The sequence below is a fragment of the Mobula birostris genome, chromosome 7 (genome assembly GCF_030028105.1).
Source record: "Mobula birostris isolate sMobBir1 chromosome 7, sMobBir1.hap1, whole genome shotgun sequence".
Taxonomy (NCBI): domain Eukaryota; kingdom Metazoa; phylum Chordata; class Chondrichthyes; order Myliobatiformes; family Myliobatidae; genus Mobula; species Mobula birostris.
Genome location: NC_092376.1, coordinates 157825355 through 157938477, shown reverse-complemented (window position 1 = coordinate 157938477; position 113123 = coordinate 157825355). Strand labels below are relative to the sequence as shown.

Sequence of the window (113123 nt, the reverse complement as noted above, 5' to 3'; positions counted from 1 at the left end):
AGTAGGCTGGAGAATGAAAGTACAGGCACCAAGTTTAGTTGCTCTGGATTACACATGGCACTGCAGCCACCCACACTGGGTTTGGTTTCACCAGTGAAGGGGCATCCACATTATAAACACCAAATGCAGTATTGTAGACGTAACAAATTGCTGCTTCATTTGGTTCCCTGAATGGTGAGAGTTGAAAGGATGCTATTGGAAGAATGGTTGTGGGCACAAGAGTAGGAGGAAACAATCTCTTGAAACGCTGAAAGAAAATCCATCTTTAGTGGGAGAAATTGCATTCAATGAATCAACATTGGCTGAGGCAGGCAAGTTGCTATGGTAGTGTAGCAGTTAGTGTGATGCTCTTACTGCTCAGGGAAGTCTGGAGTTTAGAGTTCAATTCTGGCACCATCTGTAGGGAGTTTGTCCACTCTCCCTGTGAACTATGTGGGTATCCTCCTGGTGCTCTGGTTTCTTCCCACAATCCAAAGACACATTGGTTAATTGGTCAATTGGTCAATGTAAATTGTGTTGTGATTATAGGCATCTGTTAGTCTCATGAGACCATGGATTTGCACCTTGGAATATTTCCAGGGCACAGGCCTGGGCATGGTTGTATGGAAGACCCGCAGTTGCCCATGCTGTAAGTCTCCCCTCTCCACACCACTGATCTTGTCCAAGGGCACTAGAGCCAATACAGCTTGGTACCAGTGTCATCACAGAGCAATGTGTGGCTAAGTGCCTTGCTCAAGGAAACATTGCCTCAGCTGTGGCTCAAAATAGTGACCTTCAGATCACTAGACCAACACCTTAACCACTTGGCCACACCAACACAATTGTGTTGTGATTAGGCTAGTGGTCAATAGGTGTTGCTGGGTGGTGCAGCTTGTTGGGGCAGAAGGACCTGTTCCATGCTGTATCTGTAAATACCACTCTCAATCAGCACAGACAGATGGGCAAAAGCAGGGCTGTAGTAGTGTGGTGGAGTCCCTCCACTATGGTAGAGGAAAGAGGCTCTAGGCTCTTAAAGGGCTTCCCCCAACCATGGGTCCACAGACACCCCTTGGTCAGGTATAAAAAAAAGGTTTGTGAACCCTCGTTTTAGACTTACCCGAGGAATGTCCAGAGATGGTGCAACATGGCCAAGGAGTAGGGAAATGAATGAGGTCCTTCCAGGATGCTGGGCTGAAGGACCAGGTATGTAACATTCAAATGTTCATCTCAGTCCCACCACCCTCTTCCCCCAGCCCCCCCCCACAGAAAATAATCCAAAGAAATAGTTTGTGATTGCTATTTATTTTCTTTGCCCTCCAAGCAGGATGTCCTTGTTCAAAATATTCCATGCAATAAAGCAACTTCACCACATACCACCAGCGTTCGTACCACACATCACAACTGTGCAAAAGCAACATTCATTCACTTAATGCATATTAAAAGGTTTAAAATTTCTCTTGTAGCCATGTAAGAATTTTCCCACCAGTGGAGTAGTCTCCTAAATCATTTTACATTTTCAAGTGAATGGAATTACAACCCAAATGTGAACATTTTACTGCCGTCAATTGTGCGTATATTATACAGTCCGTGCACGGTTACAGTCTCAGAACTTCATTCAATTAGAACTTCAAATATTGACAGCCCATCTAAATAAAATTTGCGTATGGTGCATTTTAAAATGTTATCCAATTTGGGAAGAGGGATCGTGGGATTAGTATGCAAAACCTCGTGCTTGTATGGCCAAGAAAAAAGTCCTTTCGGCCACGTTGTCTCTGCTTTCGACACAGTTCAAACAAATGCAAACACTAAAATCAGCTCCATTACGCTCGGACAAAAACCAGGGGAGCACATTAGCAAAAACCCAAAATAAACGAAGTCACATCCACACTTAGTCGGAGGGAGTTGTACTCCACGACGTTCATTTCGCTTAAATGTTCATTAAATTACAACTAAAAATACAAATTGCGATTTTAGCTTCGCAAGCAATGTCATTTTCCTAAATTTCAGATGCAAAGAAATGTCAAGTCTTTTACCCCCCTAGCGGCAAGTGCACATGGTGGCAATCATATCCTCGTATTCTTTGTACACTATGGAGCCATCGCTCTCCAGCGTTAACACGCTCAGCGGATTATATTTGGAAGGGACGCAGGAGGGGCGAGGAACTGTCGAGTCCACTTTTTCGTAGAGAATGTTCTGGATCAAGGTGTGAACGGGGGATCCGTAGCGATGGCCGAGGGCTCGTGGGCAGCTGCCTTTGCAATAACGAGGATTGTAGTTATGGGGTGCTATAATCCAGCGGTCCCACCGGAGCTGACTGAAAGACAGTCGGAAGTCGTGAAGTTGGCATTCTTGGTCGGGATACTGGAACTGGGGATAGCGGCGAGCCGTTCGCGCATGAAACAACCCTTCCGGGTCACTTCTGGGTCCTCTGCGGCGGTTGGACTTCAAGTCCCGTACCCCGTTCCCAGTGGAAAGACTCTTCAGTCCGTGCACTCGGCCCACCCGGGATTGCTCGCCCATTTCCATCGAGAACCAGCTGTGGCGTGTCTGCGCCCGGGTGTCGTTGAGAAACAGAAGCAGGGAGGGAGGCACCAGGGTCAGTTCCGAAACTCCCGTGCGGTTGCCGTACGGCTGGCCTGCTTTGGTGCACTTGTAACTGAAGACTACGTGAAGGTTGCCCCGCTGTGGCCTGACGAACGGCTGGAGGAAGGAGGCCAAGTCCACTTCAACCCACTTATGCCTGTTCCTGCGCCCGAACTGTACGTGGAAGCTGTGCGAACGGAGACTGTCGGACTCGGAGCACATCTGGTCGGAATACGGCTCGCGGACAGTGAGGTTGCAGGTGCACAGGACGGGAGAGTACGCCGATTTAGTGACTGAGTACAGGAGCACGGATCGCAGTAATCTTTCCTGAGAAGTGACGGGCGCCAGACCATACAGGACATCTTGTTTAAATACTTCTGAGGGAAAGATAGTGGGTGTATAGGAAAGAAATAAAGCCATAAGTACAAACCATTAACGTGATAAATACTGCAAAGTTACAAGTTTACATACGTCGGAAGCAAACGTTAAACGTACTCCACAATTCAGGTTACTTTACGACTTCTACTAAATATCGACCCCAATAGCAACGGAAACGAAAGCTAGTCGGTCCACTGGTCAGCCTGCACCCGTCTACAGCTCTTGATCTTTAACCCTGTACATGGCTGGAGTAAGTGTCGACTGCCAACAGCAGAGCGTCAAGATTGTAGCCACGGGGTGGGTGTGTGGGGAGAATCAGATATCCCCAACACAAATGACAGGAATTCCGCAGATGCTGGAAATTCAAGCAACACAAAAGTTGCTGGTGAATGCAGCAGGCCAGGCAGCATCTCTAGGAAGAGGTGCAGTCGAGGTTTCAGGCCAAGACCCTTAGTCAGGACTCATCCTGACTTCATCCTGAGGAAGGGTCTAGGCCTGAAACCTCAACTGCACCTCTTCCTAGAGATGGTGCCTGGCCTGCTGTGTTCACCAGCAACTTGTGTTCCCCAACACAAATGTTGGAGGAACTCAATAGGCCAGGCATCTGCCAAACAGACTGAGACCCTTCATCAGGACCTGCTTTGCCAAGTTCCTCTGGCATTGTGTATTGCTTTGAATTCCAGCATCTGCAGATTTTCATATGTTTCTGGCCAACAAGGGGCAGGAAATTACCCCCCCAATTTACAGCATCTCTACAGAGGTTCTTACTATCTACACCCCACAGCTCCAAAAAAAAAAAAAGCAGGCCATTTAGTCAACTCATAACAGTCCAAATCAATTTCCTGTTTAATCTTATATCCCAGTACAATCAAGCTCTTAAAACCTTGCAGCTGGAATCCTGCACAGCACTCCAGCAGTGTTTGAGGTTGCACCTGAACCCTCCTGTTCTTATATTCTATGCTTCATGCCAAGATGAATATGCTACCCAAAACACCATACTCACCCATACTGCCATATTCAGGAATTCAAGGTCCTCTGCCATCAAATACACCCCCAGCCCTACTTTGTAATTAAATCTAATTGTATTATTTCAAGTTATAATCATCTCTCCTACACACATGGGCTGGATGGATCTTGTGTTGCACCATTTCTTTTGGAGGTTTAGCACCATAACTGGCCCTTTGCACTTGCCAATTTGACCCATGTGACTAATTAACCTATTAGGAAACCCATGTGGTCACCCATATGTAAACTCCTTAGACAGCAGCAGAATTGAACCTGTTGCTGTGATAGTGTTACACTAACCACTACACTACCATATCACACCAAATGGTCAGAAGCTCTTATTTACAAAGGCAAGATTCCACTTGCCCATCCTATTGTACAGCCAATTTGCCAAAACAGCCTGGATTCTGGTCTTTCACTGACATCGATATCGTCCACACCAACAGCCCTGCCCTCCACAATAAGGTTTATAGGAAAACATTTCCTGCTTGGCATCACTATGGGCTGCACACAGTACATTACTTTGAGAAAGAGCAAAATTGTTTAGACTGGACCCCGTCCTAAAATCCATACAGACTAATTTACACATGAAACTACATCTACTACAATCACATTATATCTTAGTTTTTTTTTCTTTAAAAACCTATGGATATTATACTTACCAGCCTGTATTTATCTGGATTATTGTTGCTTCTCAAATAAAGAGATCTTTTACATTGTGTTTGCATTATATTAGCCAGTAATTTAGCACCTCACCAAGAACAAGGATTTTTAACACCATCAGAATACAAGCAATCTCTTTGCCTTCCATAGGAGACTGGAATACATTAACAGAATGATTTATCCAATAAGCTTGCTAAGAATGCCTTTTGGGTAGTAACTTGTTTCAGCATCTCAATTATCTTACTGAAGATCAATTCAGGATCTCACCCACATCCTCTGGCTCCAGACACACATTGCCTCAGTGATCTCCAAAGGCCTTACTCCAATTTAGGTTAATTGAGGGTAAGTAACCAACAAATCCACTTGGTTATTTCTTTATTTTGCCTACCTATACTTAAGTCTTTCTCCCAAAACCCAGGCCTTCCATTTCATCCCTTTAAAATCCCTCAACATCTATCATCCCTTAGACTTACCATCTTTATTGGATCATTAGAAAGTATTTTATTTCCAAATAACTAATTTGTCAAATGTAGATTTATAGACACCTAAATATTCCCAGGTCATACAGCGTTCAGATCAGCTCCTTTACTCCCACCTCCCCTCTACCTAAATTCAGGGTCTTAGGTTTCTAAGCCATTCTTATCCATAATTTTAAAAGCCTCACTAACATCAATATGCAGTCATTTACATTATTAATATATAGCCATTTTCCCAAGTGATGTGTAATTACCAAACCTATCTGATTAATAACTGTCATAAGTGATCTGTAAAGCTGTCTTAAAGTACGCAAATAGCTTAATTTAAACAAAACGACATGAATTAAGAATTTGAGTAGATCAGTCATAGATTTTCTTTGAAAACGTTAATATTCAAGTTCAGTCTCACCTTGTGTGGAACGGGATTGAGCCCGTGGTATCAGCAATCTCACGGTGTTGTAGGGATGGCCCCCAAGTCGCCTAGGTATTCCATCTTGTGTCGCGGCCACGGTGTAGAGTCTTTTCATATACTTCAAATGGCCGACATCCGGTTTTATTGGACCTCGGTAATCCCAACCATGCTTGTTGGTCAAAACGTTTAGCAGAGGTAGTAAAAGATAATTCTCGGAGTTCTGAGTTACTTCTTTGTCAGGAAAGGTGATCAGAGTGGCGAGAGAAATCCAGTTGATGAGCACTACTAACCAAATATTATGGTGGATCTGTGATAAAAGCCACATTTTTTTTTACCGGTAGAAAACACCTCAATACAATCCTACCACAGCTCAATAGGACTGATGTTGTGTAGCCCCATGCCGCCTTTTAAACAGAATCTGGAAGACTCAGGTGCAACGATCTCATCAAGACAATTAATAAAGATAATTTAATAATCAGCAAAAACTTGTAGGGCACGCAAGAATGCAGTGATCGCGTTAGCTGTCATAGGAAAAGCCTCCTGACATGAAATTAATATAAGTTCGATGTTAGGATTTTGTAGTGACACTGACACAGATACTCTCTGCGTACCTTCCAACTGGTACTCCCCATTTACGTATGAATTTTGTGTTGAAGGCGCCCATTGCCACACTTAGAACTAGAAAGCTCTTGGACTCCAAACATACTATATTATAATTTCCAAGTTTATTTCAAAGATGGTGGAGACAGGTGTTCTTACACAATTTAAAAGATAGCTGGAAGAACATTTAATTCCTCCTTACTCTCGCTTCGCAGCAAAGTCCATCAACCTACTAATAACGACATATCATCAATATTGTATAACGTTCAACAAGTTTTGCTTATTGCAACGGGGCAAACATTGTGGTTTATTTAAAAATAAACAAGTGAAAGCTTGTTGAACAATTCACATTTAGTATATAATTGCGAGGTTTCATAATTAGTTGTTTTAGAAAATCCTATGAACTCTAATTAGCCCCCATCATTGACGCTTTCCAAGGTTGGCTCCTTGCCCAGTGGTTAAATAACTTGCCACGCCCATGCCACCTGTTCTATCGCAGATGCCTCTGGTATCCTCCATCACGGAGCTAAGATTGTTTTGAGCCCTTTTCTCTACGTTGCGCCAAGGTCTCCAGAAAATAAAAGAAATCATTCAAACAACTTTTTTTGTTTATACGCTACATTCCAGACTGGGCAAATCTAAATTCCTGTTTGTAATCATTATTGGCCTCTAATAATAGCCTTCAGCTTGCGAAGCTATTGATTTAACCAGTGATCTGCTGGAAGTTATTGGTAACAGTCCGGGAACAAATGTAACGAAATAGTTACCGCTGGTAGTAACATGCTGTTTTAAAGAATTCTTGGCAAAACAACAATGGGTAAATTTATGGGGAAAAGTAAATGGGTTTATAATACACTTAAGATGCATTCTGCAATTGTTCAAAATGTTTACGTGGGACTTGGGTTGTTACATTCCACTCCCATATGTTTTAAAATTCTCACACAAGGAGTATTTTCTACTTCCTTTACTGGTCCTGGCTGTATAAAACGTGAAGGTCACCTTTGGAATATTGTGTGCAGGTTTGCCTGCTATGGGGAAAGACCTGGAGGCTTTGGAAGTGGTTTATTAGGATGTTACCTCGATTGGAATGTGTTGGCTGTAAGTATAAAAAGTATAAACTTGGGAGGTCTTCTCTAGTGTCCAAGGCCAAAGAGTGACCTGACATGATATAAAATTATAGGCAGGATAGTTGCTCTTTCTCTCCAGAGATGTACGTCAACTATTGGAGAGTAGGTGGGTGTGTGGAACGTGCTGCCAGGGGTGGTGGTAGAGGAAGATACATTAGGGACATTTAAACAGGCACAAGGATGATAGAAAACACAACATTATGAGCTAAAGGGCCTGTTCTATGTTATAATGTTCCCTATTCTACTAGAGGACAAACTTTTGAATTGAGTGGGATCCAGAATCAGGCATGATGGAATGGAGGAGCAAACTCGATGGGCTGAATGGCCAAATTCTGCTCCTATATCATATGGTCTAAGGGGAGAAGAGCACAGTTTCAAAATGAGATTTATGAGGCAAGTTATTTTTACACAAAGGTTAGGAAGTGCCTATAAGCTGTTGTCAAGGTTGTTGGTAGAAGCAGATTTGAAGTCAACGTTTGAGGAATTTAGGCAGATGCAAGAACAACCAAGGAAAAGAGGGTATGGTCTGTGTGCAGGCAGATTGAACTAGTTTATAGATTGACATTGTGATCAGTCCATGTATGGTAAAATGAAGGATCTGTTGCTCTCTACAATATTAAGGAGGATTTCTTAATGGCCAGCCATTTTAATTCCCCATTCCCATCCTGACATGTTGGTCTATAGCCTCTTCTATTGCCACAATAAGACCACTCACAGGTTGGCGGAGCAATACCTCCTATTCTGTTTGGGTAGCCTCCAACCTTATGGCATGAATATTGATTTCTCAAACTTCCAGTAATTTCTCTCTGTTTCCACTCCCCATTCTGGCTCCCCTCTTACTTTCTTCCTTCTCCTCACCTACCTATCACCACCATCTGGTGCCCCTCCTCCTTCCCTTCCTCCCATGGTCAACTCTCCTTAGCCCTTTATCTTTCCCACCTACCACCTTCTAGCTTCTCATTTATCCTTCCCTCCCCCACCCACCCACCTACCTTGGCATCGCGTATCACCATCCCTCCCGTACTCCTCCCCCACCCCCTGGCTTCTTCCCCCTTCCTTTCCAGTCTCGATGAAGGGTCCTGACACAAAACATCGACTCTTTAATCCTCCGCATAGATGCTGCCTGACCTGCGGAGTCCCTCTATATTTGTGTGTGTGTTACTGTGGATTTCCAGCATCTGCAGAACCTCGTGTTTATCTCAAACTCAGATCTCCTCACAGTTAAGAGAGTGCTTCTGAAGTTAAGTGAATGTTGATCCAGGAGAGGGGTTTGGGGTTAATAGGCAGGTGAGGGAAGGGGGAGAGTGGGAATGAAGTGAGAGGATGATAGGTGGAAGCCAACAGAAGAGGACAGCAGGATGTGGAATAAAGGGAAGGAGGTGAGGAGGAAGGAATATGTGGGCAACAGGAAGATCAAGAGAGCAGAGCATGGGGAAGAAGGAATGATGGGGCCAGTAGGATAAGAGAAAACAGAGGAGTGGTAACCAGAAGTTGAAGAAAACAATAGTCATGCCTTCAAGTTGGAGATTAGCAAGGTGGAATGTGAGGTTCTATTTCTCTAATTTGCATGTGGCATCAACTTGGCAGCAGAGGAGACCAAGTATAGACACACAGGTTTACTAATAGTAAGTATAATTAAAATGGCTGGCCACTAAGGTTTTTTTTAATAAGCATCTGACAGAACAGATGGAGAATTGGTTTAAGAACATTTCAGTATGATGCATCCCTGTGATTGCAACATTCAATGATGGCAAGAGTTTAGTTTGGAAGGCCTTACTGTCTGTAAACCTTAAGCCTATTTGGACTGTTGGTGAGACAGTCTGAAAGATCAAGTGAGCAACAAAGACTCTAGTCCACAATACAGTGTCAAATAAACAGGTATATATTTCCTCTCGGTTAGTTTGTATGTCACTGAAATAACTATTTGAGGAAGAAAATAAAAGAGACGTCTATAAATCTCTGAACTTGAAATTGTTATTGTTCTTGCCATAGCTTTACTTGCAGCATTTCATAAAGTGTTTGTGTGTGTGTGTGTGTGTGTGTATTCTTTTTTGCCTGAGGAGACAATTTTTTGGAAAAGTTACAAGTAGGTTCCTTGCTGAATCGGCAGCAGACTCTCATGATACCACAAACACCTACCTCTGCTTGAATGCTGTCTGGTGGGGCTGGAGGACATTGATACTATTCAATACCTTTTTAAAAGGCAGTAATTTAACAAGTACTAACAATGACAGAGATCCATTTACAGATTACATCTGAACCATTCCTTTGAGTTCTGAAATGATTAGCCTATGTGATCCTGTAAATATTCATTACAAAAGGATCTTGACAATCATGTTTATTGCACTTCTACATTGTATAAAAGCTTCACTTTCATCTCGGCAAAGATGAATGAAGTAAACAATCCAGAGGTAGTTCTGATTTCTGGGATTATTTTTAAACTGAATTTAAAATAGCCTGTAAATCGATTGTGCTTCTTGACAAAATTGGTAACACATAGAAGTAAAATTACCCCATGCAGGTAAATACTGTAAAAACTGAACCAGTAATGCCTGGAACTTTATTAAACTTCAGTTAAAATAATATTGTTTTGAATAACTGAAATAATTTGAATCATTAAAATGGAAACAAAAGACTGTGTCTTTTAGAATTAAATCCTTTTTTATAAAAACAATTGTATTGAGTACATGATTTAATCATCTGTTGGAAAAGTGGGGTGTGAAAATAAACCAGATATAATCCTTAAACACGAGGAATTCTGCAGATGCTGGAATTTCAAGCAACACACATCAAAGTTGCTGGTGAACGCAGCAGGCCAGGCAGCATCTCTAGGAAGAGGTACAGTCGACGTTTCGGGCCAAGACCCTTCGTCAAGACCAACTGAAAGAAGAACTAGTAAGAGATTTGAAAGTGGGAGGGGGAGGGGGAGATCCAAAATGATTGGAGAAGACAGGATGGGGGGGGGATGGAGCCAAGAGCTGGACAGGTGATTGGCAAAAGGGATATAAGAGGATCATGGGACAGGAGGCCCAGGGAGAAAGAAAAGGAGGAGGGGGGGAAACCAGAGGATAGACAAGGGGTATAGTGAGGGGGACAGAGGGAGAAAAAGGAGAGAGAGAAAAAGAATGTGTGGATATAAATAAATAAATAACGGATGGGGTACGAGGGGGAGGTGGGGCATTAGTGGAAGTTTGAGAAATCAATGTTCATGCCATCAGGTTGGAGGCTACCTAGACGGAATATAAGGTGTTGTTCCTCCAACCTGAGTGTGACTTCATCTTTACAGTAGAAAAGATTTTAATTCCACATCCCATTCCCATTCTGACATGTCTATCCACAGCCTCCTCTACTGTCAAGATGAAGCCACACTCAGGTTGGAGGAACAACACCTTATATTCCGTCTGGGTAGCCTCCAACCTGATGGCATGAACATTGACTTCTCTAACTTCCGCTAATGCCCCACCTCCCCCTCGTACCCCATCCGTTATTTATTTATATACACACATTCTTTTCTCTCTCTCCTTTTTCTCCCTCTGTCCCCCTCACTATACCCCTTGCTCATCCTCTGTTTTTTCCCCTCCTCCCCCTTCTCTTTCTCCCTGGACCTCCTGTCCCAATGATCCTCTCATATCCCCTTTGCCAATCACCTGTCCAGCTCTTGGCTCCATCCCTCCCCCTCCTGTCTTATCCTGTCATTTCAGATCTCTCCCTACCCCTCCCACTTTCAAATCCCTTACTCACTCTTCTTTCAGTTAGTCCTGACGAAGGGTCTTGGCCCGAAACGTCAACTGTACCTGTTCCTATAGATGCTGCCTGGCCTGCTGCGTTCACCAGCAACTTTGATGCGTGTTGCCAGATATAATCCTTCACTAACCTTCTGGTGCCATTTGTCTCCCTCTGGGATTCCTTTCTAAAGTTGCTCTATCTTTTAAACTTCCTGTAAACTCATCCCGTCAATCAAGATTCGTCCTCTGCTCCTTAGCAATTTTTTTCCCTTAATAACTATTTCTTCAATCAACACGCATCAAAGTTGCTGGTGAACGCAGCAGGCCAGGCAACATCTCTAGGAAGAGGTACAGTCGACGATTTGGGCCGAGACCCTTCATCGGGACTAACTGAAAGAAGAGATAGTAAGAGATTTGAAAGTGGGAGGGGGAGGGGGAGGGGAGAGCAACTTTTATGTGTGTTGCTTGAAATTCCAGCATCTGCAGATTTCCTCGTGTTAACTATTTCTTCATGTATTTTTCTAGAAAGCAATGTAAAATAGTTGAAGGTAACTGTCATCAGCTTGGATGTATCTTTAAGATGCTATTTAATTACAAAAACAGGAAATATTCTATCCATTTACTGATCCCCAACAAAGAGGGGGGTTGGATGGATTATTCTTGTGTTGTCAGCTTGTGACCAGAGGGTAACCACATAGACCTGTGCGTGGGACCCCAACTTTTCACAATCTATAACAACAATTTGGCTGAGGGGACTAAAGGTCTTACTTTCCAAGACTGCTGTTGATAGAAAGTTACATGGAATTATGGGTATGGGGAGGATGTAACCAGGCTTCAGGAGAATATGAATAAGCAGAACCAGCGGATGAGAATACAGCATGAGGAATACAATCTGGAGAAAATGTCCACTTTGGCTACGACAGAAATTCAGTGTCTGTGATATGATGAGAAATTGAGTCATGTTGAAAGCTCAAGCGGATCTAAGCGTGCTTGTACACGTCACATTCCCCTCGCACAGCATCCTTATGGCAGGGCTAACCGAGTGTTCACTTGGCTTTCAACATCACTGATGTGGAGAATGGATGAATGAGAGAAGCCTTGGGCAGCAAATCCATGAGCATTGACGGGCTTCAGGCAGCAGATCCTGATGCTATGCCTCTGGCAGTCTTGATGAAAGCTTTTTCCACAGTGCCCTAATGTTCTCAATGAAATACATCTGAATAAAGAAAAAAACAAAAAAAACTTGAATGTCCTCTAAACTCATATAAATTAAAACATAAAAACAATTAAAAAGGAGGTATTTTTGGAATCACTTGATGGGATTGCTGACCATTCAAAACTGCTGTTGCTATTTAAAAGATGTGAGAGAGAAACCATAGAAATATAGAATGATTAGCTAAGATCTGTTGGGAGCCAGCTGCTAAAGTGTTGAGCTTATTGGTACTCCTGGCTCAGAATTAGTGCTATCTAGCCTATCTTGTCTCCTTTTCTCTTCACCATTTACACCTCGGACTTCAACTATTGCACAGAGTCTTGTCATCTTCAGAAGTTTTCTGATGACTCTGCCATAGTTGGATGCATCAGCAAGGGAGAGGAGGCTGAGTACAGGGCTACGGTAGGAAACTTTGTCATATGGTGTGAGCAGAATTATCTGCAGCTTAATGTGAGAAAGACTAAGGAGCTGGTGGTAGACCTGAGGAGAGTTAAGGTACCAGTGACCCCTGTTTCCATCCAGGGGGTCAGTGTGTTCATGGTCAAGGATTACAAATACCTGGGGATACGAATTGACAATAAACTGGACTGGTCAAAGAACACTGAGGTTGTCTACAAGAAGGGTCAGAGCCGTCTCTATTTACTGAGGAGACTGAGGTCCTTTAACATCTGTCGGACAATGCTGAGGATGTTCTACAAGTCTGTGGTGGCCAATGCGATCATGTTTGCTGTTGTGTGCTGGGGCAGCAGGCTGAGGATAGCAGACACCAACAGAATCAACAAACTCATTCGTAAGGCCAGTGATGTTGTGGGGATGGAACTGGACTCTCTGACGGTGGTGTCTGAAAAGAGGATGCTGTCCAAGTTGCATGCCATCTTGGACAATGTCTCCCATCCACTACATAATGTACTGGGTGGGCACAGGAGTACATTCAGCCAGAGACTCATTCCACTGAGATGCAACACAGAGCGTCATAAGAAGTCATTCCTGCCTGTGGCCATCAAACTTTACAGCTCCTCCCTTGGAGGGTCAGACACCCTGAGCCAATAGGCTGGTCCTGGACTTATTTCCTGGCATAATTTACATATTACTATTTAATTGTTTATGGTTTTATTACTATTTAATTATTTATGGTGCAACTTTAACGAAAACCAATTTCCCCCGGGATCAATAAAGCATGACTATGACTGGCCCATTTTCTCTGGGAAACCAAAACTGTTATTCTGGTAAGCATACACTGCATTTCCTTCCAGGACAACACATCTTTAAGATATGTCCAGAGCAATTCTCAGCTGAAAACATTATGGTCTGATCTGTTTTTTGTTATTTTAGTCAAATTCAAACTGGAGCTATTGTCATGTGCCCAGGTACGATGAAAAAATATTTGGAGCAGCATCACGTGCACATATCATCATATAAGCGCCATAAGAAAAATATAAATTAAATGCAAATTATACACAATTTTTACAAGAAAGCCAATTGGAACAAAATCCATTTTGTATCTGTGGGCATGACGTTGCTAAACTGTAGTGAGCAGGTTTGCCAGCTGGTTCAAGAACGAAGTAGTTGAATGGAAGTAGCTATTGCTGAATCTTGTAGTGTGGGACTTTAGGCTTCTGTACCTCCTGCCTGATGGTAATTGTACAAAGTGGGCCAGGTGATGGGGATCAGTGCCTAGTGTATATCTGAGAAATGTATAACCTTAGAGCTTTTAACTTTTACTATGCATAAAGACCTGCACACCATTGATTATTACTACTGTACCTAACAAAATGGCCACTGAGTGTATGTTCACGGTCTTCTGCTGTTGTAATCCATCCACTTCAAGGTTTGACTGTTGTGCATTCAGAGATGATCTTCTGCAAACCATTGTTGTAACGTGTGGTTAATTTGAGTTACTACACTTTCATGTCAGCTTGAACCGGTCTGGTTATTCTCCTCTGACCTCTCTCATTAACCTCTGTCCACCTCTAACTCCTATTAGACCCTTTCCCTCATTAAAGAAGCCATTCTAAAGGTTGGAGACACAAAACGGACTGCAGATGCTAGAAATCTGGAGCAACACACAAAAACTGCTTCCATTCTGATGTTTGGTCCGAACAACAATTGAACCTCTTGACCATGTCTGCGTGCTTTCACACATTGACTTGCTGCCACATGATTGGCAGATTAGATATTTGCATTTTCATTACCTAATAAAGTGGCCACCGAGTGTATATTTGTGATCTGTTTACACGGACTCCATGTTCTATTTAACTCCATTGGTGGTTCCTTACCATTCGGCAAATAAAGAGCAACACACACAAAATGCTGGAGGAACTCAGCAGATCAGGCAGCATATTTGGAGAGAAATAAGCAGTCAGCATTTCAGACAGAGACCATTCATCAGGCCTGGAAAGGAAGAGGGAAGAAGCCAGAATAAGAAGGTGCGGAAGGTAAAGGACTACAAGCTGGCAGCTGATAGATGAAACCAATTGGGATGGAGGAGGGAGCAAGAAACTAAGAAGTGATAGGTGGAAGAGGTAAGGGGCTGAAGAAGGAGGAATCTGATAGGAGAGGAGAATGGGCCATGGAAGAAAGGGAAAGAGAAAATACAGCAGAGGAAAGTGATGGGTTGTGAGGAGAAAAGGAGGAGTGAGAATGGAACCAGAATAGGGAATGGAAAAAGAGAGGGGGGGATGGGGAGAAAATACTGTAAGTTAAAGAAATCAATGTTCTTGCCATCAGGATGGAGACTACTCAGATGGAACATGAGGCTTATGATGTCAGGTACTCCTCAGCAAATATAGATTTATATCTGAAGTGGATGATGTCATTTGTCTATGTTGAAATGCATTTACCACTGATTGCCAGACTTATTGAATCTATTACTATCACTTTAAAAGGCAATGTTTCCATGCACAGTTTCTTGATGCAAACAGCAAACTTGACCTAGGTGATTGGACAGAGAATAATATTGCCTAGTACCAATCGTTACAGTCATGAGATGTTGGTCAATTTTTTTCCTGCTTTAAGAACACCCGCAATCATTGGGTGTTCCTTTCTTAATCTGCTTTCTTGCTGAAAGAGTGATGGAGAATTGGTGGGCTGGGGTGTGTGGGACGAGCTGGTGGTGGTCGTAGGTGGAAGGGAAAAGCCCGCTGGAAATCTGCATTGTTAGTATGTGCTCTTTATTAGAAACCTGGAGTTTTATGGAGGATTGTTTACAACAGATACATTAGCTTCTGGTGATTTCCCATTTCCTTCCTTCCTTCACTTTGAGTGATGAAATTGGGGCTTTTTTTATTGCTAGGTTTTGCTGTCATTCAGACAGTTTTCTAACTGTTTTTGTCATTTTTTTCTGTGTCATGCTCTCAAAATAATGGATCTGCTATTCAGGACTGAGATAAGAAGAACTTAATGTGAAGGTGTTGAATCTTTTGGAATTTTCAAATGATAAGGGCTCTGGAGGGCTGGTAGCTGAGTCAAGCCTGATCAAGAGATTTCTTTTTAATGTTAAGAGAATCAAGGGAAAGTGGTGCCACAGAAAAGATCAGCACTATTCTTACTACTAGCAGAACAGGTGCAGGGGTGAAATAAGCTATTTCTCATGCTCTTTGGAGCATCTCAACACTATTCAGAGCCCCAAACAGTCCTTTCAGGTGAGGCAACACTTCACCTGTGAATCTGCTGGGGTTGCCTATTGTGTCCAGTGCTCCCAATGTGGCCTCCTCCATGTTGCTGAGACCTGTCATAAATTGGTGACTCCGTTGTTGAGCACCTCCGCTCTATCCACCAAAAGCGTAACTTTCCTGTGGCCAAGTGTTCTGATTCTCATTCCCGTTCCCATTCCCATTCCCATTCTGGCATATGTGCCATGATGAGGCCACCCTCAGGATGGAGGAGCAACACTGTATATTCTATCTGGATAGCCTCCACACTGATGGCATGATCTTCTATTCCCCATTCTGGCCCCTTTACCTCTTATCACCTTTCTATTACACCTCCCCCCCACCCCCGTGCCCCTCCTTCCCTTTCTCCTATGGCCCACTCTTCTCTCCTATCAGATTCCTTCCTTGCCCTTTACCTTTCCTCCTTCTCCTCCCCTCCCCCCCACCTTTTTATTCTGTTATCTTTCCCCTTCTTTTTCAGTGCCGAAGAAAGGTCTCGGCCCAAAATGTCGACTGTTTATTCATTTCCATAGATGCTGCCTGACTTGCTGAGTTCCAACAGCACTTTGTCTAGTGTTACTTGTGAGCTACTGCTGTTTTGGTTTAATTGACAAAGAGTCACTTGAGTTTCATGTACCACTGGAGTGAAATACTCGACATAATCTTGTGTCTGAACCCTTTAAATGATGAAGATCACAATACGTGTAGTAATTGATAAAGCAATGACATCCTTAAAAGCAACACACAGCAAAGTTGCTGGTGAACGCAGCAGGCCAGGCAGCATCTCTAGGAAGAGGTACAGTCGACGTTTCAGGCCGAGACCCTTCGTCAGGACTAACTGAAGGAAAAGTGAGTAAGGGATTTGAAAGTGGGAGGGGGAGGGGGAGATCCAAAATGATAGGAGAAGACAGGAGGGGGAGGGATGGAGCCAAGAGCTGGACAGGTGATTGGCAAAAGGGATATGAGAGGATCATGGGACAGGAGGCCCAGGAAGAAGGAAAGGGGGGAGGAGGGAAAAACCCAGAGGATGGGCAAGGGGTATAGTCAGAGGGACAGAGGGAGAAAAAGGAGAGAGAGAGAGAAAGAATGTGTGTATATAAATAAATAACGGATGGGGTAAGAGGGGGAGGTGGGGCATTAGCGGAAGTTAGAGAAGTCAACGTTCATGCCATCTGGTTGGAGGCTACCCAGACGGAATATAAGGTGTTGTTCCTCCAACCTTAAAATATTATATTCAAGTCCACAGGCCTAACTGCTTTTGTATGGCAGGGGACAAATGAACAGGCGAAGTATCCAAAACTGGTTTCATTATTTTAAGTGTTGGTTTAAAAATATGCCAAGAGTCCTTGTAATTTTTTTCCAAGTAGAGCCTTAAGGTTTAGTATGTTAAATATTTCATTGCATTATAAAAGCCATGGTGGGGCCTTTGGCCATGTCTGTGAACACTGAGGTGACAGCAGTGTGGTGCTTGAAAAGAGTCAGTAGAGCTGATCAGAATTCAAGCTGGTGCAGGTGTCTCATTAAATTGAAAGGATACTGGATTCCATCAACACTGCCGCTTGTTAAAGACTGTAGTGCGTAATGGACACCTGCTGTTAGTCGAGTGTAATTCAGTATGGAGCAACTTTGATTATCCTTGAAGAACTTAATCATCTTTCACTATATTTGTTATTTAACTGTTAACTAGGAATAATTTGCTGGTCAAGTCACTTGTCTGAGTGCTACTGGTACCATGTAACCCAGTACTACCTGTCACATGGTCGAGTGGTCGGCGACTAAACCAGCTCCCCCACCAGGTGAGGAGGGTGGCTAGACACCCTGCAGGACGAAAAACAAGACCTGTCAGAGGGCGGATGAACCCTCTCGTAGGGACAACGGCCATCTAGTGAACACGTGCCGTGAAGTGCAGAAAGGGCATCCCTTGCATCGAAGTTTGGTCTGGCCATTCACTGCAACAGAACTTCCCCCAGCCGTCTTGGACCCCACCATGCTGCTGGATCTGGGAGGGGATGTCGGGAGGGTGGGTCTGGACCTGTGCAACCCCCTACTCACCTAAAACCCATTCATGCAAATGCTGTTCCTTTCTGAGGAGTGGGGTACCACCCCACTAACCGACTGAAAGGAACCATCATCATCTTATGGGACGGATGGCCAGAGAGAGACAGAGAGAGAGAGAGAGAGAGAGAGAGAAATGATTACCAAAGTAGCTTAAAAACTGGAGGCCTGCATTTGAATTTTTTGAGTAACTACACCTCCTGATTCAATTTTTTTTCTCTCTCTCTGGTAAATTAAGTGGTTATTAGTTCTCACTGGTGCTCCTGACCCATCAGTAATCCTGCTTGAATATTCTGCTTGAGTTTGTTCTTCGAGAATAAAATCTGAAATATTATAACAAATTGTGAAGAAAGCTTTTGCCAAAAATATTCCTATCCCATTTCAAAAGTGATCAGAATCAGTTCTAATATCACTATCATCTTTCTCGAAATTTGTTGTTTTGTGGCAACAGTACAGTGCAATACATAAAACAAAACTATAAATTATAATAAGAAATATACAGTGAATCCTGGTTAATTGGGACACATCAGGACCAGTAATATTTTGGCCCAATTAAGTGGCTGCCCTAATTAGCTGAAGTTTCATGGAAATAGTTTAAAAAAGACAAACTACCATTTAACAGAGTAACAAATTATGTACTTAAAAGACATACAGAACACATTACAACGATTACTACAGTACTATAAAACTGTGCATTAGTTTCTAATAATCATAGATGGAAGAATTCATACAGAGTACACTGCCATGTTCTTTTGATTGACTGTAAATGAACAAAATTAGCGCAGACAGGTACTGCAGATAATGCATTGCCTTCATTGTCTTCCTACAAGAATTAGTGCCAAATATCGCTGCTTTTTAATTTGGCTTTGGTCAGGCCAAATGAATAACATAGCACAAGCATACACAACTGACATATTAAAAACTGTTCACTCTAAGCAAGGTGTAGTGTCTAAAGGTCACGCAAGTGCACGCGACTGACAATAGTTAGAAACTGTTGCATCCTCCAAAGCATAATTTTCATTGTAACATTTATAATGATTGTTGATGCCTTCAAATCCTTTGTAGTTCCTAACTTGCTGAAGAACTGAAATCGTTTCATTTTCACTCCCAGCTGTTCATGGCATCTCCAAGGCCGAATGCTTGAATCCACAGTGAGCAATACAGTTTTGAATTGTCTTGCACTTTATTTCTTGTCAATCATCGGTGCCAAAAATCACTGCTTCTTGAACACAACACACACTACTTAAAAATAGTGTAGTGCCTAATGGCCACACAAGTGTACACAACTGATACTAGTGAGAAACTGTTTGGGACCAGTCTCCTGACCCAATAAATGAAGGAAATCCTGACTATATTCTTGATTAGTCTTTGTTCTTTAAGAGTTATCCCAAATATGGGGCTGCCCCGATTAACAAATAGCCCAATTAACCGGAGTCCACTGTGCATAAAAAAATTAAATTAAATATGCAGTGTAAAAATAATGAGGTAGTTCAAATAATGGGTTCGTTCAAATCATGCCTTCCTCATTGTAGGATCTCAACACAGAGCGAGCATAGAGTGGATCAACACACACAAAATGCAGGAGAGGCAGTGTCTATGATCTTTCATTAGGACTGAAACATTGGCCCAAATTATTGACTGTTTATTTCCTTTTATAGATACTGCCTGGCCTGTTGAGTTCCTCTAGCATTGTGTGTGTTGCTCCAGATTTCCAGCATCTGCAGTCTATCTTGTGTCTCCAAGCTTCGGAATGACTTCTTTAAATGGGAGATGGGGTATAAAGAAGGTGGGGAGGACAGAGGTTGTCATCTGCTTCAAGACAGGAAAACTGCACCACTATCCAATGTCACTAATCTGTATATATTGACGTCTTTAATATCCCCGCCCCACAAACCCTGCATTAGTGCACCCAAAGACAGGAAGTCACAGTTTTGTAAGTTTAGGCCCCAGTCTGCATCATTTGATTTCTTGATCTGTCAAGGACCTTGAAAAAAGTCTGAGCCCACTCTCAGATGACCCTTCCGGAGATTGGCATTTTTGGAATAGCAGGGAGCAGGGTTATAGAGGTGGAGGAGGGACCGGGGTATCATCAGACAGCAATGCAGCATCACTCTATGTTACCAGGATGTACACTTCTATCTGTTAACCTGTATATTCTAAAAGATAGAACTACTCTTTATCACCTGTAGCAGTAATACTATAATACTTCCAATTAGTTAAAACATCAAACCTGTCAACATACGGAACCAAAGACAGAAAAGGGCTTTTCATCATAAGACTGGTGTTGTTCCAAAGGCAAATCATTGCTTGAATCTTACAGACACATGAGTAATAATCATATTTCTCTTGTCCCACTGTAAAGTGAGAAGATTACAAGAAATCCCTTTGCAGTAGCTAGTCATTCCAGTCTGTAGTTTGATAGAGACAGTAGAGACTGCAGATGCTGGAATCTGGAGCAGTTTGATAGGTCTAGTGACTAACTGCCAGATTAATTTTAACTTTCTTCTAGCTTGGACCTTGCTGCATTTAGTTCTTTGATTCTAGTTAACTTCCCATATCATTTTTAAAAAATATTTCATTTGATTCAAATTACTAAGTAAGGAGTTGTTATTTCACCTCTTGAAATATTTACAGACAAAGATGCCCCTTAATATTTCCAGATAATACTGTCTTTTGCAATGGTAGTGTGAAATGACCTAGTACAGTGTAAAACTATTTTCCACTATATTAGAAATAGCCTCATCGGAAAGCTGACATCTTTATAAATAGGTGTCCTATTTTGTAGTTTTGTACTGCTTATCCCATGTAGTGATTTTTGTTGGTGTTATAATGGTTGTTGTGGCATATCTAGTGTGGTAGTGCAATGGGTAGTGCTTGTTGCTGTCACTTTCAGCTTCCACTACTGGCTAGCAGTCTTGCAAAAAGGAGAGCTGAATGTGTAAGTCTCTTCCTGCCAGTACTTAGCCCCTCCAACAGCAAGCCTCATGTAGTGCCTCCTCACTGGCGACACATGGAAACTGAACTTGTTTTGGACTACAGAGGAGGGGGAAGAAGTCTGGCCCCTCCACACGTAGCATGCAGGCCCAGCGGTGGGTGGAAACACTCTGGTGCTTGTGAGCCAGATCCCCAGCCATGGATAAATAGCCCCACTGCCTCATGGGCAGCCTTGAGAGATACAAAGGTTATGGGAGTAAATCCAGATGGCAAACCAGAGTAGAGCTCCTAAGGTCATCTAACATCCTTCCGGTAGATCCTGCAGCCAAGCTGGTGCCAAACGTTTCGCTTTATAGTCTTTCCTTTGGACTGCACTGGCGAAGCCAAGAGGGGAATCTTGACGACTGGGCATCTCAGGATCTCCATACCTTTCATCCAGGCTTCTGATGATGACGATCATCATTCCTTGTCCTTCAAGACAGACAGGTGCTAACCAAAGTCAAAAATAGTTGGGGCAACTTTGTGGGTCAAAACAGAATCCGTGGAGACAAAAAAGATTTTGAAATCTCCCTTTGCCTACACTTGACCTGTTGAGGTCTTCCAGCTGTTTGTTTTTTTATGTTGTTTTGGATTCCATCATCTGCCGTCCCTAATGTCTCCATTTATTGGATTACATTCATTTTAGTTCAAAATGGTTTGAACTTTACAATAAATAATTAAAATGATTACTTCATGAGATTTAGTAAGATGTTATAAGAACATTATCAGTTGTCAACCATAAAATTGCATTTGTTTCTTATCTTACCAATGTTGAGAAGATGGAAGGGACGAAAAATCTTCACCTTCATGTTGTACGAGGTGATCCAAAATGAGTGAAGAAGCACAAAAACTGCAAAGAAGGGGATGGGTGGCAGATGGTCTCACATGGGTGAATAGTTAAATTGCATGAAATTCTAGAGCAGGATGGCAAACGTAGGGCACGCGTACCTAAGATGACACACGCAAAAATTTTGTTGGCACGTGTCATGCAGTGCTGACCCTCAATTCTTTAAATCCCATCCATAATACAAACGTAAAAAGATACTTAACGATTATCTTTATTGTCAAATGAATGGGTGAATGATAATTTACAATCCAAGAGCAGCGAGATGTTTTCACAGGAAACATTTTACACTGGCTTGGCGCCAGCTAGATGTTTGCAAGAACACATGATGACAAGTTAGTCTTTTAAAAATAGTTACCATGACGACTGATGGTGCACAAAGTATGATTGGTAAAGAGGCAGATTTTGTTAATCTGGTTGCAAAGTATGTTGGACATCCACTGATAGGCTTTCATTTTATAGTCCATGAGAAGGCTTTGTGTGCAAAAGCTGGCCTTAAGGAACATGAAGAAGTGATAAAAATTGTTATCAAGGTAACTAACTTATTTCTAGGTGTGATTTGAAAAAATCACTATTTCAGGATTTTCTGAGCGAGATGAATTCAGTGTACACAGGACTACTTATGTACAGAAGTGTTGTCACTGGCTTAATAGAGGTTCTGTCCTTTCAAAGATTTGTTGAGCATATGGATGAAATTCCTTTTGTTTTCTTGTCAATAATTATATGTGGATTTGTAGTTTGATGTTTTTTTGCAGATTTCTCCTCACATTTAAATGACTTGAACACCAAATTACAGAGATCTGGAAAATCACTTGATGTCGTGCTTGATAATATAAAAGCCTTCGGAATCAAACTGGAAGTATTTAAACTTGATGCTGCAAATGACACTTTTAACTATTTCCCCAAACCGAAAAGACAGATGACAGATATCAAGGTCCTGAAAAGATAAACTTTCTGAGCTTCCAATGCAATTTTTGATCACCATTGGTTCACTTTCACTAATTTCAGGTCATTCAAAGAAACTGCAAAATTCATAAAGTATACAGACAGCATAACATTAGATAAACTGAACTGGGAAATGTGTTGTGCAGGGATTTCCAATCTGGGGTCCAAGGACCCCTGAGTTAATGGTAAGGCTGATTGGCATAAAAATTGTTGGGAGCTCCTGTTTTAGTGGATTCCTTTGGATCATTTTGGAATGCAATTGATTGAATTACACAGCAGCTCAGTTTGGAGACAAACATTTGTTGACTTAAGAGCTGAACTAGAAAATATTGAAAGAGATTGGTTAGTGACTGGATCAAAGCAGTCAATATAAGGTTCTGAAACTCTAATTCCATTCCTGAAACTTTAAACTCTGAAAAAATATTGCAATGGCAATTCATGTGAGTCATTGCTTTCAGTGATGAACTTGTCAAGTCTAATTTTAGGAGTCATCATCATTACGTGCCGTGCCGTATGACACGGGCGATCCTGGTCAAGGATCCTGATTGTTCTAGGCATATTTTTCTACATAAGTGCCTTGCCTTTGCCTTTTTCTGGGCAGTGTCTTTACAAAACAGCTGATTCCAGCCATTATCAATACTCTTCAGAGATTGTCTGACTGGCATCAGTGGTCACATAACCAGGACTTGTGATATACACCAGCCGTTCATACGACCATCCACCACCAATTCCCATGGCTTCATGTGAACCTGGTCGGGTGGGGGGGGGGGGAAGGTGGGGGCTGAGCTGGTGTTACATCTTGCCTAGGGTGACCTGCAGGCTGAGGGAGGGAAGGAGCTCCTTACACCTCCTCAGGTGGAGACGTACCTCCACCTTGCCGTAAAATTTGAGGAGCAGACTTATTGATGAATCTACTGCTGTGTGTATAGTTCTCAAAACAACCAAATACAGTACAAACCAGATATAAAATATTTGACATCATCACTGCAGCAACAAAAGTCTCACCAAGCGTAATGTGTGTCTGTTTTCCTTTTATGAACATGCAACAAAGCGTATAATTTCACATTCACATTTCTTATGTTATATATGAGGTACAATAACAATACTATTTAAAATGAAATTATTTTTCAATTGTCTTTTTAAAAGAATAATAATTTGAACAGGTTTTCTAAAATTTTTTATTTATTTCAGAGCATCACACACCAAGTGTTGGAAGGAACTCAGCAGGTCAGGCAGCATCAATGAAATGAATAAACAGGAGGGCCTTGTTATCTATTTCAGTCCGTTTCTGTTACACTGTTATTAACACAATGAGTACACATAACTAAGGACCGGGACTCATCCTCTTTCCTTGGAGGAAGTCCATATTGTTGTTACTAATTCATCAATCAATTATAAACTCTGCTCAAATTTACCATGGCACGCGATGTTTTTACAGAAAAGAAGATTATAGTAAATTTTGACACACCCTCTCAAAAAGGTTGGGCAGCCTTGGTCTGGAGTGAGAAGCTGCTTCCCTCAGCTGGAGCTCACAGCCTGAGGTACAGGGGCCGTTCAGATGAGGAGAAATTGTTGTTTGCACAGCGTGCGGCTCCCTACTTTTGAATGCAGAGCTTATTCCGTACAGGGTTGAATCAAAAGCTAGTTAACACTAAGGAAGTCGAGGCTTGGAGCTGGGACGGGATGGGAAATTGGAGTCGGCATAAAGCCGAGCAAGTGTTCTTGATTCTTGCAAAAAGTGCCAGTTTGATCCGAGATTCCTCGAAACAATTTGATGCAGAATTTTCTTAAAGATTTTTCATTGTTTTATAACCTCCATAAAGAGAAGACAAACGGGCGTCAAGAAGGACTTATCAAGTTACCTTTGCACCGGACACCTGTAATGGTATTGAGACGACGCCAGTGTGCAGTAGCGCAGCACAGTACACGTATGATGTGAAGACCCGGTCCTTTCCCTAGAAGGTAATTTTCATTTAGGTGCAGGATGGGTCCAAGTGAATTCTGCATACTTTCAACACGCATCGCCGATGTTAAAGATCTTATTATTCTCGCCCGGTGAATCATTAACCGGACACTCTGTAGAACGATCGTCGGTTTCTTCCGCTTTCATTGTCGAATAGACTTCTCCTTTCGCGTGGACCTTCCCGACAAGCTGGTATACGTGAGTAAACCAAACATCTCGTTAAAAGATATGGCAGCTTTATATCTCTTTGTCCGGTGGTCAGGTTTCATGGTTTCAGTGAATTGCGGCTGAATTTTCCGCAGAGGAATGCGGAATAACCTTGGTTTTCTGCTTGCAGGGCAGACCCTGGACAAATCTAAGCCGGAGTAGAAGGAGCCGGTGAGTCGGCAGTGACTATATAGTCAGTGGCTGTGCCCTATGTGGTTCCTTGGCCGTGGCGATGTTGTTCGACAGTGTGTTGTTACCTGTGGGGGAAGAGACACAGGTTGCTGGAAAAACTCAGCAAGTGGAATGAGAAAGTGAGATAACTTTCCAGAGAACTGATCTGGGCATTCTCAGCATTTCCTCTCCTCCTCAGATTGGGACATCATGTATTTTGTTGCAAGAGTTATTTGGGTGAAAGGACAGGTTTTACATGCAATACCGATGATTTTGGTTGCTTGCTTTTCGCTGGTCTCACAAGCATTGAAGCAATTTTGTGAATCTTAGTTGTTGGAAACCTATGTAATATTTTAATACCTAGATACAGTGGACATGGAGAGGCTGTTTACAATAGTGGGTGAGTCTAGGGCCGGAAGAAACAGCCACCGAATGGAAGGACATCCTTTTGGAACAGAGATGAAGAGGCATTTCTTTAGCCTTGGGTGGTGACCCTGTGGGATTCATAGCCACAGACGGTCAGGTCATTGGGTATTTTTAAAGCGGATGCTGATAGGTTCTTGATTAGTCGGGGTGTCAAAGGTCACGGGGTGGAGGCAGGAGAATTTAAGATTGTTTAATGTCATTTCCAGTACAAAAGTGTAAAGGAGAACAAAATAGTTGTTACTGTGGATCCGATGCAGCACAAAAAAACAATTAAAATAAAGAATAATAAAAACAGAAGGTTCATAAGATAGCTTGTCCACAAAGAGAATTGACGCACAGGATACTTTGCATAAGGTGACTCTGACAGGAAATTAACTAAGTAGTGGTGGTTGGGGCTGTGGAGGGGGGTGGGTTAGTGGTTGGACGTGTTGATCAGCCTGACTGCTCTGGGAAAGTAACTGTTTGAGTTTGTGGTCCTGGTGTGGATGCTGCTAGCCTCTGCCCTGATGGGAGTGGGTCAGATAGTCCAGGAGCAGGGTGGGTGTGATCCTTCATGATGTTACTGGTCCTTTTCCAGCCCCTTCTGTATATTCGTCCTTGATGGTGGGTTGGCGGGTAGGCTGGTGCTGGTGATATGTTGGGTGGTTTTGACTACCCATTGTGGAGCCTTCTTGTCTGTCGCAGTGCAGTCTCCATAGCATAGAGTGAGGCAGCATGAGGTTGAGAGTGAAAATAAATCAGCCATGGTTAAATGGCAGAGAATTTGCAATAGGCCCAATGGCATCATTCTGCCCCTATGTCCTCTGGTCTGATGCTTGCCTAACATAGGGAAAACACCTTTAGTGTCTTGGAACATCGCTTGACTCACTGGGTTTTATTCCTATCTAAATGTGGGAAATACTGCAGTCACCATGTACACAGCAAGCTCCCACAAGAAGCAATGAAGCACATGATTTGAACATGCCAACACTCTGCTACATTTTCAAAGCCAACTTAGGGTTTTATGACTACCTGAGAGGAAAGTGTAAATGAGGTCATCAGATCCCACATAAAACTTAGTACTTTGTACTGTGTGGCAAGAATAGAGGCGTTCAATTAGACCATGATTTGATCCGTATCTTAACTCAGGTCACCATAAGGTATAAAATCTTGCCTAATTAAAAAACAATCAACCAAGCCTTTGTATAATTTCTAGGTAGAAGGCTGCAGATCTGCATTGCATTGTGTGCAGGGGTATCTACTGACATCACAGTAAGCAGAAATTCTGCAAGCTAAGCAGGTCTTCAACATAAAACGTCAGCTCTATTTCTCTTCACACAGATGCAGCTTGACCCTTTGAATATTTCCAGCATTTTCTAGTTTAGTTTTCCAGCATCTGGGGTTTTCTTGGTTTTACTTTACCCTCCTCATCAGAGGGAATGACTTATCATTCCAATCATCTTAAATGATTCATTAGACCATGCCTTAATCTCTTGTATTCAAGGGAATATAAATCTAGCCTTTGTAACCCGTCCTTATTATTTAACCCTTTCGACCCCGCTATCATCTTGAGTGAATACTGCACCTGCTCAAAGTCCCATATGCTGGGATGTGACCAAAGTTTTAAAATAAAAATAACTGCTATCCATTTATATTTCAATGTTGTTGATAAAATGTGTCCTTATCATGTTTTAAGTTGATCACTTGTATCTTTTTCTCCAACCTTTTTGTGCTTGGATCTTTAAATTGCTCAGTTCCTTCAAAGTCCTTGCTTCCTTCCTTTTGGAGAATGTATTTTTTAAAGTAGACCTCACATTTCCTCAAAATTACATCGGTTGTAGTTTTGCACAGTCATTTAATCTGTCAATGGCCCTTTGTGACTCGGTTTCCATCTGCAGTTCTACACCATTTACGGCACAACCAGACTCGCTGGTAAAAGCAAACATTGATAGCCATTTCAATTCCTTCACTCAAGTGGATTATTCCCTCATGAACTTCGGCTCAAGTGCTTCAAGTGGAATGAGGGTTTGGCTATCATTTCTTCCAAAGAGCCTATGCTGATTCTCTGTTCCAGTTAGAAACCACTGATGCATATTCTGCTTTTAATTTACAGATAGTTTTGTATGGTGTTATGTTTTCTCTTTCTGCCATTGTTTCTGGCAGAAAGAAAATAACGAATGAACTTTCATTATTTCAGTTCCTCAGACAGGCCACATCCAACTAATTATTTTAATATGCTGTTATTTATTTATTTTTATTTAGAGCTACAGCACGGTATCAGGCCCTTGTGGCACAATGAGTTCACGCTGCCCAGTTACACCCATGTAACCAATTAACCTAGTAACGCATATTTCTAGCATCTTCTGTTTTTATTATCTTTTGGAACTTCAGTTTGATGTTGCCACAATCTGACTGATCTGTTTGCGAAAGATTGACAGATTGGAGGATGGGATTGTTTCCTTTACTTAGAAAGCCTGGAACATGAGGAGTTCACCATTTACAGCTGAGACAGGGAGAAATTATATGAGGATTTGTTTGTCTTTAGCATTCTGTACGTCAAAGTGTTACGGGTGCACAGAGTAAATCCAAGAATGAGATCAATGAGGAATAGAACATAGAACATAGAAATCTACAGCACAGTACAGGCCCTTCAGCCCACAATGTTGTGCCGAACATGTAACCTATTCTGGAAACTGCCTAGAATTTCCCTAGCACTTAGCTCTCTATTTTCCTAAGCTCCATGTACCTATTTAAGAGGCTCTTAAAAGATGCTATTGTATCCGAATAGAGAGGATTAGCCAGGAAAATGGATGATGCATCGCATCAGCCAATATATTGAGTAATGGAGCAGGTTTAGGGAACCCATATCCTTAAGAAAATGGATCCTCTCATAATTCCCTTGGACTTGCCAGAACCTCAGTAATGGATCTGGCAGAAGATGATGACATATCACAATAGCGGTGAAGGTGGAGGAAGCTGCAACAGTGAAGGACCCCCAGTCACCTTGCACTCCATGTCATTGGACCCTGATCCTAGTGTGTCGAGGACCGTGTGGTGGCTGATGGTATATTAGCCTCCCCATGTTAAACACAGTCGTGCGCTGGCATTCTCCAGTAAGGGAATAAACCCTTTGGAGAACATTATACTCAACTCAAGTGATTGCACTGCTACTGCTATTCCTTTCGATTTAAGAGCACTATCATTAGAGAAGAGGCAAAGAATGATGAAAATACAAGGACTATGGAGAGCAATAAGTAAAAACAAGAAATGGGCATAAAACAATGAGGCTTAAAATGAGAATTTTTTTAAAAAATCAGGTTGGATAGTTAAGTTTACAGCAACAGACATGAAGACTGAAGGCCAGTAAAAGATAGATTAGATTAGATTATGAAGACATGCAGTCCTCTTTTATTGTCATTTAGTAATGCATGCATTAAGAAATGATACAATGTTCCTCCGGTGTGATATCACAGAAACACAAGACAAACCAAGACCGAAAAACTGACAAAAACCACATAATTATAATGTATAGTTACAACAGTGCAAAGCAATACCGTAATTTGATAAAGAACAGACCATGGACACAGTAAAAAAAAGTGTCAAAGTCTCTCAAAAGTCCCATCGTATCACGCAGACGGTAGAAGGGAGAAACTCTCCCTGCCATGAACCTCCAGCACCACAAAATTTCCGATGCAGCACCCTGGAAGCACCCAACCGCAGCAGACTCTTGAGTCTGTCCGAAAACTTCGAGCCTCCGACCAGCCCTCTGACACTGAGCACCAAGCACCATCTCTGCTGAGCGCTTCGACCCCGGCCTCGGCAACAGGCAATAGGCAAAGTCAAGTATTTGGGGCCCCCCCTCTGGAGATTCTCGATCGCACAGTAGCAGCGGCAGCGAAGCAGGCATTTCAGAAGTTTCTCCAGATGTTCCTCCGTGCTTCTCATGTCTGTCTCCATCAAATCAGGATTGTGCACGGTACCTACTTAACAAATAGCGATGTCATTTCGGAGCGGCCACGTGCGCTGTGTTGTGCCGCCATCTTCTCCTCCCCTCTCTGTGGAGATATCTCCTGTAAGATAGATGGTGAATAGAGAGAAAAACAATCAGATGTTAAATAAACAGCTCACCTGGCTTCATCGATTTCTCAAACTTTCTGTAATTCCCCCCTGTTCACCATTCCCCATTTCCATCTCCCTCTCTCAGCTCATCTCCTTACCTGCCCATTACTTCCCTCTGGTGCTCCTCCTCCTTCTGTTTCTTCTGTTTTTCCATTGTCTTCTGTCCTCTCCTATCGAATTCCCCCTTCTCCCTCCCTGTATCTCTTTCACCAATCAATTTCCCAGCTATTTACTGCTCCCTTCCCCTACCTCTGGTTTCACCTATCACCTACCACCTTGTACTTCGTCCTTCCCTCCCCCACCTTCTTACACTGATCTCATCTTTTTTATAGCAGTCCTGAAACATCAACTGTACCCTTTTTCATAGATTCTGCCTGGCCTGCTGAGTTCCTCCAGCATTTTATGTGTGTTGCTTGGATTTCCAGCATCTGCAGTTTATCTCATGTTTGTGGCTTCACCTATCACCTTCTCGCCTGTACTCATTCACCTCCCCATCCCACCTTCTTATTCATGCTTCTTCCACATTCCTTTCCAATCCTGGTGAAGGACGTCAGTCTGAAATGTCAGCCGTTTATCTCTTTCCTTAAATGCATCTTGTGTGTGTTTCTCTGGATGTCCAGTATCTGCAGAATCTCTTGTGTTCAGACATTATATACTTTGTTTTCACTGTGGAGTAAGAGAAATAAATGGAGTGACAGTATAAGGAAAGCTTACTTAAAAACAAACAGGATTGGAGAAAGTAATGAAGATCTGAAGTGTAGTAATGTTATTTCTGATTTGAACATAATGACCCCCAGAGGCATTGCAGATTACCCTGCTGTGCTGTTTGATCTTTTGCAGGTGCCATTTTTCCGTTGCTACGGTTATGGTTGGCAAATGTGTGTAGGATTATCAGGCTTTAACAAATAAACAAAACTGACAACAGGTAAACCTGGATCTCCATCTGTTTGTTCGAAAGGTCACAAATCAGGGATGCGGCAAATTCTGTCTAAACTAGGATGAATGTACGCATTAGGCAGGACCAGGGAGCATATTTAACCAAACCAAAATTAAATTGAATGGAAGAGATATCTAATAACCGTATGAGCAAGTAGAACGAGATAAGAGACAGTGGCCATGATAAAAGAAAGGCTTGAATGTAACATTTCCTGCTTTGCTGAAAATATCATTGAAAAGAAGATATGACCTTGAAGCGATCAGTATTGTGGGGCCCCTGCTAAAAGTTTAATTAGAAGCCTTCTGCACCAAAAGAAATCCAGTGATCAAATGTTTCAGGAATTGATGGATTTGTTGAAAAAAAATATTTAGTTCAAAGCCAAATGAGATGGTACAATTTTTTTGGATTTTGGTAACTAATGCTTCCGCTCCTGAGGTGGAGTTGAGCCATGGGATTTGAGAATTCTGAAATAACTAAATTACACAGTTACAGTTCTTTTAAAATGGTAACATTCAAAAATTGATAATGAAATGTGGCGACAAGGTGGAGGTTCCTGGCCTGCCATTGTTCTGCAGTGGATCTCCCTGAGATAATACAGTTATGGTTATTATGGTTATAATAACATTGGGTGCCTGCATTAAGTACACCACACAGCAGGGAAAGTGAAATTGAAATGTCAAGGCAGAGTTTACCTGGATCTTTACGAGCTTTTGTTCTTCTTGAGGAAAACTAAAATCAGCATCTGTTTGATTTTATGTTGGTAAGGTCCACCTATAGCACAGAAAGATCACTGTGGCTGCTGTTTGCATCCATAAACACAACCAAGCTTTAGGGTAGCCTATCCAGCAGAACTTGTGGTGTCGCCCAGTAATCCTCTCACCTGTCCTGAAATGAGCCAGGGATTAGGGGATAAATTGAAGTATATACCCTTCTCACTTCAGCTTTACAGTTGATAGATCTCTCAGGCATTAAGTCAACACAGAGGTGTTCCACATTGCCTTCAGGTACAGTTCAGAGAATTGTAGTGTGCCAAGTCAGATGTTCAGGTTTGATTCCTGGAGTTTATGTTGGGACTTAATTGTTAAACTACATACGTATTTCAAATAATCAGCCCTTACAGTTTGTGCCATAATTGGCCAGATCTGATATAAAGAGATAAAGTGCTGAGGGTATTTGAGGGGTTGGGAAATATCGGAGAGGATGGTGGGTTGGGGTAAGCAGGAGATAAACAACTTGGAGATTATCTGCTGTCTCTTGCTCTGTGGATGTTACTTAATTTCACAGGCTTCCAGACATTTCAGAGACCCTTTCTAGTTCCTCCCGTTCTGTTACCATTGACTTGCAACAATAATTCCTCCCTTTCTCCCTGCACAAAAGCTGCATCTTTTCCTGGGATTTCCAGTATTTCCCCTCATTTTACATTTTGATTAATTTAGTGTATGAGAGGGGCTGGACAGGATGGAAAACTATATCACTCATTATGGTCACACTCAAAATTCAGGACTTAGTAATTATAAATGTTATTGTGGAACCGTTCAATGTAAATTTCCATCAAGAGCACACATTCTATGATATTTCTGCATACTTGGATGTAAGCTAGACAAACACTTTCTAGGCTAGGTCACATAAGACGAGATCATTTGCTAGATGGTTACACAAGTTGCTTTTTGCTATTTTTTGGGGGGTGTGAGTACTGTAGGCCAGGCTAACATTTTTTACCCATGTACAGAGTCGATTGCTTAGATTGTTTCCAGAGTTGACCATTGTACTGGAGGTCCAGCATTGCACGTGGCCATATGGTAATGCTGTGAGATTTGCTTCCATGAATGGTGTGAGCGAACTGGACTGTCAGTCTGGCCCTCCCAGCAAACAAAAGTTGTGCCCCAGCAAACTTTCAAATTTCAGTTCTGTACACACTCAGTTTATTTTGGGGAAAATTGAGTTAGATTATGAGGACACTCAGTCCTCGTTTATTGTCATTTAGTAATGCATACATAAAGAAATTATACAATGTTCCTCTAGTATGATATCACAGAAACACAAGACAGACCAAGACTAAAACTGACAAAACCACATAATTATAGCATATAGTTACAACAGTGCAAAGCAATACCGTAATTTGATGAAGAGTAGACCATGGGCACGGTAAAAAAACATCTCAAAGTCCCGATAGCCCCATCATCTCACACTGACGGTAGAAGGAAGAAAAACTCTCCCTGCCATGAATCTCCAGCACCGCAAACTTGCCGATACAGCACCCTGGAAGCACCTGACCACAGTCGACTCTGAGTCTGTCCGAAAACTTCGAGCCTCCGATCAGCCCTCCGACACAGAGCACCGAGCACCATAGAGCTTCAACCCTGCCCTGGCCGCCAAGCAACAGGCAAAGCCAAGGATTCAGGGCCTTCCTTCTGGAGATTCTGGATCACACAGTAGCAGCGGCAGCGAAACAGGCATTTCAGAAGTTTCACCAGATGTTCCTCCGTTTTTCTCACGTCTGTCTCCATCAAAGCAGGATTGTGCACGGCACCCTACTTGACAGATAACAGATATTCATTCCGGAGTGACCACTGTGCGCTGTGTCGCGCCGCCATCTTCTCTTCTTCAGTTTCAGAGTTACATGCTTTCACTCTTTACTGGCCCAGCTCTAATTTTAAGGTTATACCTTTTTGTAGATTCTTTTATCGGATGAATGATTTCAGTATTTATCCTAGTTGCTGAATTCATTTTAGATGCACAGAACATAGAACACTACAGCTCAGTACTTACCTTTTGAAGTTGTGCCAACCTTTTAACCTACTCTAAGATCAATCAAGCCCTTCCCATCTACATAGACCCCCATTTTTTTTCATCTAGGTGCCCGTCTAAGAGTTTCTTAAATGCCCTTAATGTATTTCCCCCTACCACCAACCCTGGTAGGGTGGTCCATACATTCACCACTCACTGTTTTTTTTATAATAAACCTTATTTCTGACATCACCCCCCCATACATTCCTCCAATTAACAGAAAATTATATGCTCTGGTGTTAGCTATTACTGCCCTGGGAGAAAATCTCTGGTTATGCACTCAGTCTGTGCCTCTTATCATCTTGTACAGCTCTGTCAAGTCACTTCTCATCCTCCTTTGCTTCAAAGAGCCTGAGCTCACTCAACCTATCTTCATAATCTATTCAATTACCTGGCAGCTTTCTAAACTCAAGAGATTGCAAACCTTTGACTTTACTTTTTACACCCTGCTCTCATACTGGTGATTCTGCACTATGCTTCAGGCTGGGGAAAGGATTACTGGTGTGAAGCTGCCCTCGATCCAGGACTTATATGCATCTAGAGTCAGGAAGCGAGCAAGCAGCATCATTGTAGATCTATCACACCCTGGACATCACCTGTTCCAACTCCTTCCTTCTGGTAGGCACTTCAGATCACTGTATGCCAGGACAAATAGGTACAAGAACAGTTTCTTTCCGTATGCCATCAGTCTTATGAACACTTGAATGTTAGTCTATTATAAACCAAGTCCACCTGTACATACACAGGTATACCTCATTGTATATAGTTCATGATTATTTGCACTATTGTTTTGTTTGCTTTTTGATTCTGTACAGTGAGAGCTCAGGGAAACCGGCATCAAATTCCCTGTATGTGTCAACATACTTGGCGATAATAAAGGATTCTGATTCTGAATGGAGGGACACAAGATCCCAGCAAATCAAAGTAGATTGATTTTGGCATGACTTGGGTCCTGAGATTCTTGATCTAAGGCCCAAAGCAAGCTGGTTGCATGAAGAACCTTACCATGATTTGTTTGTAGATGTTGGGAGTGTAGGGAGTTTACCTAAAAAAAAAATCAAGCTATAGCTATAAGCAGGGACAATGATGACTAAGAAGGAGCCAATGACTGTAACATAAATCCATCTCTCTGCTTACCCAGAATTTTAGACGCATTGATGTTATTTTTTTTGCAAGACATGGGAGCATAGTGGTTAGTGTAATGCTATTACAGCATCATTACCTGGGTTCAATTCTGCCACTGTCTGTGAGGAGTTTTTAAGTTCTCCCTGTGACCATGTAGGTTTATTTCAGGAGTTCTGGTCTCCTCCCACATTCAAAAGGCATATGGGTGAGTAAGCTAATTGTTCATCTGGATGTAAATGGACAGTGTGGGCTGATTGGGCCACCAGGGCTTGTTACCATGCTGTATCTCTAAATAACAAAAAATAAAAATTCTGTCTATTTCCATTGAAGAAAAATATGTGTAGCTTCAGCAAATTAAAATCACGCAGAATAATATCAGCAAATAAGTAGGATGTGTAAACTTCTCAGATAAAGCTTTGTACCCTTAATAAAAAAAACTAAATAGAAGCAAGTGGATTCAAGTCATGAAAAGATGGTAATTTTCAATTCTGCTTGCATCTGTTTTCAAGAGTGTCTTTCCAAACCCATGCCATACTTTAATTTATTTCCTGATTGCAACAAAAAGGATTACAATGACAACGTGGCTTGCACTGTTGGAATGTTCGAATTGTCCCTGGAGCCATGTGTTATACAGTTGCCAAGTCATTTATTATACACTAGAGACAACATTCCATCCAACTACTTAGCCCATAGCAGCTTTAGTAAAACAATGGCATCATTTTACTGAGATTGCCTTCGAATAGAATAGAATATAACCCTTTTCCCTTGGCACATACGGTACTGAGTTCATCCAGTGTTAAAAAGCATTTGAAAGTATTAAAATACCAAGCAAATTAGGATAACAAAGGGCAGGTTTTCAATTAACTCTTCGTGAGCTTTGATCTAGGAGGGGAACTAGAATTTTCTTTCTGTATGTTGGCCTTTATATTTTTTCTTCTGTAACTCTTGCCCTTCACAAATTGTTCAGCCTATTTTTCTTCCATGTTCAGCTGTGAGGATCATGGCTCTCAATGAAAGCAAGACATCAGTGTCAGCTATTGTCAGGATGAGGATATTGCCGCGTTTATTCTTTGCGCCTTTTCTGAATGGATGCTTGCGTTTTGTTCAAAGTAGATTTATTATCGAAGTATGTATATGTCACCTTGAGGTTCATTTTCTTGCAGGCATTTACAGGAAGAAAGAAATACATTAGGATTTCTGAAAACAAAACTGTAAATAACAAAGACAGACACACAACCAATGTGCAAAAGAAGACAAGTCATGCAAACAATAAGAAAGAAAGTAAATTAATAACACTGAGAACATGAGTTGTAGAGTCCGTGAAAGTGAATCTATAGGCTTCAAGCTTCCAATTGGATTCGCACAAATGTTGAAATAACCATAGGTTAAAGCTATAAATGTATTACACTGTCTAATCACATGATCTGTCAAGCGATGTAACTTGATTACGTTTTTGTTTGTTAGTATTTTCTATTCATTTTACAGGATGTGGTGTCAGTTGCAAGCCCATCAATTATGGAACTTGCCCTTGAGAAAAGGACAAAGTAACCTTCTTGAGTCACCGTTCTTTGTCTGGTAAACATACTCCCGTAGCTCTCTTGGGCAAAGAGAAACTTCAGGCTTGTTTTTCCCTGCAGGACGTATTTTTTTTCCACACCAGAATGGAGTTTAATTAGTGGAGTAAAATTCTGATACGCTGCAGTTCAGTTGTTCAGAAATCCTGATGTATTGGCATCTGGTACACTGTTGATGTTTCCTTTTGCTCACGAACAATTCACCCAGTGCTCTGTTCCTGCCACTCCTGATAAATTCATCAGGACCTCCTTTCCAACACTGGTAAACTCACCAGGGTCCTGTTCCGTACGCCTCCTCTAAACTCACCCAGTTCAATGTCAATTTTACTGTCCTAATAAAAAGTGAATTTAAAATGCCTTGGGGATAGTAATAGAAATAATGATCCATGGTCTGAACAATATTTATCTATCGAGATATAACGTGGAATAAGCCTTTCCGACTCTCTGAGCCTCGCCATCCAGCAATCTCCCAACTTCATCCTAGCCTAATCACGGGGCAATTTACAATGACTAATCAACCTACTAACTGTATGTTTTTGACTGTGGGAGAAAGAGGAAACCCACGCTGTCACGGGGAGAACATACAAATTCCGTGTGGGAATTGAACCTGTGTCACCTGTTCTGAAAACTGTTGTGCTTATCACAGTGCAATACGTTAGTCTAACACCACCCAAGTGCAGGAACTGCTGGAGTATCAGAGTTTTACTGTATTGATTAATATCTCTGTCGTTCCCAATTGGCTAGTCACCTTGTGTGAAATTAGGGAGGGAGAGTTTGCAGGCTATTTTGCAATGCCAGCCCAAGCTCACCACTGCATGTCATTTCAATTTCCCCCTCCCAATCCCACATGGATCTGTCCATCCTCAGCCTTCTCCACTGCCAGGCTGAATCCCAATACAAACTAGAGGAACAATGCCTCATGTTCCACCTGAATAGTCTTCAACCCAATGGTATGAAGTTTTGAATATTCCAATTTCAGATAACCCTCTCTCCCTTCAGTCTTTCAATTTCTGTTTCATATCTTGTACCTACCCCTCACCACCCTTTCTTATACCCCTTCACCTCCTGGTTCCATCCACTTTCTATCCATACAATTCACCCCCCATGTCTCCCAACTTGGTTCTTGTAGCATCCATCCTTCACCTCTCCCCCAGTGGTTCCCAATGTCACCTTGCCTATCAGATTCCAGCACTGTTAACTATTGTGTCTCTGCTTATCACCCCCTCCAGCAATATCACTCTCCCGTACCCCAACCGGGCTCCTCCTGTTGTTCATCCAGCTCCACTCCGCCCCCTCCCCTACTGTCCTCGATCTGCCCGTCATCCTTCCCTCATCAGCCCACCACCCACTGGCCCCCGTCTCCGTCCTTCTATTATACCGGCCATCTCCCCTCTCTGTTCTTAACCATGATGCAGGCTCTCAACCCTACACGTTACAATTGTTGCCCCCACAACCCCCCACCCCCCCACCCCTCATTGCTGCTGCTCAGTCTGCTGAGTTCCTCCAGCAGATTGTCGTTCCAGATTTCAGCATCTGTTTGCTGTGGTTGTGGCCGCCATGGTTGAACCTGATCTTGTGCTCACCAGGTGTCCATAGTTCGGGGCAGGAGATGAGAAGAATTGATCACCATTCGAACTACAGGCTGATTTCCCCATGACTAATCCAGGAGTATTGAGCTCAATCTTAGCAAGCAGGCACCCAGGGAAATGATAACTGTACAGGGAATGGTTAATAAGAATATTGTTGGAAATAGTAGAATAAAATAAGGGAAGGTAGCTAGCAGGAAAAGGTAGCAGCAACACCTTGGTGGTGGTTGGAGTGAAATGTGAGTAAAACCAGTCCTCCCCTTTGGTGAGAGGGTATCAAGCTTTGTGTGATCCCGTTAAAGATCACGTTTAGTTATAGCTTGAGGCTTGGAGCACATAACCAAGCTAAATGTCATATTTGTGCCGGTCAACATGTATTGCAATGAAACTCGAGTGGGGGCAGCATAGCAGTTAACGCAATCACTTTGCCACGCCTGCTGTAAGGTTCGGGTTCAATTCCCACCACTACCTGTAAGGAGTTTGTACGTCTCCCCATGACCAGGCGGGTTTCCTCTGGGTGCTCTGGTTTCCTCCGGGTGCTCTGGTTTCCTCCCACATTCCAAAGACGTACGAGTTAGGTTAGTGTGTTGTGGGCACGCTATGTTGATGCCGGAAACATGCCGATCACTGTGGGTTCCCCAGCACAACCCTCGCTGATTTGATGGTTTGATGCAAACGGCACTTCTAACTGTATGATTTGATGCACAAGTGACAAATAAAGCTAATCTTTAGTATATTTCAGATTTGACGTTGTTAATTTAAGATATAAATGTGTTTTAGTCTGCTTTTTGAATATCCAATGAAATGAAGTAATTTGATAGAGAACTCCTCCCGTCTTGCATTAAAGGTGATCTCACTTTTCCTGTTCTGCTTCTATTGGAGGCCAAACTCTAGATGTAGAGGATATTTGCTGGTGGAGTTGTGTTTATGATCTGACTTGCCAATGTTGTTTGGCTGCACTTCACCCCAGTTTCAGCTGCACAGTAACAGGACTGTCCTACTTTGAAGGCTTATTTTGTTCGTTAAATAAGCAATGTCAGCAATGAAATATGACATTCTCGTTCTCTGTGGATGTTCAAAGACTCGCCTCACCACCACTGCACTCTCTGTTAGCTAGTATCAGTCCTTGGCTCTAGATTCTGGTGAGTTTTTAGTCTTCTTTCCACAATGTTAAGTGTTCAGTTGCCAGAACAACTATGATTAGAACTTTCTCTGGTTTGTAAGGATTGCAGATTGGAATTCTTTAATTTGCTATGGCTGTAGCTCGCAGGCATTTTATACTGACCTTTACAGCATCAACTTGCACATCATCGTTATAGGTAAGGGTAAATAATATTCTCCGCAAAAACTCGTGGCTTATTCTGAATTGAAGAGCATTGACCATTTGCAGATAGGATTCGTTTAAAGCTCCCTTACTGTGAAATGTGAACTTTGGTGAAAAAAGTTTTGATACAAATAAAGCTAATCTTTAGTATATTTCAGATTTGACATTGTTAATTTAAGATATAAATGTGTTTTAGTCTGCTCTTTGAATATAAAATCACACATAAAAGCAAACTGATTCTGAAAAAAACTAACAAGGACCCACTTGCTGCATTTAATTTATTTTTAAAGGTCAATGTTGTCATGGTAAAAGCTCGGAAGGAATTTTAACTTGTTTATACTTTGAGAAGGGCTCAGCAACATGGCGGGTGATGAGACTTTGTCATTGCTGATATGAATCATGTAAATATATTTTAATTTTATACTTTCTATATTTATATACTCAATGCATCTTTTGAATCACCTCTGGGTGGTTTTTGTCCAGCATATTCTATAGAGGTAATTCCTCAGTTTTGGGGACAATTTGCTTCCACATTGTCTGTGGGTTCTGAGGTGACTGATGAGGACAACATTGGAACTGCAGGCTGTTCAGCAGTTGGAGCAGGAGGTTCCTGGGGTGGCAGCTGAGGTGGTAGTTTGGGGCAGTCCGCTCCTTCTGACTTCTGATACATGGATTTGAGCTATAATAATTATTTTATAAAACTAATTTACTTGTGATACACCGTGGTTTATAGGCTGCACAAGTCTAGGCAAGGCAACTTCCGGTCCTGCCAAACTAGTGAGGTTGAGACGCTCTCCCATCCCAAACCCCGGTTTGTGTGGATGCGGTGGAATTCGCTACCCTGTTACAAATTAGTGCCATGAAATGACACTGCATAAGATTAAAGGAATTATATTTAGAATCTTAACTTAACTAAAGGGTTAGTAAAGAATTACAAAAAGAAAAGGGACCATTCTAATTAAACGATCAAATGCACACAAGTTAGAGCTCGTCTTGAACTTGTCTGTCACTCACACGCTGGGCCCTCGTCAGCGTGAACACTCACACCACCTTCCGAATGTCGCTGGCAATCCACCTGGAACAAACAGGTCTCCCACCGGATTGTATGCTACGACCGGTTCTCGCCAGCTTCTCCTCTCTTCGTCTCCTGCCGAACAAAAAGAAAACCCAAGACCAACCTTATTGCCCCTCACCAAGAAAACCTTCCGCTAATTGGATGGTACACATTCCACATCATCCCTTATCTTCAACAGTAACCAAGACAAGCAGTTCTTACAGAACTGCCAAAATGAAATACATACTGCATAACAGTAAAAATATGAGCCAGGCATTACATTTGTTTTATATATGTTATTAATTTTCCTTCTCTCTTTCAATACTTGCTCCAGAATCATTTTTTTTCTTATCATCCCTTTCTGGGTGCATGGTTCCCAAAAACTAGAAATATCAGGAAGTTTGTGTCCTTCCGTTCATTTGTGACTACCTAATTTGTTGGGCATTTCTGGTTTTTCACTGGATACCTTGAGGCAACAATTCCCTTTCCTGCTTCTGTAAACAAAAGGACCTTGTGGTGATCAGGTCCTCTGCACAGGTTGGAGCTCCCGGGAATCAGCTGTGTCCTCTATGAACAATACACATAGGCACACACACTGCAGAAGCAAGCCATGGTCGTATAGCGGTCAGCAGGACGCTATTACAGCTTGAAGCGTCAGAGTTCAGAGTTAAATTCCGGCGCTGTCTGTAGCAAGTTTATACGTTCTCCCCGTGACCGCACAGGTTTCCTCCGGGTGCTCCGGTTTCCACCCACATTTGTACTAGTTCCACTTCGTAGGTTAATTGGTCATTCTAGATTGTCCTGTGATCTTTATAGGTCTTCCGTTGGTTGGGGTTGACCTTGCTTATGTCATTGATATGCAAGCCAGGGCAGTATGATAGGAAGAGCAAGCTGTTTCCCATGCAGCAGGCTTCCTCTCTCCACGCAGCTGATGAATCCAATGAAACAGCAGAGACCAATACTGTTCAGCACCAGTGGCATTGCAGGAGTTGCCAATCACCATTGAACTCAACGTAGGATATCTTAGGGACTCCAGCTCCTGATTTTTCCTCGTGGTTTACTCCCAAAGCTTTCCCCATGAATGAGTATTGCCGCCAGGCAGTGGAAGTTTGAGATCAGAGTTTACCTTCTCCTAGATCAGCTGCCAACCACAGCTGATGAGCCCCGTCTGACTGGATCTTGTGATTCAACTAGGTTTAAATAGGTGGGTTCCTGGACAACACAGGTCATTGGGCTGGAAGGCCAGTATCTCCAAATAAGTAAAAGCCTGCAGATGTGCACACTGAGGTCAAATAACCTGATGCACACATACTCCTACTAAAAATAAACTGTCATGTTCAATACCTGTGAACTCAGAAGCAAACCTACTTCATTACTTATTGAAGAAAACCGTTCTTGTGTGGTCTGGTATTGAAGGGTGAAAGGTGTCAGGCAGTACACTTGGTACTTATGCTGGTGCCACAAAGCTTTCTCCCAGGGTAACAACACTTTTCCATTGGACACGGTCAGTCAGGTGTCTGAAGCTTGAAGCCCCCATCCCCCAGTGCTGATGTCAGCACCTCCAACTCCTCTCTCACCATTGTCATCAGCTTCAGACACAATTCTCTCTTCCATGCCCTGCTGTTTACAGCTTTGCTGAACTCCTTTTCCAGCTGTGAAATTGAGGAGGAAATACTACTTTATGTATTTGTGTGTCAATGGTCTATCCTATCACATTGAACATATTGGGCCTAGTGCACCTTGAAGCATTGGTGGTAGAGGACCTTACACTTAACGGGTACAAATCACAGGTGTGGCGCAATTTTAACCTGCCCCTTGTGACAAGGAATTTCTGATCCAGTATTTCTTAAAGTATGTTGGTGATCATTTGCAAGCATTGTTGTTTCCAAAGGAAAGTACTGAAAATGTTGGAAAACAGAAACAAAAATGGAGATAATCAGGAGGTCAAGTAGGATCTGTGGAGAGAGAGGGAGATGAGAGGAAATCAACCTGCAGAATTAACTTCCTTCTCTGTAGTTGCTGACTGATCTTCTGTGTATTTTCAGCATCCACCTCTACCTCCACCATCACCCTTGGCAGCACATTACAGGCACCTAGTGTGCTTGTTTTTTATAAAACAATATTGCATCACACTTCCCCTTTGAACTTTCCTGCTCTTAACTTTAAGTGCATGACCTCTAGTATTAGACAATTTGACCCTGGGGAACAATATATCAGTTATCTATTTATAGCCTCTCATAATTCAGAAAAATAAGAATCCCAGTTTGCCAAACCTCAGGTGGGACAGAGATCTCCAGAGCTGCCAGTCTACCATGAGCAGATGAGGTTCGTGTGATTTATTGTAATTATTGATCACGTTTTCTCGATCCCCACAAGGATCATTTTACATTCCCAGACTTAACCTCCTATGGATCACTTGTCAACAGCTGGTGCTCCTGGTAACTGATCTATTGTTTCTGTGGTTTTTGCTGCAGCAATCCACAATTAATCCGAGCGGTTTGTGTACTTTCCACACAGCTCTGAATCTCTCTCTGCTTCAAAATGGCTCTCGGTAAGATGTTGGCGTGGCTTCCACGGCATCAACCAAAGACATTATTGCCTTTTTAAAATGTAATTTTTATGATCATAAGACCCAGCTGGATATTAAGAACTTAAATTTCTGCAGGTCTATCCCATCAGTGAGTTGCTCGTTGTTGGAGAAACTGAAGGAGCTGGACTTGGTGTGTCCATTATGCTGACTGCGGCAGAGAGGCGTCGGTGCATGACGAGGATGAGCGGTCTAACAGGCAGTCATAGTCTTAGTTGCTTTTCTTGGGATCATATGTTCCTGTTGGAGGACAGGGGAGTTGTGTGGCCTTGTTCGTAGTGATTACTAGACCTGAAGCCACGGTGTTGACTGTTTGCAGCGCCCTGGGGGAGGCATCTGATTCAGGTGCCCCACTGAAGTCCCAGATGTTGTGTGGCATGCTGTCCATGCTGGAGTTGGTGCTGCCCCCTTGTATTTGCTCAGCAGAAGATAATCTGTACTGTGTTTGACTGCAGACTGCTCAACGTTCATGAACTCAGGGACTTGGACTACATTTTGTTTTGTATGACACTATTTTACTGCTATCTTGTATGTGCTTGTCATCTTATTTCTGCTTGCTTTCTAATATGTGCTCCATGTGTTTTGTGCTGTGTATGATTGTTGCTGTGATTTGCATCTTGGCCTCAGAGTAACACTGTCTCTTTTGGCTGTATTCATGGGTGGTCATGTATAGTTCAGAGACAATTAAACTTGAACTCGGACAAATTTTACTTAAAAATCATCAGAGCCATGGACTCATCACTTTTCATGCTCCAAGCTCCTTTAACCATCTGCTGAAGTAAATATCTCACCTTCTAGCCTCACTTTCTTGGTAACAATTTTACGATAAGTCCTCCTTGTTATTGGTTCTCCAACCACAGGAAATAATGATTCCATTTTGATCCTACTGAAATGCTTCAAAAAGTTGAAATCCTCAATTTAAATTATCTTCCCTACACTTGAAAGAAACACCAACAGGATATTGAAAATAATTCCATTGTTTAGGTAGTTAAAAAGTAAATAATCATAATCTCATCATTATAAGCCACACTGCTAGAGTTATACAATCCTACTGCACCCAGTTGGGACATTTCATTATTGACCCAGCACTGTGGGTGCTTTTGAGGACATATGGACCACTAGAAGAGTAGTATTCCCCTGGTCAATATCCTGTAGCATAGTGAAGAAGTTTACAATTCTACCATGCACGGCGTATAGAATATATCTTATCCTTCCTTCAAGGCAGTATCTCTAGGAAGAGGTACAGTCAACGTTTCAGGCCGAGATCCTTCGTTTCTCCTGACGAAGGGTCTCGGCTGAAATGTCGACTGTACCTCTTCCTAGAGCTGCTGCCTGGCCTGCTGCATTCACCAGCAACTTTTATGTGTGTTGCTTGAAATTCCAGCATCTGCAGATTTCCTCGTGTTTGCCTTCTTTCAAGTATGCTTTCGCTATTTACATGAAGGTTGTAAATGTTGGATTGTGATGTTTAACTCCAAGGTTCTTTTAGAAGTCAGGGACGAAGCAGAAAACTTGTTACTTCACAGTTGTTTTACTAAGAGCGATGAACAAGGAGAACAGGAACACAACACTGACAAGGGATCTTACTACTTGAAAAAGTAAGGACTTAAAAATAGTGCCTAACACCTACTTTTATACCCAAAAGATAAGAAAATTCTATAGGTAAGAGAGACCACCAGTTAGAAAATACTTTTTTAGTACTATGGTAAAAAACTTATTCAATGAGAAAAACACTTTTTCACTTAATGCAGTACAAAGCTTCCAGGATTATACTGTGTATAGTCACTAGACTTATATTAAACTGTTATGTATATAAAGACTAATTAAAATACAGATAATTGACTTAAACCGCAAAGAAAATGACAATTAAAATTAAACAGTCAGATCCAACAATGCCCTCTTTGATTCTAAATCACACATATAGAATCATTACAACTGAAATTCAGAGACAGAAAAATCATTACATATAAAATAATTTAAAAAACTACAAATTATGAAGTATCAAGGAGTATATATATATTCATAAAATTATGCCATTATTAGGCAGATTAGTGGGCACACTTATGTAAGTTTGAACTACTCTATTAATGATTTCCTTTCAACAAGTTAAAAACACTGTAAATTATAGAGGTATTTAGTATGATTAATATGACCTGTGATATCGAGTAACTCCAACTTCTGAGACTTGAATGAATCCAATCAAAGAAATCCCATCCATCAGATTGATGTATTTTAGTTGCTTCTTTATGAATATGCTCAGCCAAGTTACTTGTGTCTTCAGACTCGTCAGATACATAAGTACACCACTCCTTGCCTATAATTGCACATATTTCCCCTCCCCTCCCAACTGCTAAGAGAAGATCTAATGCTATATGATTCTGAAGAACTATCTTATGCCCAGTGATCATTTCTGTTGTTCCCATTCCCAAGGCTTCAGCAGTGTCATTGTTCACTCGTTCTAAAGCTGCAGCAACAATTTAAATCTCGCTGATACTACTTGCAACACCATAAAATGGGAATAAAATTAATGCAAAATGATTTCCTTCTGAAGTGTCTCATTTACTTCTAGACTTGGGAGGTGAAGGTAAGGTGTGTGTATGTCTCCTAGCAGAGAAAACATGCCCCAAGTACCATAATCCTAATGAATTCTGTGGCAGAAAGGTGTAGGCTACACTTCCACACATAAATTACCTATTGTTCATTGAACTTAGACCATTTCTTATTTGTCCAACTGCAATATTTCTGTTTGTCAATAGAAGTGTACATTATGTGTCATCTGAAAGGGTACATTACGAGTAGGGAAAATTAGCAAAAATACAACTGATAATATGAAGAATAAACACCATAATATCCAGTATTTGTTGACTTGCTTGAAGTCTCCTGGCTGGTTAGTGATTTTCTCACTGTAACCCAGCAACCTAGAACTGTGGCAGAGGTTACTAGCACTTATTGTCTTTGTCAGATACCACTTTATTTCACTTGCAGTGGCTGGCATGTATCCATTTACTTTTGCCTTCTACTTTCCCCGCTGAGTTGGGAATTATCAATACTTGTAAAGGACCTTCCCATCAAGCTCCTAGTGGTTCCTTGTATGCTTTTTTTAATGAGGACCCACTCAACGGGAATCAGGGTGTGTCCTCCTTCTGTTGGGTCTCCCCAGGCAGCAGGATCCTGTTGAGAAACAGATTGTACAGCTTGGGTTAATTTCACACAATAGTTAACTAAAGTGTCTGCCATAACGTGTATATCAACCTCTCCAAAATTGAGAACTCCCAGTAGGAGTTGCCTGTTACCACCTCAAATGGACTTAATTTAGTTTTCTTGTTTGGGGTCTCTGATGGTACACAAGTCCATAGGAAGAGCCACAGGCCATGGTACACCTTCCTCATGATACTTAGTCATTGCTTGATGGTTCCATTCATTTGTCTGACTTGTTCTGATGTCTTTGGGTGATGTGGACAATGAAAAGACCATTTAACCTTCTTCAGTTGACATAATTCAGTCAACATTTAATAAGGACCCCCACCATTCAGGACATGCCATCTTCTCACTGGTACCATCAGGAGTGAGGTACAGAAGCCTGAAGGTGCCTACTCAGTGATTCAGCAACAGCTTCTACACCTCTGCCATCTGGACATTGAATCCATGAACACTACCTCACTTTTTTATTATTTCTGTTTTTGCGCTATTTTAATCTAATATACACATGTGCTTACTGTAATTGATTTACTTTTTTTTGTTCCATATTATCATGTATTACATTGAACTGTTATGTGGCACGTGGCCAAATGGTTAGGGCGATGGTCTAGTGATCTGAAGGTTGCTAGTTCGAGCCTCAGCTAAGGCAGCGTGTTGTGTCCTTGAGCAAGGCACTTAACCACACATTGCTCTGTGACGACACTGGTGCCAAGCTGTATGGGTCCTAATGCCCTTCCCTTGGACAACATCGGTGGCGTGGAGAGGGGATACTTGCGGCATGGGCAACTGCCGGTCTTCCGTACAACCTTGCCCAGGCCTGCACCCTGGAAACCTTCCAAGGCGCAAATCCATGGTCTCATGAGACTGATGGACGCCTATATAAAAACATTGAACTGTTGCAGCTAAGTTAACAAATTTCACGACACATGCTGGTGATAATAAACTTGATTCTGATTCTGATTCCTGACGAACACTTCCAGTGAAATGTGTTCCTCGGTTAGAGTCAATGTGACATGACAATCCCCATCAAGGAATATAGTCCTTGATCAGAGTTTTTAATGTGGTGTGTGGCAGAGGCTTTCCTTGCTGGAACAGCTTCCATCCATCTTGAAAAATTGTCCACTATTACCATTACTTCTGAGTATCCTTAACGTTTTGGTAAAGAATTGTAGTCCACTTGTAAGTGTAAAACAGACCAGGTCGGGAAGGAACACTTAATTGTGGTAGCTTCTCCGCTGCTCCAGAGTTAGTTTTCTGGCATGTTACGCATCTTTCAAACGTTTGTCGAGCTTGTGCCCTAAAGTTTTGATACCACCACTATTGAGAGAATCTGTCGATCATCTTTTGAATTCCAATGTGTTCTAGGGAGTGCATCTGCTGTACTAGATAAGGAAGCACCATAGATAGAGCTACTAGTCTATGACTAGTGCCGTACCTCCTTCCTCCATCATTGACTAACTTTCCATCATTCTCCATCCGGAACCACTTTCCTGTCTGGAGCACTGAATTTGCATATCTTTGATATCTTGTATATTTGTCTGTGATACAGAGCTCAACCTTGTTTCCATGATTCCAGTTGTCAGGTTCACTGGATATGTTCTTCGTACTTCTTTTGCTGCCTTTTCTGTAATTTCATCTGCAAATGCATTTCTACTGTTTTCCATTGTTGAGTTATTGAGCAATAGCTTGTCGATACATTTATTTTAGATTATGAAGACACGTAGTCCTCTTTTATTGTCATTTAGTAATGCATGCATTAAGAAATGATACAATATTTCCTCCGGTGTGATATCACAAAACACAGGACAGGCCAAGACTGAAAAAACTGACAAAACCACATAATTATAACATATAGTTAGAACAGTGCAACAATACCATAACTTGATGAAGAAGTCCATGAGCACAGTAAAAGTTCAAAGTCTCTCAAATGTCCCGCATCTCACGCAGACGGGAGGAGGAAGAAAAACTCTCTCTGCCATGCCGACCACAGTCTGACTCTGAGTCATCCAAAAACTTCGAGCTCTGATCAGCTCTCCGACACCGAGTACTGAGCGCCATCTCTGTCTGAACGATTCGTCCTCAATCTTGATCGCCAACAGCAGACAAAGCCGGGGATTTTGAGGCCTACCCTCCGAAAGATTCCCAGCCACGCAGTAATGATAGCAGCGAACGAACGTTTCAGAAATTTCTCCAGATGTTCCTCTGTGCTTTCACGTCCATTCTCCATCAAATCAGAATTGTCCACGGCCTCTATTTAACAGATACGATATCATTTTTCACCGGAGGGCTGCGCACGCGCACGCGCGCTGCTCTCTCTCCTCCTGCCAGTTTAACAATGGTTTTACTATATCTTCAGTCCTGTGTGTCTTCACACAGTTGGTCATTATTGGAAACACAAAATAATCTGCAGATGCTGTTGTCAAAGGAACACTCACAATGTGCTGGAGGAACTCAGTAGGTCAGTCAGCATCAGTTGAAAAGATTAGTCGACGTTTCGGGCCGAAACCCTTCATCAGGACTGAAGGAAGAACTTTGGAGAGGGTTTGAAGAATGCTGGTAGTTGAAAAAAAACAGTAATTTTTAAGACAAAGGGGTGGAGGAGGGGAAGCAGGGAGGTGATTGGCAGGAGAACAATACGCAGTAGTAGAAGGAGGCGGAACTATGAAGGAGGTGATGTGAAATAGGGATAGAGGAAGGGAGGGGGAGGGAATTACTGGAAGTTGGAGAATTCTATGTTCATACCAAGGAGCTGGAGACTACCTAGACGGTATATGAGGCGTCGCTCAGGTTGGAGGAGCAACACCTCATATACTGTCTAGGTAGTCTCCAGCCCCTTGGTATGAACATAGAATTCTCCAACTTCCGGTAATTCCCTCCCCCTCCCTTCCTCTATCCCTATTTCTCATCACCTCCCTCATAGTTCCGCCTCCTTCTACTATTGTTCTCCTGCCAATCACCTCCCTGCTTCCCCTCCCCCACCCCTTTGTCTTAAAAATTACTGTTTTTTTTCAACTACCAGCATCAAACCCTCCCCAAAGTTCTTCCTTCAGTCCTGACGTAGGGTTTCGGCCCGAAACGTCGACTAATCTTTTCACCTGATGCTGACTGACCTACTGAGTTCCTCCAGCGCATTGTGAGTGTTCCTTGGTCAATATTGGAGCTGCGAATTTTCCGCCGCCTCCATCTTTGAGCCTACTTCTTTAGCAAGGACTCTCCAGCCCACACTGATGACCCCTTCTCCCAACTTCAACCCTTCTTCTCTGCCTGGACACCCTGCTCTGGTCTTCTGTTGGCTCTGGATCTTTTCATTACTAACTACTGACAAGACATCAACAGTCTCAACTTTACCACTCCTCTCTCCAATTCTAACCTCCCTCATTCTGAACACACTGCTCTCCATTCTCTCTGCACTAATCCTAACCTCGCCATTAAACCCGCAGGTAAAGCTGGAGGGTGCTGTAGTAGTCTGGCAGACTGACCTCTACCTTGCTGAAGCCAGGGGACAGCTGTCAGTCACCTCCTCTTACTCCTCAAACAGGAACCCACTAAGGAGCACCAAGCCATTGTCACTCTGGGGATCTCCCAGCCACTGCCGCCAACCTCATAATTGCCTTACTCCACATCTCCCGTTTCTACCTCCTACCCCAGATCCACAAACCTGCCTGTTCAGGTAGACCTATCGTTCCTACTTGTTCCTGCCCCATTGAATTTGTAGGTGCATAACTCGACTGTGTTTTATCCCCTGGTTCAGTCCCTTCTTACCTAAATCCATGACACTTCACATGCCCTGGATCTTTTCAATGAGTTTAAGTTCACTGGCCCTGATCACTTCATTTTCACCATGGACGTCCAGTCCCTACACACCTCTATCTCCCATCAGAATGGCCTTAATGCTCTCCGCTTCTTTCTAGATAACAGACGTAATCTGCTCCCCTCCACCACCACTCTTCTCCATCTGACTCTCAATAATTATTGCTTTGGTTCGTCCCACCACCTCCAAACCAAAGATGTAGCCATGGGCACTCGCATGTGTCCCAGCTATGTCTGCCTTTTAGCCGGCTACATGGAACAGTCTATGTTCCAAGCCTACACCAGTATCACTCTCCAACTTTTCCAATGCTGCACCGATGACTGGTGTGGAAGAAATAAACAGGCAGACTATTATTTAGATGGGGATAGAATTCAAAATGCAGAGATGCAAAGGGACTTGCGAGTCCTTGTGCAGGATATCCTGAAGGTTAACCTCCAGGTAGAGTCGGTGGTGAAGAAGGCGAATGCAATGTTGGCATTCATTTCTAGGGGTATAGGGTGTAAGAGCAGGGATGTGATGTTGAGGCGCTATAAGGCACTCGTGAGACCACACTTGGAGTATTGTTTGCGGTTTTGTGCTCCTTATTTTAAAAAGGATATATGGATATTGGAGAGGATTCAATGAAGATTCACGAGAATGATTCCGGAAATGAATGGGTTACTGTATGAGAAACATCTGGCAGCTCTTAGGCTGTATCCCCTGGAGTTCAGGAGAATGAGGGGAGATCTCATAGAAACATTCCAAATGCTAAAAAGCCTGAACAGATTAGATATTGCAAAGTTGTTTCCCATGGTAGGGGATTCTAGGACAAGGGGGCACGACTTTCAGGATTGTAGTATGTCCATTTAGAACAGAGATGCGGAGAAATTACATCAGTCAGAGGGTGGTAAATCTGTGCAATTTGTTGCTACAAACAGTTGTGGAGGCCAAGTCATTGGGTGTATTTAAGGCAGAGATAGATAGGTTCTTGATTAACCAGGGCATCAATGGGTATGGGGAGTGGGGATGACTGGAAGAATTGGATCAGCCCATAATTGAATGGCGGAGCAGACTCAATGGGCCAATTGGCCTACCTCTGCCCCTACATCTTATGGTCTTAAGGACTGCATTGGTGCTGCTTCCTGCACCCATGCTGAGCTCGTCGACTTCATCAACTTTGCCTCTAACTCCCACCCTGCCCTCAAATTTACCTGGTCCATTTCTGACACTTCTCTACCCTTTCTCGATCTCCCTGTCTCTATCTCTGGAGACAGTTTATCTACTGATATCTTTTATAAGCCCACTGATTCTCACAGCTACTTGGACTATACCTCTTCCCACCCTGTCACTTGTAAAAATGCCACCCCCTTCTCTCAGTTCCTCCATCTCTGCTGCATCTACTGTTAGGATGAGGCTTTTTATTCCAGAATTAATGAGATGTCCTCTCTCTTCAAAGAAAGGGGCTTTCCTTTTTCCACCATCAATGCTGCCATCACCCGTATCTCTTCCATTTTGCCCACGTGTGCCCTCACCCAATTCCCCTGCCACCCCACCAGGGATAGGATTCCTCTTGTCCTCACCTACCACACCATTAGCCTCCATGTCCAGCACATAATTCTCCGTAACTTCTGCCATCTCCAATAGGATCCCACATCAAACACAGCTTTCCCTCTCCCACACATTTTGCTTTCTGCAGGGATTGCTCCCTACATGACTTCCTTGTCCATGCGTCCCTCCGCACTGATCTCCCCCCGGCGCTTGTCCTTGCAAGCTGAACAAGTGCCATACTTGCCCCTACATATCCTTCCTCAATATCATTAAGAGCCCCAAACAGTCCTTCCAGGTGAGGTGACAGTTCACCTGTGAGTCCGTTGGGATTATCTACTGTATCCGGTGCTCCCGGTGTGGCCCCTGTATATTGGTGAGATCCGACCTAGACTGGGAGAACACTTTACTGAGCACCTATTCTCCGTCCACCAGAAAAGGCGGGATCTCCTGGTGGCCATCCATTTCATAAGAACATAAGAAATAGGAGCAGGAGTAGGCCACCCAGCCTATCGAGCCTGTCCCACAATTCAATAAAATCATGGCTGAGCTGTCCGTAAACTCAGCCTGCCTTTTCCCCATAACCCTTAATTCCCTTACTATGTAAAAACCTATCTAACTGTTTCTTAAATATATTTAGTGAGGAAGCCTCAAATGCTTCCCTTGGGCAGAGAATTCCACAGATTTGCCACTCTCTGGGAAAAACAGTTTCTCCTCATCTCTATCCTAAATCTTCTCCCCTGAATCTTGAGGTTAATGTCCCCTAGTTCTAATCTCACCTACTTCCCATTCCCATTCTGACATGTCAGTCCACGCCCTCCTCTACTGCTGTGATGAGGCCACACTAGGGTTGGAGGAGCAACACCTTATATTCTACCTGGGTAGCCTGCAACCTGATGGCATGAACATCGATTGCTTGAACTTCCTGTAATTGGCCCCCCACTCCTTCACCATTCCCCATTCCCATTTCCCTCTCTCACTTTATCTCATTATCTGCCCATCTCCTCCCTCTGGTGCTCCTCCCCCTTCTCTTTAATTCCATGGTCTTCCCCCTTCTACAGCCCTTTATCTCTTTCACCTATCAGCTTCCCAGCTCTTTACTTTACCCCTGCCCCTCTCCTGGTTTCACCTATCATTCACCACCATGTACTTCTTTCTTCTCTCTCCCCCATCTTCTTGCTCCAACTTCACATCTTTTTTATAGTCTTAATGAAGGGTCTCGGTCCAAAACATTAACTGTTTATTCTTTCCTTAATGGTGCTTGGCCTGCTGAGTTCCTCCAGCATTGTGTGTGTATGTGTATGTGTATGTATGTGTGTCTATCAATCAACACACATCAAAGTTGCTGGTGAATGCAGCAGGCCAGGCAGCATCTCTAGGAAGAGGTACAGTCGACGTTTCGGGCCGAGACCCTTCGTCAGGACTAACTGAAGGAAGAGCTAGTAAGAGATTTGGGAGGGGGAGGGGGAGGGGGAGATCCAAAATGATAGGAAAAGACAGGAGGGGGAGGGATGGAGCCAAGAGCTGGACAGATGATTGGCAAAAGGGATATGAGAGGATCATATGAAAGGCCCAGGGAGAAGGAAAAGGGGGAGGGGGGGAAAACCCAGAGGATGGGCAAGGGGTATAGTCAGAGGGACAGAGGGAGAAAGAGGAGACAGAGAGAAAGAATGTGTGTATATAAATAAATAACGGATGGGGTACGAGGGGGAGGTGGGGCATTAGCGGAAGTTAGAGAAGTCAGTGTTCATGCCATCAGGTTGGAAGCTACCCAGACGGAATATAAGGTGTTGTTCCTCCAACCTGAGTGTGGCTTCATCTTTACAGTAGAGGAGGCCGTGGATAGACATGTCAGAATGGGAATGGGATGTGGAATTAAAATGTGTGGCCACTGGGAGATGCTGCTTTCTCTGGCGGACAGAGTGTAGGTGTTCAGCAAAACGATCTCCCAGTGTGCGTCGGGTCTCACCAATATATAGAAGGCCACATCGGAAGCACCGGACGCAGTATATCACCCCACCCGACTCACAGGTGAAGTGTCGCCTCACCTGGAAGGACTGTCTGGGGCCCTGAATGGTGGTAAGGGAGGAAGTGTAAGGGCATGTGTAGCACTTGTTCCGCTTACAAGGATAAGTGCCAGGAGGGAGATCCGTGGGGAGGGATGAGGAGGATGAATGGACAAGGGAGTCCCGTAGGGAGCAATCCCTGCAGAAAGCAGAGAGAATGGGGGAGGGAAAGGTGTGCTTAGTGCTGGAATCCCGTTGGATTCCTCGTGTGTCTATCAATCTTGTTTTGTCACTGTCATCCTCACTTGAGTCACTAGGGGCCGCTGTAGAGTCCGTGTCATGTCCATCTGTAATTCCTCGCTATTCCCAGAGTTTGTCTGATGTAGGCTGTAATTCTCCCGAGTTCAGATGGTGGCGCTGTGTAGGGAGATTGTTTCATGTAAACGTTAATTCCTCAAGTGGAGTTTCAGGAGTAGGTGCTTCCCTGGATGGACACCAGCAGGACTGTCACTAGCAACACCATTGGAAAGGTCACTAGCCCAGCCACCCATCTGAAGTCACGACTGCGCTTTCTTACATTGTTTCAGTTTGTTTCTAAGCCCTGATCAATGCACTTCAATTGAATTAAAAACACAAGAGATTCTGCAGATGCTGGAAATCCAGAGCAACCTCCAGCATTCCTCCATCATTTGACTGAATTACCATGCTGTTCTTTTGTTCAGTCAGTTAATGCAAAATTTGCTCTTTAGACTTTTTCCTGTCTCTATAGGCCAAGCAGTATCCGTAGGAAGAGGTGCAGTCGACGTTTCAGGCCGAGACCCTTCGTCAGGACTAACTGGAGTTATGCCGTTAACACATTCAAACTATCACATATTCACTCAAACCAACCACATGGTCTTATCTCTAAATCAGTAGCAGCCATTTTCTCAAACTTAATAAGCTTAACATTGGTAATTTTTGTCTGGACTTTTTCCATTAATTTTATTAAACTGAGATGTGTGATTCCGGTTAAAGTTCTCAGTTAGTTTTCTGACTTTGGCCATTTTTAAAATTTTGATCTTGCTTCGTATGTTCTTTTTATTACTTTCACCTCAATATTTTAATAGTTCGCAGATGAAATTTTAACAGGTTATCTTGAAATATGAATTTAATTTGTTTTCCCCATGCTTCGCTAGCTTGTAAGTATTTAAGTTTTCTCATGCATTCTACTGGCTTGCATTGATTCTTACATTTTTTATCTGTGCTCCACAGCTTGTAAGAATTTAATTTTACGCATTTAGCCTGCGCTGTTCCAGTCTTGCATGTAGCTCTAAAAGGTTGTGTTTATTTTAACAGATCCGACTTGTAAAATAGCAACACAGCAATCCTCAATCCTGATTCCCATCCAGTGATACAGAAGCCACAACTAGTTTTTCTCTCAGACAATAGAGGAACATAAAGAGAGAGTTCTTATCCCTTTTGTTGTGCACTAAAATTCCCTCTTTTGTCTTAGAGTATAACAAATTTAAAACTTTAGTGTATCCTGCTGACTATGCCAATTGTTATAATCTGGTGTTTAACTCCAAGATACTTTCAGAAGTCAAGAATGTGGAATAAAACTTGTTGTTTCAGGATCATTTTGTTAAGAGTTGATAGAACAAAGAGAATAGGAACAGAGGGTTTTTGAAGAGAGGATCTAAAATGGTGTCTGGCATAAAATAGCCACTTTTATACCCAAGATTTAAGAAAATTCGATGGATAAAGACGGCCAATTAGAAAATATTTCTTTAATAGCATAGTAAAAAATTAACCAATGAGGAAAAACACTTATCCACTTAATGCAATACAAAGCTTCTTGGATTATGCTTTGCAGAGCCACAAGAGGCATGTTGAACTGTTATGTATAGAAAGGCTACTTAAGATACAAGCAGACAATTGATTGTTCAACTGGAAAGAAAATGACAATTAAAATTAAACAGTCTGTCCCAACATAAATCATTTTACAACTCCTCCCTTGGAGGATCAGACACCCTGAGCCAATAGGCTGGTCCTGGACTTATTTCCTGGCATAATTTACATATTACTATTTAACTATTTATGGTTTTATTACTATTTAATTATTTATGGTGCAACTGTAACAAAAACCAATTTCCCCCGGGATCAATAAAGTATGACTATGACTATTCATTACATTGCTCACAAATGTGATCACTGTACTAATTGTTTACAACTTGTCAATAACAGTAAGCATTCCACTTGTGTCTTCTTGAAAAGGAGACACTCCTTAAGTCAACCTGACATTCCAGCTAACAGTGTAATTTATTTACTGAACCATTGCAGCCAAATTCTTTTAGTAACTGATTTATAGATTCCAGTCATCATCCATCATTTTTTTCTTCTTGTTCTTTTTCATTTCCTCTCTCTGTTCTCTCTTCTTCTATTCCCCTCTCTGGACTCTTATCTCTTCTCCTCAGCCCCCTATTACCTCCCCTGGTGCCCTTCCTCCTTCTCTTTCTCCTATGCTCCCCTCTCCCATCTGATTCCTTCTTCTCCAGACCTTTACCTTTCCCACCCACCTAGCTTCCTATCACCTTCTAGCCTAGGAGGTCAACAAGTATATCCAACTCGTATAGCTTTCAATGGCTTCCTTTTTGAATATCATCATCTGAATATGGAAAGTTTTATCTTAGCCTTGATTTAGAGTCATAGAGCTCTCCAGCACAGAAACAGGACTTTCAGCCAATGCAGCTCGTGATGAATTGTTACTTGGCTCAGTGCCACACAAGAGATTTATACATAAGATATGGATGCATGGAGTCGGAGGAAGTGTATTGGCATGGATAGTGGATTGGTTAACCAATAGAAGGCAGAGGGTTGGTATAAATGGGTGTTTCTCTGGTTGGTAGTCAGTGGTGAGTGGGGTGCCGCAGGGGTCGGTGCTGGGCCCGCAGCTGTTTACCATTTACATTGATGATTTGCAAGCGGGGACTGAGTGTAGCGTAGCAAAATTTGCTGATGACACTAAACTGAGTGGAAAAGCAAATTGTGCAGAGGATGTGGAGAGTCTGCAGAGGGATATCGATAGGTTTAGTGAGTGGGTCAAGGTCTGGCAGTTGGAATACAACATTGGTAAATGCGAGATCATCCACTTTTGAAGGAATAATAGAAAAGCAGATTATTATTTAAATGGTGAAAGATTGCAGCATGCTGTTGTGCAGAGGGACTTGGGAGTGCTTGTTCATGAATCGCAAAAAGTTGGCTTGCAGGTACAGCAGGCTATTAAGAAGGCAAACGGAATGTTGGCCTTTCTTGCTAGAGGGATTAAATTCAAGAACAGGGAGGTCATGCTGCAAATATGCAGGGTACTGGTGAGGCCACACCTGGAGTACTGTGTGCAGTTCTGGTCTCCATACTTGAGGAAGGATATACTGGCTTTGGAGGCAGTGCAGAGGAGGTTCACCAGGTTGATTCCAGAGATGAAGGGGTTAACCTATGAGGAGAGATTGAGTCACCTGGGACTATACTCTCTGGAGATCAGAAGAATGAGAAGGGATCTTATAGAAACATACAAAGTTTTGAAAGGGATAGATAAGATAGAAGTAGGAAAGTTGTTTCCATTGGTAGGTGAGATTAGAACTAGGAGACATGGCCTCAAGATTCAGGAGACAAGATTTAGGATGGAGATGAGGAGAAACTGTTTTTCCCAGAGAGTGGTGAATCTGTGGAATTCTCTGCCCAGGGAAGCAGTTGAGGCTTCTTCATTAAATATATTTAAGATACATTTAGGTAGATTTTTACACAGTAGGGGAATTAAGGGTTATGGGGAACAAGCAGATAGATGGAGCTGAGTTTACGGACAGATCAGCCATGATCTTACTGAATGGCGGGGCAGGCTCGATGGGCCGGATGGCCTACTCCTGCTCCTATTTCTTATGTTTCTATGTCCCGTCAACCAACATCTGAACCATAGCCGTCCACAGCCCTCCCATCTGTGGACTTTCTCTTAGATGTTGAAATCAAACCCACATCCATCACTTTCCCTGACAGCTCATTCCACACTCTCACCATCCTCTGAGTGAAGTTCCCCCTCACGTTCCCCTTAAGTATTTCACTTTTTACTCTTGGCCTATGCCCCCTAATTCCAGTCTCACCCAACCTCATTGGGGGGAAAAAGCCTGCTTGCAAGCCTGGTAGCATTGTGGGTGGCACGACCCTATTACAACTTGAGGCGTCAGAGGCTGGAGTTCAATTCCAACGTTATCTGTAAGGAATCTCTCTGCCTTTTCCCATATGTGTGTTTTCTCCAGGTGCTCCAGTTTCCGCCCACATTCCAAAGTGTACAAGTTAGTAGGTTAATAGGTCATTGTAAACTCTTCTGTGATGGCTGGGCGGCACAGGGCCAGAAGGGCCTATTCCGTGCTGTGTCTCAATCATAAATAAGGTGAAACTTAGGGTCGTATATGGCTGTGTATAAGTACTTAAGCAATAAATTAACTTTGAACTCTGATATGAGTAGGGCCAGGGAGATGGCGTCTGCTGTAGACCTGTTTTGGTAGTAGGTGAGGTGCAGTGGGTTGGGGTTGTCTAGGAAGCAGGCCACGATCAGCATTTCAAAATGCTTCATGATGGAGGATGTCGGAGCCCCAGGGTGGGAGTCATTAAGACATGTTATCTTGTTTTTCTTGGGTATCGGGAAAATAGCAACTTTTCTTAAAACCTGAGATTGAAGCAGGGAGATGTTAAAAATGTCTGCAAATACCTTCTGGAAATAACTTCTCTGTTAATTGCTCAGCTTGCTCAGTTTTCCACACTGACCTTTGACCTCCTCTGTACTAAGGATCCCACAAACAGCAATGACTTATTTCCCATGGGTCAAAGTGCCATTGCCATTGCTGGTGACTGTCCAGCAAATGGTAGTGGTTGTGTAATACACAGGTTAGTTTTTAACATTCATTGAAAGGGAACTTTTATCAATGTCTGATTAGTCATTAGCTCTAAATGTACAACAGAGATCCCGGATGTCCAAATTCAAGGTAGATGTTTGCTGTTGTTACAAAGCCAGTTGGAAAAAGAATTGTGAGGAGGCAGTGTTTCTGCAGAGGAGGTGGAGCAAGGCAAGAGGCGACATGGAGCAATGTGTGGACAAATGTGAGGCTACACTCTTGGAAAAGAGAATGCATTTTAAATGGTAAGAAGCCACGAAGGCTTGGTACACAGGTTGTGAGGCACAGGAAGTAAACATTCCGGTACAGCAAGTAATTAGGAAGGTAAATAGTGTACAAAAAGGATGGAGCACAAAAGAAAGGTTTTATTGAGATTGAACAGGCTGCAGGGAAACCTGATTTGGAATATTTTGTGCAGTTTACTTTTGAGAAAAATTATTTAGGTAGGGTGTATGTCTTTGGAATTCCCTAACCTAAAATACAGAGGGTGCTGAGAAAAAGAAGTGTATTTAAGGCAAAAAGTGACAAATATTTGACACCAAGTGGGCGGCCTGGTAGCATAGCAATTAGCACAGTGCTATCACAGCGCCACCTGTCGGTAAGAAGTTAGTAGTACTTTCTCCCCATGACTGCGGAGGTTGCCTCCAGATGCTCTGGTTTCCTCCCACACTGTGAAGGTGTGCGAGTTTGTAGGCTGAGTGGTATAATTGGGCAGCATGAGCTTGTTGGGCTGTAAGGGTCTGTTACCGTGTCGTGTCTCTAATTAAACTAAACGTATCAGAGATTGAGGATTAGGTCAGGACGAAGGGTCTTGGCCAGAAACGTCGACTGTACCTCTTCCTGTAGATGCTGCCTGGCCTGCTGCGTTCACCAGCAACTTTGATGTGTGTTGCTTGAAATTCCAGCATCTGTAGATTTCCTGGTGTCTCCCTTGGACCATTTGATTTCTAAAGCTACACATAAAGGAAACCAATGCCAGAAATATTAGCATCTCATCATGTTAAATTTCTCAGTACAGCGTATGTATAAATGATTCCCAGCTCCTGACGTAAGTATCAGATTGACCATTATATCAGGTGTGAGTGTAATCCTATTTCATGACCTAACTTAGCCTGGCCTTTATTCCGTTACTGTACTTCATTTATTTGACAGGTGCATGATACGAGCCTACAAATTATATTTAAAAATCTCTCTCTCTCTCTCTCTCTCTCTCTCTTTGTTCAGATTGATAGACCTATTCAAAGGTTCTGTTTTTATCCTTTCCTCCATATCTTAGTCAACTAATAGCACCAGTAGCAGACAGATTAATCAGTCATTAGTTTCATTTACTGTATTTAGAGTTTTGCTTTATGTAACATTAATTGGTGCATTTGCATACATGATAGCATTGAAGTATTTTGGATTTTCTATCATTATGACAAAGTGCACAATTCCTTTCTTTGTGTTAACTGTAATAAATCTGCTTTCAGAAACGTGAGACAAGAATATGGATCTTTGATGCCTTACCTGATGAAGATGAAGATCCGACCATGGAACGACAGCTGAGGCATGGACGGGTTGAATCAGACAGGAGCTGCCAATGCAGCAAGGCACGCAGGTTACATGAAGCAATTCAGTCATCATTATGGCAAAGGAGACTCTGGGTACAGCTCGTTCTCAACGTCTTTCAGTGCTCCAGAAAATGTGTCTCTTGTACACTGCGGCGACACAACCAGGCAAACAGGGACGGTCTCCCAGGGCCCTGATCCAGACAACCTACAATGGACTGGCACAAAACCAATGCCTGTAGTCTGTAATGCTGCTGTTATGGGCAATGAAGAGAAATCTGTCCTATCCACAGAGAACAATAACAACAATGGTCATGACAGAAAGTGTAGTAGTTCAAGACCTCCTCTCCCACCACCTCGTGATGATAGTTTCCTTGCCATTCAACAGCACAATAATTTTGCCTATTACCATACCCGTCATGGACTGAGCCCACAAGATATGCTTCAGAGATCAGTTGACACCACGACACCAAGGATGGCTCTTGAAAATAATCATCAAGAGACATCATGCCTGCTCTTGGAGAGACAGCTCTCTAATTTTGAACAAGCCTATTCCCAGACTCCCTTTTTCAACCCTTCATTTAAGGATACTGGTTTTGTACCAGAGAAAGATAGTCAAACAGTTGAAGGTGCAGGAAATTTTACTGCCAAAAGGGTTGAGAAGGCAACTCTGAGCAATGTAACTAACTCATCTTCTGGCATCACATTCGACTGTGAGGAATCACAGAAACTAACCCACTGCCTCTCACTGGCACACAAACAGAAACCCGTACTTGTTAGTCCTCGCCATCCTGAGCTACCATCTCAAGTAACTGGTGTGAACGCACGCAGCCAAGAAACAGCACCATATTTGCACTTCACCACCACAGACACGGAAACATTTACAGGGGACTCAAGGCCTGCCAAGGTGTTTCCAGGCTCTTCCCATGCATCGAGTCCTGAGGACACAAAAGGACAAAACCATGAGGTAGATTATAAATTCCACATGGTTCAAGGATACAAAAGTAGACAAAGATCCTTGAATGTGGCAAGTACCAGACAATTATCACATCAGGTACCTGGTCTGAATAACGGTGGCTGTAATGGCCAGAGCTTCTGTGGATTTGCCGAATATTCTCACATCCCAAAATCACACCTTGCCATGACAGATTCTGTTCAGGTAAGAGGGCAGTATAGTCAGAGGCAAATGAGAAACAGTACTGGCAGTGTAGGACATCGATTAGAAGCGGTCAATCGCGCGGAGCCGGGGAACGATTCAAGCAGCCACAGTACAATCACTGCTGAAAACACCGCAATGTTGCATCGCCTTGCCTCCAAAACCACAAATGCTGGGAGAGGTACACTAATGAGTGCAAATCAAAAATCTCAGCTCTCCGAAGGCCAAAACGTCCCACCAGGACAGTATGGAGGGAACCAGGATCTCTGCAGGACACTTGAGAACAAAATTACTCAGCTCCGAAAATGCAAGAGTTCCTCTCAGCTTATTGACCCCGTTGACCTCAACCAATTGAATGAAGAATCTCCGGACACCTCCAGCTCATTGATCAATTCTTCTAAAACTACTTATAGAAACCAAGTAAAGCATGCACAGTCGAAGGTTCTGAAGGAGACTTCCTTTAAACGTAGAGACCTCCAGCTTAGCTGGCCAAACCGAGCGAAACAAAAGCCCACCGGCAGGCCAGGCATTACACATTTCCAAACAAACTCATTGACTGATGCTCCTGGTGACCCAACATCTCCACCATCTCAAAGGTTGCATGAGAACCTGAGAGTCAAACCTCTGGATCCTCAGCACCAGGTCACCCGAATAGGGGGTAGAAAAAGGCTGTCATTACAGGTGAAGAAAATGTATTCTTCAGAACCTGAAAAAATAAATCAGTTAGGCGTAGAGTGTAATCCAAGGAAGTGGGAACGGGCAAAATCTCTTGGGTTCTCTGATGTGCAGGGCAACAATGGCATTGTGACTTCAAGGAGACAACTGTTTGAATCAGGAAAAGCTACACAGGTGAATGTAAAGCAGATTCAGCACGAAGCATTGGCCAACTACTTTGGCCACAGGAGAAGTCTTAAACCCAGTGCTACAAAATTAATGAGTGATCAGTGGCAGTTTTCAAAGCCTGTCCAGCACAAGAGGCTTTTGGAGAGCAACTGCTATCAATATTCCAGTTGCAACTCCATCCAAGGATCAAATATGTCCCAACATAATTCAGCCAAGAGACATTGGGATAATTCCTCTGAAATCTTGTCTGTCTGCAGTACTAGATCTCACGATCATCTCTTAAGCCAGTCAGCTGAGCTTCAACGCTTTCCAAAATGGACAACTAACTGCAATGTATCTGAAAAACTTGCCTCCACTGACAATCTGCTGGACCAGCTAGACTTTGTTCATTTTGGTAGATGTGCACGGTCAAAGTCATTCTCATTGCCTCAGCAGGTATGTACCTAAAATAGAATTGTTAACGGCAGTTGGGCATACCCATTTGTCTATGAAAGGCTACTGTGGCTATTAGATGTGATTGCTACACTAGAGCAGATGGTTTCCAAAGAATTACTGGGCGTTTGTGATTAGAATAGGAATGAGAAACGGAAGCACAAAAATGGATTATGAGAACTGTAGGAACTTGCAGGATAATAAAACAAATGCAAAAAGAATCCTACATAATATGTAAAGGATTTTTTAAAAAAAATTCAGCAATTTCCATGTGTGTTAAAGGACTCTTAAACTTTGAGAACCTTCTGTAACTAAAAAAAAGGAATTGCTAGATTCTAAAGTTTTGGCTCTCAAGTTCCAAGTTAACCTGGTAAAGAGGATGAAGTTCGCTCTCTTGCAGAGAAAATTTTGCTTTGTCTTTTATTTTTCAACCACAATATGGTCTGTATTCAATATGAATTAGTAATGCATGTTGTATTGGTGCTTATGCTCGTCTTTCTATCTTGATTCTATATATTTCTCTCCCGTATTCCTTGAATTACCTTTAGCAAATCAAATTACCTGTTCTATATTGTAACTACTCCAAATATATGTTTTTTAACCTTATTTGCCTTTTCAGTTGATTTGTAGCTACCTTGCATATTTGACCACATGCTTTGGATTCTTTTGCAAATAGAAGCATTCTCTCCACATCTGTCGTCTCCAAAGTATATCTCTATCAGATCTTCTGTTTCCTAAAGAAGTAAAGCAAATTATTCAACCTTCTTGATAGTTGCTGCATATCCTTTCCTAGCGTCAGAGAGTAATACAGCACTGGTCCATGCTCCCTCTGCGTCCTCCCTGCTAGTCCCAGTTGCCTGCATTTGGCACATAACCCTCTAAGCCCCTGTCCTCTATGTACCTATCTGCATGCCTCTTAAGTGTTCAATTGTACCTGTCTTGACCATTTGCTCTGGCAGCTCATTCCAAATACTCACAACTGTCTGTGTAAAATAGGTTACATCTCAGGTGTCTTTTAAATTGCTCCCTTATCTTGCAAGTGCCCTCTACTTTTGAACTCCCCAGCCCTGGGGAAATGACGATGGCTGTCCACCTTATCCATGCCCCTCATGATTTTATAACATTTGATGAGGCTATTTCTCAGTTTCTTATACTTTCTACTTCAATGTTTCCTTGTCCTTGATGAAATATAAGCAACGGAGTGGTGAAGCGAGAAAAGCAGCAGAAACCTTGGTTCAGTCATGATTGCCAGTGCGTTCACATTCTTTTTCTGTAGAACAACACACGCAAAATATTGAAGGAACTCAGCAAGTCAGCCAGCATCCATGGAGAGAAATAAACAGTCGACGTTTCAGGCCAAGACATTTCTTCAGTTCCTTCAGTATTTTGTGTGTATTGCTCAAGATTTGTAAGATCTGTAAGATCTCTTATGTTTAAGCTGAATGATAGTGCCTGGGAGGAATTTGCGGGAGCATGATGAGAACAGGTTCCAGGGAAAACTAGAATGGATCGCTCTGTGAGCTGACATGAATCGATGGGCCACATGGCCTCTTCCGTAATTCAGAAATGCATGGTTCTTACATCATGGCCTGATCCTGATTCTATATGTATTTAATGAACATCTTTTAAAATTTATTGAGAGCTTGAGATGATTTTAGAAGGATTTTTCTGTTGCAGAATGAGCTAGATCCTAAATTGGATATGGAATCGTTAAGGCAAATTGGTAACAGCAACAGCCCTTCCAGGTGAGCAAAAAAAACACCGTACCTTAAAGTTTCAGTGTCCAGAACTTAAAGGTTCAACATTGTTGTCAAAACGAAGGAGATTGAACTCTGCCTCTTGCCTTAGCAAAGCCATCATGATCTGACCTCTGCTTCCATCCTGAATAATGTTGTCACATGGGAAGCAACCCCTCTGAGGATGGAAATAAAATGCTGCTATTGCAATAGGGAAGGGGTAGCCAGAAGATTAGGGATGCAAAAATAAATTGCATGTCTTTTCCCTCAGAGGATTTCCACAGGGCCTTTATTCCTGTTGTGGGTTATTGCAAGTTCTGAGACTGATATGTGTATTTTACCTCCACTGTCCCAATGCAAATGACAAGAACTACTACAGACATGTCGTGAAATAGACCACTGTCTATTTTCAGAGTTTGCCTGCAGAAGGCAGTAAGCAGATAAACTGCTAAGATCATCTCCAGCACACACAAAAAAAGTGTTGGAGGAACTCAGCAAGTCAGGCAGCATCTATGAATACAAACAGACAATGTTTCAGGCTGAGACCCTGAAAGTTCGACTATTTATTCCCCTCCTTAGATGGTGCCTGATATGCCAAGTCCCTCCAGCATTTTGTGTGTGTGTGTGTGTGTGTGTGTGTGTGTGTGTGTGTGTGTGTGTGTGTGTGTGTGTGTGTGTGTGTGTGTGTGTGTGTGTGTTGCTGGAGATGTCCAGCATCTGGAGAATCTCTTATGTTTACTATCGTTTCCAAATTGCTTTCCACCCCAGCCATTCAAGCCATCCTGTTCAGTTCCTGGGAAGGGAAAGATGTTGAAGGAACATACATTACGCTCCTTGTTTTGATGTGGTTTTACAACATTGCCTAGTGCCGATGAGTTTGTTAATTAGATTATTGAAGATGTAAAATGTGGGAAATAGGCAGGTGATCAGGCAGTTATTACGGAGAGAAGAGCAGCGTTAGCATTTCAAATCAGTAATTTCCCATCCTACCCTTCCCATCCATCTTTCTCCCCCTCATGACTCATTGACCCATTGTAACTTTTTAAATGGAAGCGACATTTCCATGTGTTTGGAACGGGACTGAAATTCAAGCAATATATCAGGTATTTATTTACCACAGACCATTTGAATAAGCAGCCATAATTATAATTGTAAAATAACCATGCAGTGAAAAAATCCCTACTGAATAAACAAGAAAAATTATAACTCATTAACGTGATGACTGAAGCAGCAGAGATCCAGCGATGATCTCTCTTGTGATTTAGTGATTTATTCTGTGTTAGCGCCGCTGCCATAACTTGGCTCGTTATAAAAGAAGGAATTGCGTGCAGTTCCAGGTTCTGTCTGAAGTGAGGGAGCCTGCCATCTTGATGCACCACTAGACCTCATTTTTGGTGAGAATTTATTTTTTTTATATTGAAGAGCTCCATTTCAAATTCAGCTTCGAACTATTTTTTCTTATAACTCCATCACTTGAAAAGCATTTGAGAATTTCTAGATGGAAATTTTTTTTTGAGGCTGCATAGGTGTAATCCAGTAGACCAGCCTCTGGGGTTCACTGCAGGTTGAATTCTGTGCCTTGTTCTGGGTGCTGTGATGGGGGGTAAACCTGGGGCAGTGGAGGGAATAGCCAAAGGTTTGTAATTTATTCCAGCTATTTTTGAGAATATTAACCAAAGTGCTTCAACTGTAGGTTTATAAGGAAGATGTGCATAGGTAATTCTACTCTGTTTTATTTGAGTCTTCTCAATATTGTGATTTGCGTCTTCCTCAACCTGTACTTGGATATCAATTTGAAATGTATTTTGTTGCCAGGCCCAGCACTGCCAGAATCAAGTCTGCAACTGAACTGAATGCTACTCAGAGACATAGTGAAAGCAAACTTGTGAACGTGGCGCTCACCGAAAGCAGATTTGAAAGACAGAGAGGAAAGTCATTGGATGAGCCGGAGTTAACCAGCGACAAACCTGCCACACGACTGAGCAGGAGTACGGACCAGCTCTGCTGCTCGGACGCTGATAGTGAATCAACTAAAGAGGACCGTGCAGTGTTGGAGTTGAAAAGAGCACCTCTACCTCTGCCAAAGTTACCTACTATCAAACAAAACTGGATTAAATTGAGAAGGCACCTCATTAGTTCTCAAACCAGCCAGGATGAAACTACAGTTGTGTATGAGAGAAGTTCTGTCATGGCCAAGCCTCGTTCATTATCATGTAGTGTAGAATCCCTTCATCCTATATCTCCAGCTCCACACTCGCCACTCAGAAGGTCACGAGCATGGACTGATTCTCTTTCCTCCCAATCTGGCCAGGAGGATGACGTGTATTTTGAGGATCCCTCAGTGAAATCGGTAAACAGTGGCTCAGATCTTTTCTTAGCCTCTGAAAACACTTGTATTCAATCCAACCCGTTGCAACAGCATTCAAACACTGTGTTTGAATCTTCACGAGAAATAGCAGCAAATACGGAAACTGAAGTAACTGAACTGACAAGGTAAAGCATCACTTTTTTACTCAAAGTAAATCATTATTATTCTTGCAGACAGATTTTTGTAATTTTAAAAAATGTTCTAATATATAATCAGCACATTAGCAGCAATAGCCATTTGCAAAATTCAAAACATCTTGTAACATGGTTAGAGCATTTAATCTTATTGTTAGAATGACCAGTTTTATTAAGCTAAAATATTTAGGAAAGACTGACCAGAAGGAGATGGTCAAGTTTCAAACCACATATTTTCACAAAGCATAAGGATCTCCTGTATGGATTGTATAGAATGATTAGTTTTCGTTGTCACATGTATATCGGATTACAAAAGATACAGTGAAATGAAATTTTGTGTCGGTGACCAACGCATTCTGAGGATGTGCTGAGGGCAGGTTGTAAGTGTCGCCATGGTTCTAGAGCCAATATAGCATGCCCACAACTTAGTAACCCTGATTTGTATATCTTTGGAATTTGGGAGGAAACCGGAGCACCTGGAAGAAATTTGCGCAGACACAGAGAGAACGCACAAAATCCTTACAGACAGCAATTGAATTAAGTCCCAATCAGTGATTGTTGGTACTATAGGTTGTGGCACTAACCAATATGCTACTATACCATATGGGGTGGATATGCCCAAAATAATATGCCCGAGCACTCAAACATGCAGCAAAGCATCAATAAAGACACAGATTTACAGTACCCCAAAGACTATTCGTTCACCCAGTATTCGACATACCACAGTCTCTCCCTCTCTCCCTAATGAGGGAAAAAGAGGTGTCCCCATTTCACAGCGAGAGGGGATACATAACAAACAGCTGGCTGATTAACAATGTTAAAAGTCCATTGAGTTGCTTTTTCCAAGCTCTGTGCCCAAAGAACTCGGGTCTCTGGGCACACAGCCAGCAGCCAGCTCGCTGCTTTCGATCTTCTGTCTCTCACGACACAACAATTCCCTGCAGAGGCACCGACCACGAGTCTGCCCACTTCCAGAGCCACAAAATCCTGGAACTCTGAAGGTGAGCTAATCTTCTACCCATGTCGTTGGTATCTTGAATAATAGCCATTCGTGAGACCCCAAAAGTGGGTCCCACTGCATGTAACTCCAGGTCAGGGTCTTCAAAGGAACCCTGAAAGGGAAAAATAGAGATATTAAAGCTAGAAATAGAGCTGTTTCTGAAGATGCAAGCAAAGGAATCACTGTTAGGTGCCATTAACTCCTTAGCTCCACCCACCAAATTTGATAAACAGCGATCAAAGAAAGCTCAAGGGATCATAACAAGTTCAGGTGCAGTGAATAAGAAAGCAAAGGAAAAAAAAGTAGGAATGAAAAATGCAATAGTAAGAGAATTGAGGGAATCTCAAATGTGTTTTATACATATCAGATGGTAAGTGAAGTGAAAGTGAAGGGCACAAAAAAAGATCTACTTATTTACTGAGATACAGTGCAGAGTATGCTCTTCAAGCCACACCACCCAGCAATCCCCCAACTAAATCCCAGCCTAAAAGTGGTCAATTTACAATGACCAACTGGGACATCTTTGAACTGTGGGAGGAAACCAGAGCACCTGGAGGAAACCCATGCAGTCACGGGGAGAATGTACAGGCAGTGACAGGAATTGAACCCAGGTTAACAGTACTGTAAAGCATTGTGCTAACCACTAGGCTACCATGATTCCTCCAAACTAATAAAAGTACAGGGAAATCTCGTGAAAATATCAAACTGTAGTCTTGACTTCAGAGTTGACAATAAGCTTTGGACCATGGATCTGAAAATTGTGCTATCAAAGTCTTTAAATTTTATGATTATTTACTATTTTATATACACTGAAGGAACTATTTTCAATTCCCTGGCTCTTCGTTTAAATTAAATACCTGTTTAAACTCGCGAATGGCCTGCTTTCTAAGCATATTTTAAACTTGCTGGGACTTGTTTTTCATGCCATTTTACTCACCAGAACTCCACTTCCCATGATCCTTTTAAGCTCAGTAGGCTTCTGATAATCGTGTTCCTTTTACGCTGGGTTTGGATGAGAGAAAAGAATAGGAGACAGAGACCAGTATAAGGAATTCATCTAAAAAGCACTTAGTCATTATTTAGTGCAATTAATTAGCAGTGACCAATAAGGTGTATGGTGTAAATTACCAACAGGATCTTTATGGTTTCATTTCACATCACACCCAGAGGGATGTGATTATTATTAGTAAGTCCTCTGGGGTTTATTCATAATTGCAGCCTACTGGTTTTATTGACGGCTGCACCTTGTTAAGTTTTGGATTACATATAATCCTATTGCTTTTATATTACTGTGTGTGCTGCTCTTTTTATTGAGTGTGTATCCTGCTGTCTTTCTTTGACCATCAGCCCATGGGATTTATTTAACAGGAGAGTTTATTTACCACTGGAACCTGCATGGTTTACTTCTCCAGTGCGAAGTGCTGGTTTTATGAGTTCATTGGAAACAGAAGCAGGGAGAAGTCATATAGACCATTGAGTCTGCTCTGCCACTCAATAAGTTCTTTGGCTTTCACTTTTCTGCTTGATCCCTAGTGTCCTTGATCCTCCTGTGTTTTGTATCTAGGCCTAAGTACTTGCATGGGGTTCTGGATAGTGTGTGCGGGTGAGGCAGGGAAATGATGGTAAGGTGAAGGACCCATGATTGACAAGAGATGTGGAACATCTAGTCAAGAGGAAGAAAGAAGCATACTTAAGGTTTAGGAAGCAAGGATCAAACAGGGCACTTGAAGTAGCCAGGAAGGAGCTTAAGAAGGGACTTAGGAGAGCTAGAAGGGGACATGAGAAGGATTTGATGAGTAGGATTAAGGAATACCGTAAGGTGGACTGCACGTACATGAAGAACAGGAGGATTGACTAGAGTGAGGGTAGAACTGATCAAGGATGGAAGAGGAAAAGTCGGAGAAGGTAGGGGAGGTTCTTAATGAATGTTTGCTTCAGTATTCGCCATTGAGAGGGGCCATGATGAATGTGAGGATGTGGTGTGTATGGATTTTAGTATGGCATTTGACAAGGTTCCCTGTGGTTGGCTCATTCAGAAAGTCAAGAGTCGTGGGATCCAGGAAAATTAGGCTGCATGGTTTCAGAAGGCAGAGGTGATAGTAGACATGTATTTTCTCTGGAGATTGGTGACAAGTGGTGTTCTGGGACTCCTGCTTTTTGTGATATTCAGCTTGTCATGTGAAGAGTATTTGATAGCTCTGTGCCCGTATTCACTGGAATTCAGAAGAAAGAGGGGTGACCTAATTGAAATCTATCGAATGGTGAAGGCCTTGATAGAGTGGATGAGGAGAGGATGATTCCTATGGAGGGAATGTCTTAGACCAGAGGACAGAGCCTCGGAATAGAGGGGTGACCTTTTAGGACAGAGATGAGGAGGAAGTTCTTTAGCCAGAGACTACTAAACCTGTGGAATTCGTTTCCACAGGCAGCTATGGAGGTTGAGTCTTTATGTGTATTTAAGGCAGAGCTTGAAAGAATCTTGATTGGCTGGGGCATGAAGAGATATGGGATGAAGGCAGGAGATTGGGGCTGAGAGGGAAAATGGATCAGTTATGATGAAATGGCAGAGAAGACTTGATAGGCCAAATAGCTGAAATCTACTCCTGTATCTTATGGTCTCATGGTCTTTTATACAGACACTCCTGTGCCTAGCATCACTTTATGGACACATAATCAATCTGTGTCTATAAACTATCTTATGTATTTGTATTGATTGTGTTTTTTATTATTGAGTTCTTTATCTTATTGTTTTATTTTATCTGGAGTAGCAATTGTTACACTCTCCTTTACACTTGTGTACTGGAAGTGACACTAAATAATCTCGAAGTCCATCCTCCTTTTCTCATCTGATACTCTTTCCCAAACTAACTTATCGTTTAAGTTTGACTTCATCTTTTTTTATTTTTCAGTGGAAAGAATTCACTCAAAACAATAAAATGTGTTCAGAAGAATCCCATAGAAAATGACGTAGAACATCATGGAAAGGATAGGATAGCGGATGTGGTTTCTTTATCTCTCTGTTCAGAGAGCAGTGTCGGGCTGCCCTTGCCAGCCACTGTGGCAGATGTTGCAAAGAGTGAGGTCAAAGCTGAGGACACCAAGGCTGAGGTCCATCAAAGTAATGGAAAGAAAACATCTGAGCAACTTTCGGCAAATCAGACAAACACCGCTGTTCCACCGAGAATGAAGACAAAGTCCCCTGATGAGCTAAGAATGCAGAAACTGATTAAGGAAGTTATCGATGAAGATCAGTCACTAGCAGATATCCTGGATCCCAACCCCACCACGAAAACCATAATGGACCTTGTGGAGGTGTTCTTTCAGACTGATACATTGGTGCTCGAGGCTTGTCAGAGGAGCGAGCGACTGTATAACCAGGCACCAGGGACAAATGTTAAATTAAAGTGAGTAGACTGAGCACACACAGTCTTTGCAGGGGTGCTTGCAGGTGCTGCAGAGGCACGAGGGTGATGGATGAATGAGTTGTGATGCGGGTAACAGCATTCTGGATGGTCTGCAGTTAAGAGCAGGCAGAATGAATGGAACAGACCAGGACTGTACTTGAAGGAAAGCTTTCAGACCCACCAGTGGCATTGATCTGTACATTTGGACCAAAGAGAATAAGGCAAAACTATAAAGTCATAAAATTTGCTGTTACAACACAGTTCTCTGATACTGGATGGTAGGAGTGGCAGGTAGAAAGAAGAGGCTATCAAATCTCTTCTTCTCAAAAGTTTGAAAGTCACACTTGGCCAAATGGATATAAAGTCAACATGAGAGAACTTTCTATTAGGAGTTTCTGTTTTGCTGTAGTGTAGTACTTTCCTGAGTAGTTCACTATCAAAGTTAGGGAGCTCAGCTTTTTTTGTTATCTAGAATCAGTTGTTATCAGAAACATTCTTGGGTCAGATAAAGAGCACGTAGCAACATGCCCTAACTGTTGCCCCCAGAAGGATCCATCTTTCTGCCTCTAAGAAACTTGATGATTCTTACACTATGGGTTCAATTTTCTTTTCCAGGCTTGAGATCTCATAAAAAGAGCAAGCAGCTCAGTCAGGAGTCGCAACAGCAAAATATTTGATCAATATTAACAGCTGGGCTTCACTGCGTGCTGTATTTTGAATCCTCTACCAATCAAGCCAAGAAGTTGGCAGTTAATATTGTGTAATGACAGATCAGCTCAGTGATGTGGTATGCAAGTTCAAGTTCACATTCATTTAACCGTACACATGTATACAGCTAAATGAAACAACGTTCCTTGGGGACCAAGCCACAAAAAACACAATACATTACCACATACAACATATAAAATAATAACGCAATAATACTAACAGATAAAACAGTGATTCAGTGCTGACATTCCAGAATTTTGAGGCTTGTTGTCACACTGAAGATGATGTATAAATAAATGCCGGCTCTTGTTGATGTCCAGGCCACAGCCAATAGATTTACACTTTTAGAGAGAACAGTGGGATCACTTGTGTCCAAAATTCTCAGAAATCTTCAGATTCAGAAACCAGACTGAAAAAAACACTCGCGTGACAGAAGGCCTTATGTGAGTCGTTAAACCGTATTATGTCAAAGCAGCAGATGTGACAATTGTAATCAATCCTAACTTTCATCTTTAAAATGTGGGAAAGAAGGAACTCATTTGCAAGGTAACCTAATAAATTGTGTTTGTATAATCAGCAGAGCAGCTCCTTCCACCCTCCATCAATGTCAATCAGCACATTCCTCTCATCCTTTCTTTCTGCTGCACTTCAATAGATCATAGTGCACGCTCCATTACGTAAGTGGAACTTGGCCTACAAGAATAGATTGATGGAAATAGGTGGGCTGTAGGCAATCTGTTGTGTGCTGTTGATGTAAAATTCTGCAATGCTGGGAACATACTCTCTCTCCTGTTTCCCCATTAGAGAAAAGCAAGATATTCAATTCCCAGCCTTGCCGGAATTGGCCGCTCAGCCTAAGGTGCCAGTCAAAATTAATCTGAGGCAAGATGTCAACAAGGGAGGGGACTGTCCGAGTGATATCACAGAAAAAAAGGTGAGTTGTGCCAAACAATTTTCTTTGAAGAGTGCTCTGGAAGCAAGTTAAAGGCAAAATACTGTGCATCAGATATAACAGAAAATGCTGGAAACAATCAGGAGGTTAGAAAGCTTCTAGGAAGAGAAACAGTTAACTTTTTAGTTCAATTGATCCTTCATCAGAGGTAGCCGATTGACAACACTGGGGTCCCACATGAATTACTGACCCATTTTCCACAGTGCATTCAGTCATTTAAATTGTTGGTAGTGCTACTAACTCTGAGTTGGTAGGCTCTAAGTTTAACTCCTCAGAACAGAGAGTTACTGTAAGTACAAAAGATGTATGTAGGCTGATAATCCAGTAATGAGTGATGAACAGACTACGTACCAGAGATACAGGACATTAGTGAGGCCATACTTGGAATATTGTGTACAGTTTGGGTTGGCAGGTTATAGGAAAAATGTTACTAAAATTGATAGATACAGAAAAGATTTACCAAGATGTTGCCTGGACTTGGGGGCCAGAGCTACAAGGATTTTACTGCCTGGAATGTAAGAGATGGAAGGGTGACCTGCTAGAGGTATATAAAATCATGAGGGGCCTAGGTGGGGTGAAAGTGCATGGTCCTTTTTTTTTCCCCAGGAAAGAGGTGCTAAAAACAAGAGACCATAACTTTTACATGAGAAATGAGGTATTTAAAAGAGACACCAGGAGCAGCTTTTTCATGCAAAGGATGATGCATATGTGGAAGAAGCTTCCAGAAATAGTAGTTGAGGCAGGGACATTAGCAACATTTAAAAGCCATCTAGGTAAGTACATGGCAGGAGAGGTTTAGATGGCTATGGGGCAAACACAGACAGATGGGACTAGCTTGCTGAGCAACAGTGTGGCATGAACAAGTTGGGCCAAAAGGCCCATTTCCAAGCTGTATGACTATATGACTCCGAATTGCTTTTCAGATGAGGTGTTAAGCCAAGACCTTGTTTCCTCTCTAATGTGGACATAAAAGAATAGGGGAAGTTCAGGCCAATGTCATGGCCAACAATAATTCCTCTTAAAGGAGATTATCCTGTATTTATTACAATGCTTTTTTTTAGAAGCTTGTCAAGTGCAAGTTGCTTGTTATGTTTCTATATTCCAACAGTCATAACACTTTAATATATTTAATTTGCTGCAGAGGATTTTGGATATCAAAGGATGTGAAATATTCTACTACAGAATAAAAATCATTTTTTTTAATCGCCGTGATGAAATTTGTTGTTTTGTGATAGCATTACAGGGCAAGACATGAAAATTATTTTTACAATGTATAGAAAGTAAATGCTGCAAAAGAGGAAAGGTGGGGCAGTGTTCATGGGTTTTTGGACCATTCAGAAATCTGATGGCAGAGGGGAAGAAACTGTTCCTAAAGCAAGGAGTGTGGGTCTTCATGGTCCTGTACTTCCTCTCTGATGGTGGTAATACGAAGAGGGCACATCCCAGATGTTAAGTGTCCTAAATGATGGATGCCAATTTCTTGAGGCACCGCCATGAAGATGTTCTCAGTGGTGGGAAGATTGTGCCTGTGATAGAGTTGGCTGAATCTACAAACCTCGACAGCTCCTTTCAATACTTCACATTTGAGACTCCATACCAGGCAATGATGCAACCCATCAGAATGCTCTCCAGTGTACATCTGTAGAAATCTGCATACCAAATCTCCTCAAACTTCAATTTAAGTAGATTACTCTGGGCCCAATACATTGATGCAATAATAAAGAAGACTGCTGGCGTGCGGCGTTTACTATTCTATCAATGTGTTGGACCCAGGGTAGATCCTCTGAGATATTGTTGATTAGGGTTGCCAACTGTCCTGTATTTGCCGGGACATCCCGTATATTGGGCAAAATTGGTTTGTCCCACACAGGATCGCCCTGTCCCATATTTCCCCTGCTAGTGTAGAGCGTTCCTATGAAACTGTTCGTAAGCGGAAATGGCGTAAAGCGAAGAAGCGATTACCATTAATTTATATGGAAAAAATTTTTGAGCGTTCCCAGACCCAAAAAATAACTTACCAAATCATACCAAATAACACATAAAACGTAAAATAACACTAACATACAGTAAAAGCAGGAATGAAATGATAAATACACAGCCTATATAAAGTAGAAATAATGTATGTACAGTGTAGTTTCACTTAACAAAATCTGGAAGATTAAACCAAAAGCGATTTGTAGAAAAAAAATCAGCACGTACACATATGCGCACACAGGTGCCCACGCCTGGCTTCATGGTCATGGTGGTCTTTCTCAAGATAAACACAAGTGTCCCATATTTGACTGCTACTTTTGTCCCTTATTTGGGAGTGAGAAAGTTGGCAACCCTACTGGTGAGCCCAGAACTTGAAGCTGCTCACCCGTTCCACCACTGACCACTTAATGAGGATTGGTGAGTGTTCTCCCAACTTCCCCTTCCTGAAGTCCACAACTAGTTCCTTGGTCTTGCTGACATTGCATCTGAGGGTTCTGTTGCGACACCACTCAGACAGCTGATTCATCTCTTTCCTGTGCACCTCCTTTGTTGACATTTGAGGTTTCACCAACAACTTGGATAGGTTAGGTGAGTGGGCAAATTCATGGCAGGTGCAATTTATTGTGGAAGTGCAACGAGACCTGGGTGGCATTATACACCAGTCATTGAAAGTGGGCATGCAGGTACAGCAGGCGGTGAAAAAGGCGAATGGTGTGCTGGCATTTATAGCGAGAGGATTCGAGTACAGGAGCAGGGAGGTACTACTGCAGTTCTACAAGGCCTTGGTGAGACCACACCCAGAGTATTGTGTGCAGTTTTGGTCCCCTAATCTGAGGAAAGACATCATTGCCATAGAGGGAGTACAAAGAAGGTTCACCAGATTGATTCCTGGGATGGCAGGACTTTGATATGATGAAAGACTGGATCGACTAGGCTTATACTCATTGGAATTTAGAAGATTGAGGGGGGATCTTATTGAAATGTATAAAATTCTAAAGGGATTGGACAGGCTAGATGCAGGAAGATTGTTCCTGATGTTGGGGAAGTCCAGAACGAGGGATCACAGTTTGAGGATAGAGGGGAAGCCTTTTAGGACTGAGATTAGGAAAAACTTCTTCATACAGAGAGTGGTGAATCTGTGGAATTCTCTGCCACAGGAAACAGTTGAGGCCAGTTCATTGGCTATATTTAAGAGGGAGTTAGATATGGCCCTTGTGGCTACGGGGGTCAGGGGGTATGGAGGGAAGGCTGGGGTGGGGTTCTGAGTTGGATGATCAGCCATGATCATACTGAATGGTGGTGAAGGCTCAAAGGGCCGAACGGCCTACTCCTGCACCTATTTTCTATGTAACACTTGTGTCACTGGTGAATTTATAGATGGGATTTGAGCTGTGCTTGGTCACACAGTAATGAGTGAAGAGAGAGTAGAACAGTGGGCCAATTACGCATCCTTGAGGTTCACCTGTGCTGATTGTAGTGATGAGGAGATATTATCACCAATCCACACTGACTGTGGTCTCCCAAGAAGGAAGTCAAGGATCTATTTGTAGAGGGAGGTACAGAAGCCCAGGTTTTGAAGCTTATTAATTAATACCGTGGGGTGATGATGCTGAACATCGAGTTGTAATTGAAGAACAACAGCCTGAGGTATGTTTTGCTTTTAGCCTGGTGGTCCAAAGGCGAATGGAGAATCAGTGAGAATCTATTTTTCCTTTCCCTTTTTTTGGCACCTTAGTTACCACTCTCTAGTGACATTACAGAGCATGTACAGACCAGAGCTACACGCAAGACGGAGCTTCCCGGTGTCAGCTTACGGACTGGGAGATGGCCATCTGCAGCACTGCCTTGGGTACTGAGTGAGGGAAACTAGTCATGGAAACTCCATTGCAATCTAATGCGCATAGCGTCACAGCACTTTTCGAAGCACTGCAGCCATTTGCAACAATAAGCTTATGTGACAGAATTTCTCCGGTGCACCAAAATCACAACTGTATTCTTTATTTATGAATGCATGATTGTGTTGCACAGAGGGGGTGCCGTCACATTGCTACCATCCTTGAGGGAATGTTCTGATTTTATTTTTGCATGCAACAAAAATTGGGATGATTTAGTGTTGTTTTTAAAAGAAATCTACACACAGTGGCCACTTTAATACTTGCCAGACGAGGTGGTTTGAATATCTCAGAAACTGCTGATTTCCTGAGATTTTCACACACAACAGTGTCCAGGGTTTACAGGCAATGGTGCTAAAAAACATAAAAAAAATCCAGTGAGCCGCAGTTCTGTGGGTGAAAATGCTTTGTTAATGAGAGAGTTCAGAGGAGAATGGTCAGACTGGTTCAAGCCGACTGGATGGCAACAGTAACTCAAATAACCCACATTACAGCAGTGGTGTGGAAAAGAGCATGCCCGTACGCACAACACGTCAAACTTTGGAAGAAGATGGCTTCAGTAGCAGAAGACCATGAATAAACACTCAGAGCCCACACTATTAGGTATCGGAGGTACCTAATAAAGTGGCCACTGAGTGCAACTTGCAGATTTATAAAGAAATGCAGCAGGCTTTTGACACTGACATTCGTTAAAACCACGCAAACCAAATTGTGGTATGTACTATTTTCAGCTCATTTCAAACTGCTCCAGAAAAAGACTTGTTGTCTCTTGCCAATATCTTTGATTGGTTATTTTGCTCCACTGGCTTGATGTGCTCCTTTGCTATTGTGTCCACAGTTTCGGGTGACTGTGCAGAATAAGCTGCTCGGAGTGGGCAGGTGGTTCGTTCAAGGTGGCAGGTTGAGATCAACACACAAGGAAACATCAAAGTCATCAAATGTCTGCTTCTTGTGGTCTGCATTGACAAAAAACCAATAGGAACTCCACACTTGCAAACCATTGAGTTTTGAACCCAGGAGTGTCAGATGTATCCTTAAACCCAAGTCATGAGGCCAACAATTCAGGAAGTCAACTTCTGTAGTTGCTGCTTACACAGATATATGAATTTGCTTTGCAAAGGAAACTTGTTACATAATTCAGAGTGTGAGATTGAATAAAGCAGAATTTTCCTTTTTATTTTAAAGGAATATTATTAGCGTCTATGAAATGAAATAGCTTAATAATACCTGCCCTTTCTCACCAAACATTCATCAAACTACCTTCAAATAATTAATAAAGTATCCAAGAGGGCAAAATAACCAAGTGTAATTCCAAGGGATACCATGGATATTACTATCAGGAAAAATTCCCGGCACTCTTGGACATATTCCTGGGGGCTAAATCATTTGACATTTAATCACATGGGGTTTTACCCACAATCCTTCCTTATTCTGGTTGCTCACTTCCTTGTAGAATCATTATTTCTATTATTTAGAGATAGAGTACGGTAACAGACCGTGCAGCCTAGCAAATCTATGCCACCCAATTACACCCATGTGACCAATTAACCTACTAACCTGTATGTCTTTGGAACGGGAAAGAAAACAGAGTACCCAGAGGAAACCTATGCAGTCGCAGGGAGAACATACAAACTCTTTACTAACAGTGGTGGAATTGAAACCGGATCGTTGTAATAGTGTTATGCTGACCACTAGGCTCAGGCCACCCCTTACACATTACTTGTATAGGTTACAGAAAGCATTAGAACTGAAACAAGAGTTTGGAAGTTGTGGCTGTAACAACAGTAAAGCTGATATGCAAGCTTCTATTCTCAGCTGTAAGCTCTCTTGTTAAATCCCTCTGTTGCAACTTCTCTGCATTCACCTCCAATATATGCTAGGGGCATGTAATTCTCTAACAGAATAAGATGAATGGCCTCTGCTACTCTCCTCTCAATCTGAGAACATACATCTTTCTGTAGCTTTTCTTCCAGCTCACCACTTGTCCTCTCTGCTCATCTTGTTCATGACACCCTCAGTCTCTTGATCTCCCATAATACTGGTGATTTCCCAAATTTACTTCTTAGCTCCCCAATGATCTAATAATATTCATGGCTAATAGCCCTTGTTGCTATCTTACTTTTTCAAATCTTAATCCATCACCCACCTCCATTCAAAAAAAATCTATCATTGCACAGTTGCCAGATCACCAATTTCTATTTTCTCCCAAAATTGTTTAAGTCATATTATCTCACACTAGATCAGGGGCTTCCAACTATTATTATGCCATGAATCCCTACCAGTAACCAAGGGATCTGTGGACTCCTGCAGGTTGGGAACCCCTGCTCTAGATCCTTAAATCTTTCCAATCAGATTTCATTCTCTGCCAAGATGGCCAAATTTAGGATGGTTTAATGTCATTTCCAGTGCACAAGTGTTAAGGAGAATAAAAAAAAATGCTACTCTGGATTGGATCCAATGTAGCACAAAGACAAACACAATAAATATAAATACATAAGATAGCTTAGATACATACTGTACATTAACTGTATGTCCAGAAAGTGACACTAGGCACGGGAGTGTCTGTACATAAGGAGACTGACAGGAAATCGGAATGTAATGGTGTTGGTGGTGTGGAGTGGTGGGTTAGTGGGTGAAGGTATTGATCAGCCTTACTGCTTGGGGGAAGTTTTTGAGTCTGGTGGTCCTGGCGTGGATGCTGAATAGCGTTCACCCCAATGGGAGTGGGACAACAGTCCATGAGCAGGGTGGGTGGAATCCTTCATAATGATACTGGCCCTTTTCCAATGCCTTTCTGTATCTATGTCCTTTGGCAGGTAGGCTGGTGCCAGTGATGCGTTGGGTAGCTTTGACCCCGTTATAGAACCCTCCCATCCACTACATTGCAGTTTCTGTACCATACAGTGATGCAGCTTGGTTGGATGCTCTCTACTGTGCATCTGTAGAGTGACATGAGTATAGATGCACCTAGTCCAGCTCTCTTCAACCTCCTCAGAAACAAGAGGCATTGCTGAGCTTTCCTGATGATGCTGAACATGTTCTAGGACCATGAGAGGTTGTGCGAGATGTGCACTCCCATGTGTCTGAAACTGCTCGCAGTTTCCACTGCTGTGCTGCCGATGTAAAGAGGGGTGTGAGTGGTGTGAGTTCCCCTAAAGGCGATAATCATCTCCTTTAGCTTTTCAACATTGAGAAAGAGGTTATTTGCCTTGCACCAGGCCCTGTGCTCTTCCACTTCCTCTCTATAGGCCACCTCATCGTTGTTGGTGATGAGCCCCACCACTGTCCTGCCATTGGCAAACTTGACAATGTGGTTACTTGGGAGTGCGGCAGTGCAGTTATGTGTGAGCAGAGTGTATAGCAATGGGCTCCGTGCACAGCCCTGGGGGCACCTGTGGTAAGGATGATGGGGAGGGAGGAATGGTTGTGCACCCGGACTATCTGAGGTCTGTTGGTTATGAAGTCCAACACCCAGTTGCACAGTGGTGTATTTAGAGCAAGGAATAGGAATTTTTTTCATCAAGGTCTGTGGGACAATAGTGTTGAATGCCAAACTGAAATCCAGAAACATTCTGATAGAAGTCTCACTACTTTTGAGGTGTGTCAGTGTGGGCACGTGGCCAAGTGGTTAAGGCGTTCGTCTAGTGATCTCAAGGTCGCTAGTTCGAGCCTCAGCTGTGGCAGCGTGTTTGTGTCCTTGAGCAAGGCACTTAATCACATATTGCTCTAGTGTCTGTACGAGGAGTGGCGCCCCACACAGACTTCCAATCTGCGCCTTGTAAGGCATGAAAATGCTCAACGCAGTCCTCTCATGGTCTGAGTCGACGTTCCCCGCCTTTGGGCCAGGTGCATCTGTCATAGTGCAGTTTGCCAGTAAGCATATTAGTGATTGTCCAGCATGGCAGGAACGGAGTTTTTGATATGTTCCACCACCAGCCGTTCGAGGCATTTCATGACGACTGGTATCAGTGCCACTGGGCGGTAGTCATTTAGTTCTGGAGCTGTAAAGTTATTTTGTACAGGGATAATGGTGGCTGATTTGAAGCACGCGGGGATAGCAGCCTGGGTGAGTGATGTGTTGAAGATGTCCGTGAAGATGGTCAGTAGACAGGTGAGCACACTCCCTGACTCCTCAGCCTGGGATGCTGTCAGGCCCAGCTGCCTTACAGGGCGTTGACTCTCTGTGGAGTCCTTCCCACATCTGATACTGTCACAGACAGAGGTTGCTCACCAGGAGAGCAGTGGCTTTGGTGGCTGGCGTTGTGCTGTGTGCCTTGAAGTGTGCATAGAGGTTGTATAAAGTGTCGGGGAAGGAGGCATCACTGGTACAGTTGATGCTGTTTTTCCTTGCATGGTCAGTAATGCACTTGATGCCCAGCCACACACATCAGAGATTGTTATTGGACAGGTGTTCCTGAATATTTTTGAGTGTAGGTGGTCTTAGCCCTTGTCATGCCTAAGGTGAGGCTTCTCTTGGCTGTTCTGTCACCAGACTTGAAGGCAGTGTCCTGGGCTTTTAGTAGGGAGCGCTCCTCTGCATTGACCCAGGGCTCCTGGTTGGGCCATGTGATGACCGTTCCTGAGATTCCAACATCATCTACATACTGACAGATATAGCCAGTGACAGATGGGGCATAATCCTTGAGGTCTGTGTCCTCTTGAACAGCTGCCAGTTTCTCTGTTCAAACCAGTCCAGAAGCACAGAATTTGCCTCATTAGTTCACATAGTGATGGTCCTCTTGACTGGTTTCTCCATTTTCAGCAGCTGTCAGTATGCTGGGGTTAACATTATTGAGATGTGGTCAGTGAGGCCAAGATGAGGGTGTGGGATGACTTTGTAAGTACTGCATTTGTTTGTATATATGTGGTTGAGCCGATTTACTCATAGTCTTACTGGAGTTTGGGTGAAATGTCCTGCAGGTTAACATGATTGAAGTCTCCTGCATTTGTGAAGAGACGGCCTGGATGTTTGTTTTATAGAGAGCTAATGATACTGTAAAGCTTTCCCAGTGTGTCCTTGGCATTCGCACTGGGGGGATGTCGATAGCAGTGATGAACACAGCAGTAAACTCCCTGAGCAGGTAATGTGGCCGGCATTTCATTGTAAGAAGTTCAAATGCATCCAATGCATCTTGTCAGTGTCACAAATCTGAATCAGGTTTATTACCTCTATCTTACTTGTCATCGAATTTGCTGTGGTGGAGCAACAATACAGTGCAAAGAAATAAAATTACAATAAATTACAAAATAAATAGTGTGAGATAAAGTGAATAACAAGGTAGAGATCAAAGGTTTGTGGACCATCAGAAATCTGATGACAGAGGGGAAGAAGCAGTTCCTGAATTGTTTAATGTGGATCTTCAAAATCATGTACCTCCTCCTTTAGGCAGTTTTGAAACACCTGACCACTACGTGAACTCCCTTTAAAATGACACAAACACAAGGAAATCTGCAGCTGCTGGAAATTCAAGCAACACACACACAAAAATGCTGTTGAATGCAGTAGGCCAGGCAGCATCTATAGGAAGAGGTACAGTCGACGTTTCGGGCTGAGTCCTGACGAAGGGTCTCAGCCCGAAATGTCGACTGTACCTCTTCCTATAGATGCTGCCTGGCCTGCTGCATTCAAGAGCATTTTTTTGTGTGTGTCCCTTTAAAATGACATCATTTAACACATTCCCTTCACCCTCCTTGCACACCATGTTGAATTCCATTTTCCAAATCTTCCATTCCACCAACCTTTCTCTATCCTTTTGAAATCTATTCTACACTTTCAAGTTTCATCTTATCAGATGGTTTAGAAATTACCTAGATCTCACAAGTCCAATTCATAAAAGTATATTCAAAGCAGCACTGGTCCTAGTGCTGAAAATTGAGGAAATTCGCTGCAAACCTACCTCCTGTCTGAAAACTGAGTTCTTCACAGCTCTGCTTTGCAGCTATTTTCTAACTTTGTGTCCATTCTAATGCAGCTCCTTTGTTAACCAGTTTTGAAAGCCTATCTTTGGAATATCTGCTGCACTCCGTTTGACCATCATTTTGTTACCTCAACTAAAAACTCAACAACTGCATGATTTGTTTTTAAATACCATGCTCACTCCATATTTACTCAGGCTCATTCAAGTACTTTCTAATTTCCTCTTGGATTTTTGGTTCTAAATATTCTTTGACCGCCTGTGTTAAACAGACACACCTGCCTTTATTAGATTTGCCTACTTTCTTTTCTCATCAAGAGGCTAACAGCTGTAGTCCTCAAGTTTCCTGGCACCACCTTTCCTTGAAAGATGATTGGAAAATATGTACCTACATATTTTCCACCACAATTTCCTTAAAAACACCAGAAAAGAACAGGTACTGTTCATTTTAGGTAACACCAGTTATTTTAGATACTGCATCCTCTTAATCCAATATCCTGACAACCACCTTGTGAACTATAAACATAAGAGATTCTGCAGGTGCTCAATAAAGGGTGTTCATCAGGACTGTTGACTGTTTAATCTTCTCCGCAGATGCAGCCTGACCTGCTGGGATCCTCCAGAAATTTTGTGTCTTGTTTACTAAACCTTTGGCAATAGCTCTAGTTTTAGTTAAGTGACCAATGGATTTTCAGTAACAAAAGATTATTTTTGGCAAAATCACAAGGTTGAATTTAGACAAAGAGTGAGATTATTTTCCTGTTTAAGAAAGTTGCCTCATTGTACTCTTTGTAGGCCTCTAATGCAGGTATGTATAATGAGCAAAGTTAGCAAATTCACATACAAAGTTCACTGTTGGCCACCAACTCAAAATGTTAAGAATTTCTCATGCATGTCTATCACGGTTGGAGATTCCAATCACTGTGCTTTCATCAGTGCTAAGATCATACTGAAATAGTAACTCGTTTAGCATTCACTGCGCAACAGATGTCAAATCTCCAGAGAGCTAATCTACTTTGGCTGACTGTTTATGTTTCTTTAAATCCTGGTTTTCCCACAGACCACCAACTGTCTTGATGCTCCAGCTACACATCACAGTAAACCTTAAGAAAATGAGCACTGGAGTTTCTAATCTTGTTGACACAGCTAAGTGGAATTCAAAGTTGCATAAAATATTAAAGCAACAAAACAGCTCTTGCACATTAATGAGCATTGAGACATACAGTAATACATGAATACTTCCTCTTTCAAAAAAAAATCATGCACACCAGGCAATACGTTGTACTAATAAACATACTTCATGCTGATTGCACAGATTCCATGGTTACCAGTCACCACTTATTCCTGCAAAACAGATGAGACCTCTCAGTCAGAAAAATATCCAAGCAGGCTTTGTACTTGTACTAAATTTTCAGGAGGTCAGCAGCACTTCCAGTGAATTTTCGGTTTCTGGTCAGCACCAGCTGTACAGAAGGTGTAGGGAATATATTGTGCTCGTAGGATGGTATGGAGGATGTAATTGAGAGTACAGGCCGTGGACACAGTCAACCTCAATACACAGACTCAAGAAGTTCTGCAGAAGCTGGAAATCCAGAGCAACACATGCAAAATGGTGTAAGACTCAGCAAGTCAGGCAGCATTTATTGAAGGAAATAAACCATCAGCGGCTGAGACCCTTCATCAAGACTGGAAAGGAAGAGGAAAGAGCCAGAATAAGAAGGTAGGGGGAAGGGAAAGAGCACGAAATCCAAGTAATAGGTAAAACCAGGTGAGGAGGAAGGTGGGTAGGTTTGAGGTAAAAAGCTGGGAGGTGATGGGTGGAAAAGGTAAAGGACTGAAGAAGAAGGAATCTGATAAGAACAGAAGAGTGGACCTTTGGGAGAAAGGGAAGAAGGAGGGGCACCAAAGGGAGACGATGGGCACATGAGGAGAAGCGAAAGGGTAAGAGAGGAGCCAGAATAGAAAAAGAGAAGTAGGGAGGAATTACCGGAAGTTAGAGAATTCATTGTTCATCCCATCAGGTTGGAGGTTACTCAGATGGAATATGCTCCTCCAACCTGAGCATGGCCTTATTGTGACAGCAGAGGAGGCCATGGATCGACATGTTGGAATGGGAATGGGAAGTGGAATTAAAGGAGGTTGCCACCAGGAAATTCTGCCTTTTGGAGCAAAGGTGCTCAATGAAGTAGACCCCCAATCTACATCAGGCCTCATCAATGTAGAGGAGATCACACTGGATACAGTAAATGACGCTAACAGACTCCCAGGTGAGGTGTTGCCTGCTTGAGGCCCTGAAAGGTGGTGAAGGAGGAAATGTAGGGGCAGCTATAGCACTTGTTCCACTTGCAGGGATGAGTGTCAGGAGGAAGCCTAACTGCACAAAGAACCTTTCTCCTGGACTGCCAGCAGCAACATCCAGGAGATGACATGGAGAGTTGGTGAGTGCGGCAGAAGCTAATCAGAAGGTATCGATGAAAAGAGGAAGATGTTTTGAAAGAATGTGGGAACACAGAAGGGGCAAAGTGGATTGGCTGTGGAAAATAATCTGTTCCTGTTTTACAACTTGCATGAATAGATCAATGCACAGACAGACTCCCCGTCAGATGGTGGAAGCTGTTAGTATTGGCCAGATCAAATAACAATTAAATCTCTGATGGGTATAAATAATTTCTGCTTTTAAGGTTTAAGGGTAACTTGGGACATCAACAGTATTAATTATAATGTAGCTGGGAGGGGAAAAAACATCATCTTTAACTGAAATCTCCTGAGGTCTTTCTTCTGCCACATGGGATCAACTGATACAAGTTAGTAAGTATAATCCAATAACAGCCCCATTGGTTTTTTGTATCTTGTAATTAGCAGTTTAGAAGAATGTACACTTGTCTTTTTTTTGTTCAAAAGTGCTCATTTAGCCATGCTTTTCCATGCAGATATATAGGCAGTATGATACGCACTTGAACTGTTGCATTGAGAAAATGTATTTTGACATACAATGTCATAAATCTGTTCTATGGAAATGGAATTCACAACGTAAGTAACTGAAGTATCTTTGCCCATTCTTATCCCTTCCATTGGGGATATATTTTAAGCCACAATACGAAGCTCAGTTTTACTTCTGCCCACCAGCAGGAATCAGGTAGTTGGATCGTTAAAATGATTGGTGGTACTGCATATCCTGCTGTTCTTCTCAGGTGCTCTCAGTTTCCATCATTTTATCTTATAAGACAAAGTTGGGCTTAGAGTTTTATTATTTAGATGATGCTTGGGAGTTCAAATCTTCTGCCTTTTACTAAATGAATAAGTCAGCTGAGCTCCCATATGTTACCTTTATGTCCCTAGTTGAGTAGATCTGTCATCTCTCAGAGGGACATAAAATTATTAATGTTCAGTATTCTTCTAAGAAATGCTAGAATTTCAAGCTGTACAGGTATGGTAAGTGTATGGTCATGCACTGGTAAAAGGAATAAAGGCATTGATTATTTTCTAATTGGGGAGAAAATTCAGAAATCAGAGAAGCACAGAGACTTGTAAGTTCAAGTGCAGGATTCCCAAAAGATTAACTTGCAGATTATTTGAATCAGTGGCAAGGAATACAAGTGCAATGTTAGCTTTCATTTCAAGACGGCTAGAATATAAAAGCAAGGATATAATGCTAAGTTTTTTTTTTCCAGCATTGTTCAGACCACATTTGGAGTATTGTGAGTACTTTTGGGCCCCAAATCTGTCTGAGAAAGGATGCTCTGGCATTGGAGAGAGTCCAGAGGAGATTTATGAGAATGATTCCTGGAATGAAAGGGTTAATATATGACGGACATTAGATGATTCTGGGCCTGTACTTCCTGGAGTTTGGAAGAATGGGGGGAGGGTCAGAATCTTATTGAAACCTACCAAATATTGAAAGGCCTAGATAGTGGACGTGAAAAAGAAGTCTTCATGAGTAGGGATGTCTAGGACCATAGGGCAGAGCCTCAGAGTAGAAGGGCATCCCTCAAGAACAAAGATTAGGAGGGATTTCTTCAGACAGATGGTGGTGAGTCTCTGGAAATCATTGCCACGGATGGCCAAGTCACTGGGTATTAAAACAGAGGTTGATAGGTTATTGATTAGTAAAGTCATCAGAGGGTCCAGGAAGAAGTCAGGAGAATGGAGTTGAGGGAAAATAGATCAACCATGATCAAATGGAGACTCAAAGGTCCAAATGACCTCATTCTCCTCCTGTATCTCTTACTAACTCTTCCTTCAGTTAGTCCTGACGAAGGGTCTCGGCCTGAAACGTTGACTGTACCTCTTCCTAGAGATGCTGCCTGGCCTGCTGCGTTCACCAGCAACTTTGATGTGTGTTGCTTGAATTTCCAGCAGCTGCAGAATTCCTGTTGTCTCCTCCTGTATCTTATGGTTGGTTTTGTGGTCTAACAGCTGACAATTCTCCACATGACCATGAGGAGTTCCAAGGCACTTGTGCAAACATACACAAGGACTAAATTTCTGAGTTCCTGAGGAGTTCTCATCAGTCATTTTAAATGTACTACAACACTGGACTTCAGCAATCTTCACGCTGTCTCCCAGCAGTTACAATTGGTCACTGGCAATCGATGGCAAAGGCCTTGCTCTTTATCGGTCGAAAGCCCTGCCCCCTCCTCCACCAAGCCAGTTTTGTGCAGTAATTTGCCACTTGGATGTATGGAGCTAGCAGCTTGGTGAGCGTGAGCAGTTAGCCTCGCCAAGGACAGTCCCAGCAATTGTGAGCATTAAAGGCATTGATCTTTCTTTTGCTTTGATTTGCAGAAGGAGTTAATTGGCACAATTAAGTATAAACTTCAGAAGCTTCAGGACACTAAAGCATGCCTACATGAAGATATCAAAATGAATTATTTGTTGGGTGAAGACATTGAAGCCTGGATCAATGATGTCTGCAAGCCTAACGAAATTCAGAAATATAAGACCTTCATTGAGGATTTGGACAAAGTGATGAATTTGCTGCTTTGTCTATCAAGTCGTCTAGTGCGTGTGGAAAATGCCCTGAGCAAAGTCAACGAGTCCACTGATTTGGAGGAAAAGGTTAGTTACTATAAGCTGGCTACATGTACTTGCCATTTTTCAACTGAAAAGATTCTGGGGAATGAAGTATTCTTCTTTCTAATGTTTGTGGTTGAGATTTTAATTGGGAATTTATATGGATTTTGGGATCTCCTCCTATTCACCTAACCACTTTGCCCAGGTTAGCTGTGCAGTTGTGCAAGATTGTAATTAAAAAAAAAATACTTTCCAATGACCCTTCACTAAAATAGAAACAAAGTTCAAATGCAGGAACACACTTCCTGAAAATGGAGGGCAGTGTTGCTTAACAAAGGATGCATTATTACCGCAATGAAATTCCTGAGTTCCATCAGTAGCTAAATTTTTCTGTGTAGTTGATAACACAATGATATCTGATTCATTATAACCTTGAGTATTTTTATCTTGTGCATTTATTTTATTTAGAGATACAGCATGGTAACAAGCCCTTCTGACCCAATGAGCCCTATTACACCCATATAATCAATTAATCCATTAATCCATACATCTTTGGAATATGGGAGGAAACTGGAGCACCCGGAGGAAATCCTTACAGTCACAGGGAGAACATACAACTCCTGACAGACAGCAGTGGGAATTGAACCCAGGGCACTGGTGGTGTAAAGCATGGCACTAGCTACTAAGCTATGGTGCCTACCAGCCTGTCAAGGAGAGCTTTTCATTGATAGGTTATTGTTAGCCAAACACCAAGCTGCCAATTCTGAAAAAGTATTCAAAGAACAGTTTCAACAAGCTATTTCAGCTAGCAGTATCAAAATTAAAATAATCAATTTTGATATTGCATGTAAATTGACAGAGCGTTTAGAGTCAGAATACTCTTCATTCACCATACACCTATGATCAAACACCTATGTACGTGAATTTGACACTAATCCAGTGTTATTCTCCCTACACACCCATCAAATCTCCCTCCAATTCTGCCATTCATCTACAAACGGGGGTCAATTTTGAGGCCAATTAACCTCCCACATCGTTAGGATGTGGGAGAAAGCTGGAACTTCCAGTAGACAATCCGGACTGTCAAAGGGAGAACGTGGGAACTCAGGTTGCTAAAGTTGTAAGGCAGCTCGTCTGTTAGCTGCCACTTTTGTTCACATGAAAGTAACACTGAAACCTTTACCCACTTTCACAAAATGTGAAATTTGCATGTCTGAGAATATAAGTACTTTTTCAAAGTATGTAGATGTTATCCTATACTACACACAAACAAAAACCATCAAACAACCAATGTGCAAAAGAAGACAAACTATGAAAATTCAGTAATAATAATAGTAATAAATATTTAAATAATACTGAGAACGTGTGTTGTAGACCTCTTGAAAGTGGGCCCATAGGCTATGGAATCAGTTCAGTGCTGGGCCATATTGTGAAGGATGGGGTGTCAGGCAGGAAGGGAGGGATTGGCTGGTGCTCAGCTTGCTGCTCTGTGAAGTTTACCTGTCTCTGTGCTGAACTGAGGCTGTGGCCTGCAACTAGCAGGCTTCTGGACCAGCTGCAGAGATGAACTGGCTTCGTGGCTGTGGAAGCACTTTAGTGAACTTTAGTTCTGAGTGTGATTTGTTTACTTTTTACTGTTTGCATGATTTTTTCTTTTACTTGCACATTCATTGTACTTCTTTTCAATAGGGTCTATTGGGTTTCTTTGCTTTGTGGCTGCCTGTTAGAAGACAAAGCTCAAAGTCATATATAGTATACATACTTTGATAGTAAATATAATCCTTGTGTGGAGCCGAAACAGATGGGAGGGATCTGAAATGAATTCTTTGCATCGGCATTTACTTAGGAGCTGTATACATAGTCTATAGAAGTGAGGCAAAGTGGTATCAACTTCATGAACCCTGTACAGATTACAGAGGAGGAGGCATTTGTTACCCTGAGACAAATCAGGGTGGATAAATCCCCAGGGCCTGACAAGGTGTTCCCTTGGACCCTATGGGAAGCATAGACTTCGAGACTAAGGGTTCCGGCCCGAAACATTGACTGTTCATTTCCACGGATGCTGCCCGACCTGCTGAGTTCCTCCAGCGTGTTGTGAGTGTTGAGTCTAATCCCTACCAAGACCGAAGCTGTTTATTAAGGAAAAAAAAAGGTAAAATACCTTCTCGTAAAATAAAACTTAATAATAGCCAACAGCTAAATTTAAACAACGAATTGGGGGTTTTGAAAGTTTTGAAAATTATTCAGAAAGGGTCCCCACAATGTTTGAAAGTCTTGACAAGATTCAAAAGTAGAACAACGGATCTTCTCTAAATCTAAGCATGACATAACATCGCATAACCATTGAGCATGAGTAGGAGGAGAAACATCTTTCCATTTAAACAAAAGCGCTCTCCTAGCTATAAGAGAGCTAAAGGCCAAAATATGTCAACCTGATGTCTTCAACTTGATATCTTGTCCTGCAACAATACCGAATAGGGCCGTCAGAGGATTAGGCTTAAAATTGACTTTGGAAAGTAAAGAAAAAGTTTGAAAAACTTCCTTCCAATATTTTTCAAGACATGGACAAGTCCAAAACATATGAATTAATGAAGCTTCTCCATTATTACATGTGTCACAGTAGGGAGATACATCTGAATAAAAACGAGATAGTTTATCTTTAGTCATACGGACTCTATGTACCACCTTAAATTGTATCAGGGAATGGCGAGCACATAGTGATGAAGTATTAACCAGTATAAAAATTTCACTCCAAGTTTCCTCAGATATTGATGTCTGTAAATCTTGTTCCCAGAGATTCTTAATTTTGTCTGAAGGAACATTCCTCATCTCCAGTAACATACCATAAATATTAGATATTGAACCATTATGAAAAGGTGTCAGATTAAAAATTACATCTAGTAAGTTCTTATCTGAGCTTATAGGAAGTGTGCATAATTCAGATGTTAGAAAGTCTCTGATTTGTAGATATCTAAAAAAGTGACTTTTGGATAAGCTATATTTAGCTGACAATTGCTCAAATGAAAAAAAGATTTCCTATTTCCTCAAATGAAAAAAAGATTTGAAAAACAGATCTCAAAAACATTTAATACCTAACCTATCCCATTCTTTAAAAACTAAATCAGTCATGGAGGGTTTAAAAATAATAGAATAAATGGGATTAGAAAGGGGAAATCTCAATAAACCAAAATGTTTTCTAAATTGTATCCAGATCCTCAGAGTATGTTTAACTATTAAATTATCAGTTAGTTTACTTACAAATAAAGGAAGTGAGGATCCAAGAAAAGAAGTAATAGAAAATTTATTAACACAGTTAGCTTCTAAAGAAACCCATATCGGACAGTCTACACAATAAATATAATATAGCCAAAACGTAAGATATTGTATATTAACTGCCCAGTAATAAAACCTAAAACTAGGTCAGGCTAAACCCTCAGACTTTTTAGGTTTTTAAAGATGAACTTTATTTAAACGAGGACATTTATTTTTCCATATATAGGATAAAATAGATTCAAGAGAGTCAAAAAAAGATTTAGGAATAAAAATGGGTAAAGTCTGAAAAAGATATATAAATTTAGGTAGAATATTCATTTTAATATAATTAATTCATCCAATCAACGATATTGAAAGAGGTGACGAATTTAATAATATCTTTTTTACATGGTTCAATAAAGTAAGAAAGTTTTCTTTAAACAGGTGTTTGTAATTCTTAGTGATTGTTACATCCAAATAAGCAAATTGATTCCTTACAATTTTAAAAGGGACATTAGTATTAATTGATACCAAATTATTTAAAGGAAATAACTCAGTCTTATGTAGGTTCAATTTATATCCTGAAAACTGTCTAAAACGGGAGAGTAAAGAAAATACGCAAGGTAACAAGATCTCAACATTAGAGATTAAAAGCAAAATATCATCAACGTAAAGCAAGATTTTGAGGGTGATACCGCTCCTTAAAATACCACAGATATCATTAGATTCTCCAAAAGCAATGTCAAGGGGTTCTAAAGCTAGATCAAAAAGCAAAGGGCTCAACGGACAGCCTTGTCTAGTTCCGCAGTGAAGTTTAAATTGTTTGGAATTTTGAAAATTAGTAACAACCCAAGCAGAGGGAGACAAGTAAAGTAATTTAATCCATTGAATAAAATCTGGTCCAAAATTAAATTTTTCTGAGGTTTTAAATAAATAATTCCATTCAACCTGATCGAAGGCCTTCTCAGCATCTAAGGATATCACACATTCCGATATCTCCTGAGAAGGAGAGTAAATAACATTTAATACATGGCATATATTAAAATGGGAATGTCAGTTTTAATAAATCCAGTCTGATCATCAGAAATAATAGAAGGTAAAATATTTTCCATCCTACGAGCCAGAACTTTAGAAAGAATTTTAGTATCAACATTCAGTAATGAAATTGGCCTATATGAAGAGCATTCAGTTGGATCCTGGTTCTTTTTTAGGATAAGGAAAATAGAAGCTTCATAAAAAAAAATTGAGGCAAACTACCCAATTTGAAAGAATCCAAAAAGACTAAGTGCAACAGCGGTATAATTAATGAAGAAAAAACCTTATAAAATTCTCCAGAAAATCCATCTGGACCCTGAGCCTTCCCCGAGTGTAATGAACGTATAGCCTTGGCGATTTCCTCATAAGAAGTGGATTGATCTATCTGTTTGCAATTATCTGCAGGAAGTGCAGGGATATTTATTTGATCTAGAAAATTATCCATTACAGTATTATCTTTAGGGGAATCAGAATTATAAAGTTTAGAATAGAATTCTCTAAAGGTATCATTTATTTCAGAGAATTCAGTTGTCCTATCACCATTAGTTTTGCAAATTTCTTTAGTTTGTCATTTAACTACAGAAGTTTTTAATTGGTTGGCCAATACTTTGCCTGATTTATTTCCATGAATGTAAAATTGAGGTTTGTCTTTAAGACGTTGAGTTTCAATTGGATATGTTAACAGAAGATCATATTTAGTTTTAACTTCAACCTGTCTTTTATATAAAACAGGATCTGGAGCTATAGCATATTTTTGATCTAATTGTTTCAATTGATTGGCTAATTCAATTCATCTTTATTAGCTATGTTCTTAACACTCGCAGTATAAGAAATAATTTGTCCTCTAATATAGGCCTTGAAAGTATCCCATACAATAAGATTAGAAGTCTCTTCCTTTTTATTCTCTTCAAAAAACAAAATAATATGCTTCTCTAGAAATTTTTAAATTCCTGATCATAACAAAGTTGTATTAAAACGCCAAAATCTGTTGGTTTGAAGAATACCAGGGAGTTTTAAAGATAGAAATATAGGAGCATGATCTGAAACAGCAATCTCTTTATATTCACAGGAACAAACTGATGAAATCATTTCACTATCGATAAAAATTAATCAATCCTCAAATATATATGATGAACATGGGAAAAAAATGAATACTCCTTATCTAAGGGATGTAAAAAACGCCAAATATCAGCTATACCATACTTCAATAAAAAGGATTGAATAAACAAAGCTGATTTATTAAGAGACTCTGGTTTAGAAGATGATCGGTCTAAAACTGGGTCTAGCCAACAGTTAAAATCTCCCATTACCAAAGAATAAAGATTCAGATTTGGTAAAACTGAAAAAAAATGTTCAAAGAATCCTGGATCATCTACATTTGGGGCATACACATTGGCAAATACTATTAATTTATTATCTAGTTTTCCTGAAACTATAACAAAACGTCCATTAGTATCAGACACTACTTTATGTTGGACAAAGGAAAGTGTATTATCTATAAGGATGGAAACTCCTCTAGATCTGGCCTGAAAAGAAGAGTGAAAACAAAGTCCACTCCAACAGCTAAAAAAACGTAGGTTATCACATTTATGTATGTGAGTTTCCTGTAAAAAAAAAGTAATAGGGACCTTAAATTTCTTAATATAAGCAAAAATCTTATTACATTTAACAGGGTGATTTGACCCTTTCACGTTAAAACTGAGTAAGTTAATAGTTCAGTCCATTTTTAATATTATTTGAAGGAATAGTTAAAATGTAACTTAAAAACCAAGTCATAAACCTTGAGAAATGGTAACCAAGCAACAAGTTGGCTAAAAATTCGAAAACAGCTTCTGGGGAGAAAAACCATACCCCCGCCCACTTCCCAAAGAAGGAAACCCGACCAATAGAAAGTCTGCATCTACAACTACAGACAACCCCCCCCCCCAAAAAAACCTGGTGATCGCTCCAATTAGTTTCAAGGTTATTTATATTCCAACCTAGACTAACCAATACCGAAACAAGAGATTCAATTCTTGTATATCAAAATTACAGTATTAAAAAATACAGAAGGAAATTAATTACAAAGGTTTACCAAAAGTAAAAGATACAATTATTCATACATATAGACAGTAAACATTAATCTTGTATCTTCATGGAAAAACAGACTAAGCAGTTAGCCTTCAAATTTAAAAAATCTTTGTGCTTCAGCATTCAAACAAAACCATTTGAAGGATCCATCTTTAATGAGATTCTCAGTCAAGGGATGGGTTAAAACTCTTATTTAAAAAATTCCAACAAATCCTGTTTAAACTTAGCACATTGTGCTTGCAACACTGTGTGTCCGACAGAGTGATCAGCAGCACTGGGGCTTCACAGGGGACTGTCTTGTCTCCCTTTCTCTTCACCATTTACACCTCGGACTTCAACTTCTGCACAGAGTCTTGTCATCTTCAGAAGTTTTCGGATGACTTTGCCATAGTTGGATGCATCAGCAAGGGAGATGAGGCTGAGTACAGGGCTACGGTAGGAAACTTTGTCACATGGTGTGACCAGAATTATCTGCAGCTTAATGTGAAAAAGACTAAGGAGCTGGTGGTAGACCTGAGGAGAGCTAAGGTACCGGTGACCCCTGTTTCCATCCAGGGGGTCAGTGTGGACATGGTGGAGGATTACAGATACCTGGGGATACAAATTGACATTAAACTGGACTGGTCAAAGAACACTGAGGCTGTCTACAAGAAGGGTCAGAGCCGTCTCTATTTCCTGAGGAGACTGAGGTCTTTTAACATCTGCTGGACGATGCTGAGGATGTTCTACAAGTCTGTGGTGGCCAGTGCTATCATGTTTGCTGTTGTGTGCTGGGGCAGCAGGCTGAGGGTAGCAGACACCAACAGAATCAACAAACTCATTCGTAAGGCCAGTGATGTTGTGGGGATGGAACTGGACTCTCTCACGGTGGTGTCTGAAAAGAGGATGCTGTCTAAGTTGTATGCCATCTTGGTCAATGTCTCCCATCCACTACATAATGTACTGGGTGGGCACAGGAGTACATTCAGCCAGGACTCATTCCACCGAGATGCAGCACAGAGCGTCATAGGAAGTCATTCCTGCCTGTGGCCATCAAACTTTACAACTCCTCCCTTGGAGGGTCAGACATCCTGAGCCAATAGGCTGGTCCTGGACTTATTTCATAATTTCCTGGCATAATTTACATAATACTATTTAACTATTTATGGTTCTATTACTATTTATTATTTATGGAGCAACTGTAACGAAAACCAATTTCCCCCGGGATCAATAAAGTATGACTATGACTACAATGACTATGACTATTCCTGCATAACCTCAGGTGAATAATCTTAGAGAACCTTAATATTCCACCCTATAACCAATTTGCCCCTTCGACAGGATTTGCGAATTAAAAGTTTCTCACATGTCTTGTGTCTTCACGTAATTATCTTGTGTCTTCACGTAAGGAGAAACTAAACAGCTAGCCTTCGGATTAAGCCTTTGGATTTTAAAAACTTTTGTGCTTCAACAGTTGAGCAGAGCCATTCGAAAGAACCGTTTTTAAGTGTGATTCTGAGTCGGGCTGGGTAGCGAAGGGAAGGCTTGAAACCCTTATTAAAAAGCTCGGGCATAACTTCTTTGAACTTAACATGTTCCTGCATAACCTCAGGCAAATAATCTTTGACAATTCTAATCTTGCAACTATTATAGTCAATCATGCCTCTTCGACGAGATTCGCGAATTAAGAGTTCCTTTGTTTTAAGTTCCTGAAAACAGATTATTACTGATCTTGGTCTCTGACCCTTAGGAGGTCTGAACGCAGAAGATCTGTGAACTCGATCGATCATAGGCACAAACGCCAAAATCTCCGGAAATAATTCTTGCAAAAAGTTTGCAAAATACTTTATAGGATGATTACCTTCAATTAATTCTTCGACACCCAGAACCCATAGGTTGTTCCTTCTACTTCTATTTTCTAGGTTGATAATCTTCTGTCCCAACTTTTCACTGGACTTTGATAGCTTTTCACAAAGCTTCTGCAATTCATCCACTTCCGTTTCCAGAGCCGTCAAATTTTCCTCATTATTTTTAATATGTTTATCATGTTCATTAAGAGTTTGTTGAATACAATCCAATTTACCATCTATTTGTTTAAATTCAGTGCCGAATTGTTGAAACTTCTCAGAGGCTTCTCGTGTATGACTTTTCAGCAAATCCATAACAGAATCCAAAGAGGCAGGAAAATCATCCTTTTTAGTACCTCTGTCCCTCCTTATATCCATAATGAAAGAATATCACACTTAAAAAAGAAGTTTCAAGACAGGTTGGAAATAGTAAGATAATTAGAGTTGGAGCAACAGCAGATTGCTGTTACTCCATCAGCCACCGCCAGGAAATCTCGGACTTTATTCTTTAGAACGTAGAAGACTGGGAGGAGATTTGGTGGAGGTATACAAACTAATGAAGGGTATAGATAGCGTAAATGCAAGCAGGCTTTTTCCACTGAGGTTGGGTGGGACTACAACCAGAGGTCATGGGTTAAGGGTGAAAGATGAAAAGTTTTTAAGGAGAACATGAGGGGAAACTTCTTCATTTAGAGGGCCATGAGAGTGTGGAATGAGCTGCCGGCAGAAGTGGTGTATGCGAGCTTGATTTCCACATTTAGAGGAAGTTTGGGTAAGTACATGGATAGTAGGGATATGGAGGGTTGTAGTCTCAGTCCAGGTTGATAGGAGTAGGCAGTTTGGATGGACTAGATGAGCCAAAGGGCAGGTTTCTGTGCTGTACTTCTCTATGACTCCCTGTACTTTAAACTTTGAGTTGAGGTGAGTGAAGTTATCCACGCTGGTTCAGGAGCCTGACAGTTGAAGGATAATAATTGTTCCTGAACCTGGTGGTGTGGGACCTAAGGCTTTGGAACAGTTATTATTCCTCATCCATCAGGCTCCTGAACCAACATGGATAACTTCACTCACCTCGACTCTGAACTGATTCCACAGCCTATGGACTCATCTTCACGGACTCTTCAACTTTCACGTCAAACCACACGATAACAGAATCAGAATAAATTACTCTGAAGTTTCTGAATGAATTGGACAAAGTAGACAATGAGTAGAAAAGTGCCAATAAGATTTATGGATAGCTATTTGTTCTAGCTCATTTTTTTTGGCATTATGTTATACATGTACTTTTTAAAATTAGTCCAATTGGTTTCAGTGTATTTAACAAATTAAATGGTACATGTCACACAAAATAGATGTATTGTACAGTGTGTAGCTGCCACCACATTTGAACACAGGAAACACAAATTATGAAATTAAGAAATTACTTTCACTACTGCACATTAAGATGTGCTGTTTCCAAACCCAAAACAAGTTTCAGTCTCAAGAATGTACCACTAAAATATAGCACATTTTAACAAAGGAAGGTGCCAGAGAGCAATGTAAATTTGTTTTTGCTTGAACTGAGTGGTTCATTTATATGTGAGGAAACTACCTTATCAGTTAGGGTTGTAGGTGATTTAAAGTTGAATAAGCCAAAGATGATATTTTTTGCCAAGGCCATCTGAATGTTTAAATTTCCTGGAACTACATAACATACAGGAGATGTTGCACCTTAGCGGAGAAAATTCAATGCGTTGCATCAACTATGTAGGGAAGAGTTTAGCATTCCGCGGTATTATTGGGAAAAAAAAAGGTCGTCTTAAAGTAGCGCATATCTTAGCTGCTTAATTCCCATCAGCTGATTTGATTTATGTGTGCCAGAGCCCTATGCCAAATATAAAAATACAATCTCAGTAAATGAGGAATTAATTTAATACTTCAACTAATCTGAAAATTTGATGACGAGATTAAGTAAGTAAAACGAACCATTGTCTCTCTATTCCATCTCCCAATGGCCTGAATATTGTAACTGTGTTAAGGTGTAGCAACTTAGTTGAAAGATTAAGGTTTTAATATTCTGTGTTTAATTCACTGTTGGTCTGGGGAAAGTATTTAAGTCACTGGGAGATTTCAGAATGCAGGGGTGAGTAAAGTTTTATTGGTATGATCACCGGTAAACATTCAAGCTTCAAATCAGTTTTAGAAATTTTGCGTTGTCAGAGATGTCATTTTTGGATGACATGAGAAAAAGGTCTACCAATTTAAGTGGGTGTAAAAGATTTTGTGAAAGTAAAAGCATGGAGAGCAAATATTTAAAATTCCCCTTCTTGACAACCCCCGAGGTCTCCTTTCCCCAGTGACATCTGAGTCCACATTTCCGTATCTGAGAGTCTTCTCAAATGTTGAAAGAATGTGGGGTACTCCCTTTATCTGGATTAGCCAATGTAACCATTGCGTAGTGAAATACCATTACATAACGCTCTTATGCACATTATCTCCCACCTTGTATCACAATTTCCCAAAATGTGGAGCAGTGTTTTAGAAACTTGGGGAAACACAATAATAGTCTTTTGTTCCACACTTTTCAAAATCTGTGGTCTACAATCAGACTTCAGAGAAATACTTGGGACTAGTGCAACAACCAGGGAGTATTGCATTATCTATTAGCTGTCATTCTAGTGAAACATCAAACCCCGATGGCAATCCTCGTTTGGTTTGTGTTATAACATCCCTGCACATCTACGCATTCTCTAACATACTACAACTGGGCCATAAATCATCTGCTCGTTATAAAATTTGTTCTGTTTGTTTAGCAATCACTGAGTGAAAGACATCAAACACTCTCCCGTCAACATGAAGGTGCTAGAGGACTGAAGGAGCATCAAGATCACCGGGAGCAGGTGACCTTCAGAATCCTAACAAACTACCTCACTGAGATACAGCTTCAACACTGTCATCACTTTGTACAAATGAGAAAAGCGTTATTAATCAAGCAAAAAGAAGTTGAAGAATGTCTCAGATTGACTGAGGAGCAATTGGGATTTCTTGAAAACAGTCTGTAGTTCACATCCCATTTTGCTTTTCTATAAAGTTTCCAGCAAAATCTAAAATTGATTTATCATATCCTGTGATTTGGATTCATTCCAGTATCAACAAATGTTAATTCTATTTTTCTCGTTGTTTGCACATTAACTGACTTAAGGAGATAATTAAATTTAACAGGGTTTTGCAGTAATAACTTAATTTTAACTTAATTCTTTAGGATTATGAAACAACAGTAGTCAGTTCCATAATCAGCTTTTTTTTATTTAAAATGCTTAGTATGAAACATAATATCACATAAAATCATGTGATACTGTTTGCATTGCAAAAGCATTGTGCTTATCACAATATGTCGGAGCATTCCTCATGCAAGACATCATCTTGCATTGACTTGCTGCCCAAATAGTAATATTTCCTCTATAATATCATTTTTGCAACAATAACAATGTGTACAGTATCTAAATTGGCATCAATGTATCAGTATGAAATGCTTCACATTCTAGTTGTCAGTAAAAGCTGACAGTGAGCCAAAAGGAGGTACTGGGCCATTAGGAGCTACCTGAGGGAGGAAAGAGATGTGGAGAATGTCAGGGAGGAAATTTCAGAGCTCTGGGCTTTAGAAAATACTACATGAGTGATAGTGATAGAGCACAGAAAACTATGCATACAGAATTCAGAACTGGAGAAGCAGAGACATCAGAGGGAGTTATAGATTCTTAAAGGGTTATTAGGCTGGGAGGTGGTGGTCTGGAGAGGCCCATGGAGGGATTCGAAAAGATAGCTGAGACTTGTTAAAGTCAAGCTGCTGCCAAACTGGGAGCTACTGTGGTTAGCCTTCTCAGAGGCAATGCAAGTACAGTATGTGGTTATGGGTTAAAGTCCAGTAAAATCGTGCAGCTCACAAAGCCTTGGGTGAGGGTTTTAGCAGCCGACAAGCTGAAGTGAGGCCACATTATGGATGTGAAAGAAACCTATTTTGTTATGGGATGGACATACAGTTGAAGCAATATCATGGACATATCACTGGTTTGATTTGGTCTCAGGCAGTCCCCAAAGAGAGAGGGAGAACAAAATGTATGATCAAGTATTCAGAGAAGAGAAGCAAGGTATCTTGGAGAGATTATAAATTCTTGGCTAAAAGTTTGTGATAATGGTATTAGATAAAAGTGTGTAGCAGGATCTAAACACAAAGTTTTCTTCTTTCCAATATTTCTGCTCATCCACTACTGCATGATCGATGAGCAGTCCAACAATTTGGAGATGGTGGATGACTCAAGGGAGGTGGTGCTGAGGTATAACTGCCTAAATGTGGATACCGACACCATTTCAAATGATACCGCAGTGATTTTAAAACTGTACTCTACACTGCCATCACAAAGGTGGTGGCAGTATAGATTACAGCAAATCCCTAACACTGTACATGTAGATGTTTATGATGAATAAAGTTGATCCTTAAACTTTCAATACATTTGTAAATTGCCTTAGTTTTGCACTCATCAGTCAAGTACTGTACTGTAAATGTCTTGTAATTATCTGATATCAGTGTCCCTATCAATGTGTAACATTTTGTATATTAATTATTGTTCTAGCTTTATCTTCTAATAATCGTTGTTATAAATTAAGTTTGATACTCTGTACTGTACATATAAATTTTAGTTTGCATCTGTGTATTTCACACAAAATGATGTTTACTTAAACGGGCTTCTCTTTATTCTTCGTAAAATGTTGAAACACCAATTATTACTCCTAAATCATCAATGCTGCTCTCACCCCATCCTCCCACTACCACACCAGGGATAGGTTCCCCTTGTCCTCACCTACTACCCCACTAAACTCTTTGTCCTGCACATACTTCTCCATAACCTCCACCATCTCCAATGGGATCCCACCATTAAGCACATCCTTCCCTCTCCCCGCTCCCCACTTTCTGCTTCCCATGGGGATCACTCCCTATGCGACTCCCTTGTCCACTCATCCCTCCCCACTGATCTCCCTCTTGGTACTTATTCTTGCAAATGAAACAAGTGCCACACCACCTTCTCCCTCACTCCCCCTCAGGGCCCCAAACAATCCTTCCAAGTGAGGCAACACTTCACCTGCGAATCTGTTGGGGTCATCTACTGTATCTGGTTCTCCCAGTGTGGGCTCCTGTATTTCAATGAGCCCCAACATAGATTGGGAGTTTGCTTTGCCAAGCACCTCTGTTCCATCTGCCACAAAAAGCAGGATCTCCCAGTGGCCACCCATTTCAATTCTACATCCCATTTCCATTCCAACATCTCAGTCCATGGCCTCCTCTGCTGCTAATATGTGGCCACACTCAGGTTGGAGGTTTTGGTAGCCTCCAACCTAATGGCACGAACATTGATTTCTTGAACTTCTGGTAATTTCCTACCCCGCCCCCACCTTTCATCCATTCCTGTTTCCCCTTCTCACCTTATCTCCTTACCTGCCCATCACCTTGTGGTGCTGCTTCTCCTTCCTGTTGCTCCATGGTCTTCTGACCTCTGCTATCAAATTTCCCTTTCTCTAGCCCTTTATCTCTTTCACCGATCAACCTTCCAGCACTTTACTTTGCCCCCTCCTCTCCCCACCTGGTATCACCTACCACCTACCATGTTGTTCTACTTCCTCCCCCCCCCCACCTTCTCGCTCTGACATCTTCTCTTCCTTTCCAGTCCAATGAAGGGTCTCAGCCCAAAACGTTGACTCTTTACTCTTCCCACAGATGTAGCATGACCTGCTGAGGTCCTCCAGCATTGTGTGTGGGTGTTGCTCTGGACTTCCAGCATCTGCAGATGTTCTCATGTTTGTGACCAATCATTATTTGCTGACATTTTTATATCTTGAAATCTTTGGTATTTTGAAATCTTGATATTTATAAGTTATAGTGTGATGTTTTCCAATGTTATGATGCATTCTATAAAGGAAAATGTAACAAAAAAGTTTGCCTTTTATAAGTCTGTGTTCTTTGAACAGAGTAGGTATTTAAATTAATATGTAATTGATATATCTCAGTATTAATGAACTAAACTGATAACTGGCTTTTTAAAAAAATCCACACTCCAGCTGTGGCACTGGCACTTACTTCATTCATTCAAATGTTTCAAAATGTAAGTGGCTTTCATAAAATTGTCCCCAAAATGTGACCGAGTACAAATTACTGAGTATGATAACATTCCCTGCCAAAACTGGAAACTAGTTAAAAGTGGAAATTGACATGAATTCAGATGATGATAATCTAGTGATTGTAAAACTGTTATCTATACTACCATAATAAAGATGATGAATTGGATTATGAAAAATTCCTAATATGTATAAATATATATGGTGAATAAAGTTGATCGTTGATCCTAAAACTTTTTACAATACATTTGTAAGTTGCCTTTGTTCTCTGTTCCATAGTGAATAAAGTTAAGAGGTATAAATTTAAGGTCAGACCCCATTCTCTATCTCTACAGCAGATTGCTGTGCTGAGCTCTTAAACCCATCAAGAAGGACATAGGAAATGCTCGTCCTGGAGAGGTGTTAAACAGTAGCCTGTGCTTTGGAAATTGCAAGCTCGTGCTTTTCATAGAAAATGTGCAGCAAAGGAGTTAAAGTTGTGCAGCCCAGTTACCAAATGAACTTTACATTCGGCTTTGTGCTATTTTGGGGCCCAGACTGACTATGGATCCTCAGAAAGTTGCACCAATTCCCTCAGTGATGATACATACATAATAGGGTTAAAAGATAACTACACTGATGGATAATGGTGCATAATCATTAATGCTTAGTTAAATATCAGGTTAACAATGGAAAATCTTTCCTTGATAAGGAGTAACTGTGGAAGGACTTCTCAGTGTGTTAGGAGCAACATCCCAAGTTAGGGTTTTTAAGTCACTGTAGCGTCCACTTTATAGTGTGCACATTAGACTACAATTAGGAGAGAGAACTGCAGGTGAACTTTCTGATTCTTTGTTCAAGAGTACTGAAGTTGACTGCTGTCATTGTAATAGAACTGGCAATGAAAATGAGCTGGAGAGAAAAACTGTAGCCTCTTTGAACTGTGTGCTAGAGTTTCAGTGCATTAACAATTGATAACCTTTCCTCCAAAATATCATGATCAAGTATCCAACAGAAATCATGCATGCCAATTGCTGCAACTGATGAGTTTCGTCTCCAAGTGTCCTTTAATCAAAATGATCCATGCCACTCATTGTCATGTCAGGCACTCTTCACTGTTATAATGATGAACAACTCACTCACTCATTTACAGAAGGTAAAGCTGGTTCAAGTTTCTATTCCAGCAATATGTTAAGGCTTACTGTACGTGAGGGTGAATAATTTTCATAAGGTAGATGTCACGTGATCGGCAACAATGAATTATCAATTGAGACAGGTTTTATTAAAAACAAACAAACATTTATTAAACTCTGCTCAACAATAGTGAAAAATATTCAAACGACTAACTTAACCAGAAGTTAACTACTATACGGCAACTCTGGAACAGTTCTTAAAAGGGTAAATGCGAAAACAGTTCTAAAAGTGGTAAATTCAAACCCAGTCTTAAAATGATAAATTCGAAAGTCCAAGTGATTTACAGTCAATAAGGAGAGACTTGTCTGGAAACAGATTTCTTCGAAGACATGACATTACTGCTGATTCTCCAAAGGGTTCATGACGAAGGAAATAAAACGGCTTAAAGGAACTGACCTTTTCCTGGCAAGTGGACACTGCACAAACTTCCCTGCTCTTGCAGGAGTATCTCAGATACAGGTCACCACTTCTGAATGAATGCTCGATAAGGTCGATCCTCTATAAAACAGCCAACCGACTCCAACTTTATTCCGGTCCTTCAGGTTCCCATCCTTTAATAAGGTCTTCACTCTCCAGTACTACTGTCAAGGAAAAATTATAGATGCAACACACAAACCTGGCAGCAAATGGCAAAACTGCCAGCACCAATCTTTGCACCTTAAAATAGAAAGGAAAACTCTGTTTTGAAATGAAACTGCATCATGAGATAAGTACGCAGCATAATGGAGTAACTGACGAACTAACACAAAACTAAACTGAAACTAACTATGTCACAACAGGGTTTCCCTTTATATACCTGTTGAAAACAGGTCATCATGTGACCTCACACTGACGGGAAAATTACATCATGTGACCTCCACAAGATCATTACATCATGCTCATAAGACAGTCACAAAATACCCACGAGGTATGTAACAGAGTAGGTGATTTTAAATCATCTGTTGCTTTCTAATAGCCTATATTGCCAATCTACAAAGCTAAAGGAACTTAGTCAATAGTCAATTTACAAAGTCAAAGGAACTTTGGGAAAGGCTGAATACGTTAGGACATTATTACCTGGAGTGCAGGGGACTTGAGAGAGATTTGATAGAGGTATACAAAACTATGAGGGCATAGACAGGGAATATGCAGGCTTTGTCAACTGAGTTGGGAGAGAATAGAACTAGGGGTCATGGGTTAAAGGTGAAATATTTAAGGGGAAACTGAGGGAGAACTTCTTCACTCGGAGGGTGGTGAGAGTGTGGAACGAACTGCCAGTGGAAGTGATGAATGAATGCTCAATTTCAACATTTAAGAGGAATTTAGATAAGTACATGGATAGCAGCAGTATGGAGGGCTGAGGTCCAGGTGTGGGTCAATGGGACTGGGCAGAATAACATTTCAGTGTAGACAAGGTGGGCCAAAGACTCTGTTTCTGTCCTGTAGTACTCTATGACTCTTTGACTCCATCTAATCAATCCCACCCACTTTCCCTTACCTCACTCTTACCCTCACCCGCATCCTCAAAACCCATTCCCTGAAGCCCTTCAGTAAAGATACCAAATGAAAACAAGATCTTCCCCTACTCTGATTACTGTCAAATATACCATCATGAGTTGTACATGATTGACAATTGCTCTCCCATTACAGATATTGCTCAACCTGCTGAGTTCCTCCAGCAATTTCATATCTAACAAGTCCACTTGGGCAAAAAAAAAGGCAACTTTAATTTTTGAACTGCAAGCAGCAAGAATGTTTTTTAGGTGAGATGGAAGAAACTGGAGCATGAAAGTGATAAAATTTGTAATATAACATGTGTATTTGAATTTTATGATAAAATTTAGATTGTGCATTTTTCAAATGACAGAATTAACACTAATTAATGACCCTAAAACTGCGGTATAACAAGTACTGAAGTTAAATTGAAACAGAAGTCTACATTGGAATACAGAAATGCTTCCAATTGATTTTGAGATAAATAAATGGCTCATCTACACAGACTGTGATACATCTTAATGGCCTGATATATGTCAAGAACCAACACTGGGCAAATATATCTACATACCTACACCTGGTCTTGAGGGAAAATAAGTCAGGGAGTGCTTCATGAGAGCGAGGGAGGAGAGATGGAGAAAGCAAATGAGAAGCTGAAAGGGAGAAAATTAATTTAGTCCAGGACTCAACCAGACTGGTCTGAAAAAATCACTAGGCAATTACCATCAACAGATCACTTGCAATACCGGTGGAAACAACACACTGGACCATTGTTACACCACCATCAAGAACGCCTACCATGCTCTTCCATGCCCTCAGTTCGGGAAGTCTGATCACCTGGCTGTACTTCTACTCCCTGAGTATAGGCAGAGACTGAAGACGGCAGCACCAATAATGAGGACCAAGGAGGTATTGACAGGAGAAGCACAGGAGAGATTACAGGATTACAGGACTGGCCTGGACTATATTCAGGGATTCATCTTCGAATCTGGATGACTGTGCTGCAGTTGACCCAACTTCATTAAAACCAGTGTGGATGAGTGTGTGCCTACAAAGACTTACTGTACATTCCTAAACTAAAAGCCGTGGATGAACCAGGGGGTACATCGTCTGCTGAAGGCTAGATCTGTGGCACTTAAGTCTGACAACCCAAGTCTGTACCAGAAAACCAGGTATGATTTACAGAGGGCTATTTCAAGGACAGAGAGACAATTTTGAATGAGGCTGGAGGCAACACTGGACGTATGACAATTGTGGCAGGGTTTGCAAGATATTACTTCCTACAAAGCGAAACCCAATAGCATGATTGGCAGCCATGCTTCATTACCAGATGAACTCAACGCCTTCTATGCACGCTTTGAAAGGGAGAATATATCTACAGCTGTGAAGATTCCTGCTGCACCTGATGACCCTGTGAACTCTATCTCGGAGGCTGATGCTAGGCTGTCTTTAAAGAGAGTGAACCCTCGCAAGACAGAAGGTCCCGATGGAGTACCCAGTAAGGCTCTGAAAACTTTTGCCAACCAACTGGTGGGAGTATTCAAGGACATTTTCAACCTCTCACTGCTATGGGTGGAAGTTTCCACTTGCTTCAAAAAGGCAACAATTATACCAGTGCCTGAGAAGAATGTGAGCTGCCTTCATAACTATGACCCAGTAGCACTCACATCAACAGTGATGAAATGTTTTGAGAGGTTGGTCATGACTAGACTGAACTCCTGCCTCAGCAAGGACCTGGACCCACTGCAATTTGCCTATTGCCACAATAGGTCAACGGCAGATGCAATCTCAATGGCTCTTCACATGGCCTTAGACCACCTGGACAACACAAACACCTCTGTCAGCATGCCTATCTGACAATATCCACTGATGTCTACTATAAGCCTACTGACAACCTCTCCTTTCTAGATCTTTCTGTCTCTGTCTCTGGAGACAGCTTATCCACTGATGTCTACTATAAGCCCACTGACAACCTCCCCTTTCTAGATCTTTCTGTCTCTGTCTCTGGAGACAGCTTATCCACTGATGTCTACTATAAGCCTACTGACAACTTTCACCCTGCCCTCAAGTTTACCTGGTCCATTTCTGACACCTCCCTCCCCTTTCTAGATCTTTCTGTCTCTGTCTCTGGAGACAGCTTATCCACTGATGTCTACTATAAGCATACTGACAAACTTTCACCCTGCCCTCAAGTTTACCTGGTCCATTTCTGACACCTCCCTCCCCTTTCTAGATCTTTCTGTCTCTGGAGACAGCTTATCCACTGATGTCTACTATAAGCCTACTGACAAACTTTCACCCTGCCCTCAAGTTTACCTGGTCCATTTCCGACACCTCCCTCCCCTTTCTAGATCTTTCTGTCTCTGTCTCTGGAGACAGCTTATCCACTGATGTCTACTATAAGCCTACTGACAAACTTTCACCCTGTCCTCAAGTTTACCTGGTCCATTTCTGACACCTCCCTCCCCTTTCTAGATCTTTCTGTCTCTGTCTCTGTCTCTGGAGACAGCTTATCCACTGATGTCTACTATAAGCCTACTGACAACTCACAGCTATCTGGACTATTCCTCTTCTCACCCTGTCTCTTGCAAAAACGCCATCCCCTTCTCGCAATTCCTCCGTCTCCGCCGCATCTGCTCTCAGGATGAGGCTTTTCATTCTAGGACGAGGGAGATGTCTTCCTTTTTTAAAGAAAGGGGCTTCCCTTCCTCCACTATCAACTCTGCTCTTAAACGCATCTCCCCCATTTCACATACATCTGCTCTCACTCCATCCTCTCGCCACCCCACTAGAAATAGGGTTCCCCTGGTCCTCACCTACCACCTCACCAGCCTCCGGGTCCAACATATTATTTTCCGTAACTTCCGCCACCTCCAACGGGATCCCACCACTAAGCACATCTTTCCCTCCCTGCCTCTCTCTGCATTCCTCAGGGATCGCTCCCTACACAACTCCCTTGTCCATTCGTCCCCCCCATCCCTCTCCACTGATCTCCCTCCTGGCACTTATCCGTGTAAGCGGAACAAGTGCTACACATGCCCTTACACTTCCTCCCTTACCACCATTCAGGGCCCCAAACAGTCCTTCCAGGTGAGGCAACACTTCACCTGTGAGTCGACTGGGGTGATATACTGCGTCCGGTGCTCCCGATGTGGCCGTTTATATATTGGCGAGACCCGACGCAGACTGGGAGACCGCTTTGCTGAACATCTACGCTCTGTCCACCAGAGAAAGCAGGATCTCCCAGTGGCCACACATTTTAATTCCACATCCCATTCCCATTCTGACATGTCCATCCACGGCCTCCTCTACTGTAAAGATGAAGCCACACTCAGGTTGGAGGAACAACACCTTATATTCCGTCTGGGTAGCATCCAACTTGATGGCATGAACATCGACTTCTCTAACTTCCGCTAAGGCCCCACCTCCCCCTCGTATCCCATCTGTTACTCATTTTTATGCACACATTCTTTCTCTCACTCTCCTTTTTCTCCCTCTGTCCCTCTGAATATACCTCTTGCCCATCCTCTGGGTCCCCCCCCCCCCCCGTCTTTCTTCCCGGACCTCCTGTCCCATGATCCTCTCGTATCCCCTTTTGCCTATCACCTGTCCAGCTCTTGGCTCTATCCCTCCCCCTCCTGTCTTCTGCTATCATTTTGGATCTCCCCCTCCCCCTCCAACTTTCAAATCCCTTACTCACTCTTCCTTCAGTTAGTCCTGACGAAGGGTCTCGGCCTGAAACGTCGACTGCACCTCTTCCTACAGATGCTGCCTGGCCTGCTGCGTTCACCAGCAACTTTGATGTGTGTTGTCTGTCAGGATGCTGTTCATCGACTATAGCTCAGCATTTATTACTAATATTCACACCATCCTGATTGAGAACTTGCAGAACCTGGGCCTCTGCACTTTCCTCTGCAATTGGATCCTCAACTTCCTAACTGGAAGACCACAATCTGTGTGGATTGGTGATAATATCTCCTTCTCGCTGACGATCAACACTGGTGCACCTCAGGGTGTGTGCTTAGCCCACTGCTCTACTCTCTCTATACCCATGACCATGTGACTGGGCATAGCTCAAATACCATCTATAAATTTGCTGATGATACAACCATTGTTGGTAGAATCACAGATGAAGATGAGAGGGTGTACAGGAGTGAGATATACCAACTAGCGGAGTAGTGTCGTAGCAACAACCTGGCACCCAACATCAGTAAGAGGAAAGAGCTGATTGTGGACTTCAGGAAGGGTAAGACGAAGGGACGCATACCAATCCTCAGAGGGATCAGAAGTTGAGAGAGTGAGCAGCTTCAAGTTCCTGGGTGTCAAGATCTTTGAGGATCTAACTTGGTCCCAATGTATCAATGCAGTTAGAAAGAAGGCTAGACAGCGACTATACTTCATTAGGAGTTTGAAGAGATTTGGTACGTCAACAAATACACTCAAAAACTTCTATAGATGTACCGTGGAGAGCATTCTGACAGGCTGCATCACTGTCTGGTATGGGGGACTACTGCACAGGACTGAAAGAAGCTGCAGAGGATTGTAAATTTAGTCGGCTCCATCTTGGGTACTAGCCTACAAAGTACCCAGGACACCTTCAAGGAGTGGTGTCTCAGAAAGGTAGGACCTCCAGCACCCAGGGCATACACTTGTCTCACTGTTACCATCAGGTAGGAGGTACAGAAGCCTGAAGGCACAGACTCAGCGATTCAGGAACAGCTTCTTCCCCTCTGCCATCCATTTCCTAAATGGAAATTGAACCCATGAACACTACCTCACTTTGTTAATATACAATTTTTTTCTGTTTTTTGCGTGATTTTAATCTATTCAATACATGTATACTATAATTTAATCACTGATTTTGCAGAGTCAGAAAAAAAGTGCAACCTTGAAAGCTGTATCAACCCAGCTTCCATTGTAAGATAAACAATTAGATTAGTAATGGATTATCTGATTTTCTACTCTCAATCCTTCATCCACCCTTGACTTTTTCTTGCCTTATCCTCTATTATCTACTTTCTATCATGCTCAGGACACGTAGATGTCTTTTATTGTAACACAGGTATAGTTTCATGCTAGAATGGCAAAAAGTTATTTCCCTTTTAGAAAAATGAGGCTGCGAGGAAAATAAATGGATAAAAGGAAAACTATGTTGATGTTAACAATAAGACCATATATTAAAAAATGTCATAATTCAATAAATATAAATCAAAGTAGAAAATTTAACTTGACCAAAATATCCAATTAAAATAAATAGACATGTGAATAGGTTACTTCTCTTGTTTAATTCTTAATATGTGTACAAGTTGGAGTCTACTTTCAACTTGATCTGTTTGGAGACATGCCTGTACAAGAGAGCAGCTTCATTTAAACCTTGTAAGTTCCTATCTCTTTCTTCTTGGACAGACACTCAGGATTAACTATGACTTTTCTCTGATCCTTCTTTTAAACCTCTGTGTCTGGCCGTTGATCTTACTGAGAATAGATACAGGTCCTACCTATCCATTCTTTTGAGATATTTAATTGTGTGGGGTCTGAGGTGGTTGATAAGGTGATGTGGGAACAATAGACTTTTGCACTACTGAGGTAGAAGGTTCTTGATTTGAATCGAATTGAATAGACTTTATTTATAAATTCTTCATACACGTGGAGTAAAAATCTTTACATTACGTCTCTGTCTAAATTATGTACCATTTATAGTAATTTAGAATAAATAGTATGTACAACAGGACAGTCAATATAGCATAGGAATACAATTGTATCAGCATGAATTAACAGTCTGATGGCCTGGTGGAAGTAGCTGTCTCAGAGCCTGTTCGTCCTGGCTTTAATGCTGCGGTACCGTTTCCCAGATACAGTTTGTGGGTGACTCAGGTCCCCAATGATCCTTCAGGCCCCTTTCACGCACCTGTCTCTGTAAATGTCCTGAATAGTGGGAAGTTTGTGAGGTTGTCTGGTCCTGCCACTTGTTGCACAGGGTTTACTTGAGCTTCTGGTGCATGAACTCAATGTTCCCAATACTTTCCTAATTGTTCCTTCTCCACTTTGGGCAGTCATGTGCCCACAAGTCAATCAGTTTGCTGTATTGTTTCAAACATGAAGACTCTAATAAGTGGGCAGATGTGAACAAACTTCCATCAGTAGGAATAAAAGCCTTTCGAACAATCTTTTTTTTATATACAGCATTTAAAGGCACCAGGATTCTACTCCTGACACTTGATTATCATAAAATGACAAAAGTCTATTGCAGTCAGTAGCAATACTCACTGATAGTGAACTATGCAACCCAAATCCATTTTCCAGAGCACAGTGACACAAAAGACTGCAGATACCTGAATCTGGAGCGACACAAAATGCTGGAAGAACTCAAAGGGTCAGGCAACATCTATCAAGAGAAATTGACAATCAGCATTTTGGGACAAAACATTTCATTTGGACTGAGACAATGTTGAGACCCTTCATTTGGATTGGATTTTCAGATGAATGGTCTTGACCCAAAATGTCAATTATTCATTTCTTCAAAGGGATGCATTTTTACAGGAGACAGGGTGGGAAGAGGTGTGGATAGCTCTGGAAATCAGTGGCTTCATAAAAGGTATCGGTAGGTAGTTTGTCTCCAGTGATGGAGACAGAGAGATTGAGAAAGGGGACAGTGATGTCAGTAATGGACCAAGTGAATTTGACGAAACTCACAATCTTGGCATAGGTGCATGAAGCAGCATCAATGCAGTCATCAGAGTAGCACAGAAAGAATCGGGGAGCATTACGAGGGAAAATTTGGAACATGGACTGTTCCACGTAGCTAAAGGCAGGTTTAGCTGGGGGCCACGTGGGTGCCTATGGTTGCACCTTGAGTTTGGAGAAAGTGAGAGGAGCCAAAGGAAAATTTGTTGATGCTGAGGACCACTTCCATCAGATGACCTTTCCACAGGTGATCCCAGATTGGTTTCTCCAGAATCAAGTTTATTGTTCTAGCATTTGGCTCTGGCCTTATTAGTCAGGGCCTCCGCATAGCTTCTAAAAAGTAATGACAGCTTCTATGTCTACCAACTTTCAGGAACAGTCCTCAGCATATTGAAGGGAGATTGCAAGTCTGGTTGAGCGTGCCGTAAAAACAACCTCTCACTCAATGTCAGCAAAACCAAAAGGCAGATTATCCACTGCAGGAGGAAGAATCCAGAGGTCATTGGGGGAAGTGGAAGTGAAGAGGGACAGTAGCTTTAAATTCCTTGGCGTTAGCATATCAAAGGATTTGTCCTAAGACCAGCACCTAACAGTTATGATATGCACCCGACCACACCAGCTTCCAGGGATTAGATGCTCTGACTCTACAGAATATGGATAGCTTTAAAGATTTGGGCCCAGCCCGCTAATTGGCGGCCATGTTTTGGCACCAGGTTTTTAATATTTAAAGAACACCTGAACTGATGTTCAGGGCTCAATCACAGACATCCCACCCTGCAAAATCTCATTTCAGGGAGGTAGCACCATCAATTTGCGGGAGACTTCCAGGAGAAGTGGGATGTCTACAATAGAGTAGCTCCTTAGCAGCTAGCCAGCTAGTTTAAATAAAGTTAGCTGTGTTAATGAATGAATGACACCTGTTAAACTCACCTCAACATGTCTTTTACAGTCTTAACCCACCATGGGCAATAGAAAAGTCACTGTTGCAAACAGTGCAGCGACTAACACTGTCATTATTTTGACCCCTATTAGGCAAGGGTACACTTTAGTGTGGTCTGAGGTGATGTATGTTTCATATTTTCTTTTTTTTGGAACACTCTCGCTCTTGCTCTCTCGCTAGTGGTCACTCTCACTCACGCTCGCTTTCTTGCTCTTGCTCTCTCTCATGCTCACTCTCAAAAAAAATCAATTTCCGGGACATTGTATATAATTTGCGGGCATCAGGGAGCCACTGTTAATATGCCGGAGACTCCCGGAACTTCCGGGAGAGGTGGGATGTCTGCAATCATCAGCAATACTTTGGATTCTTGTCTAGTATCTCGTTTAGAACCCTGTCCTCATTTCAGTCTCATACCATGTCTTGATTCTAGTCTTGGATATTCCAGCACTTGGCTCCTAACCGTCCTTGTCACACTAACTGTCATCTCACAGGTGGCACAATAGTACCTCTACTTTCTTAGAAGTTTGTACAGATTTGGCATGTCACCGGAAACTTTGATAGACTTTTTTTTAAATGCACAGTGGAGGTTATCCTCACTGGATACATCACTGCCTGCTACAGAAACTCCAATATCCAGGAATGGAAAAGGCTGCAGAAAATGGTTACAGCCCAATCCATCACAGTCAAACTCCTTACCACCATTGAGTATATTAACATGTATCACTGCCACAAGTAATATCTATTATCAAAGGCTGCCAGCATCCAGGCCATACGTTCTGCTTGCTGCTACTATCAGGCAGGAGGTACAGAAGTGTTAGGTCCCACACCACCAGGTTCAGGAACAGTTATTACCCTTCAACCAGCATGGGTAATTTCATTCACCACTACTCTGAACTGACTCTACACCCTACGGACTCGCTCTCCAGAATTCTTTACAACTCATGTTCTCAGTATTTTTTTTTTATCTTGCACAGTTTGTCTTCTTTTGCACATTGGTTGTTTCTCTGTTAAGTGTAGTTTTTCATAAAATTCTATTGTGTTTCTTTTTTCCCTGTAAATGCCTGGAAGGAAATGAATCTCAAGATAGTCAATGATAGCATACAGTATACATATTCTGATAATAAATTTACTTGGAAATTTGAATCATTTGTTCTCTTCACCCTCCCGCTAACCTGACATGATAGCATAGCTTCAGGGCAATGATTTATAATTCCGACCATGTCAATTGTGATTGGGTTTCAGTCACTACTGCTGTCTGAAAGGAAGTTGTATATTCTCCCCTGATCACATGGGTTTCCTTTGGGTGCTCTGGTTTCCTCCTATGTTCCAAAGAGGTGTGGATTAGGGGTAGTAAATGTATACAAGCATGGTAACATTGCTGGCTGCTCCCCCCAATCCATTCTCAGACTGTGTTGATCATTGTCACAAATGATGCGTTTCTCTGAATGTTTCGAAGATTCAATGTACATATGATAAATAAAGCTTACCTTTATCTTTAATCCATCTTCTAAATCCATGCCT

General features: G+C 41.8%; 2 protein-coding genes across 3 annotated transcripts; one reads left to right on the top strand and one right to left on the bottom strand.

The window, feature by feature from the left end:
* Window positions 1-2016: 2016 nt before the first annotated feature.
* Window positions 2017-5821, bottom strand: LOC140200869 (growth/differentiation factor 9-like). Its single transcript, XM_072264505.1, has 2 exons — window positions 5494-5821; window positions 2017-2936 (listed from the first exon to the last, which is right to left on the bottom strand). The coding sequence occupies exons 1-2, from the start codon at window positions 5819-5821 to the stop codon at window positions 2017-2019; spliced, it is 1248 nt and encodes a 415-aa protein (XP_072120606.1).
* Window positions 5822-24749: 18928 nt separating this feature from the next.
* LOC140200528 (protein Shroom1-like) lies at window positions 24750-101485 on the top strand. 2 transcript variants are annotated; one of them, XM_072263998.1, is made up of 8 exons: window positions 24750-24789; window positions 59398-61909; window positions 63584-63651; window positions 65458-66135; window positions 70054-70548; window positions 72061-72190; window positions 86775-87047; window positions 97978-101485. In XM_072263998.1, exons 2-8 carry the CDS (start codon window positions 59477-59479, stop codon window positions 98224-98226), a joined length of 4326 nt encoding a protein of 1441 aa, XP_072120099.1. In that variant the 5' UTR covers window positions 24750-24789; window positions 59398-59476; the 3' UTR covers window positions 98227-101485. The 2 variants fall into 2 exon arrangements, with proteins under 2 accessions (XP_072120099.1, XP_072120098.1); XM_072263997.1 differs by lacking the exon at window positions 24750-24789 and adding an exon at window positions 58129-58173.
* Window positions 101486-113123: the final 11638 nt, after the last annotated feature.

What these genes read in the sequence shown, in the direction of transcription:
- LOC140200869 (XM_072264505.1), bottom strand. Translation starts at nt 5,821, where the DNA reads ATGTGGCTTTTATCACAGATCCACCATAATATTTGGTTAGTAGTGCTC. An exon ending in TCAATCCCGTTCCACACAAG is followed by an intron (nt 2,937 to 5,493) that starts GTGAGACTGAAC and finishes TTCCCTCAGAAG; the next exon opens with TATTTAAACAAGATGTCCTG.
- LOC140200528 (XM_072263998.1), top strand. Translation starts at nt 59,477, where the DNA reads ATGGACGGGTTGAATCAGACAGGAGCTGCCAATGCAGCAAGGCACGCA. An exon ending in GGGACAAATGTTAAATTAAA is followed by an intron (nt 70,549 to 72,060) that starts GTGAGTAGACTG and finishes TTTCCCCATTAG; the next exon opens with AGAAAAGCAAGATATTCAAT. An exon ending in CCACTGATTTGGAGGAAAAG is followed by an intron (nt 87,048 to 97,977) that starts GTTAGTTACTAT and finishes CTGTTTGTTTAG; the next exon opens with CAATCACTGAGTGAAAGACA.